Source organism: Zalophus californianus, chromosome 11, assembly GCF_009762305.2.
Source record: "Zalophus californianus isolate mZalCal1 chromosome 11, mZalCal1.pri.v2, whole genome shotgun sequence".
Classification (NCBI taxonomy): domain Eukaryota; kingdom Metazoa; phylum Chordata; class Mammalia; order Carnivora; family Otariidae; genus Zalophus; species Zalophus californianus.
The window spans coordinates 85,450,780-85,581,995 of NC_045605.1; the positions used below are offsets into that span (position 1 = coordinate 85,450,780).

General features: G+C 39.0%; 2 protein-coding genes across 5 annotated transcripts; both read left to right on the plus strand.

The window, feature by feature from the left end:
* The first annotated feature begins 3,845 nt into the window (after positions 1-3,845).
* On the plus strand, positions 3,846-83,675 carry QSER1 (glutamine and serine rich 1). 4 transcript variants are annotated; one of them, XM_027579268.2, is made up of 15 exons: positions 4,879-5,019; positions 5,232-5,373; positions 6,071-6,172; positions 37,544-37,656; positions 38,036-38,197; positions 42,489-46,175; positions 59,707-60,032; positions 60,982-61,098; positions 61,692-61,825; positions 63,086-63,303; positions 69,803-69,940; positions 72,674-72,771; positions 76,664-76,816; positions 78,673-78,768; positions 79,967-83,674. In XM_027579268.2, the coding sequence occupies exons 5-15, from the start codon at positions 38,101-38,103 to the stop codon at positions 80,105-80,107; spliced, it is 5,205 nt and encodes a 1,734-aa protein (XP_027435069.1). In that variant the 5' UTR covers positions 4,879-5,019; positions 5,232-5,373; positions 6,071-6,172; positions 37,544-37,656; positions 38,036-38,100; the 3' UTR covers positions 80,108-83,674. The 4 variants fall into 4 exon arrangements, with proteins under 4 accessions (XP_027435066.1, XP_027435069.1, XP_027435070.1 ...); XM_027579269.2 differs by having other exon boundaries at positions 6,074-6,172; XM_027579266.2 differs by lacking the exon at positions 5,232-5,373 and having other exon boundaries at positions 4,888-5,019.
* A 23,719-nt stretch (positions 83,676-107,394) lies between these two features.
* On the plus strand, positions 107,395-127,902 carry DEPDC7 (DEP domain containing 7). Its single transcript, XM_027579675.1, has 9 exons — positions 107,395-107,520; positions 119,004-119,394; positions 121,487-121,614; positions 122,414-122,603; positions 125,508-125,719; positions 126,664-126,806; positions 126,995-127,120; positions 127,219-127,297; positions 127,603-127,902. The coding sequence occupies exons 1-9, from the start codon at positions 107,448-107,450 to the stop codon at positions 127,794-127,796; spliced, it is 1,536 nt and encodes a 511-aa protein (XP_027435476.1). The 5' UTR covers positions 107,395-107,447; the 3' UTR covers positions 127,797-127,902.
* Positions 127,903-131,216: the final 3,314 nt, after the last annotated feature.

Sequence of the window (131,216 nt, forward strand, 5' to 3'; positions counted from 1 at the left end):
AAATCAAGAGTCACATGCTCTACTGACTCAGTCAGGCAGGTGCCCCTATTTATTGGTTATTCTGATGAGAATACTATCATCTACAGAATGAGGTTTAAATTTCCTGTAATCTACTCAAGGAGATAAAAGATACACTCAATGAAAGACTTCATGATCAGGGTGCCTGGGTGGCTCAGTTGGTTAAGCGACTGCCTTCGGCTCAGGTCATGATCCTGGAGTCCCGGGATCGAGTCCCGCATCGGGCTCCCTGCTCAGCGGGGAGTCTGCTTCTCCCTCTGACCCTCCCCCCTCTCATGTGCTCTCTCTCTCTCTCTCTCATTCTCGCTCTCTCAAATAAATAAATAAATATAAATAAATAAAAATCTTTTAAAAAAGAAAGACTTTCATGATCAGGGGGCACAACTATCTTTCTTCGTCCTCAGTCTCTTGGTCTCCAATCATTCAACCTTCATTCTTCCAGACCCTTGATCAGCTAAGCCATTAACTAGAGCCTGAGTCCATCCATATCCATAGCTCAGGCCACTTCCTATACATACAAAACTGATGATCAAGTATGCTTCTTGAAGTTCTGTTCACTGGGAAGAATGTACCTCATCACTGTCTTTCAGGGACACCCCTGAGTAAGGCTGTGGCTTCCAAAAAGCAGGCTCTTCTGACTCCATAGCTATCTCCCTGGGGGATATGACAGGCAATGGGGAGCAGTAAAAGATGACTGTGATAGGGTCAAGCCCCTGAGACAGAGAAAAATGATAGTGGGACTTAATTGCATTTCTGATGTTTTAATTTCTGATGCTGACTTAAGGGATTGAAATCAGGACTGCCCTGGGCGCCTGGGTGGCTCAGTTGGTTGGGCGACTGCCTTCGGCTCAGGTCATGATCCCGGAGTCCCGGGATCGAGTCCCACATCGGGCTCCCTGCTCAGTAAGGGAGCCTGCTTCTCCCTCTGACCCTCCCCCCTCTCATGTACTCTCTCTCTCTCTCTCATTCTCTCTCTCTCAAATAAATAAATAAATCTTTAAAAAAAAAAAAAAAAAAGAAATCAGGACTGCCCTGCAAAGACGGGGCTTATAAGTTCTCCTCAATGCCAGAAGAGAAAGGAAAAATGGAAAACTAACTAAGCCCCCTCCCCTCATCAACCCACTTCCCACAAACATACTTCTGATATTCTCGGTAAAACCACAAACTTGGGGGCACCTGGGTGGCTCCGTCGGTTAGGCGTCTGACTTCAGCTCAGGTCACGATCCCAGGGTCCTGGGAGCCCGTGCATCAGGCTCCCTACTCCGCAGGAAGTCTGCTTCTCCTTCTGCCCACCCCCCCCACCCCTGTGCCCTGGGCTTGTGCATGTGCTCTCTCTCTCTCTATCATAAGTAAATATTTTTTTAAAAAAACAAACCACAAACTTGAACTTCTTGGATCTTTCCAATCAATAGGTGGTCTATTTGTAACACTGGAATATATGAAATTATTTACATTTCTGGTCAGGCAAGCCCAAATTCTGCCTTTCCTAACAAACAAACAAGGCTGCCTCAGTAGAGATGAGGTTCCACTGTTACCTCCTCCAAATGATTGCCTCCATCACCTTAAACAAGTTGCTGAATGCTAGGCCTCCATTTCCTCAACAAAATAAGGGTGATGAACTACTCAGTCTAACTCCAAGCTTCCTACCAGTTGAAACACTTGGTGATTTTCTAATGGCATGGGAGGAAAGCCGGGAAATGTGAGGAGACGGTTCATGGATATATTCTGAGGCATTACTAACTCCTGGATAATAAACTCAGAAGGAAGTGAAGATGGAAGTGGGGGACGAAGAAAGACTCCTTCTTAAGTGTAAGATTTCAATTCATCTTGCAACCAAACTGCCTTTGATGTCATCGATTTTCAAAACTTTTCCCCGAATTTTAGAATTGAGATAGAAATAGTGGGCAAAAGAACATTGCACATGGTGACAGAGTAATATTATTTTTTAAATACTCACCCCAAATTTCCCTTAATATCTTTTCTCTGATTTATGTGACATAAATAAACTACATTATGGTGTGAGGGACTATAAAGGCTTATTGCCACTTGTTTGGTATTGCTTATGTAACTCACTCTGAGTACCAGTTGTGGGTATCTCAAACTAAGTGCCATAAAATATATCCTGCCACTTCACTTCCTACACTTTCTGTGTAGGAAGACAAAACTTTAGTGCTCACAAAAATACTTGTCAGTGTAATAGTTGGTAGTGAGAACTTCTTTTATTTAGATTGCATATTTCCAGTCTGCAGTAAGAAAAATGAAAGATTGAAGGAAGATTTATGTTACTTCTCTGCAGGATCTCAAATTATCTGGCAAATTCCTTCCCCAAGGAAAACTACTTTTTCAAAGATATCCTGGGTAAATGCATACTGAAATTAGCATAAAATTGGCAAGATCACTTGTGTCTACACGTTTGAATTCATTTGTAAATAACGACTACTCACTTCCTTGCTTCCCCACCCCGGGACCAGACTCTAAGCATCACAGGTGCCGAAAGACTTACAAAAAGCAAGGAATAGGAACAAAAGGACGTTGGCGCCAGGAGGAAAAAAGAATCTCCCAGAACAAAAATAATCTCACACGGAATAGCAGATTCAGTATCAGGTATTACGGAAATTTAAACTGGCTTTTAAACAGTGATCAGCGATAGTGTATCAACTTTATTAGGTCTTCTACTATGCCTGTCTGGTTTGTTTAAACCTTTAAGCTTATCTTGAGGGGCAGATTTCTATGCTAAGCACATAATAGGTGTTAAACCAGTATTGATTTTTTTAAGGGGGATGGTCAATAAATATAAACCTCACTCTTTTAACTTTTACTTTATGCCTTAAGAGCCAAACGATGATTTCCATGAACCCTAAGTTTCACTACTCATGATTATAGAAGAAACAGCTCTGATATACAACAGAAGATCCTCAAAATAATCATTAAATTAACCCCCGCCAAACTGCGTGGAGGTCACAGGGGAAATGTTTGGGTAAAGTCCTGCTGAAGTCCCAAACAAAAATCTCCAGCACAAAGTGTGCATAGTGAGTTTAAATGTATTGTAATTAAAGTCATCCAGATGGTAGTTGGATTAATCAATGAAGAGGCAGTATTTACCTTGGGATAGAAGATCTGAAATCCAGAATGAGAAAATCCCCAAGGCGGGGGTGGGGACAGTTAATAAGAGCCCCTGGGAAAGGTCCTTTCAACAAGGATTGGAAAATAATACGTTTGAATTTGAATCTCTTTGAATATAAATCTCCCCTAACAGCAGGAAAAGGGTCCTCTAGCCCAGCAAGCTTTGTGCAGGAAGGGAGTAAACGGAACTGTAAAACAGCCCGCTCAGCTGTTTCTGGTTTGGGACTGGGCTCAGAGAAAGAAATCGCGATGTGGGAACTGGGTATTTGAGACACTCAAAATAACTCGAAGGGTCAAATAACGAACTCCAGGCAAAGCGTTGACAAGCCTCCCCCTTTGCAGCACCTACGCTGGGTTTCCTCTCAATTTCCCGTCCCTCGCGCGGGGCGACCTGCGGGCGCGGCCCCTTCCCACGCGGGGCGCGGCAAGCGTGGACAGCTCCCCTTGGAGCAGCCGAGGGCGGGAAGTCCGCGGCCCGTTGGCTACCGCTGGCGTGCACCTCTCCGGATGCCCGGGGCCGGCTGGGCCGGTAGGCCTCGAGCCTTCTCGGCCCTGCTGGCCTGAGGGAGGCGGCCGGTGGCGGCGGAGGCCTCGCGGGCCGCCCGTCTGGCCCGGGAGCCACGAGCGCGGGGCGCCGAGGGAAGGCGGGGCGAGGCCGCGGGGCGGAGGGGGGCGGGAGGTGCATCCTGGGAAATCCACCAACATGGGGCGAAGCGGCCGCCGCCGCCGCGGTGACTCCCGGCCGCGGATGCCGCCGTTTCCCTGACGCCCGGCTGGGGCCTCGCCGCGCGCCGCGGCCTGGGTTCCCCCGGCAGAGACCGGCCAGCGCGCCCTCCGCCCGTCCGCCCGCCGGGGCCATGTGAGGGGGCAGCTCCCTCCGCCGCCGCCTCCTCCTCCTCTTCCTCCCCCCGCCCCCTCCCTCCCCTCCCGCCCCCCATACACAGGGCCCTAGAGGAGCCCCCACTGCTGCTGGCCCTCCCTACGCAACCCCCACGATGGACAGGAACTACGCGACCTCCGGCTTCGCGGACCCGCCGCCGCCGCCCGCACCCCCCGCCGCCCCCGCCACCGCCAGTGCCGCTGCACCAACCCCCGCCCCCGCCTGGGCCTACGAACCCAGAGCCGCGGCGGCCGCCGCCGCCGCCAACAGCAGCTGCAGCAGCGGCAGCAGCCCCAGCCTCAAGGCCAGGTAGGGAGGGTGGGCGCCGGGGTCGTCGTGGGCCAGGAAAGGCCGGGGATGCGTTTGGGGCCTTCGCCCCTGTGCAGCGCCGCCCAGGGGTCCTGGCCGGGCGGGGAGCCCTCCACTCTTCTCGCTCTTGCCCGCGCGGGGAGAGGCGGCTGATGACTCCTATGAGGTGGTCTTGGGGTGGGTGGGGGCGCCCAGTGCAGGATTCGCGCTTAGGGCTGGTAGGGGACTGTGAGTAAAAGGGAGGGCTGGGCGGGAGTCGTGGGTCTCCGTCACCTCGCGGGTCTTGGGCTCTCTCACATGGTGAAGTTTTGGGTTCGTGCCTGAACTGGGCGATCAGGGAGACCCGGGACTGGCTCCGGGGGGGCGAGGGGGTCCCGAGGAGTTCCGGGCAGTGACATTCCATTGTATTGGAACGGACAATGTGGTCTTGGGGACCCCGGCAATGTGAGGGTGGGGGAGGCGCGAGAGGAAGAGGCGCTGAGCAGCGTCCCTGGCACTGGGGGACCGGGGAGGGCTGGGCTGCGGGAGAACCCCTGGGGCGTGGGGCCCGGGAGAGGGCCTGGAGGGGCGCGAAAGCTGCGACGGGGCTGGGTGACATATGTTTGCAGTGGTGGCCAAGATTAAGCTGTTTCTCTTCCACGCGTTCAAAGTTACTCTTGGGTTTCCTCCCCTTTTAACAACAGCAGGAAGTAAGGAATCTTTTTTGCCTTCTGATGCCTTGGGGTGACTAAGAGTTGGGAAGAAATTGGGGGTGGTCAGTGAAGGCCATAAAGGTTGAAGAACAGAAGCATGCTTCTCCATCTCGGCTTCTGAAACCCCGGTTCATTATGTAGCGCGGGGTTCAAGAGTTCATCTTTGCTCCATCATGACCAAGGGAATCTAAAATGTTGACTTTTACTAGATATTTAAGCTCGCGGGAAATGTGTAGTAGTGCCACACTGTGAAATGGTCCATTTGAATGATAACTGGAAGGCGTGGTCTGCTTTGGACGATTCGGGAGCGGGGTGTTTTAAAGCCACCTCTGCCGAACAATGCAGAATCTGGTAGGTGCAGCTTCTGATTACAAGGACCAGGGAATCCTGGGTTGCTAATGACTTCATCCTCAGCTACCAACAGGAAGCTTCGTGGCTTTATGATCTCATCAGATTTCTTCACTATTGTCACGACAGAAGTGAACTTTTTTTTTTTTACTTTATATATTACAGTGTTGTAGGTTATCTTTGTTTTTATGAAAGTTCCACCTTCATGATTGGGAAAATAATGTGTGAAGAGTAGTTGGTCTTTGTCTTAAATAATACCTTGGGATGATTGAGAGAGAATGAGAAAAATTGGATTCAAGAAAAGAGAAATAAGCTTTCTCAGAAAATTTTAGGTCCTTTGTTTAAAAGACCTGGGATTTAAAAAAGAATAATAATGGGATGTGCCAGTTTGGAGCTAATTAATTGCTGAAACTTTTCAGAAATAGTCATAACTTTGTATTATATACTATTAAGACATTTTAAGGAGTTTTATGAAAGATGTTTGGCACTTTTCCCATTAATATTTTTTTGGTGCTAATTCGACTATCGTTTTTCAAGTAGCTTTTGCATCAAGTGCAATAATCTACAAATTACAATTGCTTTCTTTTCAGTGAATGATAACGATAGGTATTTGTGCAGCATTTTTAATGTTTTAAATGAAAAGTATTTTATTAGGTAAATGGAACAAATTCTACCCAGTTATTTCTGTTATTTCTTTTAGCAGAATACTTCTGAGGCAAGAAACTAAAATCTACTTGTCATATTTTCCAAATGTTATTAATCAAAGTAACAAAGAATGACTTCCCAAACACATTTGAAAACAGTAAGTAGATTCATTTGGAACACATAATCTAAAAGAGGTTTATTTTGGTTTTTTGGAAGTTACTGATTTTTAAATGCTAAGCACCCCCCCCTTTAAAAATATGTATTTTGGGGGTGGAGTCAACTAAATTTTAGCGTAGAAAATGCAGGCTTTCCCCCTCCCCCACCAACTTGCTTTGTTAACATCTTGTGTTAGGATCAGGCCATCTGTACAGGGCTACACACACTTCTTAATTGTACCTCATTTTATTCTTCAAATTGTGTAATGTCCTCTTTCATTTCAGTTGTATAGAAAATACTGAATCTGAAATATGGCCTGTAAATCTTTAAGTATTCTGCATTTTCAGAAGCCTATTCATATTTTTATAACCTTTTAGAAAGCTTTTTCATAATTCATATATAAGTTGAATGTTTTTGTTCCCCTTTGTGGCAGTTTCTTCTTAAAGGTGCAAATGAGTACTAGTTGTGATGATGTGATATGGATACTTATCCATAAAGAATTAGCCTGTCTGTCACCTTGTTTCCAGTAACCTATTCAGAAGCTAACAGATGGTAATGACATTCAGTTGTTACTGACATGTCCCTACTTTGTGTCTTTGCTTGATCCTGAAATGGAGCGTTTTCATCAGTTGATGGGGAAAGAACATGATAAACAATTTCTCATTACTTTGAAATAATAGTTTTTTGGTATAACAGCTCCATCATATATTAGGTATTTCTGTTGTTTTAACAATTAAAAAGCAAAGAGCTAAGGGGAAACTCTCAACATTTTACCTTAGGGTGTATAGAGCTTTCTGAATATTTCTGAAATAGTACTTGCTAGGTCACTGGGAAATTCAGGGATAAAAATTGGTCTCGTAAATCTCCATTTATTTGTGTTCTCAGTTTTAGGGACTGAATGAGCATATCATTGCCTATCACAATGCAGTTGGAAATACTTTTGGTGAGGCTGTCTGAGATACCATTAATACCTTTGCATACTTTTGGAAATAAGGTGATTATCAGGAAGCTGCAGATCTGTTTCCTTTTCTCTACCTGTTATTTATATCTTGCACAGAACATCGAGAGGCTGTTTCATCGTAGTGATGATAGATGTGTTTGTATTTGAATATGCACCAGAAAGTGACTAAATAAAAATACTTTGTTTAAAGTAGATTTATATCTGTTTTTGTAACTTTGTCACTTGAAATTGTCAATTTTTTTGCTACCAGTTTTTCAAATTTCCTAATACATAAATTTTTTCTGATCATAGTATGAATGTGTAATGAATGGGATAGGTACCACTCCAAAAAAACAAAAAAAATTATTAGCTTCTCTAAAACTGGTCAGCTACTGGGGTGACTGGCTGGCTCAGTCAGTTAAGCATCTAACTCTTGATTTCAGCTCAGGTCATGATCTCAGGATCATGAGATGGAGCCCTGAGCTGGGCTCGAACTCGGTGTGGAGCTTGCTTAAGATTCTCTCCCTTTGCCTATCCCCCGCCCCGGGTGCATTCTCTTTCTTAAAAACAAAAACAAAAACAAAAACAAAAACTGGTCAGCTTCTATATTAAGGACTCTCTCATAAGTTTTAAATCTAGAGATTCCCTTAAGGCTTTTGGAAAAAGACCTTGTAAGATCACAATTTATGGGGAGTAGGGACAGTCCCAAATTAGTGAAAGGTTATTTCAAATAAACTTCTTTTGTTCAGAAAGTATTTTCCCATAGAAACAATGTTGTGAGTAATAATAGCTATCATTTACTGAACTAATTTGTGCTAGGTGCTGTTTAAGTGATGAGCATATGCATACACACACACTTAATATTAACAATTTTTGGAGGTAGGTATTTCTTTTTTAAAAGATTTTATATATTTGACAGAGAGAGAGTACAGATAGGCAGAGCGAGAGGGAGAGGGAGAAGCAGGCTCTCCGGGGAGTAGGGAGCCTGACACAGGGCTTGATCCCAGGACCCTGGGATCATGACCTGAGCTGAAGGCAGACGCTTAACTGGCTGAGCCACCCAGGCACCCCGAGGTAGGTATTATTTTTACCTTCCTTTTTATGAATGAGGAAACTAAGGCACAGAGACATTAAGTATATACTAAGTCAAAGTATAATTAAGTGTAATATACTTACAGTCATTTAGCTAGTAAGTAGGGAAGCCAGGATTTAAACCTGGACATTGTGGATCTGGAGCCTGCATGTTTAATTACTATACTGCACTACTTCATAGTAAGATAGTCAGATAATGCAATCTGACTATGTTATGGGTTAAATGAGCTTTTATGGTTAACCGGGTATCATTAGTATCCATATTTCAATATTCATGTCACTGTTGACTATTTTTTTCCCCGATGGAAATGTGCTTTCTTTCACTTCCATAGCAGTGTACTTTTCTAGTTTTCCTTGTACCTTCCTGTAATTGCTTTTCCCTGTTCTTCAATAGCTCTTACTCTTCTGATCTCTACATACTGTCATTTTTTCCCGTGCTTTGGATTGATAGAATTTCTTGTGCTTTCTTCTGAGGATAATTACATCCATGCCTATGACTTTAAATATCATCTCTGGAGATGCCTATGTATATGTCTAAGGCCCAAACATGTTCTGATCACCTAATCACATAACCTCTCTGAGCATTTACTTGGGTATATAATGGCCATTTAGTGATGAACTCATGCTCTCCACACCTGTTCCACATCTGCTTGTCTAGGGAGGCCTATCTCAGTAAGTCACACCTTTGTCCATCTAGTCGCGCAGGTCAGAACCTGGGAGTTGTGTGTGCTCGGTCACTAAGCCCTACTGCTTTTTTATCTCTTAAGTATATCTTGAAATTGTCTACTTCTTTCCACTGCTCCAACCTGATCCAAGCCCCCATGATTTTTTACCATAACTGCAGTAGCCTCCAAACTAAATAATCTTGAACCTTTTCTTTCCTTCCCTCAACTAATTCTTCTCATAGTTGGGCCATTCTAAATCCCTTCCTACCTTAAAACTTTCATTCATGCTGTTACCTCCACCTAGATAACTCACCCTTTCCCCACCTCATAACCTGACTTCTTAAGGTATCTCATGTCAGAACCCCACTGCCTTCCAACCGCCATCCCGTATTGTTTTATGAAGTGGTATGGATGTTTTCACAGTACATTTTACTGTACTTTCATATAATTCCTAGAAATACAGTTATATACCTATATGCCATCTACGTAATAGATATCTTCCTCTTTAGAATGGAAGGTCTTTGAGGGACACTGTTTGTTTTGCTTACTGCTGCATACCTGGTACTTACTCTGGTGCCTGGCATATAGTGGGTGCTTAATACATGTTTATGACATGATGGCCCGAACTCTTGGGTTACTGTGGGAATTGGAAGCCCTTCTCTTGCTGCTGCAGCCTCTATTGCCATTCCCCATCTTCTCTCTGTCCACCCAGTAATGGGAACCAAGATGAAGAGGTGAAGGCGTTCATGATCATCATTGATTAGAAGTGTGAAGATGGGGGCGCCTGGGTGGCTCAGTCGGTTAAGCATCTGCCTTCGGCTCAAGTCACGATCCCAGAGTCCTGGGATCAAGCCCCGCATCAGGCTCTCTGCTCAGCGGGAAGCCTGCTTCTCCCTCTCCCACTCCCTCTGCCCCTCCTCCAGCTTGTGCTCTCTCTCTCGCTCACTTGCTCACTCTCTGTTTCTCAAATAAATAAATAAAATCTTAAAAGAAAAAGTGTGAAGATGTAGGCTGCTGCTTGCTTCCTATCTTTCCTTGCTGTGCTCTCTGGAACAATGAATACTAAAATGTATCTAGCAAAACCTAGTCCAAGTTTTTTTTTCATTCATTAAACAGATATTTGAGTGCCCACAATATGTGAGACGTGGTTGCCTTTATCCTCAAGTATTATATTTCTGTAGTGAAAGCTTGAGAAATCAAATGACATTCATTAATTCATTAGCATATAGTGAGCATCTTTGAGTTTCTGTTACTGAGCTAAGTTCTGTGGGGTACCAAAAAAAATGAAAAAGACACTATCCTGCCTTTCAAAGAACTTGTGATCCAGAGGGGTGACAGGGTAAACACTTGCTGCCTCTCTACTTGGCTTCTTTTTTTTTTTTTTTTTTTTTATTAAAGATTTTTATTTATTTATTTGAGAGAGAGAGAATGAGAGACAGCATGAGAGGGAGGAGAGTCTGAGGGAGAAGCAGACTCCCTGCTGAGCAGGGAGCCCGATGTGGGACTCGATCCCGGGAGTCCAGGATCATGACCTGAGCCGAAGGCAGTCGCTTAACCAACTGAGCCACCCAGGCGCCCTCTACTTGGCTTCTTAAATGTGGAAGTGCCCAGGGGCTTGGAGTTCCATCCTTTTTCCTTCTCTCCTCACTTACCCTGGATAAATTGCCACTTATATCAAATAAGTTTCAAATTGATACCTCTATATTCATATCTAGCTAGCTGCCTCCCTATCATCTCCACTTGGATATTGAGTAGATATTTCAAACATAATATGTCCAAAACATGATTATCACCTTAACCCCCCAACCTGGTCCACCTTTAACCTTCCCTGACCTCAGTAAAATAATACCACCATTTGCTTAGTAGGGCAGGCCCAAAAGATTGGAGCCATCTGTGATTTGTTTCTTTCGTCCCATATTCATTCCCTCAGTAAATCCTGCTGGTTTGATCTCCATATCCATAATTTCCCACACGGACTATTGCAGTTGCTTCCTGTTGTTTTCCTTGCCTCCAGTTTAGCCTTTTTAGCCCTTAAACGTGCAACATCCATTTAACATTGCAAAATATAAATCAGATGATGTCACCCTGCTTAAAACCTTCCAGTGTTACTCAGAGGAAAATCCAGAGTCTTTATCATGGCCTACAAGGCCCTATGTGATCTGAGCCTTAGCTTATTCTCCAACCTCATCATTCTATTCTCTCTACCATCTTTCAGCCTCACTGGCTTTATGTATGTTCCTGAAACATGCTAAGGTTAAGATTATTTGTGTCCTAGGACTTTTGCACTTGCTGTTCTCTTTATTAGGTATTGTCTTCACAGGTCTTCGCTTTGCCTCTTCTTCTGGACTTCCAGGTCTTTTCCCAGATGGTACTGCCTCAACAAAGGCCTTCTCTGACTGCCCTATCTAAAGTAACTTCTCTCACTGCATCATGTCATAGAACATTATTTTTTTGGTAGCATTATCACTTTCTGAAGTAATTTTGTAGATTTATATGTATTCTTTATTACTACCCTTTCCTCATCCCACTGCCATGAATAGAATGCATGTTCCATGAGAACAGGGATCCTGTCTGTCTTGTTCACATCTGTAGAAGGCAGTACAGAGTAGGGGTTGATAGCATAAACTCTGAAGTCGGAATTTTGGGGATTATATTTTGACTCCACTTGCAGTATGATCTTAAATAAGTTTCTTGTTCTCTCTGTGCCTGAGGTTCCTTGTATTAAATGAGGATACTTTGTAGAGTTCTTGAAAATTAAATGAGATAACTCAGAAAAGTGTTTAGAATGGTATCCACATTCTGTAGTATATAGAATAGCATGTAGGATATTAGCTTTATTGTTAGCACTTAGAACAGTGTCTGGCACATTGTAAGTGCCTAGTAAACATTCAGCAAATGAATTAAATAACTGTACTACTAGGCAGAATATTTGTTTCTTTATAAGAGTTGCAAAAATTTTGGGGTGCCTGGGTGGCTCAGTCGTTAAGCATCTGCCTTCAGCTCAGGTCATGATCCCAGGGTCCTGGGTTCCAGCCCCACATTGGGCTCCTTGCTCAGCAGGGAGCCTGCTTCTCCCTCTGCCTGCCACTCCCCCTGCTTGTGCTCTCTCTCTCTGTCAAATAAATAAAATCTTTAAAAAAGAGAGAGAGAGTTACAGAAATGCTTTGGAAACTTAGAAGGAAGAATTATATAAAGTTCAGGGAGCTCGTAGAAGCATTTGTCAGGTATATTGCATACAGCTGATCTGAATTATTGTTAATGCTGCATGAGTGTAGGGATTAACATGAAGAGGGAGCTTCCAAGAGCAAGTGTTACAAAGAGGGAGGAAGTGGAATCTGCTAGAGCAGTTAAGGACTGATCTTTGAACTGGCATAGCCTTACTTCTTCCACAGTCTACTGGTCAAAGCAGTCCTGGGCCCAGTGCAGAGTAAAGGGGGAGAGACTGTACAAAGGTGTGTTTCATTGGGGAGGTCATCAGGATACTACCACCACAGAGTGTTAGTGCTAGATTTGAGAGGGCTTTGATGACAGGCCATGGAGTGTAACTTCTACATCTCAATAGGAAGCTTTGAAAGGTTTTTGGGAAGGATGATGATGATAAGAGCAAAAAATAAAGTGTTGTAATAAGATTATTTTGGCAGGGGCGCCTGGGTGGCTCAGTCGGTTGAGCATCTGCCTTCGGCTCAGGTCATGATCCTGGAGTCCCGGGATTGAGTCCCACATCAGGCTCCCTGCTCAACGGGGAGTCTGCTTCTCCCTCTGAACCTCCCCCCTCTCATGCTTTCTTTCTCTCTCTCTCTCGAATAAATAAATAAATAAATCTTTAAAAAAAAAAGATTATTTTGGCAGTTAAGTACATAACGCATTAGAATTGGCAGAGGGAGAAAACAGGATACCAAATGAGAGGCAATTCATCAGACCATACAGGAGGGAGGTTGTATTAGTCAAGGTTCTCCAGAGAAATACATGATTTGTTATGGATATGGATGGGGGATATATATGATAACTGTGATATCTATCTATTTATGATTTATTATGAGGAATTGGCTCACACGGTTATGGAGTCTGAGAAATTCCATGCTCTGCTCTTTGCAGTCTGGAGACCAGGAAAGCCTGTTGTGTAATTCAGTCTGAGTCCTAAGGTTTGAGAAACAGCGGAGCCCATGATGTATTTCTGAGGGCAGGAGAAAATGAGCTGAGATGTCCCAGCTCAAACAGTGAGGCAGGTCACAGAGGGCAGATTTGTTCTGGGGAAAAGGAGGCAAAAACAATGCTTAATCTGGGTATCCTGTGGCCAGCGAAGGTGACAAATAAAGTGAACCATCAGACATCCACCCTTACCAACTTTACACCTATCGGCATCTCTTTATTTTTTTTAAAGATTTATTAATTTATTTTAGGGAGAGGGCAGGGGGAAGGGCAGAGGGAAAGAGACTCTTAAGCAGACTCCACGCGGGGCTCAATCTCACAGCCCTAATATCACGACCTGAGCTGAAACCAAGAGTCGGATGCTCAACCGACTGCACCACCCAGGTGCCCCTACGCCTATAGCCATCTCTTTAAACTTTTCTTAATCTCCAAATAAAGATAAGATCATAATTTCTTCTAACATGATACAACTATCTTGTGTACAACTGAAAACATGCCAATCCCTTCCTCAGGAGAGCAGATGAAGTCCTTTGGTAATGTTCACTCTTCTCCTTGATATCCCATAACTTAAATACTAGGATGTAAAATTAACAATACTTTAAGTACTGTGATAGAGAATCAGTACATCTTATGTCACACGATAAGGAAATAAGAGGAAAGAAAAAAATTTACACACAGACATACCAAAACATGAGAAAAATAAGGAGGAAATACTCAAGACAATTATAGTCCTTATTTCTTTAACTGGTTACATGCTCATAGCTGCTATTAATAACAAGCTCTTCTACTGCCCATTCTGTTTGCCTTCAGCCAGTATCTGTCTCAGCTGGTTGTGGTTCTTTACATGGTGGGGTGACCCAACCTTCATTTCTAAAGGGTCTTTACAATTATTAGTCCTGCTTGGATTTAGTTGTTGTAGTTTTCCATTGACTTTAGTCACAGGGCATGGTAATACTTGAGAGTCACCTTAAGGGACCTCCTATATTCCAGACATACTCATCCTTATTTCCACTGTGGAGTATTTCAGTTTCCCCTTGATAGTCCAGATCATTCAGCCCATCCAACACTATGACTCCCTTCTTTGCCTGTTGGTTCAGTAGCATGAGGAACTCAGAGTAGCCAGATGGCAATCTTAACTTCCAGTCCAATAGAATCATCATTGGATCTTCTGATCAAGCAGTCTTCCTGCTGGACATTAGACCTCTAGGCCAGCAGAGCATTAAGCCACTGGAACAGGAAGTAAAAATTTGGCTAGTGGTTCACTAGCGATGTTAACGAGTGGTGACAGTCCCAAACTACCCCTTGATTCTCAGGCCCATGAAGCCTAGGTATCAGAGAAACAGTACTAGGCAACGGGATGCTGATTCAGAGCATATATAGCTTTCTAGAAAACCTTGCCCTCGTACTCAAGGTATTGCCACCTAGCTGGTACTAAAAAAAGTCTTCAGAAGGCCATTCCACCATTATGTCAAGCCAGCTGCTTCAGGTTGATGAGGAACATGGTGAAACCAGTGAATTCCATAAGAATGGGCCCACAGTTGTACTTCTTTTGCTGTGAAGTGAATTCCTTGATCAGAAACAATGCTGTGTTGGAATACCATAATGGAGCAGGTGTTGGCATTCCATAAGTCCACAGATGTTAGTTTTGGCAGAATCACTGAAAACAGGGAAGGGAAATCCGTATCCAGAGTATCTATTCAAGTAAGAACAAAATCTTGCCCCTTCCATGAGGGAAGCTGTTCAGTGTAGTCATCCTGTCACCAGGTAGCTGTTTAATCAACCTGGGAAATGGTGCCATATCAGGGGCTCAGTGTTGGTACCTGTTGCTGGCAGATTGGGTACTCAGCAGTGGCCATAAGCACATCAGCCTTAGCGTGGGGAAGTGCATGTTGCGGAGCCCCTGCATAACATCTATCCCTGCCACCATGGCCACTTTGTTCATTAGCCCAGGGTTGGCTGAGGAAGGAGGCTCTCTGGTATCCACAGACCAGGTCATTCTATCCACTTGATTAAAATTTTTCTCTGCTGAGGTCACTCTTTGGTAAGCATTCACATAGAAAACAAATATCTTCAATATTTTTTACCCATTCAGACATGTATCCATATACCTTTCTTTGTCACCAGTTTTCCAATTATGTTCCTTCCAAGCCTGGCCATCCAGCCAAACTATTGGCTGCAGCACATGAATCAGTATATAATTGCTCATCTGGTCATTTCTCTTTTCAAGCAAAATGGACATCCAGGTACACTGCCTGATGTTCTGCCCACTGGGAGGATTTCCCTTTACCACTGTTCTTCAAAGATATCCCAGAAAGGGGCTGTGGTGCTGCAGCTGTCTATGTTAGGTGGTACTTAACATATCTTGCAAGACTACTTATAAACTGGGCCCAAGTCTTTTCTTCCTCTATCAACTGATTGTAAGGGTACTTGTAAGGATACAGGCTGGAAGAAAGAAGGCAGTGTAGCAGGAACAGGGACCATGGGCATTTGGGCCACTTTTTTTGTTGTTGTTTAAGATTTTATTTTTAAGTAATCTCTACATACAATGTGGGGCTCGAACCTGCAACCCTGAGATCAAGAGTAGCATGCTGTACTGACTGAGCCAGCCTGGTGCCCCTGGGCCCCATCTTAATATAACTTGTGTCTTCAGGGCCTGCTTGGGCCCAGTCATGTATATACCAATTCCATTTGATGATGGAGTATTGCTGTGCATGCCCATCTTTATGGCTTGTTGGGTCAGATAACACCCAGTTCATGATTGGTATCTTGGGTCCAATGGTAACTTGGGGGCCCATGATTAAATGTTCAGTTTCTATTGAGGCCCAGTAACAGGTCAAGAGAGGTTTTTCAAAAAAAGTAGTTATCTATAGATGGTGGCAGGGTCCTACTCCAAATCCTAAAGGTCTGTGGTTGTGATCCACCTATAGGGGCCTGCCAAAAGCTCTAAACATCATCCCTGTCTGTTGCTGACACCTGAAAGACCAATGGATCTGTTGGACCATATGGCCCAAGTGGCAGAAGAGTTGGCACAGCAGCCTGGACCTGTTAAACAGCCTTTCTTGTCACTCAAAACTAACAGCTTTTTGGGTCATTTGGTAGATGGGCCAGAGTAACACACCCAAGTGGGGAATATATTGCCTCCAAACTCCAAAAAGTCCCACTAGGTGCATCTTCTGCATCTTTCTTGGTTGTACGAAGGCCAGAGACAACAATTTATCTATCCTTCACCTTAGTAAGGGTATCTCAACATATCTCGTACCACTGGACCCCTAGAATTTCACTGAAGTAGAATGCCCCTGAATTTTAGTCTGATTTATTTCCCACCCTGTGATATGCAAATGTCCTACCAATAAGTCTAGAGTAGTTGCTACTTCTTGCTCATTATGTCCAATCAGCATTAATATTATCAATGTAGTAGGCCTCTGTGATATCTTGTGGAAGGGAAAGGTGATCAGGATCTGTGTGAACTAAATTATGACTTGGAGGTAGAGAGTGAAAAACCTGAGGTAAGACAGTAAAAGTGTATTGCTGGCTTTGCCAGCTGAAAGCAAACTGCTTATGGGCAGGTATGGAGAAAAAGGAATTTGCCAGATCCATAGCTGCATACCAGATACTAGGGAATGTGTTCTAATTTGTTCGAGCAGTGAAACCACATCTGATACAGAAGCTGCAATGGGATTCACCACCTGGTTGAACATAACAGTAATTTGCTGTTTGTTTTCTTCTGCATAGGCCAAATAGAGATGAATGGGGATATGGTGGAAATCACCACCCCTGCATCTTTCAAGTCCTTGATGGTGGCACCAATCTCTGCAGTCCCTCTAGGAATTTGGAATTGTTTTGGGTTTAATATTTTTTGAGGTAGAGGGAGTTCTAATGGCATCCACTTGGCCTTACCCTCCATAATTACCCTCACTCCACAGGTCAGGGAATCAATGTAGGAATTCTCTGAGCTATTAAGTTTGTCATTCCAATTATGCATTCTTAAACTAGGGAAAATAACCATAGAACAGGTTCAAGGACCCACTAGACCTACTGTGAGATGGACTTGAACCTGATCTCCATAAGCCTCTACTCTTGACTAGTGGGCTACAGTGATATTTTGGGTCACCTGAAATTAGTGTCAGGTTATAGCCCATATCCAGTAGTTCCTGAAAGGTCTGACATTATTTCCTTTTCTCTGATATACAGTTACCTTGGTAAAAGGCCATATGTAGGTCCCTTTGGGGAAGGCTGGGAGAAAGATTAACAGTATATGTTTTCAGTAATGGATTCTGCTCTCCATTATGGTAATCATGTCTGCCTTGCTTTTGGTGGTTGAGTGACTTTTGGCCCAGCCATCCTGGAGTCTAATGACTCACATTGTGTTTAGGTTTCCCAATTAATTGACTGCAGTTTCTATGGTAAGATTTGGCCCACAGAGACAGAGACAGGTGGTCATAGAGCTCTTCAAGGATGCCAGGACTCCCCTCGCAAATTTATTCTTCACAGTATTGGTGGAAGGTATGTCTTCTGGACCTTCCCAATGTGGGGAAGTGGGTCTTGACAAATCTACTGGAACATTGCAATCTCCATAAGCCTTTGAATCCCTTCCTCTACATTAAACCAAGGCATGTTGGCACTTGCAGTTCACTCATGGTGGCCACCTTTTAGTCCATTCTTCAGCTAACCAACCAAACTGCTAGAGCCTTTTCTGACTCCCTAAGCTGCATTAAATGCAGAATCTCTGCTTAGTGAGCTCATGTCAATAAATTTGACTATGTCAAAAACGTCATAAATCGGGCGCCTGGGTGACTCGGTTAAGCAACTGCCTTCGGCTCAGGTCATGATCCTGGAGTCCCTGGATTGAGTCCCGCATCGGGCTCCCTGCTCTGCGAGGGGCCTGCTTCTCCCTCTAACCCTCCCCGCTCTCATGTACTCACTCACTCTCTCTCATTCTCACTCTCTCAAAATAAATAAATAAATCTTTAAAAAAAATGTCATAAATCAAACGATGTTTCTTCCACCGCTAGATCCACACACATACCCATTCCCACACATGGTCCTCAGATTTCTGTCTATAAAATAGAAATCCAAGTAGGTCTTTTAGACTGTAACACACTTTGTCATGAACCTAACATACTGTACTTCACCTTTAGGGACCTGCTAAGACTTGAGTCTAGTTATAGGTCTAAAAGCAAAGAGAGGTGGGTAGGGGTGGGTCCTGAGGAGAATCAGCATTATCTTACATAGCTCGTGCCTCAGGGCGTGGTCATTACAGTCATCAGGCAGTGCATGGTTCATCCCTTCAGATGGAGGGAGAAAGGATGCCTCCCCTGGGGGTGGGAAAACCTCTTCCATTGGTAAAGAAGACTGGTAAGAATTTAGAGGCCCAGTGTCCCCAGCTTCATCTCTCTTCCCATCCCTCCTCATCTCAACTTCTAGGATCTCATCTTTTCCCAATCAGTGCCCTCCCTTTAACAGTAGGCACGGTGTGAGGCTGAGAGTTCAACTCGCGTTGTCATTCAGCCAGTCACAGGATGAGGTTCTGCACTGATTTTCAGCACTTTCAGCCCAGCGGCTACAGGAGGTAAGGCTCTCTCTCCTTCAGGAACACCTAGAAGCTCTTAGGTCATTTATGCTGCCCTAGAGCTGGGAATTCAAATCCCTGAGCTCATCCCTTTTTTTCACCACTTTGTCCAATGACATTAGGAATAACCAACCAATGTCATTATATTCATTAGTTTTCCAAAAATGTTTGAAAGTATATACCGAGTCATTTAGCTCCTTGCTGCTTATAAGGGGAGTATCCAGTGCAGGTATTTTGGAGACCTCTAAGTTCATGCCATGGACCATCAGTGCTCTTTACTTCTGGAAATAATCATTCACATCGTTAAATCTAATCAGATTACAGAGCCAATTGCAGAAACCCCAGAACCATTTCAGAAAACTCATCCTTAAAATTCTGTTCCTCTAGAACCACTCTTGATACCAGAATCTGTATTGGTTAGTGTTTTCCAGAGAAACAGAACCAATAGAATGGATATATACATGTACACAAACACACATATAAATGGAAATTTATATAAATATAATGGAATTTTATCGTGAGGAATTGATTCATGCACTTATGGAGGCTGAAAAGTCTTATGATCTGCTGTTTGCAGTCTGGATAACCAGGAGAGCTGGTGGTATAATTCAGTCTGAGTCATGAGGCCTGGGAACCAGGGGAGCCCATGGTGTCAATCCCATTTCAAGTGCAGGAGGAAATGAGATGTCCCAGCTCAAGTACGTGAGGCAGGGAAAAAGGCCAAATTCCTCCTTCGTCCACCTTTTGTAGTATTTAGGCTCTCAGTGGGTTGGATGATGCCCACCCACATTGGGAAGGGTCATCTGCTTTTACTGAGTCCACTGATTCAAATGCTGATCTCACCCAGAAATAGTCTTACAAACACCCCCAGAAATAATGTTTAATTTGGGTACCCTATGGCCAGGCCAGTTGACATATAAAATTAACCCTCACAGAGGGGATAGGAGATTGGTAGTAATAATTGGTATAGAAAGGATGAGATGGATGTAAGAGACCTTAAAGATAAAATTGGTTGAGGTTGTTGAAAGGGTACATGTTAAAAGGTAAGAAAAAGGGAAATACTGACCTTTTTCTGGTGACTAGAAAAAGAATGGTATAGTAAAGAGAAGTAGAAATGTTAATTCATTTTGGTCAACAGATATGCCATGCACCTCTTCTAGGCATTGGAAATTCAGTGGCAATTAAGACAAAATCTGGTGGCACCTGGGTGGCTCAGTCAGTTAAGCATGTGCCTTTGACTTGAGTTATGATCCTAGGGTTTTGGGATCGGTTCTCTGCTCAGCAGGGAGTCTGCTACTCCCTTTCCTCCTGGCTCTTGCTCTCTCTCGCTATCTCTGTCTCTCTCTCTCAAATAAAGAAATAAAATCTTAAAAGACAAAATCTGTTCCTGTAGAGTTTACATTCTTGGGGTGGGATGGGAGATCAGGCAAGCAAATAAACAAGAAAATTTTCTGCTTGTGGAATTAGCATTTCCCTGAGATCTGAGGAAAGAGCATGTACAAATGTCCTAAGGCAGAAACAGGTCTGGTAATTCCCTTCCCTGACATGATCAGTGTTGTCCAATTTAAGAGTTCTTCAGATCACCCGTAGGGCTTGTTGAAACACAGGTTGCTGGGCCTAGACCCAGAATTTCTGAATTTATAGATTTGGGGTGAAGCCCAGTAATTTTCTCTGCGATGCTAATGCTGTTTGTCATCTTATCATCCTTGCCTTCTTGACATTCTTAATCTCTGCTTAAAGTATTTGTCCTCATTTGACAAGACCAGAAAAGTGAATATGGGAATCTGAATAGACATTTGTATAGAAGACAATAGTAGAAACTCAGAGGTTAAGGTTTCTGAGGATGAAGAGTAGGTAACTGAGAACTGAAGTTAGCTGTTGGTGATAACTAGCATTTATTGAATACCTACCATGTGCCTGGCACTGTTCTGATACTTATGTTGCCTCATTTAATTCTCACAAGTCTGTGAGATAGGTACTATTGTTAGCCCATTTTACAGAAACTAAGCAAAGAGCTGTTAATTAACTTGTTCAGAATCACACTGCTAGTCAGTGGCAGAGGCAGGATTTAAACCATGAAGTGTGACTTCGGAGACGTCTGTTAATCACGGGGTGTTCTGACTCTCAGAGAAAACTTTTTTTTTTTTAAAGATTTTATTTATTTATTTGAGAGAAAGAATGAGAGAGAGAAAGCACATGAGTGGGGGGAGGGTCAGAGGGAGAAGCAGACTCCCTGCTGAGCAGGGAGCCCGATGCGGGACTCGATCCCGGGACTCCAGGATCATGACCTGAGCCGAAGGCAGTGGCTTAACCAACTGAGCCACCCAGGCGCCCTCAGAGAAAACTTTTGAGGGGTGGGAATTTAGGATGAAGTAGAGTTGGCAAATGGAAAAGAAGTCAGAGCCATTAGTGATGGGAGACTTTTAAGAAGAATGTTAACTCTCTTGGGAGTTAACATGTATGCTGGAAGGTTATACTTTCTCCGTTACTTCAAAAATTAGACTTATTTTCCTACATACTTTCATGAAGCTTTGGAAGAAATTTGGATATATGAGTTTATCTCAGATTGAATGGTTGCCATAAGATGAGGGAATTTCCAAGATGTTTACCAAGCACGTCTAAATACTTGGGAGCTTGGGATACATCAGTGAACAAAACCAAGATCCCTGTCTTGTAATTTCACTGGGGTATGTGGAGTATGAGACAGATGATAAATAAATATAACTGTAAATTATCTAGTATGTTTGGAGGTGAGAGAAGAAAAAGAAAACAGGGTAAGGAGGAATGGAAGGTGGGTTGGGGGCAGTGCAGATTAAATAGTTTGGACTGGGCAGGCTAATTGCAATAGTGATATGTGAACAAGGACTTGAAGGCAGTAATCTGAAAAAAGAAGAAATATTTTACAGTGAGAAGCAGGGTATTTCAATAAGGGTGTTTTGGTTTTGTTTTTTTGGCCACCAATTCAAATGAGACTACAAGTTTTGTTTTAAAAAATTGCCTACTCCTTTGCTAAATTTGCTTACAAAAAAATCTTAATTCTTTGTTACATATTTATCCTTTGTTGCTGCTACTGCTGTTTTCAATTTTAGCAGTGTGCTAGATGACTTCGTGTGACCGGGCTGCCGCGATCCGTTTCCTAATTTTTACTCAGGCCCGTCTAGCTCGGCCTTTCCAGTCTAGGCCTTTGCAATTGCAGTCAGTTCTCTTTTTGTTTGGTCAATAGTAAGCATTTGTTAACCAGTGTGCTAGCTGTATGCTAATATGTGTGGACATATTGCATAATATGAAGGGGTAAATGGGAGGACACGGGCTTGTTTTCCTTTCATTTTTTGTAGAACATGACCACAGATTCTCCCTTGCCCTCAGTCTCTTTTATCTCTGAATGAAACACACATTTTTCGTTGTTCCTTGGACAGCTACAGTAGGAACGCTCTTATCTTGGGGTCTTTGAGCTGTTTCCTCAGCTAGGAGCACTCTTCCCTCTGATAATCGGCATGGCTTTCTCCCATCACTCATTCAGTTCAAAATGTCACATTGTTAAGGTATACACCTCCCCATCACTGTGTAGCCTATACTCTGCTTTAAGTTTCTCCATAGCACTCATCAATCCTTGATATTAAATATTTCTCTGTGCTTTTTTATTGTTGGTCCATCTTCACTAACTTGGGTGTTTCTTGACTGTCTACCTTGAGCAGTTGGGGTTTTTTCTGCCATGTATCCATCATATAATAACTCCATAAATAATGATTTACTAAAGAATAATTAATTCTGGGACACCATGGGTGGCTCAGTCGCTTAAGCATCCAACTCTTGAAGGCAATAATCTTTTGAAAAGAGAAGAAATATTTTACAGTGAGAAGCAGGGTACTTCAATAAGTCTCGGCTCAGGTCATGATCTCATGGGTCGTGAGATCCGGCCCTGCTTTGGGCTCCGCGCTCAGCAGGGAGTCGGCTTGAAGATTCTCTCCCTCTGCCCCTTCCCCCACTTATGCACACGCATACTCTCCCTCTCTCTAAAATAAATAAATCTTTTTTAAAAAGAATATATTTAATGCTGGCATATATTCTGCTTTGATTTGTTATCTCATATTCAGATTTAAACTTGGCTTCCATAAGTTTAAGGTTCTTTAGGAATTCTGACCATGTAGCTTGTCCTATGTTGGTAGGCCTGTAGGCATTTATGGGGTATAACTAAGCATAAAATAATGAAATTTTCATATGACTTCATCATTCTCATTACTGTGTGATGACTGATCCTATTTAAATAACTTGAGACCAGATTTATCTAACCCAATGAAGCATGACAAACAAAGAAATGTGGATAAGCTAAAATACTTTTGCTTGGATCTGCTTAAATTAAATGGCTTAACATTTTAAAACATTTCTCATATCGAGCAAACTGGAAAATGAATATTACTCTGGTAAAGCAACTGGTAGTATTTTCACTTAAATAGACATTAGACTAAGTCAAAGTTTGATTTGCCCAGAGCCACAAAGGGTCTAGTAGAAAAATGCCAAAAATAAAAGTATGAACAATTTGGAAGGATAGGATATAAGTAGAACTGTGACTACACAGAAAACAAAACCAGAGATGGTGTTTTGTCATTGTTTAATATCTCTGTATTACCTTTTTTTTTTTTTTAACAAGAGCAAGTTTGGGCTCAATCTGATCCTTTGTAACATGCAATGATTAATTGCTTCTAAGACTTAAAAATTATGTTTTAATATAGCATAGGAGATGATGGTTTCAAATGTGCTATTAAAAGGTAATCTGGTATATCAGCTAATTAACCTTGATCTGTTGTGCACCTTATGGTCATTTTAGCATCATCCTCATAAAGTATGCTTTGGAGTGAGTATGAATGTTATTCACACTTAACAGACATGTTTATAAAAATTTTTAAGATAGTAATCTTATAAATTATAAAATTGTTTTTAACCTATTGTTTCAAAATATGGTGTATGCCTTTCCTTTAATGTTTATTATAATTTCTTCCTTTGCATTAATCATTTTTGTGAACCAGTAGTCCAGAATGTGAATTAGCCACTTGGAAGTTTATTTTTTCTACTACAGAGAATAACAGTTTTATTAAGGAAAATTTCCAACCAAACACATTTAGAGAGAATGATACAATGACCCCTACTTATTCATTAGCCAGCTTTAAAAACTTCAACACATGGTCAGTCTTGTTTCATATATACCCCCACGTACTTTCTCTCCCTACTTTGTATTTATTTTGTATTATTTCAAAGCAAATTTCAGGCCATGTGTGTATCTCTTTCAACCATAGTATGTCTCTGAAAGATACACTTAAAAATTTTTTTTAACATAACTATAATATGTAGGATATTTTAAGGCAGCCTAAGCATTCTACCTGCTTTAGTATCTAAATCAGTCTTAAGATAGTATAAATAATATAATGCAATTACAATGATAGAAAATAGTAGTGGTTTTATAAGTCTTTGGTTAATGGGCTTACAAATTTCTGGAAATATCCTTAAGGAAAAAGAAGTGGCAAAACTTTTGAGTTTATAGAAAATTTCCAGTTAATTTTTATTAAAATTTGTAGAGAAGAAAAAATAGTATATTGAGTGTCAAAGTGAATATTATAACTTTGGATTTTGATTCACCTGAAAATCTTTTTCTCTACTCTATAAAATATTATTAGGTTTTTATATTAAATCAAAGGTATATAAATATTTGTCTAGAAATCTAGTGCATAAATGTGAATTGTTATGATAAATGTGTATCTTTAGACAGACTTGACTTACCTAATGCCAGAAATCCTAGACCGTGTTAATAATGAACAAAATTGTGATACAGTAAAAGTTCAGCTGTACTAGTTTCTCATAAAAGGAAGAAATTTAATTTGGTAAGGGAACTAGGCCACAAACAATAAAATACAATGAAGAAGCTAAAATAAAAAACATTTCGGGCGCCTGGTGGCTTAGTCATTAAGCGTCTGCCTTTGGCTCAGGTCATGATCCCAGGGTCCTGGGATCGACCCCCGCATCCGGCTCCCTGCTCCCTCTCCCACTCCCCCGTCTTGTGTTCCCTCTCTTGCTGTGTCTCTCTCTGTCAAGTAAATAAATAAAAGCTTTAAAAATAAATAAAATAAAATAAAAAACATTTCATGGCACCTATACATTTGAATCCTGGAAATTTGAACTGTGTTACGTGTTGTGAGAAAACCAGCTGCATGCTTGTTCATTTCTAGTAATTTCTTCAGAGCCTGAAATGAGATATAATCATCCAGGGCCCACATGACCATTTTTGTCTACCTCTTAAATGAATATGTTAATGTCTGGACATTAGTAGTAGTTAATACATTGCAACAATTTGAATCACAAAATAATTTGCTTTGACAGATGTATTTGGGGTTTTTTCCCCCTGGTTTTCTTTTTAAATTTTTTTTAATTCAAGTATAGTTGACATATAGTATTATATGAGTTTCAGGTGTACAACATAGTGATTTGACATTTATGTACATTATGAAACGTTTACCATGATAAGTGTAGTTACCATCTGTCCCTATACAAAGTTATTGCAGTATTATTACTGGCTGTATTCCCTATGCTGTTCTAGTCATTCCTGTGACTTATTTATTTATGTATTTTATTTTTAGAGAGAAAGAGAAAGAAAGAGCGTGTGTGGGGGGAAGGGCAGAGGGAGTGGGAGAGAGAATCCCAAGCAGGCTCCACACCCAGCACAAACCCATCCCAGGGCTCAATCCCAGGGCTCAATCCCAGGACCCGGAGACCATGACCTGAGCCAAAATCAAGAGTCGGATGGCTAACCAACTGAGCCACCCAGGTGGCCCTGGAAGTTTGCCTTTTTGTTTTGTTGATGGTGTCCTTTGCTGTGCAAAAGCTTACTAGTTTGATATAGTCCCAGTTGTTTATTTTTGCTTTTGTTTCCCTGGCCTAAGGAGACCGATCCAGAAAAATATTGCTAAGGCTGATGTCTAGAAGTTTACTGCCTATGTTTTCTTTCAGGAGTTTTATGGTTTCGTGTCTTAATATTTAGGTCTTCAATATATTTGAGTTTATTTTTATGTATGGCCTAAGAAACTGGTCCAGTTTCATTCTTTTGCATGTAGCCATACAGATGTATTTCTTCTAAAAGAAAAGTTTTCCAGAAAAATACTGGAAATGGGAAAAGTTGGATCTGAAAATTTTGTCTTTGTTCAAAGGAAAGGTCAGTAATGCAGGTGATGACAGAAATAAAAAAGGAAGATGATGAAATGGAATTTTGGAATTGTGTCCAGCCCAGGCTGTGGTGTCTCTTGTTATGAACACAGCCAAGCATATGCCACATCACCATCACATTTCATTTATTTCCTGACAGAACAACAGACGGAAACTCTTCATATCCTTGACTTTGGCATCGTTTTTCTTGGGCATCTGTTACAAATGCCAAAATCTGTCTCTCTTTGTGTGAATGATGTTTGGAACTGATAGACTGATTTTTGAATATGCTCTACCACACCACTAGGCAGGAAATACCATACTAGTCTTCATTTCACCTTAGTGAAAAGAAAAACACCTGTTTAACCAACTTTAGTGTATCTTTTGTATAAAATGAAATAGGATTGTTTTGGTAAAGATCATTAAAGATTTATGGAACAGTTAAATTTACTTATCTCAACAAATCATACTTGTTTTAACAATAACTCGTTGGTGGGGCACCTGGGTGGCTTAGTCGTTAAGCGTCTGCCTTCAGATCAGGTCGTGATCCCAGGGTCCTGGGATCAAGCCCCGCATCACGCTCCCTGCTCAGCATGAAGCCTACTTCTCCCTCTACCACTCCCCCTGCTTGTGTTCCTTCTCTCACTGTGTCTCTGACAAATAAATAAAATCTTTTTAAAAAACAAACAATAATTTATTGGTACAAAGTACCAATTGCACTTCCTTTACACTAATTATCAGTTAAAGGCCCTGCCTGAAACATAATTTTATTCCTTTGATTCATGTTAATGAGGGGCTCAGTTTTATAGCTGGGGGCCAGGGTTAAGGGAACCAAAAAAGCTTAATGAGACTTTGAATGAGTTGTAGCTGTGTGAAGCCACATCTAGGCCCATGAAGGGGGGCAGGGGGCTACAAGTTATTGGAGCCCAGAAGGAGCTATAGTCGTAGATGGATGCAGCTTGGCTGGAATCATGGTTGTGATGGAGAGATTGGACAAATAATACTCAGACTCCTCTCTTCTGCCTTCTGATGTTCTACAGAACCCACTTCTAATGGCCCTAAAGAGCCTACATGATACAGTGAATAGGAGTTACCTGTGCTCATTTACAAATGAGCAAATGAAGTCTCAAGCTATACATTGCCCATTTCCTTAGAGATAGTGAATCTAAGCCAGATTTTTCCAGCTCTTTTTTTTAATTAACAGCTTTTTTGAGATTTAATTTACGCACCATAAAATTCTCCTATATTGTGTACAGTGATTTTTAGTATATTTACATCATCACAGTCTAATCTTCCAACCTTTTCATTACCCCAAAAAGAAACCTTGTGCCCATTTATAATCACTCCTCATTCTCACCTCTAGCCCTAGGCATTAGTCCATTTTCTGTGTCTTTAGATTTGCCTTTTCTGGGCATTTCATATAAATGGAATAATAAAATACATGTTCTTTTGTGTCTGGATTTTGTGACTAAGCATAATATTTTAGAGATTCATCCATGTTGTAACATGTATCAGTACTATAAGTACTTAATAGCAGAATAATATTCCATTGCATAGATGTAGCTCATTTTGTTTATCCATTCACTAGTTGATTTATATTTGGTTGTTTTCAGTTTTTGGCTTTTGCAAATAATGCTGCAGTGAACATTTGCATAAAAATATTTGAACATATGTTTCATTTTCCTTGGGTAGATACCTCTTAATGGAATTGTTGGGTCTTTATGGTAATTCTGTGTTTAACGTTTTGAAGAACTACTAAATTGTTTTCCAAAGTGACTGCACCATTTACATTCCCACCAGCAACATATGAGGGTTCTAGTTTCTCCACATCCTTGTCTACTCTCTCCGCACACGTTCTCTCTTTCAAAGAAAAAGACATAAGCTGAGATCAAGAGTCAGATGCCTAACTGACTGAGCCACCCAGGGGCTGATTATTCTTATACTTCAGGTTTTTTTTCTTAATTCTCAGACTATGATTAGCTAAAATAAAATACTTGACATTTAGGTATGAGTGGGACAGCCATGGTAGAGTTCCACAAAGAAAGTTAATTACATGAACTCCATGTGATTTATCTCTGTACTCAATTTTGAAGACATATTTTATACTAAAGAATAAATACAGTATGATCGATTAAGTAAAAATATTAAGCTTGACTCAGAATATGAGTTAATACAAAGAGCATTAGGTTTCATAAATAGAAAAATGAAGACTCTACAAGATTACGTGTTTTGCTGAAAGTCTTCTAGTGTTGTTTGCAGAATCAGGACTGAAATTGGGGCCTCCTAACTTCCAATCCAGGGTTTTTATCTTTCTCAACTATGAAAAGTTTAAAACCATATTTTCAAAGCTTAAAGAGAATTTTGTTCTTATTATACCAGAATATCTATATCTTCAGTGGCCAAATTCTTTTAACACTGAGAAGAGAGTAATAGGGCTACTTAAGGTGGGGTACCTGGGTGGTACAATCCGTTGAGTGTCTGACTCATGGTTTGGCTCAGGTCGTGATCTCAGGGTCATGTGATCGAGCCCTGTGTTGGGCTCCATGCTCAGTGCAGAGTTTGCTTGAGACTCTCTCCCCTTCTCCCTCTGCCCTTCCCTGCCTTGCTCTCTCTCTCTAAAATAAATAAATAAATCTTTAACAACTAAATAGGACTGCATAAGGCAAAATCATTCATTCAGTGCTTAAGTAATTTATTACTTGTGTGCAAGTCCTGGCTTGTTTCCCTGGGATTTAACATATTTCATGGAACTTTTGCTAATTGATTTTAAAACTTGGAATGTGTTTCTTAATTACTATGGACATAAGAGTATGCTACCCAAGGAGTAGATTTGTATGTATGACTATCAGGATATAAACCATAAGATAGCTTATTCTCAGTAACACATTCAAAAACTTTTTTTTCTTATGATCATATATCATCACTGCACAAACTGTCATTTAGATGAGATTTTTTGTCTCCAGTTTCTCATCTGCTTTACGACTTAATTTTCTTGCTAAACATATTAAATTAAAATTAAGAAGTATAGGGGCATGTGGGTGGCTTAGTCAGTTAAGCATCTGACTCTTGATTTTGGCTCAGGTCATGATCCCAGGGTTGTGAGAAGGAGGCTTGGCACTGGGCGTGGAGCCTACTTGGGATTCTTTCTCCCTCTGCCTCTTCCCCCCCGCCAACCATCTCTCTCCCCCTCTCAAAAATATAAATAAAAAAATTAAGAAGCTAAGGGAAAAAATGTTCATATTTAAGATAGAGGGTAGTAACTGAATAATCTTTTGGTTCATTTTAATTTTTAGGAAAATAACAGTTTTTAATTTGGCATTTAAGTGACAGCAACTGAAGGAAGGTGATACTACCCCCTGCAAAATTCTGATCCTTCTTATCTTCAACACTGAAACTCCCCTACTTTGAGTGTGTGGAGAGGGGATAGAAGATTGAAGTTTCATGCTAGGCTAGGAATATGAAGATTGAAACAATAGTGATTCTTATCTCTTGGCTCCTTCCTCTTCTCTAGGCCTTAGCTCCTGTAATTTTTGGAGTATGTATGTATAGTATAAGTTCTCTCTTTCTCCCTACCACCCATCCAGGCCTGGGGGGCTAGGAAGGACTCTAGCAGATTACGTCCTATATTAAATAAATGAACATTTATTCAAAGATCTTACATTGGCTCAAATATGAGAATTTGTTGACCATGTTTTGAGATGTTTTTTTTTTCCAGGATGATCTTTTTTTTTTAAACTTGTCTTTTGTGGGACTCCTGGCTGGTTGAGTCAGTAGAGCATGTGACTCTTGATCTCGGAGTCATGAATTCAAGCCCCACATTGGGCATAGAGATTACTTAAAAATCTCAAAAAAAAAAAATCTTTTAAAAACTTAAAAAATCTGGCTTTTGTTTAAAGAAATAAACAATGTCATGGCGCCTGGCTGGCTCAGTTGGCAGAGCATGTGACTTTTATTATTTTTAAGATTATTTATTCATTTTTTTAGAGAGATATAGTGTGAACATGAGTGGGGGAGGGCCAGAGGGAGAGAATTCACAAGCAGATTCCCTGCCAAGGTGCAGAGCCCACTACTGGGCTCAATCCCTGGACCCTGAGATCATGACCTGAGCTGAAATCAAGACTTGGATGCTCAACTGACTGAGCCACTCAGGTACCCTGAGCATGTGACTCTTAATCTTGGGGTCATGAGTTCTAGCCCCACGTTGGGTATAGAGATTAGTATTGGGGAAAAAAAAAACATAATCCAAAACCATAAAGTAAACTTTTTAAAAAATTTTAAAAATAATGTCAACAAACCAGTGACTATCAGATTTTTATAAGGCTTAAAATCTTCCAGGTTTTGCCATTAGGTGCTCTTCTAATTGGCTTCTCTGTCCCCTTGACATGCCATTGTTGTTTTTATTTATTTATTTATTTATTTACCCCTTAACATGCCCTTGTAAATGTAGGGGTTTTCCCCCATCTTTCCTTTTTTTTCCTGAGCACTTTCTTACTTTCTGGTATTATAAGATGCTCCAGATTCATATCTTTTGTATTTCCTGCCCCAGTACTAGAATGACCCACCCATTTCTTCAAGGAACATTGGTTCCTTTTTCTTGAAGTGTATGGTATTAGGAACCATTATCTGGGTAAGAAGTATGCTCTTTGCAACCAGGGAGTCTTCATTTCTAGGCTCCGTCAGCTGACAGGACAAGGAAATAGATGTGTGTAGATTGTTTTATTTTTTAATTTTTTAAAAAGATTTTATTTGAGAGAGAGAGCACACAAACGGGGGGGAGGGGCAGAGGGAGAGGGAGAGGTAGATTACCTGCTGAGCAGGGAGCCCCAACACCGGGCTCAATCCCAGGACCCCAGGATCACAGCCTGAGCCAAAGGTAAATGCTTAACCAACTGAGCCAAACAGGCACCCCTAGATTGTTTTAATATAAAGCATGATTGCTATGATAATTTGAAAAGCAGATAAAATGGTAATATTTTGAAAATAACAGCTGGCTATTTAGTTGTTTATTATTAAAGAATTTCAAATTATACTCAAAATGAGTAGCAAAAGAATAAAGTTAGACTCCTACCTTACGCTATGTACAAAAATTAATTCAAAATGGGGTTATCTGGGTGGCTCAGTCAATTAAACATCCAACTGTTGATTTCACTCAGGTCATGATCTCAGGGTCATGGTATGGAGCCCTGCATTGGCTCCCCATTCAGCAGGGGTCTGCTTGAGGATTCTCTCCTGCTATCCCTTGCATGTTCTCTCTCTCTCAAATCCTAAAGATTTTATTTATTTATTTGATAGAGCACAAGCAGGGAATGGCAGGCAGAGGGAGAGGGAGAAGCAGGCTCCCCACTGAGCAAGGAGCCTGATGCGGGGCTCAATCCCAGGACCCTGGGATCATGACCTGAGTCGAAGATAGATTCTTAACCAACTGAGCCACCCAGGCGCCCCCACAAATAAATCTTTAAAAAAGAAAAAAGATGTTCAACATCGTTAGGTAAATGCAAATCAAAGCCACAATGAGGTACCATTTCATGCCTACTAGGATGGCTATTATAATAACAACACAGGCTGTAAGAAGTATCAGCAAAGATGTTGAGAAATTGTAATCCTTAACCATTGCTGGTGGGAATGTAAAGTGGTACAGCCATTTTGGTTGGCCATTCTTCAAAATGTTGAACATGTTTGAGTTGTCATATGATTAAAAAATTCCACTCCTAGGTATATACCCAAGAGGAAACACATCCACACAAAAACTTGTTCACGATTGTTCATAGCAGCATAATTCATAATAGCCAAATAGTGGAAACAACCCAAATGTCCATCAACTTATAAATGGCTAAACAAAATGTATATCTATACAATGGGATATTGTTCAGCCATAAAATGGAATGAAGTACTGTTATATCCATTTTGTAACATGGATGACCCTTGAAAACATTATACTAAGTGGACAAAGTCACAGAAGGCCTACATAATATGATTCCATTTTTGTGAAATGTTTTGAGTAGGCAAATACATAGAGACAAAGTAGATTAGGGATTGCCTGGGGTTGGGTGGAGGGGGATATGCAGAGTGATACTAATGGTACAGGTTTATTTTTGAGGCAATGAGAATGTTCTAAAATTAGATTATGGTTCTGGTTGCATAATTTGAATATTCTAAAAATGCACTGATTTGTACACTTTAAAAGGATCACCTTTAAGGTATGTGAATTACATATCAATAAAGCTGTAATTTTAAAAAAATTTAGAACAAAATAAGAAAAATGAGAAACTTAGGGATAAATTTAACAAAATACTTGCAAGAATTTTGCACTAAACACTACAAAAGACTGCTGAGAGAAATTAAAGACCTAAATAAATATACTCATGGATTAGAACACTCAGTACTTTTAAAATGGTAGTTTTCCCCAAATTGACGTATATATAGATTCAGTGAAATGTTTTGTAGAAATTGACAAGCTACCTCTAAAATTTGTATGAGAATACCTGGCATGGCCAAAGTAATTTTGAAGAACAAGATTGGAATTTTGTACAACCTGAATGAATCATTTATCAGGCTTTGTGTTATTGGCCTAAGAACAAACATATTGATATAGCAAAATAGTTAAGAAGAGAACCACAAATATATGGCTAGTTGATTTTTTTTTAAGAGATGCCATGGCAATTCAATAGGTAAAAACAGTTTTTTTCAATATAGAATACTGAGACAATTGCATAACCAAATTTTTAAGAAATGAATCCCAAGACTTACCTCACACCATGTACAAAAAATTAATTCCAAGTGAATCATAGACCTAAATGGGAAAAGTAATACTATAAAACTTCCAGAAGGAATCAGAAGAGAAAATCTTTGAGCTATTGGAGTAGGCAAAGATCTCTCAGCAACAACAGCAAAAATAAAATTCATAGAGGCGCCTGGTTGGCTCAGTCAGTGGAGCATGCAACTCTTGATCTTGGGGTTGTAAGTTCGAGCCCCAGGTTGGGTGTAGAGATTACTTAAACATAAAATCTTTTAAAAAAAAATGGTTCTGGGGCACCTGGTGGCTCAGTTGTTAAGCGTCTGCCTTCCGCTCAGGTCATGATCCCAGGGTCCTGGGATTGAGCCCTGCATTGGGCTCCCTGCTCCACAGGAAGCCTGCTTTTCCCTCTCCCACTCCCCTTGCTTGTGTTCCCTCTCTCGCTGTGTCTCTCGCTGTCAAATAAAGAAATGAAATCTTAAAAAAAAATTTTTTTAAATGGTTCTGTTCTGACTACATTGTTATAAGGATGAAAGCCACAGAGTGGGAGAAAATATTTGGAAAACATATCTCACCAAGGATTTGATTCTAGAATATATAGGCAAAACCTAAAACTCAATAATAAGAAAACAACCCAATAAAAAATATGCAAAAGATTTGAGTAGATATTTTACCAAAGATTTCTGCATGATAGACAAGCAAATGTTGCTCCTCATTCGTAGTTATTAAGGAAATACAGATTAATACCACAGTGGAGGGGCGCCTGGGTGGCTCAGTCATTGTCTGCCTTCGGCTCAGGTCATGATCCCTGGGATCGAGCCCCGCATCAGGCTCCCTGCTCAGTGGGAAGCCTGCTTCTCCCTCTCCCACTCTGCCTACTTGTGTTCCCTCTCGCTGTCTCTCTCTGTCAAATAAATAAATAAAATCTTTAAAAATAAATAAATAAAACCACAGTGAAGGAGGCGCGTGGGTGGCACAGTCAGCTAAGCGGCTGACTCTTGTTTTTGGCTCAGGTCATGATCTCAGGGTTGTGAGATTGAGCCCCACATGGGGCCCTGCATTCAGCATGGAGTCTGCTTAGGACTCTCTCCCTCTCTCTCTGTCCCTCCCCACTCAAATAAGTGTTAAAAAAAAAAAAAACCACAATGACGTACCATTGCACACCAATTAGAATGGTTAAAATTTTTAAACAGAAAAGAAACAACTTACAAATTGATAATACTTAGTGCCAGTGAGGATGCAGAGTCAGACCACATACATTACTGGAGGAATGCAGAAAGGATAGCCACTTTGGAAAATAGGCAGTTTCTCTAAAGTTCAACATTACCATGTATCTAAGCCATCCCCCCCCAGGTATTTAGTCAAGTGAAATGAAACCTTATTTTCACACAGAAACTTATGCATAGGTTTATGGCACCTTTATTCAGAATTGCTAAAAACAGGAAAGAACCCAAAGGTCCTTAAACTGTTAATGGGTTTCAAAAAAGCACTAACCTCTGATGCGTCCATATAACAGGATGCTGCTCAGCTATAAAATGTAGTGAATTACTGATAAAATAAAAACATCCATGAATCTCAAAGACATTAAGCTAATTGAAAGTAGCCAGACACAAAAGGCTACATATTAAATGATACTATTCATTCCACATTTTGGAAAAGACAAAACTATAAGGACAGAGAACAGATCCTTGGGAGATGGTGGGAGGAGTTCACTGCCGAGGGGCAGGGGGAATCTTGTGTAAGGATGGGACTGTTCTCTCCCTTAGTTTTTGCAGTATTTATGTACTTGTCCAAACTCACTGACCTGTACACTGGAAGGGGTGAATTTTATTGTATGCAAATTATACCTTAATTTTTGAAGTTTAAAAAATGAATCTTTACCCTTATCTCAAAAAATTTATAGATCTGGGGCGCCTGGGTGGCTCAGTCGTTAAGCGTCTGCCTTCGGCTCAGGTCATGATCCCGAGGTCCTGCGATCGAGCCCCGCATCCGGCTCCCTGCTCCGCAGGAAGCCTGCTTCCTCCCTCTCCCACTCCCCCTGCTTGTGTTCCCTCTCTCGCTGTGTCTCTCTCTGTCAAATAAATAAATAAAATCTAAAAATATATATATAGAGAGAGAGTTCTAAACATAAACGTTAAAACTTGAAGAAAATGTAGGTGAATATATTAGTGACACTATAAGTACTGACTTTATAAAAAAATATAATCAGGTTAATCAAAAATTAAAATCTTGTTAGTCAAACTCAGAAGCAGAGAGTGGGATGGTGGTTGCCAGAGCCTAGGGGAAGGGGGAAATGAGGAGTTGTTCAAAGGATATAAAGTTTCAGTTATTCAAGATGAATAAGATCGGGAGATCTGCTGTAGGACATAGTGCAGGTATCACGTGCTTTGTTAAATGGAGAGATTTCATGTTAAATGCTCTTATTACCACAATAAAACTAACTGATGAAAGCTTTTTATTTAAAGACACTAAAAAATAAAAAGGCAAGTCATTAGATTGGAAGAAAACATTCACAGTACATATATCTGACAAAAATGTGAATCCAGAATATAAGAAAAACTCTTAAAACCCAATAGGAGAGCTAACTAAACCCGCTTTTTTTAAAGGCAAAAAAATGGAATAAACTTGACAAGAGGAGCTGAAAAAATAGCCTGTCAGCCTATAAAAACATGCAAATTAAACCATGAAATACTACTACACCTACCTAGGATGGCTAAAATTAAAAAAACTGATGGGGTGCCTGGGTGGTGCAGTCGATTAAGTGGCTGACTCTTGGTTTTGGCTCAGATCATGATCTCGGTTGTGGGATTGAGCCCTGCGTCGGACTCCACGCTGAGCACACAGTCAGCTTGAGACTCTCCCCCTCTCTCAGCCCTTCCCACTCATACTCTCTCTCTTTCTAAAACAAATAAATCTTTTTTAAAAAGGAAGACTGAAAACATCATGTCATGACAAGAATGTAAAACAAAAATGGAATGTTGATTCATTACTGATGGTAATGTAAAATGGTACATGCACCTATTTTATGACCCTGTAATTCCACTCCTAGATATTTAACTTAAGAGAAATGAAAACATATGTCCATGAAAGACTTGTATACAAATGTTCCTAGCAGGGAATATAGTCAATAATATTGTAATAACGTATGGTGACAGATGGTAACTACATGTGTCATGGTAAGCATTTCATAATGTATATAATTGTTGAATCACTGTGTTGTACACCTGAAACTAATATTATATGTCAACTATACTTCAATTTTTTTAAGTCTACAGTAATATATTTTTGAAGTGTAAGATATATGCACTTTTGAAAAATATGAAAATATAAGTATATATATCATGTACATGAGAGGGAGAAAAGGGGGGAAAGCTCATTTTTATTTTATAGAAGACGACTACCTTTTAAATGTTAAAAGAATGATGTAATTAGAAAGCTACCAATTCCAGTCTCCAGTGTGATAATTGAATTAAAGATCATTAGTGGATGATGTCTGAAACCTTTGGCTGTTGGGCATAAGATATTTACAGTCTTAAAGTAACACCTCACAATTGCATTTCAAAGGAGAAAAAGTAACTACATGGAGAGATCTGACACATGTACCTTAACCACTTCAAGTTTGGCATCACCAATAATGAGACAGACAGACATGTGCATCCTCATGTGATGCAATAAGAAGTACAAAATATCACTTAACGTACTTCTCATGAGGAATCAATCAGACAGAGCCAGAATTTGGGATAGTCTACATTCAACCGACTTGGATTCCTCAACAACAACGTCTGTGCCATGAAATCAAGACAAAAGGGATCTGAGATTAGAGGCACTGTTCTCAATTTAAAGAGACATAACCAAGTGGAATTCTGGGCTTGATTGGATTCTACATAGAAAGAGCCTTAAGGGGCGCCTGGGTAGCTCAGTCGTTAAGCATCTGCCTTCGGCTCAGGTCATGATCCCAGGGTCCTGGGATTGAGCCCTGCATTGGGCTCCCTGCTCAGCAGGAAGCCTGCTTCTCCTTCTCCCACTCCCCCTGCTTGTGTTCCCTCTCTCGCTGTGTCTCTCTCTGTCAAATAATAAATAAAATCTTAAAAAAAAGAAAGAGCTTTAAAAATCCCAAACATTTTGGCAACAATTGGGAAATTGGAATATGACCTCTATTACATACTATTACTGACTTAAGGTTAAATTTATTCAAGCCTAATAATAATTGGCTGTATAGAAGAATGCCTGATTCCTAGGAGATACAGCTGAAGTATTTTAAAGATGTAGTGTCGTGTCTGCAAGTTATTTTCAAGTGGTTTAATAAAAGAAGTGTGTGTGTGTTTATATCTGTGTATAAAGAAAAATAAAACAAAGGTAAAATGTTAACAATGATTGAGTCTTAAGTAACGGGTATAAGTTTTTCATTGGACTATTTCAATTTTTCTGTGGGTTTAAAATATTCAAAGTAAAAAATAAATAAATAAAATATTCAAAGTAAAAATCAAGAGGAGAAAAAATATGTTGTTCTGAATTACTCTCAAAATGTCCAAACTTGAAATTTTCTAGGTGAGTTATTTTAATTATCAATTAATATGAGTTATCTGATATTCCATAGAATGTTAGAATTAGAGGGACTTAAGAGATTATCTTGTCTAGTCCTTCCTTCACACAGATGAGAAATTTAGTCTGACATTAATTAAGTCCCTTACTGAAATCACACTGTAAGCCAGAGGTAGAACTCGGACAATGAACTCAGCTGTCCCGTTTTTCAGGATATTGCTCTTCCTACTGTACCTTGTCGCTTCTCTCCCAGTAAAAGGAAGTCAAGTTGAATTAAGGAAAATACTATGCATCATAATTTTTCTTCCTAGTATATCGTCAGTATATTTTCCCCATGTTGACAGTGTTGTCAGACTGTGTTTGATCTATTGATGTGTAGGTCAGGAATTTAGTCAAAGACTTCTGCCACTTTTGATAATTGCTCTCCGAGAGATGTTTTGATCCTGTTGTTTGAGCTATGTGTTTTTGGTCACTTATTTTTTATTATCCTTTAGTTTAAGCTATGAAGAAGGACATCCCTCACACTCTGAAACAGATCTCCTTCAGAGACAGACTTTTGCAGCCTCTCATCAGCTTCCTGGATACGCTACCACACCTCAGGCAACTGGTAAAAATGCTCTTGTAAAACGAATCTGGCTACATTTAGTGATTAAGAAGAAAAATCAGTTTTTCATATATTGGGCTATGAATGTGGGCAGGACATAATGGAGCCGTGGGAAAAGTGAAAATGAAAATGAAATCAAAAGCTTTGTCCTTTACTGATAGAGGATATCTATCCTCTAGGAGATCTTTTTTCATAGATCTTTGGGGATTTTAAATTATAACTATACTTAGTCAAACTAATATTTGTTTGCTATTTCAAAACAGTTTAGGGTTATAGAGCTTTTGGCCTCAAATTTCAGAGATTCCTTTTTAAAATAACAGAAATAACAATTTTATATTAATACATATTTTTACTTTATGATCTATTTTATCTTCAAATGTAGGTCTTTCTGGAATATTTGATACTAGTGTGAACAGCGCCAGCACTAACACTAAAGAATCTTCAGTGATGAACTTTCTGTCTGCTGTTGAATCCCGAACTGCTCAGGCTGCTTCTTCAGGAACTACTCTTTTACCACAATTCAGGGCTCCATCCTGGCAAACAGGTGATTCTTTGTTTTCAGAATTTTAAGTCCAGACAAAATACTGATAAAAATACACTTTTTATGGCATTGTCATTATGTAGTGTGGCTGAGAATAATTAACTGACTTTTCAGTGAACTTTAAAACCTGGAATTTTTCCATAATTTTACATTGGACAGAATTCAAATTTATCACTCTGGTGAAAACTAACAAGTTGAAGAAGGTAATTATTAAATATAAACCCTAGATATAAAGTTCTTATCTGGCAATTTAAGTTAAGGTTACTTGTCTACTTAATAGAAGCAAACATTCAGTTTCTTTTATTTTTCCATTTCAGCTTTATTGAGATCTAATTGACATATAAAACTGTCAGATGTTTAAAGCGTGCATTGTGGTGATTTGCTGTGCATTACCTTGTGAAAATTCCCCCTCCATCTGGTTAATCCATCACCTCCATATTTATCTTTTTTTTTTTTTTTTTTTGGTGAACAATTAAATTCATTTAACTTTGTGACTTAGGCTGAGTAGGTAGTATAGTAAAAAACAATCTTGGGGGGCACCTGAATGGCTCAGTCGGTTAAGCGACTGCCTTCAGCTCAGGTCATGATCCCAGGGTCCTGGGATCGAGCCCCATGTCCGGCTCCCTGCTCAGCAGAGAGCCTGCTTCTCCCTCTCCTTCTGCCTGCCACTCTGCCTACTTGTGCTCTCTATCTCTCTGTCAAATAAATAAATAAAATCTTTAAAAAAAAAAAATCTTGGGACTGATTTCATCATTAGAGTTATGTTAACATTATCCAGAATTGAACAGGATTACATCACTGTTTAGTAAAGGCCATTATAGGCTGATACTGTTGTATTTTTCTTATTTATATATACATTCCATTTTTCAACTATTTCTCCCCCAAAGTTATTTGTATATATTTTTACCTTTTTCAGGGTGACAGGAAATTAGGTGTTTTTTTAAGGTTTTATTTTAAAGAATAAGAAATGTCATAGCATATTTGAGGAGATATTTTAAAGTAGTAACGGTAGGAAATAGTATTTTATCATTCTGCTCTAAATTCCATTACATGGATTTACATTACATGAATTAATTCCATTAATAGAGCTTTTCAATATGCTCCAAGGAAATAATTAATGTTTTAGTGTGACATAAAAGAGAATATTATGGGGCGCCTGGGTGGCTCAGTCGTTAAGTGTCTGCCTTCGGCTCAGGTCATGATCCCAGGGTCCTGGGATTGAGCCCCGCATCGGGCTCCCCGCTCCGCGGGAAGCCTGCTTCTCCCTCTCCCACTCCCCCTGCTTGTGTTCCCTCTCTCACTGTGTCTCTCTCTGTCAAAAAATAAATTAAAAAATCTTTAAAAAAAAAATGAGAATATTATAAAACAAAGTAGTTTCACTTTTTGCTTCCTGGAATAATTGTACATTATATATATTTAGATTTTTTTTTAAGATTTTATTTATTTATTTGACAAAAATAAATAGCGAGAGAGGGAACACAGGCAGGGGGAGTGGGAGAGGGAGAAGCAGGCTTCCTGCGGAGCAGGGAGCCCAATGTGGGGCTCAATCCCAGCACCCTGGGACCGTGACCTGAGCCGAAGGCAGACTCTTAATGACTGAGCCACCCAGGTGCCCCTTAGATTTTCTGTTCCAGTTTCTATGATTGTATTATTTTAAACATAAATTTTAAGTGTTATTCATTCTTTTCAGTGCAACTATATTATTTTCTGTCTTCATAGTATTAATACTTTTTTGACATTTAATGGGAAGAAGTGAGAGAAGGTTTTTGAAAGGGCCAGAGAATCTTTTTTCCCCTATTTTCTAAATAAAAAAATTATTTTTTAATTTAAAGTTTTTTTTACTTTATTTGACAGAGAAAGATACAGCAAGAGAGGGAACACAACCAGGGGGAGTGGGAGAGGGAGAACAGGGAGCCCAATGTGGGACTCGATCCCAGGACCCTGGGATCATGACCTGAGCCGAAGGCAGACACTTAACAACTGAGTCATCCTGGTGCCCTAACTAAAAAAATTTTAATGGCAGTTCACTAAAAAACATGTAAACAGTAACAAGGTCTACAAAAGGGAAAGTGATAGTTCCTTACTACAGTCCGTCCCACTTTTGTTTTTTTGTGTTTTTTATAAATTTTATTTATTTGAGAGAGAGAATGAGAGAGAGAGCACAAGAAGGGAGAGTGAGAAGCAGACTCCCCGCTGAGCAGGGAGCCCGATACGTGACTCGATCCTGGGACTCCAGGATCATGACCTGAGCCGAAGGCAGTCGCTTAACCAACTGAGCCACCTGGGTGCCCTACAGTCCTACTTTTGTAGAGAAGAGTTAACAGTTTGATATTTACTCTTTTTTGATATCTTTGTATATCAAAACATATATCCACTTAGTCAGTGTTTATAACAATAGTATTAATCAGTTATGCCATAATTATTTGATCAATCCTGTGTTGATGGACATATGGGTTGTTTCTACTTATTAGCACACACAATAACTATAAAGAGTATCTTGTACAAATATCTTTTTGTCCACTTATTTCCATAAAATAAATTTCTAGAAGTAGAACTTTTAGATCATAAGAGTATATGTTAACTTTTGCTATATGTGGCTAGAATGCTTTCCTGACATGGTAATAAATCTCCTTGACAATACTAATTTCTGATCAGCCTTTTAGGATAAGCATACGTCTATTATCTTGGGAATTTGTTCATAGGAAGCCAAAAGTTGAAATCCAAGATATTTTTAAGTGTGTATATATATATACACACACATATATAAGTATGTATTTTAAGGTGTTTTTTTTTTAAAGACTTTATTTGAGAGAGCGAGAATGAGAGAGAGAGAGAGAGAGCACATGAGAGGGGGGAGAGTCAGAGGGAGAAGCAGACTCCCCGCCGAGCAGGGAGCCCAATGCGGGACTCAATCCCGGGACTCCAGGATCATGACCCGAGCCGAAGGCAGTCACTTAACCAACTGAGCCACCCAGGTGCCCTGTATTTTAAGGTTTATTTACTTATTAGAGAGAGAGAGTGCATGGAGGGGGAGGCAGAAGGAGAGAGAGAATCTCCAGCTGACTTTCACTGACTGAGGAGCCCATTGTGGGCCTCAATTCCACGACCCTGAGATCATGACCTTAGCCAAAATCAAGTCAGACGCCTAACTGACTGAGCCACCCAGGTGCCCCCAAAATGTATATATTTTGATAAAAGAAACTTTGCAGTATTAACCTGTTTATTTTTAGATTTATTTATCATGTTCAATGTAGGCAGTTTGGGTTTAATTTTAATGTTACGAATATTTTAGCTTGTCTGATGCTTTTGCATTGAGATTTTTAGGATGAATTAATCACAAGAGATTATGTACATTTTTTTAAATTTTATTTTGTTATGTTAATCACCATACATTACATCATTAGTTTTTGATGTAGTGTTCCATGATTCATTGTTTGCGTATAACACCCAGTGCTCCATGCAGAGCGTGCCCTCTTTAATACCCATCACCGGGCTAACCCATCCCCCCACCCCCCTCCCCTCTAGAACCTTCAGTTTGTTTCTCAGAGTCCATAGTCTCTCATGGTTCATCTCCCCCTCCTATTCCCCCCCTTCATTTTTCCCTTCCTACTATCTTCTCTCTCTCTCTTTTTTTTTTTTTAACCTATAATGTATTATTTGTTTCAGAGGTACAGGTCTGTGATTCATCAGTCTTAACATAATTCACAGTGCTCACCATAGCACATACCCTCCCCAATGTCTATCACCCAGCCACATTTTGATTTTAATTTTCAGGTGACCTTATCTAACATATATAAATTCATTTATATAGATAGGAATTGCTAATACCTTTGTAATTTTGTTTTTGCTTTAAGAAAGCTACTATTTTAAGTCACCTGGGTGGCTCAGTCAGTTAAGCAACCAACTCTTGGTGTCAGCTTAGGTCATGAGATCAAGTTCTGCGTTGTATTCCATGCTTAAGGTGGAGTCTGCTTGGGACTCCCTCTCTCCCTCTGCCCCTCCGCCCTGTGCTCCCTTGCTCTCTCTAAAATAAATAAATAAATCAGAAAAAAAAAGATTCTTCCCCTCTGCCCCCCCTCACCCACACACACACACTCTCTCTCTCAGAAGTAAAAATAAAAAAAGAAAGCTAGCTGTTTTTGAAATGTAATTTTTGAAATTTACATGCAGAACTAATTTGTCAGTCTTTTCAGTCTTAGAGATTTTAATGGGTTAAAGGTTATGTAAGTCTACTGTGAAGACATGTGTGTATTTGTGCTGTAATTGCATAAATTTTTTTGTTTTCTCTTCCTAGGTATGCATTCCTCAGCAGCAACTGAGCTGTTTGTTACTGGACCTTTGCCAACCACTGGAACACTTCCACCCTCTGCCCTCTCTGCTTATCAGCATCCCACCACCTTCAGCAATAGAAACTTTGCTACCACCTCACCTTTGGTGCTTCAGGATTCATCTTTTAACACTACATCAAATGGAATTTTAAATCCTCATGACCCTTTGCTACAAATCAAGACTTCCCAGGGAACTGTTCCAACTGCTTTGGCATTTGAGCGCCTGGGCAATTCTGCATTAAGTAACAGCATACCACCTCAGTCTTCAACATACCGCTCAGCTCAAGAGTCTGCACCGCATCTTTTACAACCTCAATTTAGTTTATTGCCTTCAGCACTTGGGGGAGCCCAGCAAACTCCTCAAGCCTACAGTTCAACTCTCTTTACTAGTTCTACTGCTTCCATTGAAAGAGCTCTTCTTCGAGAATGTAGTGTTATTAAACACCATCAGCGGCCTTCAGGTACCCAGTCTATTCAGGCACAACTGACTGGTTCACAGCATTCCTTACATAGCTATCTATCAAATGCAAGTGTAGTTAATTTTCAGGAAACAAGCAGGCAGTCATCTTTATCCTGTAGCCCAATCGGAGATTCTACTCAGGTGAGCAATGGAGGATTACAACAGAAGACCTCCCAGGTGTCAGTGGATCTTGCTCAGTCTTACTCATCTGCAATTCCATCATCAGGGTTTCCTCCTTCTACCACAAAAGTAAAAAGCTGTTCTACGAAACAACCACTAACGTCAACTAAGACCCCCAAACCTCAAAGTATAATTCCTCCCGTGCAAACATTAAGCTATTCCAAACCTTTACATAATCCGAGTTCTGTAATATCGGGCCAAGCACAGATTTATTCTACAGCGCAGCTACCAAGCCTTTTATCAGTCAGTCAGTCCCAGAATTACGGTTTAGGACAGCCACATAATGTGCCATCTATTGTTCATTCACAAGTGTATAGGTCCAACAAAGTCGAGAAGTTGCCATCCTTATATAAAACATTGACTTTTTCTGGATCATCTCAGACTATAACTTCTGAAAATCAGACCCTTAATTATTCCTCTAATCAACAGGAAGTATTATCTTCAGTTACAAATGAGAACTACCCTGCTCAAACGAGAGATCTATCTTCAGTTAGTCAGTCTCAGAGTTATTCATCTAGCCATTCTCAGGGTTTATCACCAGTTAGCCAGACACAGGTTAGTTATTCATCTCAGTCACAAGTATTGTCAGTTGTTAGTCCCTCAGAAAGCTATGCTTCAGGGCAGTCCCTAACATTAACAGCCCCTTCTCTTTCTTACTCTTCCGCCTCTCGGGCTCAGAATTTGTCAGATTCTAGTCCAAACCAGAATTATATTTCTATGCATTCTTCCCAAAATGCTCAGACTCAAGGGTCATCATCTCCCCAGTCCCAAAAGTTTTTGCCTGCTGTCCAGTCATCATCTTTTGCATCCTCTACCCACTGTCAGACATTACAGAACAACATACCTTCCCCTGATCCAAAGTCTTATGCTGAAAGAAAACTTGACTCAAATGTGTATACATCTTCAAAGCAAGAAGAGGATTTTCCAATGCAGGAGTTACAGGTATTACAGCCACAAGTATCTCTTGAGTCATCAACCCAAAGGCTATCTGATGGAGAAATTAATGTTCAAGAATCAGCTTATAAGGTGTCAAAGGCAGAGGACAGATATTCTCAGAGTGTGATCAGAAGTAATTCTCGTCTTGAGGATCAGGTTGTTGGGATTGCCCTACAAGGGTCAAAAAAAGAAGAAAGCATGGTTGGTTCAGTGACACAACTTACCCAACAAATTGGCCAAGTCAGTGCAGCAGCCCTTGATATTAAGAAGGCAACTAATTTAATGCAAACACCACAAATAAGATTGAATGCTAAAGACCTCACCCAGCAGCATGCTCTTATACACAAGGTACATGAAGCCAAGGTCCAGGAGCAGCATGATCAAATAATCAATGCTTCATCTCAGATTCAAATTCCAAATCATTCTTTAGGGCATGGCCATCAGGCATCTCTTCCTAATACACAGGTTCTTTTAGATTCTACCTGTGATCTACAAATTCTTCAGCAGTCAATACTGCAGGCAGGTTTAGGACAAGTAAAGGCATCTTTACAAGTACAGCGTGTTCAAAGTCCTCAACAAATAGTACATCCTTTCCTTCAAATGGATGGTCATATTATTCAGAGCAATGGTGATCATTCTCAGCAGCAACTCCATCCTCAAACTTCTGAAATCATAAAAATGGACCTCTCTGAGTCTTCAAAACCATTACAACAACATCTAACAACAAAGGGCCATTTTAGTGAAACAAATCAACATGATTCAAAGAATCATTTTGTTTCTCTTGGATCAATATGTTTCCCAGAGGCAATGCTTCTCAGTGATGAGAGAAATATTTTGTCAAATGTAGATGATATCTTAGCAGCTACAGCAGCAGCTTGTGGGGTTACTCCTTCTGATTTTTCCAAGTCAACTTCAAATGAAACCATTACAGCAGTTGAAGATGGTGATTCTAAATCTCATTTTCAACAGTCATTAGATGTTGGGCATGTGACTTCAGATTTTAACTCCATAACAACTGCAGTAGGAAAGCCACAGAATATAAATGATATTTCCTTAAATGGAAATCAAGTCACTGTAAACCTTTCACCAGTACCTACCCTCCAGTCAAAAATAACTCTTGATCAACAGCATATTGAAACTGGTCAAAATAAAGCATCTAAAGTAATTTCACCAGTGGTTGGACCAAGTCATGAAGCCCAGGAGCAAAGTTCTGGCTCATTCAAGAAACAGTCTGCTACCAATCATGAATCGGAAGAGGATAGTGAAGTTCCTATTGATAATACGTTAAATAATAACAGAAGCCAGGAGTTTATTTCTAGTAGAAGTATAAGTGGAGAGAGTGCTGCATCGGAGAGTGAGCTCACCTTAGGGGGTGATGACAGCAGTGTGTCGGTGAACCCATCTAGAAGTGCACTTGCACTGTTGGCCATGGCCCAACCTGGGGAGGCCGTTGGTGTCAAGATTGAAGAGGAAAACCAAGATTTAATGCATTTTAACCTGCAGAAGAAAAAACCCGGGAAGGGGCAAATGAAAGAGGAAGACAACAGTAATCAGAAACAGTCGAAAAGAACTGCCCAGGGCAAACGCCAGAATCCAAGGGGAACAGATGTGTATTTGCCATACACCCCTCCTTCCTCAGAAAGCTGCCACGATGGTTATCAGCACCAAGAAAAAATGAGACAGAAGATCAAAGAAGTAGAGGAAAAACAGCCAGAAGTCAAAACAGGATTTATTGCCTCTTTCTTAGATTTTCTGAAATCCGGTCCCAAGCAGCAATTTTCCACTCTTGCCGTCCGAATGCCCAACAGGACTAGACGACCAGGGACCCAGACTGTTCGTACACTTTGTCCCCCACCGCTTCCAAAGACTTCTTCTACGACACCCACACCAATAGTGTCTGAAACTGGGAGCAACAGTCCATCAGAAAAAGTCGATAATGAACTTAAAAACTTGGACCATTTATCTTCATTTTCTTCTGATGAAGAAGATTCTGGAGTGTGCAGTCATGATATTTATAAAAGCGCCTCTACTACCTTAAATACATTGGATGCTACTTCTGATAAAAAGAAGAAAACAGGTAAAGTTTTCAAGTTTAGATTCATAATTAGGGCTTTCCACTATTTTTATGCTAACAGACTGGGTTTGAAGCTTTCTTAACTTGAAGCAGGTCTGGATAAATTTTCAGGACAAATGTATAGTGGGTATTTTAGATACCTATTTTTTTTTTAATGCTCCTTCCCTGTAGGAAAGTTTTGGGGTTTAGGTTGAAAACTTCTGGTTTTTTTTACTTTCTACCACATGACACATAATTTACATAGTTTCTATCCAGACTTCTCTAAACTGAGACATCTTGAGGTGGCTTTATGGATATGAGGCATTGTATTGGGGGCCCTGTTGTAGTATAAACTGACATATTTTCTTGGTATGTCAGTTTTACCTGAAGATGAATATTTTACTATTAAACATGGTTATATTATGTGTAGCATGCACATGAATATAATTAAGATAAAATTTAAAAATTTTGTGTAGGCTCCAGACTATGTCTCCAAATCTTTGGGTGTGTTTCACTTTACTCTGTAGTTAAGGGAACATTTGGAGGAACTGTTTTAAGAAGCACTGCCTCATGTCAACTGTTTTAAGGAACATGGTAAGGGAAAACACTTATAACAATAAAATAGCCACCACCTCTGTACTAGGACCTAGTAGCAATGTTGTGAGATATGCACTGTTATCTCCAATATATAGATGGTAGAGCCAAGAGTAAATAAATTGTGCAGGTCCCTACAACTAGTAAGTGAGAGAGCTGGAGTCTGCACTCAGGTTTGTCTGGTTGTAGAGCCTATATTCCTGCCTACCTCTTTTGTATAAGTAAAGTGGTGCTTACAAAGTTAAACCTTGTTTTGTGATGTACTTCCTAGCTTCTCTCTGGACTCAAGACACTTGGTATCCCCCAAATATTTGCTAATACATTTCTAAAAAATTCTCATTTTCTTGTACAGGGAAATTAGTATAATGGAAAGTCAATGTTAGAGTCAAAGACATTATGGATGTGGCTAATCCTAGTAAAGTTTTATACTCCTTTTTCCCCAATTCAAGGCGCTTTGCAATCATTATTCCCTCTTTCCATTTGTAGAACAAAGCTTTTGTAATTTCTGTCTAAAATAAGAATCTAAGACTGGTTTCTTCCAGACAAGTGTTACTGCTTCATTTGTAGTTCAAATCATCACCGTCAACCCAGTTCTTACTATTAGGTCTTCGAAGTTCTCTTGCTACCATCCCCACTGCCTCTGTGGAAGAACTCGTCTCTTGCTTCTCATTAGAATCCCTCACACCAGGGCACCTGGGTGGCTCAGTTGGTTAAGCGACTGCCTTCGGCTCAGGTCATGATCCTGGAGTCCTGGGATCGAGTCCCGCATCGGGCTCCCTGCTCAGCAGGGAGTCTGTTCTCCCTCTGACCCTCTTCCCTCTCGTGCTTTCTATCTCTCATTCTCTCTCTCTCTCAAATAAATAAATAAAATCTTTAAAAAAAAAAAAAAAGAATCCCTCACACCAGTAAAATACTTCTTAGTGCTTCCGGGGAAAAACATTAATATAGTATGTAAAAATTCTCCCTTTCCATATTTTACTTTCTGGTTCCACTCTTTCCTCTTTTCCTCTTCTATAATGACTGAATTTCTCATTGTTCCTGGCACCTGTAAGCCCCTTTCACAATCATCTTTGGACAAGTTTTTCTCTAGCTAGAATGGCCCCTCCATTTTTTTCAGCCCAGCAGACACTTTGTTATCTATGAAGACTATCTTCAGAATCACTCTGTGGAAGTTACTCCAGCAGAATTTGTGCTTACAGCCTCTGAATTCCCACAGCCCTCAAATATCTCTGAAAGACAAATTTAAATTTACTTTGCAATGAGGTCTAATTTATCCCTTTTCCTTTTATGATTTGTGCTTGTGTCCTAAGAAATCTTTGCCTAACCTATGGTCACAAAAATGTTCTGTTTTCCTCTAGAAGTTTTTAACTTTTGCATTTTACATTTAGGTCTATGATCTCCACCCCCCACTTTTTAAGGTAAGCTCTGCACCCAACATGGGGCTCGAACTCACAACCCCAAGATCAAGAGTAGCATGCTCTACTGACTGAGCCAGCCAGGCCCCCCAGGTCTGATCCATTTTGATTTTATTTTTGTGTAAGGTGAGGTATGGGTTGAAGTTAATTTTTTGGCATAAAGAAGTCCAGCTTTTCCAGCACCATTTGTTGAAAAGAGTCCTTTCTCCTTTTTTGCCTTTGCATCTTTGTCAAAAATCAGTTGACCATATTTGTATGAATCTGGTTTTAGACTCTCAATTCTTTACATTGATCTGTGTGTTTATGCTTTAAGAAATACCACACTGTTTTGATTGCTGTAGCTTTACAGTAAGTCTTACAAAAGGGTAGTCGTGAGTCCTCCAAATTTGTTCTTTTTCAAAATTGTTTTGCCTATTCTAATTGATTTCCTTTTCCATATAAATTTTCAAATCAGTGCTAAGTATTTACCAGAAAAGAAAAAAAATCCCACTGGAATTATGACTGACTTCCTTGAATATATAGCAAGCAATTTGAGGAAATCTGAACTGTTAACAATGTACTGAGTTTTAACAATTCATGACTTTGACTAGTCTTTTATAGTTTAGGGCAAATAGATCTTGCATATGATCTATAGTTAGAGATATATATCCTAAATATTTTTGGCGCTATTTATTCTAAATGATACTTTTGAGAGTTTTCAAATTCCAATTATTTATTGGTAGATTATAAAAATACAGACGATTTTTTAAATATGTTGATCTTAAATCCTTTAAATGTATGCAATTTATTTATTCCAGGGGGCTTTTTTAAGATTCCTTAGGATTTTTTAATGTAGGAAATTATATCATCCGCAAATAAGGATAGTTTTATTTTTTCTTTACCAATCTTATATCTTTTTCATTCCTGCCTTAACACACAGGAATAACATTCCTATACAGTGTTTAATGAAAGTGTTGGGTGTCGACATCCTGAACATGTTCTTGATCTTTGGAGGAAAGAAATCAACCTTTTGCCATTGAGTATGATGTTAACTGGTGGTAGGGTTTTTGTAGATTTCTTACCACATTAAAGAAATTCTTTACATTTCCTAATTTGCTAACGGTTTTTATAATGAATAGAGGTTGAATTTTGCCAAATGATTTTTCTTCATCTGTTGAAATGATTGTGTAGTTTTCTTAGTTAGTCTTTCAATATGGTGAATTACATTGACTGATTTTCAAATATATTCATGGCCTTGCATTCCCAGGATAAACCCCAACAACTGTGATATATTATTCTTTTTTATATGTTGATGAATTCAGTTCTCTAAATTTTTTGCATCCATCTTTGCAGTGGATATTGGCCTGTAGTTTTCCTTTTGTAATGGCTTTGTCAGATTTTGGTGTCTGGTTATTGCTGACCTCATAAATGAATTGGGGACTGCCCCCTTCTTTTCTCTTTTCTGCAAGAGATTGGGTAGTACTATTTCTTCCACAAATGTTTGATTGAATTTGTTAGTGAAACCATCTGGACCTGGAGTTTTCTTTGTCAGAAAGTTTTTTGCTATGAATTCAGTTTCTTTGATATGGAACTATTCACCTTGTCTGTTTATTCTTGACTGTGTTTGGTAGTTTGTATCTTTGAAGGAATTGGTCTATTTTATCTGAGTTGTCAAATTTATGGGTATAGAGTTGTTGGTAGCATTTCCTGATGTTGGTGATTTGTGTCTTCTCTCTTTCTTGTGGTCTGGGATAGAAGTGTATTGATTTTATTGATTCTTTTTCTCCTTTGTTGGCAATTTCATTGATTTTTGCTGTTCTCATTATTTCCTTTTTCCTGCTTGATTTAGGTTTATTATGCTCATTTTTTCTGGTTTCTTGTGGTAGAAGCCCAACTTGTTAATTTGAGACCCCTCTTTTCTGCTATAAGCATTTAATGTTATAAACCTCTCTCTAAACCCTGCATTAGCTGTGTCCCACAAATTTTATTTTTATTATTATTTTTATTTTCTTTCAATACTCTTTGATGCTTCCTCTTTGATCCATGAGTTATTTAATTTTCAAATAGTTGGGTATTTTTGAGATACCTTTCCTTTATTGATTTCTACTTTGTGTAATTTCAGTTCTCTTAAATTTGTTAAGGTTAGCCTTATGGCCCAGAATATGCTTGATACTGATTAATGTTCCATATGTACTTTAAAAGAATGTATATTCTGCTGGTGTTGACTACATTTAATGTAATTATTGATATAGCTAGATCTTCCATTTTATTGTTTTCTGGTTTTCTCCTTTTTTTGTTTCCTCTTTCCTGTCTTTCTAAAACACATTATTTGAACTTTTAGTATTTCATTTTTAAATTTATCTCTGCTTTTTCTGGCTGTATCTTTTTGTATTATGCTTCTAGTGGTTGGCCTAGTGATTACCATCCACTTAGAATTAATATTTTTATGATTTTAAATAAAATGTCATAGCCTAACAACCATACAGGTCCCTTTATGTTACCCTTGCCCTTACGTTACACATATTTTGTCCTATATATATTACATCTATCTACATATATTGAAACCCCTAATAAAGGAGTAATTTTTTTTAAAGATTTTATTTATTTATTAGAGAGCGAGCGGAGAGAAACAGCATGAGAGAAGAAAGGGTCAGAGGGAGAAGCAGGCTCCCCGCTGAGCTGGGAGCCCGATGTGGGACTCGATCCCAGGACCCCAGGATCATGACCCAAGCCGAAGGCAGTCGCTTAACCAACTGAGCCACCCAGGCGCCCGTAATTTTTGCTTTCAACAGTCAAATATACTTTCCAGGCCACCTGGGTGGCTCAGTCGTTAAACGTGTCTGCCTTTGGCTCAGGTCATGATCCCGGGGTCCTAGGATCGAGCCCCGCATCAGGCTCCCTGCTCAACGGGAAGCCTGCTTCTCCCTCTCCCACTCCCCCTGCTTGTGTTCCCTCTCTCGCTGTCTCTCTCTCTCAAAAAATAAAATCTTAAAAAAAAAAAAAAAAAGAAAAACAGTCAAATATGCTCTCAGTAATTTACAAGAAGGAAAAAAGCCTATTATATTTACCTAGGTATCTGTAATTTCTGTTGCAGTTCCTTTATTCCTGAAGTTCCAGGTGTCCCTCTGACATCATTTCCCATCAGCCTGAAAAACTTTTCCTTGTCCAAGGCTTTTTCTTTTTCTTTGGTTTTCAGCAGTGTAATTGTTTATCTGCATAGGGCTTATCCTGTTTGGAGTTCACAGAGTTTCTTGAATCTGTAAAATGTATGTCTTTTATCAAATTTGAGAAGTTGGGGGACATTATTTTTTCTGTACCAATCTTTCTCTTCTTATGGGACTCCAGTGACACAAATGTAAACTTTTTGATACTGTTCCTGAGGCTCTGTTCATTTTTTTTCCAATCTTTTCCCCCCTGTTCTTCAGATGTATAATTCTTACTGGCCTTATGTTAAAGTTCATTGATTTTTCAGCCTTCTCAATTCTGTTACTGGTCCCATCCAGTGAATTTTTTATTTCAGATATGTTTTCAATTATAAAATTTGTCTTTGGTTCTTTTTTCTAGTTTCTCTTTCTCTACTGAGAATTTACATACTTCCATTCATTTTAAAAGTATGTCTACTGGGGCCCCTGGGTGGGGGGCATCTGCCTTCGGCTCAGGTCATGATCCCAGGGTCCCGGGATCAAGCCCTGCATCAGGCTCCCTGCTCAGCGGGAGGCCTGCTTCTCCCTCTCCCATTCCCCCTGCTTGTGTTCCCTCTCTCACTGTCTCTCTCTGTCAAATAAATAAATAAAAATCTTTTTAAAAAGTAAAAATAAAAAAAATAAAAGTATGTCTACCTTACTTCATGGAACATGGTTATAATAGCTGCTTTCAAGACTTTGGTGATTCCAACATCAGACTCATGTTAAGAGTGGCATCTAGTTTCCCTTTGAGAATTGGTCACATTTTTCTGGTTCTTCATATATTTAGCAATTTTGGGTTGTATCTTGGACATTTTGAGTACTATACTGTGAGACTCTGGGTTCTATTAAAATCCTCTGGAGAATGTTGATTTGTATTGTTTTAGCAGGCAGTCAGACTACAAATTCTGTCTCATCTTTGAGTGGTGATTCCGTTGTTGGTTCAGTTTTCAGTCTTTGGTCTGCTGCTTTGGATTTATCTCAGTGCTTAGTCCAGAACTTGGATGAAGGGTAGCCTTTGTTATAGTTTAGATCTTGAAGGCTTCATTATGCTAGTTTGGATCTACTCTGCATTAAGTGCAGTTTAAGCATGAAACTGGAATTTGTATGTGTTCATACACAGAATTAGCGGATACCATTCTCCAGCTGTTTCCTCCCTGGGAATTTCCCATACTACCCAGCTCCCTGGGTTCCCTTTCCTTAGGCATTTGGCTAGAAAGCTGGAATTTTTCTTGGAGTTTTAGCTGCTGGTGCTTTGACACAATTATCTGCAACTGGGGCCTAAGGCAATATAGCAGTAGAAGACAGAAAATAGGGAATCCCCCTAGACTTCCTCCCCCAGCTTTACTGAGATATAGTTGACTATGTAACTATATATATAATTATATATGTCCTGTAACATTCCCTGCACTCTTCATGCCATAGTGGCCCTGTTGCCAGGTTCCTGTGGAATGCCCAAAAGACAGGCATTCTGTCACAGTTGAAGATGTCTGGTTCGCCACCGCAGCATTGCAGCTTTGTGGCTTGGGTTGCCCTTGGGGCAGGGCTGGGAGAGAGAAAAGAGAAAAAAGAAAAGGCATTTGCCCCCCACATTCTTCACCTTGCATGGGGCTCTTCTCTTTACTCTTCTTTCTAGAAAAACAGATTTTCTTGGAGTTTTTGTTGTCTGTGCCCTGTGCAGTTCTGCATCGGGGTCTCCTTCTGGTCAGTGCTAGGTGATAAGAGAGGAAAGAAATAAGAAACATCTCCATATAAAGATTGTTATTTAAATTTGCACTTACCTCTCCAATCTACCTGCTTTTTTAACTTTTCAGTGTCTTCAGATAGTTGCATTTTATATTTTCTTCAGAGTGTTTATTTGTAATACATGGGTAATAATAGGCTCTAGTGAGCTTACTTCATCTTGCTTGGCACCAGAAGCCATGACTTTTTTATTTTTTATTTTTTTAAAGATTTTATTTATTTATTTGAGAGAGAGAGAATGAGAGATAGAGAGCATGAGAGGGAAGAGGGTCAGAGGGAGAAGCAGACTCCCCGCTGAGCAGGGAGCCCGATGCGGGACTCGATCCCGGGACTCCAGGATCATGACCTGAGCCGAAGGCAGTCGTTTAACCAACTGAGCCACCCAGGCGCCCGCCATGACTTTTTTTAAAAATTCGTTGTTTTGGGGCGCTTGGGTGCCTCAGTCGTTAAGTGTCTGCCTTCGGCTCAGGTCATGATCCCAGAATCCTGGGATCGAGCCCCGCGTCGGGCTCCCTGCTCGCCGGGAGGCCTGCTTCTCCCTCTCCCACTCCCCCTGCTTGTGTTCCCTCTCTTGCTGTGTCTCTCTCTGTCAAATAAATAAATAAAATCTTTAAAAAAAAATTCATTGTTTTATCAATTTACAGTCATGATTTCTGATGCTCAAGTTATCCTGTAATGGGCAAGGAGGAGTCTCTTCAATGTTTTGGTATTTTTATTGTGGTTACATTTAATTCATAAATTAATTTTAAGGGAAAATCTATCTTTACAGTACTGTCTTCTCATTCACTTATAGAATATATTGTTTTTCTACTTATTCAGATCTTATATATTTCATATTGTGTCGTTTTTCTCTACATAGATATTATAGTTTCTGCAGTTTTTTAACTACAGTTTTCTCCATATTGTCTTCTTATTGGTTACTGATGGTGGTCTATGGCAATTACTGATTTTTGTATCTCCATTTTGGCTTTGGCATTTTTGTTGGGTTTTTATTTTAACAGTGTTTCCACTTGCATTTCTTGCATTTTTAGGTAGATAGTTATGGGGGCTTGTAAAAATAATGAGAGTTTTATCTTTCTCTCTCTTCTTCTTTTTTTTCTTTTCTTGTAATTTAACTTACTGGCTCAGCCTCTGTTTAGTAGTAGCAATGAGAGCAAGCATTCTGACCTCCTCCTTGGTATTAAACAGAGTATGTAGTGTTTGACTATGAAATCTATTTCTTGTCAGTTTCTAGTACTATGTACTCTTTAAGAAAATTTCCTTCTGTTTTGAGGTTTTACTTTTTAAAAAAATTAACAGTGGATATTGAATTTTGTCAGGTGCCTTTTTGAACCTCTAATAAATCTCCTTTTTTCTCCACATTATCCTGTTACTTGATTTCCTAATGTTGAACCTGTTTTGAGGTTCTTAAAAAATATTTCTAAATTAACAGTGGGTATTGAATTTTGTAATTTACCTATTTTCAAGAGAGAGAGCACCTGCGTGCAAGCAGGGGGAGGGGCAGGAGGAGAGGGAGAGAGAGACTCTCAAGCAGACTCCACGTTGAGCACAGGGCCCAACGAGGGGTGCGATCTCACAACCCAGAGATAAGGACCTGAGCCAAAACCAAGAGTCTGTCTTAAGCGATTGAACCACCCACGCACCCCAATCTATTATTCGATTTCTTAATGTTGAACCTTTTTAAGAAAACTCTACCATGAACCCTGCTTGGTCATGATTAATTATTTTAATCCATTGCAAGATTTAAGTTGCTACTGTTTTGAGATTTTTACACCTAGATTCATAAATGAGATTATTGTTTATAGTGATTTTTATCTTAATCTTTTTGTTGTAGTTTTTTTGTTTTTTGGTCTTAATCTTGTTTACTTTTATATTGACGAATATGCTGGTCTTATACATTGAATTGGGAAAATTTTTATATTTGTCTAAGCTATGAAAAAGTTTACCACATATAATAGGGATTTAGTAGAACTTTCTAAGAATATATCTGGGACTTTCCAGTTTTTTCCTGAGGTAGTTTAATCTATCTGGATAAATTTTTAAAAAGGTATATTTTCTAGTAAAATCATCCCTTTCATTTAAATTTTTTAATCCATTGTTACAAAGTTGTACATAGCATTCTAAGTTTTTAGTCTCCTCTTTTTCTGTAGTTATGTTCTCTTTCTTGCTCCAAATGTTTGAATCTTTTTCCTTACCATTCTGTGAAAAGTTTGTCTACTTAGTGGTTCTTTTTAAAGAACCAGTGTACTGTGCTCGCTTCGGCAGCACATATACTAAAGAACCAGTGTACTTTCCTTTTTTAACTCCTATTTTCATTTTTTTCTCAATTTTTCTTAATTTCTTTAATCAGTTCTTTTTCCCTATCTTCCCTGGGTTCAATTTAATGTTCTCTCTCAGGCTTCTTGAGTTTAATACTTAAGTTTATTTTTATATATCCTACTTTTTCATGAATAGTATTAAAGCGTAAGTTTACTTCATTGTATCTGGCTTTCTCTATGCCTCTCATTTCAATTTGTAATGCTCTCACCGTCCTTTCTAAATGGTTTGTCATTTCAGTTTTGATTTCCTTTTTAGCCCAAGAGTTATTAAGAAAAAGTAGGATTTTGCCTATTTCCTAGTAGGTTTCTGTTTTTGGTGGTGGTGGTAGTGGTATTCCTTTATTAATAATTTATGACCCTACTGTATTTTGGTCAAGGGAATGCTTAAATAATGCCTGCTTTTGGAAATTTATGAAAATTTTTTAGTGGCGGGGCGCCTGGGCGCCTCAGTCGTTAAGCCTCTGCCTTCAGCTCAGGTCATGATCCCAAGTCCTGGGATCGAGCCCCGCGTCGGGCTCCCCGCTCAGTGGGAAGCCTCCTTCTCCCTCTCCCACTCCCCCTGCTTGTGTTCCCTCTTTCGCTGTCTCTCTCTCTCTGTGTGTCAAATAAATAAATAAAATCTTTAAAAAAAAAAATTTTTTTTTTTAGTGGCTTGGTAAATGGTCAGTTTTTACGGATATTCCATGAATACCAAGTGCTAATAGATTTTATTTGGTAATGCTGTTCATATCCTTTTGTATCTTTGTGTTTTTTGTTTAATGTAATAAATGACATTAGGTTATATAAGAAAATGTATATGTATATGTTGGAGGTAAATGACCTGTCTAGAATTTGCCTTAAACTATCCCAGCAAATATAAAAGGGGCTGATGGACAGATGAAAGTATACCAAATGTTCATAGTTATTATAGCTGGGTTATAGTATTTGAGGATTTGTATTCTCTACTTTTATGTATGTTTGAAATTATTAATAATAAACAGTTTTTAAAATCCTCCCTATCCTTATTTGTTTTTAGATTGCTTGATCTGTTGATTCCTGAAAAAGGTGTGTTAAAGTTTCCAACTATGTTTGATTGTTTTTCTAATACGGTTTACTTGATATGTTATGAACCCACATGATTAGGTACATAAAATTTTACTAAGTTAAATTTCCTTTTCATAAAATCTCTTTTTCCAATTTAATTTCCCATTTCTGTTTTTAATACTACCATACTAATTTTGTTATTGTTTTGGTATCTTTTTCCATATCTGTTTTCTTTCCCTCAGAACATTTTTTCTTGTGAAATATAACTCACATGTGGAAATACAAAACATACAAGAAAAACACATAAAATTCCTATAAATGTGAAAATGCAGACATTACTTAAGCCATATTCCTTGATCACAATACAACAATTTTATAAAATAATAGTTGAAAGAATAAAAGAAAGGGACAAAGAAATAAAAATAAGTTTTTATTTTTAAAACTTCTAAATAACTTATCCTAAATAACTCAAGGATTTAAAAGGAAAACAAAACTGAAATGATAAACCACTTAGAAAGGGCAGTGGAACATTTACATTTCAAAACCAATGGGATGTGCCAAAAGTGTAGAACAAAGAAGAAAGTTTATAGCGTTAAATGCTACTCACTAGAGAACAAGAAAATACGAAAATAAATTGAATAGTAAATTAAATCCAGTTTATAACCTCTAGAACTAACCACTCTCTGAGTTGGAGATAGTAATCACTTCCCTGCTTTTCTTATGTAATTTTACCACCCGTGTATACATCCCTAAGCACTATCTATACTTTTTTTTTTTAAGCATAGTTGACATACAATATTATATTAGTTTCTGGGGTACAACTTACTGATTCAACAACTCCATATACTTCTCAATCTGTCACCATATGACTTTGTTACAATATTATTGACTGTATTCCCTCTGCAGTACTTTTCGTCTCTGTTACTTATTTTATAACTGGAATTTGTACCTCCTAATAACCTCTATATCTAGATACTATATTATTCTATACTATGCCATACTATACCTGAACACTGTACTTTTGTTTGGCTTGTTTTAAAGCTTCATAAAAAGGGCATTATACAGTATTGATACAATTTTCCTCTACTGATTCCAAAGTTATACATTCTTTTTAAAAATATATTTGCTTAGCTTTTTATTATGGACATTTCAAATATGAACAAAACCAATTTATGTATCACTCAGTTTTAATAATCATTGATACATGCATAGTCTTGTTTCATTCCTATCTTCATCTACTCTCCCAATCCCTGATTATTTTGATGAAATATTTCTGTTCTTTTCCTGGTTATAATAGGAATTACAGTGTTTTCAGCCTCTCAAAATCTATTAATAATCTTACTCTCCTCCTGGATAACCAGGCTTTTGAACACTAGAACTCTTTCAACAATGTGTATAGTTTTCAGAATGTAAGCTTTGCACTTCTTTTCTAAAAGATTTTCTTCCTTTTGATGCTATTATTAATGGAATTGTGTTCCTAAATTAATTTGTGGATAGTTCATTGCAGGCAAGTATATAGAAATGCAGTTGGGGGCATCTGGCTGGCTCAGTAGGTAGAACATGCGACTCTTGATCTTGGGGTTGTGAATTCAAGCCAGGTTGGGTGTAGAGCTTCTTTAAAAAAAAATACAATTGATTTTTATGTATTGATCTTATGCCCTGAAAACTTGCTGAATTTACTTATTAATTCTAATAGTTTTTTAGGAGATTCCTTAGGCTTTTCTGTATACAAGACATGTCATCTATGAATAAAGATTGTTTTATTTCTTCAGACATCTTTCTTAGGGGAAAGCATCTAGTTTTTTTACCATTAAGTATGATATCAGGTTGTTTTGTAGATGCCCTTTATCAGGTTAAAGAAGTTCCCTTCTGTCTTTAGCTTGTTGAGTGTTTTTATCACAAGTGTTTAAATTCATGATGTTGAGGGGCGCCTGGGTGGCTCAGTTGGTTTAGCGACTGCCTTCAGCTCAGGTCATAATCCTGGAGTCCCAGGATTGAGTCCCACATCGGGCTCCCTGCTCGGCAGGGAGTCTGCTTCTCCCTCTGGCCCTCCCCCCTCTCATGCTCTCTCTCTCTCTCTCTCTCTCATTCTCTCTCTCTAATAAATAAATAAAATCTTAAAAGAAATAAATAAATAAATTCATGATGTTGAATTTTGCCAAATGCTTTTTCTGCATCTAATGAGATGATCCTGTGGTTTTTGTCCTTTGTTCATAATATGGTGATTGATTGCTGTTTAGGTATGCATTCCTAGGATAAAACCCACTTGGTCATGATGTATAGTTCCTTTTATATGCTGGTTGATTTGCTCATATTTTTGAAGATATTCATGAGGGATAATGGTCCTATGTTTTTTTCATGATGTTTTTGTCTGGTTTAGGTATTGGAATAATATTAGTCCTATAAAGTGAGTGCTTCTTCCTATTTTTCAAGTTTATGATGGATTGGTATTCATTCTTATTTATAACTGTTGGTAGAGTCTTACTCATGAACTCATTTGGGCCTGTGCTTATCTTTGTGGGATACTTTTTTTTTTTTTAACGATTTTATTTATTTATTTGACACAGAGACACAGCAAGAGAGGGAACACAAGCAGGGGGAGTGGGAGAGGGAGAAGCAGGCTTCCTGTGGAGCAGGAAGCCCGATGTGGGGCTCGACGTGGAGCTCGACCCCAGGACCCCAGGACCATGACCTGAGCCCAAGGCAGACGCTTAACAACTGAGCCACCCAGGCGCCCTGTGGGATACTTTTTAATTTTTTATTCTCTGTACTTGGTCTATTCAGATGTTCTTTTTCTTCTTGAGTCCTTTTCAGTGGTTTTCATCTTCCTAGGAATTTGTCCATTTCATCTAAGTTGTGTGTTAGCATACAATTTTTTATATTATTTTATAATCCTTTTTATTTCTGTAGCTCTTAAAGCTTTTTCAAAGTATTTTGGGGGTGTTGTTTTCCCTTCCCACATCAAATCGGCTTTTCTTCTAGGAATTCTTCACAGCTTTGGTCAGCTGACCCTTTCTTATCTTGCATCACTTTTGTGTCTCTACTTAAAATATTTTTGTTGCTGCTGAATGGACTTAGGGGTAAGTGTAGGTTGATGGAGGCTCAGTCTGATTGTCACTCAGATGTAATTCCATCACTTTGATTCTTGGAAATTAACAACCATTCTTTAATTTCTTACTGTAGTATTCATTGTTTCAAACAATTTGATGGTAAAAATAATCAAGTCTTTCTTTTTAAACTGTTCAGATTTTACTCAGAGCAAATAATATTTGTCTTACTGATTTGCATTTGCTTGATCTAGTTTCAGAAGCCGTACGGGTGGCAACTACTAGCCCAACTGCCAATACTACTGGTACTGCTACTCCGTCCTCTACCACTGTGGGTGCAGTTAAGCAAGAACCTCCCTCTGCTTCATCTACAGTAAATATCCTGGAAAATATAAATTCTACAGAACCCCCAAAACCCTGCGAACTTGATGGTCTTCCTTCAGACCAGTTTGCAAAAGGACAGGACACTGTTGCCATAGAAGGTTTTACAGATGAGGAAAACACAGAAAGTGGAGGAGAAGGCCAATACAGAGAGCGTGATGAATTTGTGGTCAAGATAGAAGACATAGAGACTTTTAAGGTGATTTGAATGTTCTTAGGTTTTAAAGGTCATAGTTTAGTGGGCGTGCCCTGTAATAAGCCTTCATAATGACTTTAATAGTATGATCTAGCTTGAATTGCAAAAGGTTATATTTTGATAGTTATTCTAAGTTATAATTGTTAAATAATAAAATCAAACCAGCAGGTGTCAGATATTTTGAAAAAGAAAACAGTCAAATAATTTTGACTTATATCTGAGTTTTACGTATTTCTGACTAGTCACTATGTTGCATTTAGGTACTAGTAATTAGAGCTGTTTTGAAATGTTAATTTTTTTCAAGGCTCCCCATTCATTGTATCATTAGGAGTTTGGAGAAAATGATTTTTTAATTTAACAGTTTAAAGAAAATAACAGGAATATGACGTAAACATAGAATTATTTTCATAATTGCAAATTGTAGAACCATACATAGAATGTCAAATTTCGTACTGGAAAATTTTAGCTGTTTTTAAAAAATAGGTTTAAGAAAACCTATTTTGGGGGGTTTTGTTTGCTTGCTTTTGATTTTTTAATTGGGGCAGAGAGGAATGGCATTAAAAAGTATAATGAGGAACGAACATAACCTTCAAATTATCTATATGCCTTCCATTCACAATTAACTATTGTTAATATTTTAGCTTGTATGTTTCTGGTCTTTTTTAATACATACATACCCTTATAAAATTGCATCAATAATGTATGACAGTATTATTAGAGGAAAACTTTCCAGTAGTTACACAGAAGGGTAATGGGCTACTATGCATATTTCTGGAAGAATTTTAGCAGAGACTCAATAGCCAGCTTATAAGAATTGTTGCAAAAGTTCAGGTAGGTAAAAAGCAAAAGTTTAGCTAGATAGGTCTTTAATTTTCCTTTCAGCTCTTAAGAGTCTATAAATCTAGAATTTGTTGTTAGTTTTTACAAATGTAATTAATTCTACATATTACAGGAGGCTTTAAAAACAGGAAAAGAACCCCCAGCTATTTGGAAAGTACAGAAAGCTTTATTACAGAAATTTGTTCCTGAAATTCGAGATGGACAAAGAGAATTTGCTGCTACCAATAGTGTAAGTAAAATGCTTCTTTCCGTTAGTCTTCCTGGTTTTTTTGACAAAATAGAGATCCTGGGGAAAATACAGAATGATTTAAATTTATATGTAATTTATATTGAACATTTCTGGTATAAAATAGCGTAAAATTTGATATATGATACTCTGATAGTCTGATTTTAAAATAAAATCAGTATGTAAATACCAGCTTTTTAAAATTAAATCACTTTATACTAATATGTAAACTTTTTTTAAAATTGTTATTAGTCTATGAAGAGTTCATATGGACTCAGAGGCTATTATATTAATTATTCTGCCAGTCAAACATCCTGATTTACCAGAAGACTTACAGAAATGATTCTTTTGTACTTAATGTAGTTACTTAATAGCATTGAGTAAGTAAGCATCTGGTAATTAGCCAAATGAGATTGCTTCTATGTATGGGCTTGCAGTTAAGAATAAGCCTGAGGTCATTTTTATTGAGGGTGAAAAGTAGCCTGGCCAGAGCTGCATTTGAAAAACTTAAAGGATGGCAATGTGATAGTCAAGCCAACAAATATGTTATGTACAGAATGTATAAGTAATGTAATTCAGAGTATTTCTTTCCTTAGTACCTTGGGTATTTTGGAGATGCAAAGAGTAAATACAAAAAGATATATGTGAAGTTCATTGAAAACACAAACAAAAAGGAATATGTCAGAGTGTGTTCCAAAAAGCCAAGAAATAAGCCTTCACAAACTATCAGGTATTTATTTTTGTATGTAATATATTTATATAGCAATTATCGGAGGACTTACTTTTGGCAATGTAATTTTTTAAGGTTTTTTTTTTTTTTAGTAATCTCTATACCCAATGTGGGGCTTGAATGCACGACCCCAAGATCAAGAGTCACACATTCCTCTGACCAAACCAGCCAGGCACCCTGGCAGTGTTTTATATAAATAATTACATCAATTAAAGAGCCTGGTTTGTTTTGTTTTTTCCTTATATACAAGTTTGAAAATTCAGTGCCCGCTGTAATAAGTGATTCCTTTTGAAGTAATGAGATAGGGGCTATAAAGTTCATGATTGTCTATGGTAGGATGGGTACTTTTTTCTTTCCCAGAGTCCTTTTGGTGTTACCCTCATGTAGTGGGGGGGGAAATGGGTGAGTCAAAAGCTTTGAGTCCAGCGTTTTGTGACCTAGAGTAACACAACATTTTTGAAGCCCCTTTTTTTAAATCCATAAAATGAAAATTATAATGAAGTGTCAAATTTTAGCTGAAATGAATTTTCAGAAAAAATTGTAAAACCTATACATTACTAAGCAAGTATACAATAGAATTACCATCATATATTAATTATCGTGATTCTGGGTTATCTGGAACATGAATCTGGAAGACAAATGACCTAGCCACATTCCTGTAATCTGTATGGGACAAGGGGGTATGACCCTAGATATTCTCAGTCTAGTGCTAAGAAGGTCTAGTTTGATTAAGATTCCAGCTTACTGAAAGCAGCACACCTTATTTTTATGGTGAAATTTTATCCACTCGAATCTCCAGAAATAACACAGAAAATCTTGAGGGGCTCTAGGACAGGTATAGTTGGATCTCCACATCAAAACCTGGTTCCACCAGAGCCTGTGAGGGTTTCAGATGGTCAGATAGATGTGGCTATCAAGGGTGTATCATGCATTACTTCCCAAAGCCTTTGATCACTGGTTGTACAGCCTCATCTGCAGGAAAATGAGTTCATAAAGGGAGAGAAGGAGTGGAGAGAGAGAAACAGAGATTGAATTAATACTCCTTTAATAACTGAATATTGAATGTCAGTGGTTAAGAGTGTATTTCAGGAGAATTTGGAGGGGGGAATCATCACTGGAGATATATAGAACTTGGACTTCATTTTGGAGGTGTTGGTGAAGTAATATACTTTTCTTCACTAGCGTTACTCATTTTTGGTCTAATTCATTTAATTTGACAAGAATTCAGTGTGTTAATGAAGTTTGTCTGTAACATTGCAGAACTGTTCAGGCTAAGCCAAGTAGTAGCAGTAAAACTTCTGATCCTCCAACACCAAAAACTACAACTACAAAAGCCCCTTCCGTGAAACCCAAAGTTAAACAGCTGAAAGTAAAGGCTGAGCCACCACCAAAGAAACGGAAGAAATGGAAAGAAGAGTTTTCATCATCCCAATCTGACTCCTCTCCTGAGATCCATTCTAGTAGTAGTGATGATGAGGGTAAGTTCTCCATGAAATGAATACCTCGATAACTTTAGATTATCTACATGAACAGAGAGAAGGAGTAATGCTCACAATTCAAAATTGTTTTATTTTTCAGGGGATTTAGGTTCAGCCTAGGCTTTTATAAAAATAAATTCAAAAAATACATACATACATAGATATATATGTACATACAAACACAAATTCACATTCCCTGAACACTAATTGAAAGCACAGTTTGCCCACACATACAACCTTGTAGAAAAAGCAGCGAACTGAAAGAAGACTGTTTTTAGTTCTAAGCATACTAATGCCAGTTATCTCACCTCTTTGGATAGGATGGGGATTAGATCAGATAATTTATACTAAGAGTCCTGTTCTAAACATCTGAGTCCATGTTTATGCCAGAAGAAAAGAGTAAAATGAGTCTAGGAAGCAGCAACTCTGAAACTGTAGTTAATATAGTAATATATATATAATAATTGTACTTATGTATATATGGAATATATTTATTATATAATATCATGCATACTGCTGGGTATCTGCCCCTAGCCAACCAGCTGCCCTTGACTAAGCTAGGTAACCTCTCTGTGCCTTAGTTTTCTCTTTTATAAAATGAAAAGGTTGAAATAGATCAGCAGTTACCAAACTTTTTGACTGTAGAACACTTTTTTATACTCTTAAAACTGTTGAAGACACCAAAGCATTTTTGTAGGCTGGATGTAGATATAGATGTATTTACTTTATTAGAAACTAAACCTTAGTTGTAAAACACAAGAATATACCAGCACACGTTCCATTAGTCATCAAGCTTGGTATGTAATATACGCAAGAAACATCAAGAAGTTCTGTCTAGGGCAGGGGTTGGCAAACTGTGGCCAGTGGGCCAAATCTGACTGACAGCCTATTGTAAAGTTTTAATTGGAACATGAATACATTTACATATTTTCAGATAGTTGCTTTTCTATTATGGTGGCAGATTTGAGTCGTTGCTACAGAGAGCATATGACCATTAAAGCCTTAAATATTTGCCCCTGGCCCTTTCCAGAAAAAAATTGGTGACCCTTCTTCTGGAGCATAAAGTTGGAGGTAGGCAGAAAAAGATGAAAGGTTGATGGAAGGCTGCATATGCCAGGCTAAAGCTGAAAAGCCTGGGATCCTATAAGCCCAGGAGAGTCCCTGGAGGGATTTAAGTAGGGAGCAAACAGGGTGAAATTGGAATTTGAATTATAAGATGTCATAGTTCAGGTATAAATTGAAAGTCTGAACCTAAGTTGCAGCAGTAGGTGTGGAAGAGGGGGACACATAAGAAATTCAGGCTGAACATGAATGATGAATTGGGATTGGGGGTGCTATTGAGGTTGATGGCCAGGTTGGCTTCTGACATTACAGGTATCATTGCTTGGGAGCGCATCTTAAAGCTTATTTGAATAGAAATAGAATTGTAACAAAAAGTCTTCTTAAGGGGCGCCTGGGTGGCTCAGTCCTTAAGCGTCTGCCTTCGGCTCCGGTCATGATCCCAGGGTGCTGGGATTGAGCCCCGCATCTGGCTCCCTGCTTGGTGGGGAGCCTGCTTCTCCCTCTCCCACTCCCCCTGCTTGTGTTCCCTCTCTTGCTGTGTCTCTCTCTGTCAAATAAATAAGTAAAATCTTTTAAAAAAAAAAAAAAGTCTTCAGTGCAGAAGTCTACTTTAAGTGTGTTGTTTTTTAAAAGCTACTTAGAAAGTGTGGACATCAGAATTTATAAAGAAACTCAGTGCTTTGAGTATGTGTGGAAGGCAATATATGTAGTCTTTGCAGTTAGCATTCCGCTTACTGTTTAGAATAGAGTGCTTTGGGTTCTGAATGTGCACACAACTGTACCACTTCCTCAAAGGACATCAAGATAAAATTTTTCTTTATTGGTAACTCAAGTTGTGGCCACTAGGTGTCACTAATAGGTAAGCATTTTTAGTGCTTCTTAAAAAGGCAAATATTGATAATAAACAGATTTATAGGCTGGTGGTTTTCAAAACTGAAGACTTCCTTATAATCTTCAGATTTATTGAAGATTCCAAAACACTTGTGTTTTTGTGGGCTTTATGTATTTATATTTACCAAATATCAATTAAAACAAATTTTTTAAATATATTTAAAATAAACCCACTATGGGGTGCCTGGGTGGCTCAGTCGTTAAGCATCTGCCTTCGGCTCAGGTCATGATCCCAGGGTCCTGGGATAGAGCCCCACATTGGGTTCCCTGCTCTGCGGGAAGCCTGCTCTCCCTCTCCCACTCCCTCTGCTTGTGTTCTCTCTCTCGCCATGTCTCTCTCTGTCAAATAAATAAAATCTTTAAAAAATATATAAAATAAACCCATTACAGGGGCACCTGGGTGGCTCAGTTGGTTAAGCAGCTGCCTTCGGCTCAGGTCATGACCCTGGCGTCCTGGGATCGAGCCCCACGTCCGGCTCCCTGCTCAGCCAAAAACCTGATTCTCCCTCTCCCTCTGCCTGCCATTCTGCCTACTTGTGCTCTATCTGTCGAATAAATAAATAAAATTTTTTTAAAAATATAAAATAAACCCATTGCATATTAATATTTTTTTAACAACTGTATTTTCCTAAACAGTAGTTTTAGAAGAGTAGCATTTTCATATTTGCTTCTACATTTATTATTTCAGCTAAAGTATATAAAGAAAACCCAGCCTTGGGGCGCCTGGGTAGCTCAGTTAAGCATCTGCTTGAGCTCAGGTCATGATCCTGGGTTCCTGGGATTGAGCCCCACATCAGACTCCCTGTTCACTGGGGAGTCTGCTTCTTCCTCTCTCTCTGTCTCTCCCCCTGCTTGTGTTCTCACACTGTCTCTCTCAAATAAATAAATATAAAGTCTTTTAAAAAAAAGCAAGAAAAAGGAAAACCCAGCTTTGTATAGATTTGTAGTTGGGAAAGGGAGAAATATTTTAATTAAAATATTTTAATTTTCAGACAAGTATGAATATTTTTATTTGATACTCAAAAGTTTTTTATTTTATAAACTTAACAAGTAGTAGTTTTTTCGACTTTTCATGCTTGTTACGTTAAAAATCTATTGGTTTGTCTTACCCCCGAATGTATCTTTAATCCATGAATGATTTTGTAACATTATCCATTGGTCATGTGAAAATATGTTAGCTCATTAATGTACATATTCTGTTTCACTTTTTTCCACATTTTAAAAAATTGTGGTAAAATATAACAAAATTTGCTGTTACAGCCATTTTTAAGTGTACAGTTCAGTAGCATTAATTATATTCACACTGTTGTGCAACTATCACAACTATCCCCAGGACATTTTCATCACACCAAAAAGAAACTTTGTAACCATTAAGCAGTAACTCCCCATTCCCTTTCCCCCAGTTGCTGGTAATCTTTAATCTACTTTCTGTTTTATGAATTTGCCTACTCTAAATATCTAATATAAATATGCCTGTCTTATTTCACTTAACATGTTTTCAAGGTTCATCCATGTTACAGCATGTTTTCACAATTATTGCTGTTTATGGCTGAATACTATTCCATTATAAGTTTATCCGTTGTATGTTCATTTTGTTTATCTTTTCATCTATTGATGGACATGGTTGTTTCCACCTTTTGACTATTGTAAATAATGCTGCAGTGAACACTGGCATACAAATATCTGTATCTTTTTTTCAATACATCTAGAGTAGAATTTCTGAGTCATATGGTAATTATATGTTTAGCTTTTTGAGGAACCACCAAACTTTTCCACAGTGGTTGCACCATTTTACATTCCCACCAGCAATGCATGGGGTTCCAATTTCTTCACATCCTCACCAATACTTGTTATATTTTGGTTTTGGTGTGTTGTTGTTGTTTATTGTAGCCATCCTAGTAGGTGTAAAGTGGTATCTCATTGAAGTTTTGATTTGTATTTCCCTAACAACTAATGATGTTGAGCATCTTTTCAAGTGCTTACGGGCCATTTCCTTATCTTCTTTGGAGAAATGTCTATTCAGATCTTTTGCACATATTTTAATTGGGTCATTTCTCCTTTTGTTCTTGAGTTGTGGGAGTTCTTTATATACACTAGATATTAAACCCTTATCAGATACGTGATTTGAAAATATTTTATCTTATTCTGTAGGTTGACATTTCACTTTTGATAGTGTCCATTGATGCACAAAAATTTGAAATTCTTATGAAGCCAAATTTATCTTTTTTCTTCTATTGCTTAGACTTTTGGTGTCATATTTAGAATCCATTGCCAAATACAAGGTCATGAAAATTTACCCCTATATTTTCTTCTAAGAGATTCATGATTTAGCTCTTACATTTAGGTCATACATTTTTACAGTATCAAAAAAATAACACTTATTAATACTACCACTGATCTCATCAGTGAACTCCTTAAATAGTGGGATGTTGTCAAGCTCGTAGTGGTAGATACACATTTTCCAAAATTCTAATTTTCATTTGAAACCTCAAATTTTATCATTGGCAGCAAATGCTGTCAATTGTTTTCGTTGAATGGCAGGCTCACTTCATTAATTTTTAAGAATACCAAGTCTGCCAAATACCCAAGTCTGAATAGGCATAATGTGTGTGTCAATCATCTTTTTAAATGAAAATGGTGTCCCATGGGGAGAAAAGTGGCTAGTTCATCTTGTAACTCAAACAATTGCATAGATGTTTTTCCGAGAGATAACCATCATACTTCATAACAGAAGTGCTTGTGTACCTCTCATTTCATCACACAGAATGTTAAGACATTTACTCAATAGTAAAGATTTAATACAAATAATTTTTACTGCTTCACCAAGGACTATTCTTTTTTTATAATTTTTTAATTTCTTTTTAAGTAATCTCTACCCAACATGGGGGTTAAGCACACAACCTCAACCTCATGAGTTGCATGCTCCATCAAATTGAGCCAGCCAGGCGCCCCCAGGACTATTTTTAAGTGAAACTGGCTTCCCCCCCCCCTTAAAATGCATGGCAGTGAGATGGCAAAGTATATGGCCACTAGTATAGTTTGGTGTCACTGCCTCAACTCGTGCTAACTAAGGCACCAGTAGTTTTACCCGTCATTTTTATAAATGTGAACAGAGTGAAAAAGATAAATAACATTTAACATTTTATGAAAACAATTTTAACGTCAGAAGAAGGATCTTGGGGGGAAACCCCAAAAGGTCCTGGGACCATACTTTAAGAACTGCTATTACAGGCTATGGTAATAGTTTGTTAATAACAACCAGTGCAACTGAGTAAATTTTAAAGATTAATTGGCTTTATTATTCGATTCATGGATCAGGCAGCATCCCATCGAGCAAGGAGAGGGACCTCAAAAAGGCTACAGAAAAGGAAGGGTTTTTAAAGGTAGAGAGTGGAAAAAATTAAATTATTAGCAAAAAATCCATTGTTTAGGCAAGATGGCCCTCCTAAGGTGAAATGAAAGGGGTCTATCAGTAAATTTCCTAGTGCTGACCAGTAAATTTCCTAGTGCTAACTGGTTAATGGTTACATTTCTGGGGGCTTGAAACTACAGTTAGGTGTATTAAGTCTTGGTGGTGTACTGACTTGGGGCCTTTACCTAAGGTGACACCATTTTGAACCTGTGGTTTTGTTTTTTTTTTTTACAAGTTATGTACTTGAATGAAAAAAGTAAAAATTGAGATAGTTCTAATCTTGCAGTTTTTTTCCATTGAATTTCAGTGAAATTTTCTCTCTACATGAGCTATTTTATATATTTTTTTTTAATTTCGGGGCACGTGGGTGGCTCAGTCATTAAGTGTCTGCCTTCGGCTCCAGGTCATGATCCCAGGGTCCTGGGATCAAGCCCCACATCGGGCTCCCTGCCCAGCAGGAAGCCTGCTCCCTCTCCCACTCCCCCTGCTTGTGTTCCCTCTCTTGCTGTCTCTCTCTCTGTCAAATAAATAAATAAAATCTTTAAAAAAATTTTTTTTTGTATAAGCCTTGGCTCTAAACCAGAATTTTGCATAATTTAAATGTAGAAGTAAAAAAGAAGAGATAACTGTATATTAACTTACATGTTAGGTGTCTTATAGTTTCTTTAATCTAGGGAAACCATGAGTTCTGGAGTAGCACAAGCTGATGGCAGATGTCTGTGGTGGGGCCAGGGGAAAAGAAACAGTTTCCTATGGTGCTGACGTTTACAAATGCTGGGCTGAGATTGGGCTTCAGAGTCACCTGGGAACCTTTAGAAGTATAATATTTAAGCTTCATTACTATTGCTACCACACCCTACCTGCCTACCCCCACCAAAAGTTCTGTTTTAGTAAGTCCAACAATCTGGGTTCTTTGTTTTGTTTTGTTTTAAAAGCTCTCTACTGATTGTGATGTACAAACCAGCTTTGAGAATCTCTAACCCAGGGTGTTTTTAAAAGCCAAATGGGCAAAACTTGAATTTGAAGAAATTTTACCTACAACCTTTTATCTGCTTCTAGGTTCTTGTTATAAATAAAAGTGTTTTTGAAGTTATCAGGAAGGATATTTAATATTTCATCTTTTTGCTCTCCCAGAATTTGATCCTCCAGCTCCCTTTGTCACTCGTTTTTTGAACACAAGAGCAATGAAGGAAACCTTTAAGAGCTACATGGAATTGCTTGTTAGCATTGCTTTGGATCCTGACACAATGCAAGCCTTAGAGAAGAGCAATGGTACAGTCTGCTAAGTAGTACTTTCTTGGTAGTACTTCATGGATCTTCTTTATTCTTGTCTGTTAGTTACATGTTTAATATATGGATTTTATAACAGATATCTGTACATTGTCAATTCACAAATCCATGATATTTATTCTATAAAGTAATCCTATAATTCATGAATTGTCAATACTTGAACAACTTTATACTGAATGTATTTTTATTGATTTCTACACATGGAAAAATTATATAACTACCCACAAGTCTTCACTAAGTGTCTGTATTACACGCAAGGTCCAGATGTCAATATATTATACTTTCTGATAATTGGAAAGATGAACTGGATAATAGTGGTATAAAGATTATAAAATCATATATTTGTGTCTAGTAAAAGATACATCACAGAATAATTATTTTCTAATCAATTAATAGTAAAACAATGCATGCATTGTGTTATATTCATTAATATTAGTCCTTTATACTCTTCCTTTAATAACTTTTTCTTATAGTGAAAGAGATGAAATTAATATCTGAAATAAACTGGTGATTCATTTATTTAATGTTGCTCACTAATATTTACCCCTCAGCTACTATGGCATTCTCCAAGGACAACTGAAAAAAAGGAACAGAAGGATTAATGAGCCAGTTTCCATTACCCTTCTATCAAAATGAATTGTATGCATGTATGATCAAAAGATAGTAACAAAGAAAAATCACTAACAATATACTTCAACAGCAGTGCCTTATAATACATATTTTATTTCCACATACTTTAATACACATTGTTCTGTTTTAATCCCAAAACAATTCACACAGCCATTTTGTAGATGAAGACAGTGAGGCTCATAGAAGTGACTTGCTTAAGAGCCCACAATTAAAAAAAAAAAAACAAACCCACAATTTCCAAGTAACCAAGAAAGGATTAAAATCCAAGGTCTAATTTCTGGTCCATCATTTTTTTGACCATAAAATCAGAGGCAGTAATCTGTACATCAGTCAGTTTAGAATCATGTAGAGCTGGAAGAGACGTTAGGGATTACCTAGTCTAAAACACTTATTTTGTAGACTAAGGTTCAAAGAGATTAAATGTATTTCATAGAGTTATAGAACAAGTTAATGGTAGAATAACCATAATTAAAACCCAATAGTTAATTCCCCAGGTTGGCATTTTTGCCATTAAATGTTTTTTTCACCCAATCAAAACTCTTTTCATCATAGAATACACATCTCTTAGTACTGGTCATTCCTGGGTAGTTGTATTTTAATTGATTTTTTTTCTATTGCTTATCATTGTTTTATGATTTTTCTCCATTTGCTATAAGGGAGAAGGACATTAATTGTTCTATTTTAAAAATAATCCACAAATGTTTACAACATTGTTTTGTGAAATGTAAATTCTTACAGTTTTTGAAATGATTTAATCACTGCTAGAAAGGTAAAAGAAAACTATCAAGGTGTGGTATAGTGACCTTAGAACGCATTCCTCACTAAGGACTTTTTCTTCAATTAGAAGTGTTCTTTTGCTGGTCACTGTGCTTATGTTTGTATTCCAAATATAAAGAATCATTTTATCCAGGTACAAAATTAGTAGCCAGATTCTGAGGATTATATATACATTTTCAGAAAGGTTATTAAAGGTGATTAGTATTATGAAATACATTATTTTGCTGATAAATAAATAATCTAGTAACCTAAAATATTTAATACAGCACCAAAAGTAATTAATAGTCTGATGAAAGTGCTTTTCTTTTTTTTTTAAGATTTTATTTATTTGACAGAGAGAGACACAGTGAGAGAGGGAACACAAGCAGGGGGAGTGGAGAGGGAGAAGCACGCTTCCCGCTGAGCAGAGAGCCTGATGCGGGGCTCGATCCCAGGACCCTGGGATTGTGACCTGAGCCAAAGGCAGACGCTTAATGACTAAGCCACCCAGGTGCCCCGAAAGTGCTTTTCTTAAAGGAGCTTAAAGTTTTTCTAAAGTTTCCTTAGAAAAAGAAAGTGAAAAGTTTTAGTTAGAAATCTTTATCTACTTTTACTCTCCCCTTTTCTGAAATAACTCTTTGGCTCTTGTGTTTTTGAAACTGGATTTTGATCATTTTTTCTTCCCTTACGTTTTCTCTGGCCCAAACTACAGTTAAATTAAGAATATCATACTTGGGAGGGCGCCTGGGTGACTCAGTCAGTTAAGTGTCTTCCTTTGTCTCAGGTCATGATCCCAGGGTCCTGGGATCGAGCCCCTCATCAGGCTCCCTGCTCAGCAGGGAGTCTGCTTCTCCATCTCCCTCTGCTGTTCCCCCTGCTTGTGCACTCGTTTTCTCTCTCTCTCTGTCAAATAAATAAAAGCTAAAAAAAAAAAAAAAAAATCGTGTCTGGTATTTTACAGAATTTTATAATGTCAGGTAAATCTATATTTTGTAATATTATTTGGATGATAAATGAGGTCTAGAGAAATTAGGCAATTTGCTTACTGGTCACTTAGCTGTCATCAGTCAGTTCTAGTAGCAGAGACAAGGTTAAAACCCAGGACTTCTGATCCTGTCATTCTACTATGCTGCTTTTTTCTCACTTGGCTATTGCAGACCTATTTTTCAAGTTAGCTTTTGTTCAGAAAGCTACATGTCCAGTATTTTAAAAGTAATATTTATATATACCCATGAATTTAATGTCTTAACTTTGAGGAAAAGTTGGATTTTTTACAAGTTTTTGTGTTGATAGTTTATCCTGTTAAAATAAATTTTTATCTTGTTTTAGACGAGCTACTTTTGCCTCATATGAAAAAAATAGATAGCATGCTGAACGATAACCGAAAGAGACTTCTTTTGAATCTTCATTTGGATCAGTCATTCAAGGTATTTCCTTCAGATGATTTATTAGCAAACTCACTGGCAATCATAGCCTTAAGTGTAATAGGCAGGAAATTTATGAAAGTCATTCTCAGTTTTATACAATTTTTCACCCAATGAAAATTTGATTTTTATTCATTATGAGTCTGTTCAGCTTGTCTTTTTATTTTATTAAGCCCATTCTTAGTGTTAATCATTTGCTTTTCACTGCTTAAATTCATTTTTTAGGCTTTTATATGCATCTAGAATTCCTTCTACATAATTTCCAGATGTTTTCAAAAGTACTTCCTTTAAACTACCAAATTTCAGTCACTTTTCTTTTAAACCTTTTCAAAATTTTCATATTTCATCTATAATTAGAATTGGCCTTTTCTTAGCATAGTTATCAAAATTCCCTTACATGCCTGATTTACTCAGTATCTGAGGAAAAACTGATCCTAACATAATGGCAGATATATATAGTTATATCTGTTAATACAGCTTGGAACTCTTAAGTTGGTTTTGGTGTTATCAGAAATATAGAACAACAAAAAGCTAATCTAAACACAAAATTTATCATAGAAGCTACTTCGTAGTCAAAAATTTCCAGCTTTTCTTATTGAAAGTATAACATACAACATTTAGAATCATTTGATCATATCTACCTTGGGAGAAGTTTTTTTATGCATTTGTATAGCTTTTTATTTTTATCAAGAGACTTTATTTTTATAGCAGTTTTAGGTTTACAGCAAAATTGAGCAGAAAGTACAGAGAGTTCCCATCTACCACACATGAACAACTTTCCCCATCATCGGCATGTCCCACCAGAGTGGTACATTTGTCATAATTGTTGAACCTACATTGACTCATCCTTCTAACCTGAAGTCCATAGTTTGCATGGCTCACTCATGGTGGTGTACATTCTGTTGCTTTGAAGAAGAAAAGTATAATGACATGTTACCTACTATTAAGGTGTCATACAGAGTAGTTTCATTGCCCTGAAAATACTCTGTGCTCTATTTATCCTTCCCTCCTTTCCCACCTAACCTCTGGCAACCACTGATCTTTTTACTGTCCTCTATAGTTTTACCTTTTCCAGAATGTCCTATAGTTGAAAACCATATCATATGTAACCTTTTCAGATTGGCTTCTTTCAAATACTAATAAGAATTTAAGGTTCTGGGGCACCTGGCTGACTCAATCAGTAGAGCATATGACTCTTGATCTCAGGATTGTGAGTTCAAGCCCCACATTAGGCATAGAGCTTGCTTTTTAAAAATAAAAAAAAAAGATTTTTTTTCTAACATGTCTTTTTATGGCTTGACAGTTCATTTCTTTTTACCAGTGAATAATATTCCATTGTCTGAATATACCACAGTTTATCTATTCATGTACTGAAGGACATCCTGGTTGCTTCCTTATCTTGGCAGTTATCAAGAAAGCTACTGTGTAAACATTTGTGTGCAGGTTTTTGTGTGGATATAAGTTTTCAACTCATTCGGGTAATTTGTATAGCTTTTTCACATCCCTGTTTTATCTAAACTCCACATAAAAGTGAAAGCTGACTTCATTTTAGCTAGGTGAAAATTAAAGCTCTGAGATTTGAGTTCAAAATTAAATCTCACCAGAGGTGCCTGGCTCGCTCAGTCAACAGAGCATGTGACTCTTGATCTGGGGGTTGTAAGCTTGAGCCCTGCATTGGGTGCAGAGTTTTCTTTAAAAAAAAAAAATCAAATTTAAATGACACCAAACTACTAATAGTCCTATATTCTTCACTGACATGCACTTGCAAAGAAAAAAAAGTCAAAAGGTAGTATGAAACTTAGTACTTAGAATCTGGTCTACTGACTCCTAGTCCAGTATTTTCGGCTTAACTGCTGTCATCAAATGAAATTTGGAAAATGCCATATTTTCTGCAGAGAAGAGAATGCTGTTATATGTGTTTTCTAAAAATTTACTAAATCTTTAAAATGACCAGTTTGGGCTTCCCATTTTATTTTAAAGATTTTATTTTATTTATTTTTTTATTTTTTTAAAGAGCTTATCTTTTTTTTTAAAGATTTTATTTATTTATTTATTCGAGAGAGAGAGAATGAGAGAGAGAGAGAGCACATGAGAGGGGGAAGGGTCAGAGGGAGAAGCAGACTCCCTGCTGAGCAGGGAGCCCGATGTGGGACTCGATCCCGGGACTCCAGGATCATGACCTGAGCCGAAGGCAGTCGCTTAACCAACTGAGCCACCCAGGCGCCCAAGATTTTATTTTTTTATGTAATCTCTACACTCAGTGTGGGGCTGAAATTTACACCCCTAAGATCAAGAGTCACATGCTCCACTAACTAAGCCAGCCAAGCCACCCATTGGCTAGCCATTTAGAAATGTTAAACCAGTTCTCTAATAACTTGTATTAAAATAAAGCTACCACTAGGAATTTAATAGATTCAGTAGGTATTTAAGGCTTATGCAATAGTTTATGATGAACAACTGAAAAATTAGTTTTCATATTCTTACTTTCAAAGAAAAAAACCACAAAATTTCTAATTTTGAATTAGTTATTTTTATTATTTTCATTTTAGCAACTTGCATTTCAAAGCCAAAATACATGCACAGTATTACTATATGATTTTAAAATAGTAAAATACTACAAATAGTAAATTATAAAAGATTAAAAGATTTTCTATTCATTAGAAATAATTAACACCATTAACATGATCTCAGTAATTTTGGGAATCCTAAAGCCTTTTGAAGTTAATCATGTTCTGTTTTGCTCTGAAATCCATGTGCTTCCAACATCTTTAGCTAGCGTCTTAACACGAAAAGTGCTTGAGAACTCAAGAGTCTGGAAGAGAGTTGGCTCTAAAGGTTGTAACTGTTTATAAAACAGTGTAGCTTATCAAATGGGAACTCTGTTCTGAATAATAAATATAATGGGAGCACTTGAACCCTTTTAGTGTCAAAATAATAAATGATTGTATTAACTCAGTTTAATCTTCTAAAACAACTTTTTTTTTTTTTTTTTTTTTTTTTTTTTAGTAATCTCCATGGCCAACTGAGCCAACCGGGTGCCCCTTAAAACAGTACTTAAACTAGTTAAATTTAGCTACAAATATCATTCAGTTATTATTTGTAGTTTTTCATGTCCAAATGATTTGCCAAGTAGGTAAGGGCAAAATATGCCAGTGACTTTTTTTTTTTTAATTTTTTACTGTTAACGTTAATCACCATACATCACATCATTAGTTTTTGATGTATATGCCAGTGACTTTTAATGAGTGGCCTAGAATTGGTTTGGCCACATGGCCACTAAGTTATCAGTGAGTAACTACTGTGTCATTGTGGCCAGAAAATGCATCAGGGTCTGTTTTAGACTCATGAATTCATACAACTGAGGTCAAAAGAAGCAGAGAGGTGGTGAAGCCAGAGAAGTATTATAATGCTACTTGTTTTCACTGTTCTCATCAGGGAGAGATCCCATTCATCTAATCAGATGCGTTCTTTATAGCAGGGCTTGGCCAAGAGTCAGGGTGTTGACAGTGGTTGAATTGGTAGAGCTTTGAAGAAACCTGTGTCCCTCTTTCTCCTACTTTGAAGCCACAGAGAGGCATTTCTAGAACTCTCTGGCTTGTTAAGGAGTCCCTACAGTGCCATGTGCTATTGGCATAAAACAGGTCATAAAGTAAGGTTCACCCAGATTCAAGGGATGAGGAAGTAGATTCCACATCATGATGGAGGAGCTACAAAGAATTTGTGGCTCTGTTTAATACCCAGGTGTATTTCTATATTGTATATATTTACCATACCCCATCTATATATGTGTGTACTATATATAAATGTATGTATATATTTCTGTATTTTTCAAATAGCTGGAAGTAGTTTGGATTAGTTTTCTTCTGATGTCAGTTATTTTTGCTTTATTTTAAAGAATGCTTTAGAAAGCTTTCCCGAACTAACAATAATTACTCGAGACTCCAAAGCAAAAAGTGGGGGTTCTACTATTTCTAAAATCAAAATGAATGGCAAAACTTATAATAAGAAAACTCTAAGGACTTCTAAAACAACCACCAAATCTGCACAAGTAAGTATATATGGTTTGATATAATTACACCTTTTCCAGTTAATATAATTCCTCTTTAAAATATTGAAATGAGCAAATACTTTACTGTATTGTTATTAACTGTGAAGTCTTTTCAGGTAGGAATGAGCAGCTCCAGCTCAAAGAACAGATACTCGGTCTTACTTTGTTTTTCTCCATTGCCCAGCACAGTATCTGCATGTAGTTAGTGCCTGCAGTTTTGTTTTTTTGTTGTTTTTTTTTTAAGATTTTATTTATTTTATTTGAGAGAGACACTGAAAGAATGAGTGGGAGGAGGGGCAGAGGGAAAAGCAGACTCCCTCTGAGCAGCAAGCTGGATGTGGGGCTCCATCCCAGGACCCTGGGGTCATGACCTAAGCCAAAAGCAGATGCTTAACTGACTGAGACACCCAAGCACCCAGTGCTTGCAGATTTTTAAAATAGATGAATAGGCAAGGAATTACCTGATGCCTATATTTATATTTTCTGTATTTTTTTTGTCATTGGATACAAATGCATATAGGTAAGTATGCACATGTTCCATAAGATTCAATATTCCATATCTGCAAAATTATTGAAATTGGAATTCACTCATTTTCAAACATAGTCTAAATTACTGCCTTTTTAGAAATCAGTTTAGCAACATCAATTTCACGTCAAAAATATATTTTGTAGAAACACATTCACAAATGCATAAAAATGTATGCTTTTGCTCATTGCCTAATTATAAGAGCAATCCAGTTATGCATCACCAGTGGGAAACTGGATAAATAAAGAGCCATCCAGATAATGTAATACTATGTAATTTTTTTTTTTTTAAAGATTTTATTTATTTATTTGAGAGAGAGAGAATGAGAGATAGAGAGCACGAGAGGGAAGAGGGTCAGAGGGAGAAGTCCCCGCTGAGCAGGGAGCCCGATGCGGGACTCGATCCCGGGACTCCAGGATCATGACCTGAGCCGAAGGCAGTCGCTTAACCAACTGAGCCACCCAGGCGCCCCAATACTATGTAATTTTTAAAAAGAGACTCATTCATTCTTTCAGTAAAATGTTTTGAGTGCCTATTGTGTGCTGAATACAGTTCTAAGCACTAGGAATACAACTGTGAAAAATGGTCAGAATGCCCTGCCCTCATGTAATTTTTAGCAGGAGGGGGTTATATGTAATAAATAGAAAGACGCAAGGTTTAGTTAGGTTAAAAACAAGTTATAAAAAATAAAGTTGCAGAACAATATGTGTAGTAGGATTTCCTTCCCATTACAGAATTCGTGTCATTAATACATGTTATACATGGAAAAATATGGAAGAATATATATACCATGCTTTTAACCTTATTTATGTCTGAAGCAAGAGATTATAGGATTCTTTTACTTTATAAGTCATCTTACATGTTTACTGTTTAAATTTTTCTGTTTAAATTTTTTTGAAATATTGTGTGTTTATATTCAGAAAAAAAGTGAAGATTCTAAAATACAATTTAAATTCTTTTTTTAAAAAAAGATTTTATTTGACAGAGAGAGACAAAGCAAGAGAAGGAACACAGCAGGGGGAGTGGGAGAGGGAGAAGCAGGCTTCCGGCTGAGCAGGGAGCCCGATGCGGGGCTCGGTCCCAGGACCCCGGGATCATGACCTCAGCCAAAGGCAGACAGACACTCAACGACTGAGCCACCCAGGCGCCCCTACAATTTAAATTCTTATTTTGAATAAGCCTCTTGTCTATATTTAAGCCTATATCTAGCCATATTAGTCATTTATTTTTAAAATTTCCATTAAGACTTTTGGTCTAGTATTTTTGTAAAAGTATTCACAGTTCAAGAATTCCATGAAATAAATATGACTATAAACTCTTCTTTTTATAGGAGTTTGCTGTTGATCCAGAGAAAATACAGCTGTATTCTTTGTATCATTCACTCCATCATTATAAATATCATGTTTATCTGATATGTAAAGATGAGGTAATTTTTTTCATTTATTTAAAAAAGAAGTGTTTTTCTGAACTTTAAGGAGACTATAGCTATAGTATGTTTTAATGTCTTAAAGAGAATTGTTAAAAAATACATGTGTCTATATTGTCTTGTAAATAATGTTATTCTGAGTCTGTTATGTGTTTTGCTCATATTAATCTGAGGCTCTTCCAGAGCTGTAAGTGGTAATGTTTTTAAGCTGTTATGCTTGCTTTACATTTCCATAATAAATGGTACTTGATTTCATTTTCTTCACTCATAATCCATCATGATCCTGCTTTAATTCACTTCAGTCACTGCTTTGATATCCTGCTGTCTTCCTTATCACTAAAATGGCCTTCTCCCACTTAATTGCTGAGAAAGGGGTTTTTGTGCATGGTCAGGAAGAAATGATAGTTAAAATTTAATTGTAACTTTTACGTATCATAATTTAAGTTGCTCAGAAGTTATATATGACAATAATACCATTTTGTGGGTGGGATAGATTTTATTTATTTGACAGAGAGAGAGAGACAGCGAGAGAGGGAACACAAGCAGGGGGAGAGGGAGAGGGAGAAGCAGGCTTCCCGCCGAGCAGGGAGCCTGATGTTGGGCTCTATCCCAGGACCCTGGGATCATGACCTGAGCTGAAGACAGACGCTTAACGACTGAGCCACCCAGGCGCCCCGTGGGTGGGATAGAATGATCAAGTTCCTCAAAGCTTAAATGGCTGTGGACTGGACTTTTTTATCAGCACTACCAGCTGTTTAAGAGTTAAGTTGGATTGAGGCTACACTTGATGTATTTGGTGATAATCGGTGGAAAGATGTTCATAAATCTAACCTAGCAAAGGAGAAAATAAAGATTGTCATGCAAAATATGGTGACTATTTTTACATTGCTCTGAATTGCAGAATTCACCCCAAAATTTGTCACTTAGCTTTTAACACAGGAAGGAATTCAGAAGTTTGAACCATTTTTTTTTTTCTAGCCTTCCTCTTTGCCCTCATGGAGCTAAAAATGATAGGATTAGACTTCACCCAAATTTATACGAAATAATCATTCTCCACGGATGGAATTTTTTTTTTAAATCAGTATTTGTAGGTGTATTCATAAAATCCTTTTCATTCAAGATACAGAAACCATAAACCCTTATGAAGAGCTCATAAAGTGATAAGTATAAGCTAATATGGTCATTCTCTTTATTTTAGATTTCTTCTGTGCAGAAAAGAAATGAAGACTTAGGACAGGAAGAAATTGTTCAACTTTGTATGAAAAATGTAAAATGGGTGGAAGACCTATTTGAAAAATTCGGAGAACTTCTAAATCATGTACAGCAGAAATGTTCCTAACATTTCCACGAAAGTTCCGTCTGTGTTATAGCACTAATGAACTGGCAGAGATGGAGGGCCAAAGCGGGTGTAGGGCCTCAGATAAGTGAATGTGAAGCGGTGGTCTCCTGCAGGCACACCTGCTTTGCTCATAGAACTTACTGATGACCTCTGCTGAAGGACAGTCGTGCTGCCCAGGAAGTCAGTCCTTTGGAAATGGACCTAAAATCCCACCACATTTTTATCCTAATGAATGATTTTTCTATTTTGTAAACCATTGGGTAACTGAGTTTTATTTTCAGAAATGTTTTTTGACAAAATGATGAAGCATGCACTAAATATAATTTTTCTTTTTTGCTTGAGAGATAACACTTCAGTAACTTGATTATTTTTTTCCTGACTCTGACTAAACACCAGAACGAAAGAGAGGTGGCACCAAACGCCTATGTTTATATTTGTGTCTGGCCACAAAATGGAAAGTATTGTACATTATGTAAACAGATCTGGTGTGATGTGACATTTTGTATGAGAATATCCTCAATTTAAAATATGAAATTCAGAAACTGCATTCTGCTTTACGAACTCCTTTTACTCTTAACATGTTCAGGAAACTGGATGTGGAATTGGTGCAATTCTAGGACTGCTTTTTGTGTCAAATTATATTGTAATGAAAAAAAACAATGACATACTATTTTCCCTATCTCAAAGAAAAGTATTTTCCTTTATACTGTTTTTTCCTTTGGAAAAATTTTCAATTGTACATTTTATTTCACTAATAGTTGTATTTTTCACAAGGAAAATGTGGTTATAATTATGTTTGATGTATCTGTACTACACTTTTCATTATTTTCAGTAAATCTTATTTAGTTATATATTGAATTTCTATTGTGAATTCTATCTTGAGGTAACCATTTTTGTTTATATGGATTTGCTTCAGTGTTATCCAGAATATGCATTCAGTACTAGAATTAGTGTAGCTTTATAAGTGGAGTTGTGTTAGACACTGCAGTCATTTTCTAATTCATGAAAATCGATTCCTTACTAGTACTTGATTAACCAATTTGTCAAAATCAAAATTAACCACCATTATACATTTGGAAGAATAAAATTTATAAATAGGCGACATGCAGTGTTAAACACAGCTTACCTAACTCTTAGAACTGGAAGTGGTAGAACTCTCCTTTTGGTGCCTTTCCAACTTTTATACATGCTGTTGTAGCTTTCTTTAGTTTGATAGCTAGTGTTTCAAGTAGTTTAGCTGAGACAGTGAATGTATTAGGTTCAACATGACCTTTTGTTTTATTTGTGTTTGCCAACAGGATGCCTTATTTGTTTGAGAAAAAGATTTACTAGTGTCCTTCTAAACGATCTCCTTTTTTAGGATTCTAAAGAAGTTGTTAATCATCATACTTTTTGTTTATTTTACCACCATTTAGTGCCTTAAGTCCTATCAAGAAAGCAGTGTTCCTGCTCAATGCCCAAATAAGACGTGCTTATGTGGACATTGCTGTTGTCTTGATTTTGAGTTAACAGGCCAACTTCTTATACTTAAAACCTTGGTAAACTGGCAAAAAATTAAAGATAACATGTGACTTGATTTGAGAATGAAACATTGTAGCATTGAGTAGAAAATGAGTATTTGAGTTAAGCTTACATATTTATTTCTGATGTTATCTTATTAAAAGCAATAATCCTTAATCAAATAATCATTGTACCTGCCATTAGACAAGGTACTAATAGAAGTTTCTCTCAATGGTTAAATATTCCATTTCTGAAAACTTTTTTTAAAAAGACCAGTTTAAACAGTTTATTTTGAAAACAAAAGTAACCTATTAGATTCATTTTGCCTAACTCAAATGAGACTTCTCAGCAGTGAGAGCATCATAAAATTGATTTTGCTAACTGGAGAAGAGTAGGAAGCAGCCATATTTCTTTCTGATATGATTCTGGACAGAATTGGTTTCTTTCATTTACGAAGTGCAGAGTAGGTAACTACATCTCCTAATGTAGTGTTATACGTACATGTCTTTACTCCCCCCAGCTTACTTTTCTGAATCATTGATGGTTAAACATTTTTAAGAGCTGTCATGCATTTAGGTAACACTTGAAGTACATGTTCGAAATCACTAGCCACATCTCCTTCGTAAGGCCCATGGAAAACAGGGACATTTTCTTAAAGTTGATCTTATGTTTCCTATAGAAAATAACCCATTTCCTTTTCAACTTCAGTTGCCCCTCAAAATGTTGGTAATTGTATTCATTGTAGTAGAACAAGTATTTTCATAATATCAGAGGCCAAGTCTTTGATAACTGCCTGAAGGAGACCCAGTTGTTTTGCACCATCTTCTCTCATTTGATCATATATTATATATTATAGGCAAGGACATCAAACTTGGGCCTTAGCAAAAAGTGGGACTCTTATTACGATGTCCATTCATGAGTCCTTTCTTTGTATGAAGTTGAATAAATACCTAGCTGGTTAGCATTCACATTCCTTGCCAGGGAGTTTGAAATTTATAATATAGAAATAATTTTAGGTTGTAGATAGAGTTTAAGAGGTAAAGCACATATTGCCACCACCCAGGAAAACATTTTTAAGGAAGATTGGATTTTCCTCCCTACAGATACCTGGAAATAATTTAATATAAAAAAATCATTTTGTGTTGATGTTTATTTGTAGTTCAGATTAGTGGTTATAGAATGGGCTTCCTTGTTCCCATTTTCATGATAACCCGTTTTCCACTTATTTGATCCTCTAATGAAGTCACAAATTTATCATGACTTATGAATTATCATGGTAAGTCAACAATAGAAACCGTCCATATTTTTATTATACTATCAAATAGAAAACATTGGTGGGATGGAAAAATCCTAATTTAAAACAGCTTAGAAAATGTTCAGATTACCTTTAAGTTTCTAAATTTCTTTAAATTTCTAAAACTTTTAAAAGTGAAAATTACAGGTGACTCATACCTTATTACTCTTTTCAGAGCTTTCCTCACATTTTTTAAAGTCTTACTTCCCTTTTAATATATATATTTATTTTTGTTAAAACAGCTTTTTTCCAGTCTATGATTTTGGAAATATACCTATAAAACCAATATAACAGCAAGGTTATTGAATCAGCTTTGGGTCCCAAAAGTTGCTTCAGATGTGCAAGTTGTGAATTTTACTGTATTTGTAGAATACAATTTTTGTTTTAAACTGTAGTTCCATCTTCTTCTCAAAAATGCTTTTCAGATAGAGTAAACTGTCCCAGGATAACTGCTTCTACCTGTGTCAATTGCATTTGACACATAACTGCACAAATGAACAATGTACACTATTGGTTGTACATTAACTTACATGTACAACTTTTGGCATCTATGTTCACAAATGCATGTTTTCGAAAATCACCTTTATTTATAAGTGACAATAATTGAAGTTAAGGATACAAAGAAACCTGCATTTGTAGCCCAGAGTTTTAAGTGGTCCATAATACAATGTATGGAAATGTGAAAGACAATTTTGTATATTTGTTTGTTACTAACTCAGATCATTAAAATGAAAACAATTTTTTAAACAACAAAATCAGAATGTTTTGAGGTGGTTTTTTTTTTAAGAACCGAAAACTGAGGTATTCTATTAACCAAAAGCATCATCACGTTATAAATTCTTCACACCACACATAGTATGTTGTAAAGTCCTAAACAAAGTTATTAGGAACAAATCTATATAAGCTATTGAGTACGTAAAAACGAATTTATCCTGATTCCTTAATTTTCAGAATAATAAGATCCTGCCTTTACCTTCATATGATTTTTTAAAAACAGTATTTCAAGTAAATATATATTCAGCATATTTGCTGTGTCTTAATTTTTTTTTTTTTTTAAGTAATCTCTAAGGGTATCTGGGTGGCTCAGTCGCTTAAGCATCTGCCTTCGGCTCAGGTCATGATCATGGGGTCCTGGGATCAAGCCCCGCGTCGGGCTCCCTGCTTGGCACGGAGTCTCTTCCCTCCCTCTGCCTCTCCTCCTGCTCCTGCTTTCTCTCTCTCAAATAAATAAAATCTTTAAAAAATAATCTCTACACCCAGCATGGGGCTCGAACTCACAACCTGAGATGCACACTCCACTGACTGAGCCAGCCAGGCGCCCCAGTTTTGATTGTAAAAGCACTTTTCATTCCTTGACTTATGTTGTTCAAAACTAAATCTAATCAATGATCTCTATCAAAAAAGGTTTTAAAATTCTGTAACATTGCTGTTTTATTCCCCATTGGTTGCTAAAATTGTGTTCATTTAGAAACTAGTCATTCAAATATCTTAGGAAATAGTCATTATTAAAATTATCCATATTGCAAACCTAAATGATAGCACTTCTACCCTGCTTTGTTCATGTCCTGTTACTTTCTGGTTCTTTTTTTTTTTTTTTTAAGATTTTATTTATTTATTTCAGAGAGAGAGAGAATGAGAGATAGAAAGCACGAGAGGGAAGAGGGTCAGAGGGAGAAGCAGACTCCCCGCTGAGCAGGAAGCCGGATGTGGGACTCGATCCTGGGACTCCAGGATCATGACCTGAGCCGAAGGCAGTCGCTTAACCAACTGAGCCACCCAGGCGCCCTCTGGTTCTTTTTATTAGTGTTTTTTAAAATGAATTTTGTATCTCAGAGAAGCTCTCTAAAATCAATTATTTAACCCGACCTTCTCAAGGAAGATGTGGAAGAGGATATCTCTCTGTTTTCCATACGGAAATGTCTTTATTACCAGAAAAATAATCTTGTGACAATAGTATAAGATTAGTTAGAAACATGTCTGCTGTTTATTTATTTTTATTTTTTTTTATTTAAAGATTTTATTTTATTTTTTTTTAAGATTTTATTTATTTATTTGAGAGAGAGAATGAGAGATAGAGAGAGCACATGAGACGGGGGAGGGTCAGAGGGAGAAGCAGACTCCCCGCCGAGCAAGGAGCCCGATGCGGGACTCGATCCCTGGACTCCAGGATCATGACCTGAGCCGAAGGCAGTCGCTTAACCAACTGAGCCACCCAGGCACCCTGTTCATTTTTTTTTTAAGATTTTATTTATTTATTTGAGAAAGAATGACAGAGAGAAAGCACGAGAGCAAGAGGGTCAGAGGGAGAAGCTGACTCCCTGCCGAGCAGGGAGCCCGATACGGGACTCGATCCCGGGACTCCAGGATCATGACCTGAGCCGAAGGCAGTCGCTTAACCAACTGAGCCACCCAGGCGCCCGAAACACGTCTGCTGTTTTAAAAAAAGTCAAAAAATATGAAAGGGTAAAGAAAAAGGTATAAACCACTTTCTTAACTTCTGACATCAGCCTAAAACGTGCTTTCAATTCCCAATTTAGGATGGATCACAAAATTAGGCATTATGGATTGGCCATTTTCTGTGGTGTGGCTCCTTTTTTAAATGTCATTTAAATTCAGTTAACATACAGTGTATCATTCGTTTCAGATGTAGATAGAGTTCAGTTATTCATCAGTTGCATATAACACCCAGGGCTCATTACATCAGGTGCCTTCCTTAATGCCCATCACTTGGTTACCCCATCCCCTCACCCACCTCCCCTCCAGCAATCTGGTGTGGCTTTAAGTAAATTCCTAGATTTCAGAGATACTCGTGTTTAAATGAAGATAAAGACATTGCAAAGTGAAACAAACTATCTGGATTATTGATCATTTTAGGTTATATATCTGTTCTTCAGATAGCATGAATAATTTAGAGCTGACTGGTTTCAAATAAAAGGAAGATACAATTACCTACTAGTCTATTGTTAAACCTTATCTATTTTCTGATGATAATCAGGAGTCAAGAAATTGCAAGAATAACTTCTGTTTTACATATAATTTATCTGTGATGCATGGGGAGATATTTTCACCCAAATCAAATATTTTCTTTTAATTTACCTCCTTTTACATTATTTAGAATGAGGCAACAGTGAAAATCACTTAAAACCTAGAATAAAAAATAATGGACATTGTAGAAATGTTTTTCCTAAATTGCAGCAAGAAAGAGCTTTCTCTTGTCCTTCCGCTCTTCACAGTCTTTCCAGGGCTTTTCGTTGCCTTTAACCCAGACTCTTATCACAGTTTAAAAGCACTTTATGAAATGAAACGGTCCTTCCTTACTTCTCCTGCCCTTTTTTCCCATTTGTGACCCAGGCTTAAGGAACATCTTTGAACTCCTCCAATGTGTGTTTTTTCTTGCCTCCAGTCCTTCATGTTCCCTCTGCTGAACTAGGCTTCCTTCATCTCCTAATTCTCCATATTTCACTTTAACATCACTTCTTTTGGATCAGAGTAGGTTTTAAGTCTCTGAATCAGATTATATGCCCTATGATTCCTCTAATGCAGCATTTACTACTACTACTGCTATACTTTTTTAAGGTTGCTTGATTGGTGGTCTTTCTAGTGTTATCATATGATGGGACCTATGTTTGTTCTGCTCACCATTGCATTAACAGCATCTAGTGCAATATCTGATCTCATTAAATATTTGACAAATAACTGGATATATGAAAGAAAAGTCACAGGGAATATTAAAAAGCTAAAAACAGGACAGTATTCATTGGATTTTACAATAAAGGCATTAATGACCTTAGTGAGCAGTAAGTAATTGCAACATTGGAAGAAAGTGACAATACCAAGAGTTTGTATAATAGAAAAATTACTGGTATTTTATGAAAAAGTGAAATGTAGTGGCCATGATTTTTCATATTTTGTCCTCATCTGCAGAGAACCCAGGGACCATGATCTCACATTCCTCTGTCGTTTGGGCTCGAGGCTCCAGCTGTAGTAATTAGGGAACAAAGTCCTAGTAAAAGTAAGTGAATGTTTCTGTTAAAAGTAGTCACTGTGAGCAAAATACTCTGAAGAGGGAGAATTTATCTACTTGGGGAGTGTCAGGCAGGGCTTCATGGAAGTAGTAATGATTAAGCCAAGTCTCAAAGTTTGGGAAGAATTTTCCACATAGCTGGATGAAGAAAAAGGCATAATACTTAGTTTGTATTCAGGAGAGTGGTTTCTGTTTGCCACTAAGCTAGCTCTGTCCTCAGGCATGTCATGTGAAGCCTAATCTGGATCTGTTTTCTCATCCTGAGAGTGATTCTAAAGCTATTAATATTCTTTGATTCCAGGGAGACTGTAATGTTGAGAGAAATGCAAAGTTGTTCAGTGGCGGCACCAAAAGGGAGGTATGGCAGAACAGGAAAAATGATTTTACATTATTTCCAAGCTTTTACTAACTTGCAAGGCTTAGATCAAAATGATTAATAAGCAGGGCGCCTGGGTGGCTCAGTTGGTTAAGCGACTGCCTTCGGCTCAGGTCATGATCCTGGAGTCCCAGGATCGAGTCCCACATCGGGCTCCCTGCTCGGCAGGGAGTCTGCTTCTCCCTCTGACCCTCTTCCCTCTCGTGCTCTCTATCTCTCATTCTCTCTCTCTCAAATAAATAAATAAAATCTTTAAAAAAAAAATAAAAAATAAAAAAATGATTAATAAGCAGGTAATTTATACACACATGCACCATGGCAGCACTTAGTTTATCTTGTGACAATAGTATAAGATTAATTAGAAACATGTCTGCTATCAGCAGTCGTTGTGAAGTACTTAAGGTCGTATCTACATTGTCTTTGTAGCTCCAATAGCACGAAGTCTTTTACACAATAGGCGCCTAACAGGTGTGTGTGTGTTGAACAGATGGGTGGTATATACACGAGTGGTCGTTTGGAATCAGTCTAGTGTTTTCAAGCCAGCCTGTAAATAGTTCAAAATGCCATGATTGTCAGTGGTCCATTCCCTGCTTTCTCTTTCTATCTTCAAAAGAAAATATCTCTCGGTCGCCTGGCTGGCTCAGTTGGAAAAATGCAACTCTAGATCTCAGGGTTGTGAGTTCGAGCTCACATTGAGTGTGAAGTCTCATTATACCCATCCTTTGCAAGTCATGCTCTTTGTTCTTACTGTGCTTGCTTCTCAACAGACCAAAGTCCATTCTCTTAATTCTTATATTTAATTTCCACCTAATCTTTGGAAGTGAATGGGCTATCATCTGAGAATAGCTGTCTTTAAGCAGTGAAGCAAGAGAATTCAAAACACTAGCAACAGCTTAACTGAAAGAACCAGGTTTCAGACTGAATGTTTTAAATTAGCCTTGTTTACCTACTCTTTTATCAATGACTTAAAAACTGTTAATGGGCCAATCAGTAGAAAGTCTTTTCAATACCAGTTCTCCATTGAACTAATTATAAGATAACGTTATTTGACTTAAGTAGAAGTCAGGAAGTCAAGGTTTTTTACAGGCGATGCTAATGCAAATGCATTAACATTATCACAGGAGTTTGCAAACAATTCACTATCAAAAAGATTATGTATTAAAGCACCATTCACAAAGCATTACAAAGCAAAAATTTACCATTTTAAAGAATGCCCACGCTAACGGGCACCTGGGTGGCTCAGTTGGTTAAGCAACTGCCTTTGGCTTAGGTCATGATCCTGGAGTCCCGGATCGAGTCCTGCATCAGCCTCCCTGCTCAGCAGTGAGTCTGCTTCTCCCTCTGACCCTCCTCCCTCTCATGCTTTTTTAAAAAAAAAGAATGCCCACGTTCATGAACGACACTGTGCCATCCAAATGAAAGAAGTCATCACTGACTGGTAGCTGAGCACCACTATATTCCCTTTCTTGGGCTGCTTTCACAAAATACCAGACTTAGGTAGTTTGTTTTTAAGATTTTATTTATTTATTTGCGAGAGAGAATGAGATCGAGAGCATGAGAGGGGGGAGGGTCAGAGGGAGAAGCAGACTCCCCGCTGAGCAGGGAGCCTGATGTGCGACTCGATCCCGGGACTCTAGGATCATGACCTGAGCCGAAGGCAGTCGCTTAACCAACTGAGCCACCCAGGCACCCAGACTTGGGTAGTTTAAACAACAGAGACTTATTCCCCACAGTTCTGGATGCTGTTAAGTCCCAGATCAAGGTCCAGAAGTCAGTTCATGCTGAGGGTTCTCTTCCTAGCTTGCAGATAGCTACCTTCTTGCTGTGTCCTCATGTGACAGAGAGCAAGTTCTCTGGTGTCTTATAAGGGCATTAATCCCAATATCAGCACCCCACACTTATGATCTCATTTAACCCTAAATACCTTTCAAAGGCTTCATCTCCAAATGCCATCACATTGAGGGTTAGGGCTTCAACATATGAATTGGGGGCAGGGGCCAAAATCATTCAGTCCATAAGAGTAACTGAGGTGTCAACTATGGCAAGTTGAAAGCCTGACGTGCAAATAGTCATCCCTGATTGGCTTAAAATCCAGAAGCAAGAACGTAGTTCTTAAACAACCCCTCTCTTCAGAGGGTCACAATGAAACTCCCTTAGCATAGAGGTCAAAGACTTGACACTTTGAACTTCACATAGGCAATAATATACTGCCAGTTCATAAATAAACCTTACCTTTCCCTCGCTTCCACTGTCATTTTCTTGGTCCAAGCCACCATCAATTGTCAGGATACGGTAACCTCTGAATTGTTCTCTCCCCACTTACTGTCTTGCTTTCCTTGCATCCATTCTCCACACAGCACTCAGTGATTTGATTTTATTTTTTTTAAGATTTTATTTATTTATTTGACAGAGAGAGACGCAGCGGGAGAGGGAACACAAGCAGGGGGAGTGGGAGAAGCAGACTCCCTGCCGAGCAGGGAGCCCGATGCGGGGCTCGATCCCAGGACCCTGGGATCATGACCTGAGCCAAAGGCAGACACTTAACGGTTGAGCCACCCAGGCACCCAGCACTCAGTTATTTTAAACAACTTGTCATGTGCCTCCCCATTGGAAACCCTTCAATGCAGTCTATTGCTCTTAGAAGAAAGACCAAAATTTACACCTGAAACTAATATAACACCGTATGTTAATTATACTGAAATTAAAAAAAAAAAATAAGGGCCAGAATGGCAACTTCCATCTAGTCCCAGTAACAGGGACTAGATAAAGCTTTCTGCCTTAAAAAGGAGGACAAAATTGCGAAAATGGTTTTCAAACATTAAATAATAGGCAGCCCGGGACAGTAATCCCTAGAGCAGGGAGATGAGCTCTACAATTGTCCTGGCTACTGCCTAGAGAGAGTTTCTAGGCCACAGTACAGGAAGAGTGAATCCAAGTGGAGCCTGTACGTCTTCTTAAATTAAGGAAGCAAACTTCAGTCTTCAGGGAGGCCGAGGCGGCTGGAATTTGCAGTGTAGACCTGAGAGAAGAGAGTTGACAAAGACTGAATTCTGGAGATATGCAGAGGGTTCCAAGTAGTACTGATTCCAACTAATACCAGCTCACATGTAGGAGGAAGCTACCACAGCCAAAAAAAATGACCACCAGAAAGTCAAGTAGAACAATCCTCTGAGCTCACACAGGGACTAGCAGGCTTCATGTTCCCACCAGTCAGATTGGAAAGACTTCCTAACACAGAACATCAGCAGAGTTCTCAGAAAATTATCTCACTAGTGCAACAGAATTGACCTAGACTAAAAGCTGTTCTGGACCCAAATAACAAAGCTCAAAAGCTAGCTTGAAAAAGATTAAATTGTTTCCAAGTCACTTAATTGATTCCCAGAATAAAGCCCAAAAATATATAAAGGAATTTTTAAAAAATCCAACACCCAACAATGTAAAATTCACATCATCATCAAATCAAAAATAACCAGGAATGCAAAAAGCAAGAAAATACAGCTCTGGTGAAGATTTGTGCACTGTTGGTAGGAAAGTAAATTGGTGCAGCCACTCTGAAAAACAATGTGGAATTTACTTTAAAATTGGGTGGCTCGGTTGTTAAGCGTCTGCCTTCAGCTTGGGTCCTGATCCCAGGGTCCGGGGATCGAGCCCTGCTTCGGGCTCCCTGCTCCACGGGAAGCCTGCTTCTCCCTCTTCCACTCCCCCTGCTTGTGTTCCCTCCCTCACTGTGTCTCTCTCTGTCAAATAAATAAAATCTTAAGAAAAAATAGATGAGGGGCACCTGGGTGGCTCAGTCGTTAAGTGTCCGCCTTCGGGGGTGCCTGGGTGGCTCAGTTGGTTAAACCACTGCCTTCAGCTCAGGCCGTGATCCCAGGGTCCTGGGATCGAGCCCCACATCAGGCTCCGTGCTCAGCGGGAAGCCTGCTTCTCCCTCTCCCACTCCCCCTGCTTGTGTTCCCTCTCTCACTGTGTCTCTGTCAATACATAAAATCTTAACCAACTGAGCCACCCAGGCGCCCATAAATACATAAAATCTTAAAAAAAAAAGAAAAATTTAAAAAAATAGATGAATGGATAAAGAACATGTGGTATTTATACACAATGAAATATCACTTTGACATAAAAAAGAATGAAATCTTGCCATTTGTGACACGTGGATGGTCCTAGAAGGTATTATGCTAAGTGAAATAAGTCAGACAGAGAAAAACAAATACCATATGATTTCACTTATATGTGAATCTAAAAAATAAAACAAACCAGCAAACAATGACAAAGAGAAACAGAATAATAAATACAGAGGATGCATAGTGGTTGCTAGAGGTAGGTGGGAGGATGGGTGAAATAGATAAAGAGAACTAAGAGATACAAACTTCCAGTTTTAAAGTCAGGGATAAAAGAAGAGCATAGGGAATACAATCAATAATATTGTAATAACTTTGTATGGTGACAGAAGGTAACTACACTCATTGTGGTGAGCATTTCATAACGTATACAGTTATTGAGTAATTATGTTGTACACCTGAAACTAATATATGTCAACTATACTTCCATTAAAAATTGTTTAAAATTAAAAATACAACTCATGAGAAGAAAAATCAATTTATAGAAACTGACCCAGAAAAGAGAAAAATGATACAATTAGCAGACAATGATTATAAAACAGCTATTATAAATAGGCTCTAGTTGTTCAAGAAGGAGAGACATATAAGATATAAAAAAACAACATATATTGAACTTTTACATCTCAAGACTATAATTTCTTTTTTTTTAAGATTTTATTTATTTATTCATGAGAGACAGAGAGAGAGAGAGGCAGAGGGAGAAAGCAGGCTCCCAAGGAGCAGGGAGCCTGATGCGGGACTTGATCCCACGACTCTGGGATCATGACCTGAGCCGAAGGCAGACGCTTAACCATCTGAGCCACCCAGGCGCCCTCAGGACTATAATTTCTGACATGAAAAAGATACTGGATGGGATTAATATCAGATTAGATATTTTAGAAGAAATTATTATTGAATTTGAAGATGCTGCAATAGAAACTATTCAAAATGAAACAGAAAAAAAGAACCCCCCAAAAAAATTTTAAATAAGCTCTACACTCAATGTGGGGCTTGAATTGATGACCCCAAGATCAAGAGTCACATGTTCTTCCAACTGAGCCAGCCTGGTGCTCTAAGAGTAAAAAAAACTAATGATGTAACAATGAGGACTAGAATAATCAAAGGAAAAAGAGAGAGAGATTACCAATATTAGGAATGAGAGTGAAGGTAATACTACAGATCCTATAGACATTAAAAAGTTAATAAGGAAATTATCATAACTTCATACCAATAAGTTTGCTCAACTTAGAGCAAACGAACACATTCCTTGAACAGAAACTATCAGAGCTAGATAACCTGATAACCTGAATTCAGTTTTGTATATTGGTTTGTACCCTGTAAACTTGATGAACTTTCTTATTAGTTCTAATAGTTTCTTTTTCATGGATTCCTTGAGATATTCTATATACAAGAACATGTCGTGCACAAACAGAGATAGTTTTGCTTCTTCCTTTATAATTGGGATGCTTTTATTCCATTTTGTTGCCTAATTGCTCTGATTAGAACACCTAACACAATGTTGAAAAGAAGCAGACTTCCTTGTCTTTTTTTTTTAGATTTTTATTGTTATGTTAATCACCATATGTTACATCATTAGTTTTTTTTTTAAAGATTTTATTTATTTATTCATGACAGACAGGGAGAGAGAGAGAGGCAGAGGCAGAGGAAGAAGCAGGCTCCCTGCTGAGCAGGGAACCCAATGCGGGACTCGATACCAGGACCTTGGGATCATGACCTGAGCCGAAGGCAGATGCTTAACATCTGAGCCACCCAGGTGCCCCATCATTAGTTTTTGATGTAGTGTTCCATGACTCATTGTTTGTGCATAACACCCAGTGCTCCATGCAGAACATGCCCTCTTTAATACCCATCACCAGGCTAACCCATCCTTCCACCCCCCTTCCTTGTCTTGTTTTTAATCTTAGGGGAAAGCATCCAGTTTTCACCATTAAGTATGATGTTAGCTGTGGGTTTTCTGCAGATGTTCTTTATCAGGTTGGAAAAAATCTTCTCTTTTCCTAGCTTGTTGAGGGTTTTTTTTTTCTTTTAAAGATTTTATTTATTTATTTGACACACAGAGAGAAAACAAGCAGGGGGAGTGACAAGCAGAGGGAGAGAGAGAAGCAGGCTCCCGCTGAGCAAGGAGCCCAATTTGGGGCCCGATCCCAAGACCCTGAGATCATGACCTGAGCCAAAGGCAGCCACTCAACCGACTGAGCCACCCAGGCTCCCCAAGGGCTTTTTTTTTTTTTTAAGATTTTATTTATTTGAGACGGGGTGGGGGGAGAGAGAAAAAGCACACAAGTTGGGGGGGAAGGGAAGAGGGAGAGGAATAAGTTTAGCAGGAGCCTGATGCGGGGCTTCATCCCAGGACTCCGGGATCCTGACCTGAGCTGAAGGCAGCCGCTTAACTGACTGAGCTACCCTGGTGCCCCTTGTTGAGGGGTTTTTATCATGAAAGTGTAGTATTGGAATTTACCAAGTGCTTTTTCTACATATATTGAGATTGAACATTTGATTTTTGTTTTTTACTCTGTTGTTATGATTTCTTAGTTGGTTTTCATATGTTAAACCAACCTTGCATTTTTCAGGTAAATCTTGATCATGGTGTATAATTCTTTTTTTAAGTAGGCTCCACACTGAATGTGGAGCCCAATACTGGACTTGAACTCATGACTTGAGATCAAGACCTGAGCTGAGATCAAGAGTCAGACACAACCCACTCAGCCACCCAGGTGCCCCTCTAATTCTTTTTTTAGGTCACTGGGTTCAATTTGTTAGTACATTGTTGAAGATTTTTTGCACCCATACTCCTAAGAGAGATTAGCCTGCAGTATGTTTTTTCTTGTCATGTCTTTGTCTAGCTTTCATCATTGTTTTTCAGTAAATTTGAGAACTTTTCTTATTTCTTCAAATATTTTTCTTTGCTCTTTTCTCTCCTCTCTTCTGATACTCCCAATATGTATGTTTTTATGAAATGTGTCCCACATTTCTCTGAGGCTCATCTCTCTTCACTCCTTTTGTTCTCTTTGTTCCTCAGTTTGCATAACCTCTATTGACATATCTTCCAGTTTACATATTATTCCTTCTTCTGCCAGTTCAAATGTACTGTTGAGCCCCTCTCATGAGTTTTAAAATTTCATTCATTTTAATTTTCAACTTCATAGTTTCCTTTTTTCTTATGATTTCTACATCTGTATTGATATTTGAAGGAACATTGTCATTATACCTACCTTTACTTGATTATGGCTTCCTTTATTTCTGTGAACATGTTCATAATAGCTTCTTTGATGTCTTTTTCTGATAAATCTGATATCTGGTCACTCTCTTAGACAAGTTCTGCCTGCTTTTTCCTGGGGTATGGTCATACTATTCTGTTTCTTTGCATTTGTCATAGTTTTTGTTGGAAACTGGGTGTTTCAGACAATATATTGTAGCTTGTAGTAACTCTGAGTATTGGTCCTCACTGCTTTCTGGGACTTGTTACATGCTTATTTATTTAGGGCCTGGTTGGATTATTTCAGTGACATCTCCCCTCCTTACTACGCCCTTGCATGGTGATAAGCCTCTGGTGTTGCTCCTCAGAAAAAGTGCAGGTTTGATTATGCCCACAATTACGCTGAAATGACAGTGGTTTTGGTAGAGCTGTCTTCCTCGCTTTCCTTGAGACCACACCCAGCTGTTAAACATCACTAATTTCCAGCTGATTGCTCTATTTTTAATAGTTTATGCCTGGGCATAAATTGGTCTACAAATTACTCCAGTCAAGGCTCACTTGAAGGAAGAGTTTCTGAGTTCAATGTTTGATATTTGTTCTGACCCCAGCTGTCATTTCCAGTTCTCTTGTAAAAACCAGCCTATAGTTTAGCTTGTGTCAGAGATCTCCTCCCGGGCGCCTGGGTGGCTCAGTCGTTAAGCGTCTGCCTTCGGCTCGGGTCATGATCCCAGGGTCCTGGGATCGAGCCCCACATCGGGCTCCCTGCTCAGCGGGAAGCCTGCTTCTCCCTCTCCCACTCCCCCTGCTTGTGTTCCTGCTCTCACTGTCTCTCTCTGTCAAATAAATAAATAAAATCTTTAAAAAATAAATAAATAAATAAATAAATAAGAGATCTCCTCCCGATTGCCTTTCACTATAACCTGCACTTTGGTTGTGGGTACTCTTAGATTTGATCATCTCCATGCTCTTTTGCAAATGGAGTCAGTTCTTTTGGGAAGAGATTAGTAAAGTTATCTTTTTTATGATATGCTTCTCCTACCAGGCAAAATCTCTGAGCAAGGGTTCTAAAACCAGGGAAGGCAAGCTTCTCTCTAAATAACATGCCCACTCTAGGAGCTGAGTGCTTGTTGTTGGGGTGGGCGGTGCGCAGTGCAGCCCTATGGGGTCTTCTTGGCTTGCTTCTCTTGGCATGGACCCACTACTTTACGAGCCAGGGCAAGGATGATCACAGTCTCGATATTCTCAGCATGTCACACCCTTAGTAGAGCCTCCATTTCATGAGTGGGAGCTGGGCAGAAGAAAGGAGTCCCCACTTCTCAACCATACTCACCCAGGACTTAGCCTCAAAACAAGTGGATGGGGGAAGGATGAGAAAAGCTGATGTTCTGCACTCCCAGAAAGAAAGTCCTCCCACTCGGACCTGGGGGAATAAGAAACCCTACAGTCTCTGCCTCGCTGAATTGGGGAAAAGTGAGGGGGTGGTCTTGATTTATTCAGTACTAAAGACTCTTGCCTTTCTTATCCAATTTTCACACATTTTCTTGACTAGATGTTTCTTCATGTTTTGTTTATACTTAGGGCCATTTCTAGAGGCTTTAAATGCTTTTTTTTTTTTTTTTTAAGATCTTATTTTTAAGTAATCTCTACACCCAACATGGCTCAAACCTACAACCCTGAGATCAGGAGTAGCATGTTCACTGACTGAGCCAGCCAGGCGCTTCTAAATGATTGGTTTTTGAAAATAATTTTTACAGATTCATTGGTGAGTGGGTCAGTGGAACTCCTCGCACTATCATGCCAGATGTGAATCTCCAGCTGTTAAAATTTTTTAAGTATATGATATTACACAAAAAAGTCAATGGTCTATATTTGGTATAGTAGTTTTTATATCATGTTTGCATGTGATAAAAATAATAATTATATATAATTGTAATATACTTAAAATAATAGGGGGTGCCTAGGGCGCCTGGGTGGCTCAGATGGTTAGGCGTCTGCCTTCGGCTCGGGTCATAATCCCGGGGTCCTGGGATCGGGTCCCGCATCGGGCTCCCTGCTCCTTGGGAACCTGCTTCTCCCTCTGCCTCTCTCTCTCTCTCTGTCTCTGTCTGTCATGAATAAATAAATAAAATCTTAAAAAAAAAATAGGGGGTGCCTAGCTGGCTCAGTCGGTAGAGCATGGGATTCTTGATCTCGGTGTTGTGGGTTCAAGCCCTATGTTGGGTGTAGAGATTGCTAAAAATAAAATCTTAAAAAAATCTTTAAGGGCGCCTGGGTGGCTCAGTTGGTTAAGCGACTGCCTTCGGCTCAGGTCATGATCCTGGAGTCCTGGGATCGAGTCCCGATCGGGCTCCCTGCTCAGCAGGGAGTCTGCTTCTCCCTCTGACCCTCTTCCTTCTCGTGCTTTCTATCTCTCATTCTCTCTCTCAAATAAATAAATAAAATCTTTAAAAAAAAATAAAAAATAAAAAAATAAAAAAATAAAAAATAAATCTTTAAAAAATTATATATATGTAAATAATATAAAATATATATGTAATAAAAATGATTTTTAAAATTCATATTAGGTTTTTTGAAGGTATTATATGCATGAAATAGTAGGGAATGTATTTTCTTTTACCTTTTGTTGTCCCTTAGTCCTCTTCTTTGTGTTCCTTTTTTTATTATTATATGTAGTATTTATAAATATTAATCTTAATAGAAGCAGGGTCTGTTTTTTTCTAAATCAGAGAACATCAAAACCTCCTTCCTTCAATTGGGAATTAAGCATTACTCCAAATACACTAGTTGTCATGATTAGGCTTTTTTTTTTTTAAGATTTTATTATTTATTTGAGAGAGAGAATGAGAGAGAGAGAGCACGAGAGGGAAGAGGGTCAGAGGGAGAAGCAGACTCCCTGCTGAGCAGGGAGCCCGATGTGGGACTCGATCCCGGGACTCCAGGATCATGACCTGAGCCGAAGGCAGTCGCTTAACCAACTGAGCCACCCAGGCGCCCCATGATTAGGTTTTTATTATACATTGTGACTATAGGAGAATGATTTACTAACTACACTATATCCAGTTCTTTAAAAGAAAGTTTTGTCATTGGATTTAGAACTGCTTGTTCTGAACTTTGAAGTCACAACCTGACATCCCACTCATTGTTTATCTTGCTATGTATGCTGTTATGGTCCATGCCCTAAGTGCTCTGTGTATATGTGTTTTATTAAAGAAAGTAGATAATTAGCTTAGTGGGTATAATTTACTATTAATTCACTGCCTATAAAGACATTAGCTCTCAAATCCCATTCATTGTAAACAACATCATTTTTTGGCTAACTGGAAAACAATATTTATAATTCATTACCTAATTTACTAAGCACCCATTCTGCATGAGGTACTTTGCTTTTGAGATTTACACAGCAATAAAAATTAAGATGAAGATAAGCTAAGATTTATTAACTAGTAGTGAAAATAGAAATTATTTCTTCTGGATATTTGGGCCATTCATTCTGGTTCTTTTATTTTTTTTATTTTTAAAGATTTTTTTTTTAAAGATTTTATTTATTTGACAGAGAGAGACACAGCGAGAGAGGGAACACAAGCAGGGGGAGTGGGAGAGGGAGAAGCAGGCTTCCCTCTGAGCAGGGAGCCTGATGCGGAGCTCGATCCCTGGACCCTGGGATCATGACCTGAGCCGAAGGCAGACGCTTAACGACGAAGCCACCCAGGTGCCCCTAAAGATTTTTTTTTTTTTTTAAGATTTTATTCTATTTATTTGACAGATAGAGACATAGCAAGAGAGGGAACACAAGCAGGGGGAGTGGGAGAGGGAGAAGCAGGCTTCCCGCTGAGCGGGGAGCCCGATGCGGGGCTCGATCCCAGGACCCTGGGATCATGACCTGAGCCGAAGGCAGACGCTTAACGACTGAGCCACCCAGGCGCCCCAAGATTTTTTTTTAAAGATTTTATCTATTCATTTGAGAGAGAGAGAGAGACAGAGAGCACATAAGCAGGGGGAGAGACAGAGGGAGAAGGAGAAGCAGAGCTGGGAGCCTGATATGGGTCTCAATCCCAGGACCCTGAGAGCAGACGCTTAAGCAGACGCTTAACCATCTGAGTTACCCAGGCACCCCTAAAGATTTCTTTATTTATTTATTTATTTTTAAAGATTTATTTATTTATTTATTTATTTGAGAGAGAGAGAGAGTACAATCAGGGGAAGCAGCAGGCAGAGGGAGAAGGAGAAGCAGGCTCCCCGGCTGAGCAGGGAGCCTGATGCCGGGCTCGATCCCAGGACCCTGGGATCATGACCTGAGCCAAAGGCAGATACTTACCGACTGAGCCACCCAGGCTCCCCTGAAGATTTTTTAAGGTAATCTCTACACCCAATGTGGGGCTCGAATTCTCAACCCTGAGATCAAGAGTATGCACAGAGTCATTTTTTTCTTTGTTTTTTTTTTTTTATATATATATATATTTGTCAGAGAGAGAAAGAGAGAGTACAAGCAGGGGGAGAGGCAGAGGGAGAAGCAGGCTTCCTGCTAAGCAGGGAGCCCGATGCGGGGCTTGATCTCAGGACCCTGGGATCCTGACCTGAGCCGAAGGCAGATGCTTAACTGACTGAGCCACCCAGGCATCCTTTGTTTTGTTTTTAAATAGATTTACTTATTTATTTATTTCAGAGAAAGGGGAGAACACGATCAGGGGCAGGGCAGAAAGAGAGAATCCATAAGCAGACTCCCCGCTGAGCATGGAACTGAGGTAGGGCTGGATCCCAAGACCCTGAAATCACGACCTGAGCTGAAACCTAGTCAGCTGCTCAACCAACTAAGCCACACAGGCTCCCCTTTAGATGTATTTTTAAAAGCAGATATTGCTCATAGATAAGCAAATACAAAATATTATATACAGTAAAATATCAAATACATAAAATATATGCATTGTTACAACTTTTTTAAATGCCTCAGATGTTAATAGTGATTTCTTCTGGATGGTGAGATTTTTTTTTTATACATTTCTCAAGCTGGAAATGTTCTACAGTGTGCAATTACTTCTATTCTAAGCAGTGAAAAGTAAACTTTGCTTAAAACACAACTCCTTGGGGTACCTGGGTGGCTCAGTGGGTTAAGCGTCTGCCTTCACCTCAGGTCATGATCCCAGGGTCCTGGGATCGAGTCCCGCGTGGGGCTCCTTGCTCAGCAGGAAGCCTGCTTCTCCCTCTGCCTGCTGCTCCCCGTGCTTGTGTTCCCTCTCACTCTCTGTGTCAAATAAATAAATAAAATCTTTAATTAAAAAAAAAAAACAAAAACCACAACTCCTTTCCTCTTCCAACTTGGAATCAAAGTGCTGGACTTAGCTACCGGCTAACAATGGAGAGCAGGAGAGAGAGTGTTTACCAAGACACAGTGTTAACGGCAGAGCCTTGACTAGAAACAAGTCCTCCTACCTTCAAGTCTTCGTCCTTCTCTGGCTAGAGGGAGCAGGCTTTTCCAGGGGCTTTTTTGTCTGTGCTCATTGGCCTATCCAGGTTCCTGGCTTCTTTATCTCTAAGTCTGGAATATCTGAGGCAAAAAGAAAACTCATCACCGTGCCATTCTTGGGTCCCAAGGCCCCTAGCCAGTCTGACTTCTTTTCTACACCCTTCAGAAAAGGGTTTTATACATAGTGTCTAGGGGTTTGGGTTGTACTTACTAGGAGGAATGGGGAAATGTACTTCTAGTCCATCCTCCTGGAGTTTATAATTTTGTATTATTCTCCCCCTCCCCCCCTCCTCCCTCTCCTCCTACCCCTCCTCCCCCCTCCTCCCCCTTTCTCCTCCTCCCCCTCCCCCTCCTCCTCCCCCTCCTCCCCCTCCCTCCTCCTCCCCCTCTCCCCCTCCCTCCTCCTCCCCCCTCCCCCTCTCCTACCTCCCCTCCCTCCTCCTCCCCCTCCCCCTCTTTCTCCTCCTTCTCTTCCTTATCCTTTTATTTTTTAAACGAGGGCCCACAGATTTGCAGTAAGTTTCAAGCCAAACTGGATCCACCTCTGGTATTGGCACATGATAAGGAATCAATAAATATTTTTATTTTATTTATTTTTTAAGATTTTATTTATTTATTTATTTTTAAAGATTTTATTTATTTATTTGACAGACAGAGACAGAGCGAGAGAGGGAACACAAGCAGGGGGAGTGGGAGAGGGAGAAGCCGGCTTCCCAGGGAGCAGGGAGCCCGCTGCGGGGCTCGATCCCAGGACCTTGGGATCATGACCTGAGCTGAAGGCAGCCGCTTAACAACTGAGCCACCCAGGCGCCCCAAGATTTTATTTATTTATTTGACAGAGAGAGACACAGCGAGAGAGGGAACAGAAGCAGGGGGAGTGGGAGAGGGAGAAGCAGACTCCCCACTGAGCAGGGAGCCCGATGCGGGACTTGATCCCAAGACCCTGGGATCATGACCTGAAACGAAGGCAGACGCTTAACGACTGAGCCACCCAGGTGCCCCACAATAAATATTTTTAAATGGGTAAATGATTTGATCCCATAATTATGGTATTTAACATTGAATCCTACAAAGAATGGTGTCACTCAAATATGGGAAAATTACAAGAAAAAAAATCTAATTGGAAACACCCCTCAAGCGGTGATGCTAACTGAATATTCTTATTAATGCTTTTTGGTTTTGTTTTCTGTTTTGTTTTATTTTTAATTTTTTTATATTTTATATATTTATTAGAGAGAGAAAGACAAAAATAGTGAGAAAGAGCACGAGTGGGGAGGAGAAGGAGAAGCAGACTCTCCACTTAGCAGGGAGCCCGATGCAGGGCTCCATCCCAGGACACTGGGATCATGACCTGAGCTGAACGCAGACACTCAAACTACTGAGCCACCCAGGCACCCCTGCCTTTTGGTTTTGGAGAAAAAAAAAAAATGAACTGAAACAAAAAAAAAGCAGCTAAGTGGTGACCAGTTGAGGGTGCTGCTTAAGGGCTCTCAGGTACATTTATAATCAGCACAAGATTTTGCCTTTCATCTAAATCCTGAAGAGAAGCCTCACTGATCATCTGTTCCAGCAGTCCCCAAATCTGGCTGCATCCTGAAATCATTTAGCAAGCTTATTTCCAAGTGCAAAAGAGATGGAAAATTTTGTACACACCCTACTGGTAATTATTAAATTATATACTCTTTGGACTTCCAAGCACCAATTTATATTTGGCTCCTGACAAACTGCAACTGAAAAGGCCAGAGGAACTTAAAAACAAGGAAAAAATCTGCTGCATCAACAAGTCGATATAATCCAAATGCTTCAAATTAAAAAAAAATTCTGCTAAGCGGAGTGTTGAATGAGACAAGATTGAGCCACCCAGGGGGTCCAGAAAATGACATTTAAACCAGGAGACAAGGGGCACCTGGGTGGCTCAGATGGTTGAGCGTCTGCCTTCGGCTCAGGTCATGATCCCGGAGTCCTGGGATCGAGCCCCGCATCGGGCTCCCTGCTCCTCAGTAAGCCTGCTTCTCCCTCTCCCTCTGTCTCTGCCGCTCCCCCTGCTTGTGCTCTTTCTCTCTCTCTCTGTCAAATAAATGAATGGAACCTTTAAAAAAAAAAAAAAGAAGTCATAGGCGCTACTCCCTGGCTCCCATCACTTACTAAAAAAAAAGGAAAGGAAAGGACAGAGGACCAAGCCCTGGGACACTTGAACATTAGTAGGCAGGGAGAAGAGCTATCTGAGGAAAGGAGACAGAAGAATAACAACCAGTGAGACAGGAGGAGTATTCAGAGTACTCAGCTTTGTGTTCATGCTATCGGCAAAGGCTATTCTTACCATTTTAGTTTTAGGATGTTAAAGATCGTTTGAAGAGAAGTTTGAGGAGCAAAGGCTATTCTTTTTTTTTTTTTTGACAGAGAGATAACGAGAGCAGGAACACAAGCAGGGGGAGTGGGAGAGGGAGAAGCAGGCTTCCTGCTGAGCAGGGAGCCTGATACGGGGCTCGATCCCAGGACCCTGGGATCATGACCTGAGCTGAAGACAGACGCTTAACCGACTGAGCCACCCAGGTGCCCCAGCAAAGGCTATTCTTTTTTTTTTTTTTTAAAGATTTTATTTATTTATTTGACAGAGAGAGAGAGAGCACAAGTAGGCAGAACAGCAGGGAGAGGGAGAGGAAGAAGCATGCTCTCCGCTGAGCAGGGAGCCTGACGTGGGCCTCGATCCCAGGACCCTGGGATCATGACCTGAGCCAAAGGCAGGCGCTTAACCGCCTGAGCCACCCAGGCGCCCCGCAAAGGCTATTCTTGACTGATGTTGACCCTTGGGTAATATATGAACAGTATCTTGAATTCCTTTTTAATTAGAGAAATTAAATGCTTATGAATCTAAAAAGTTTTGTAGCTTTAAATAGCCAGTGGTAATTTTTTAGACTTTGCACGTATTGCTTTGGAAGAAAAATAAAGCTATATCCACTTTGCAGGGGGGAGGGGGAGAAATACTGTTTGTGAAAGAGAAAATGGTTGATCTAAGCCAAATTCTGGGGCCTTAATAAAATCATGGCAATGATGGTCATAGTTTATCTCTATTTATTAGTTTACTGGCCCAAAGTAGTCACACGACTTTGCTAGAGACATTATTGTGTTCTAAATATTAGTCAGGATATATATTAGCTTTTAATTAATTGATTAATTAATTAATTGAAACTTGTATAGAACAAAAAAGTAAAACAACTGTTTAGTGTATTTCACTGTTCCATGAGAAGGGTCATTGTTGATTTATAGTCTATATAAAGAACAAAGGAGGTGGACTGTGGATAACTGGAATATTTCTACAAAATACTTACAGTAAATATAGTTTATTATAATTCTTTCATAGCATCCATAGCTTTCAACTAATAAGAAAACTTAAAAAGTCCTGTCTGTATTTGAATTCGCATGAAGGGCTACTAATTTATTCCTCAACTTTCTATAATTTAAATATCCAAGTAAAATTGTACAGAAGTTTACATTAAAATTTTATGCTTCTTTAAAAAAAAAAACTGGGGCGCCTGGGTGGCTCGGTCCTTAAGCATCAGCCTTTGGCTCGGGTCATGATCCCAGGGTCCTGGGATCAAGCTCCGAGTGGCCTCCCTGCTAGGTGGCAAGACTGCTTCTCCCTCTCCCACTCCCCCGCTTGTGTTCCCTCTCTCACTGTCTCTCTCTGTCAAATAAATAAATAAAATCTTAAAAAAAAAACAACAAAAAAACTTAGGGGTTGCCTGGCTGGCTCAGTGGGTAGAGCTTGTGACTCTTGATTTTAGGGTTGTGAGTTCAAGCCCCACATTGGGTGTAGAGATTACTTAAATCTTTAAAAAATAATAATAAAAATTTTAAAAACTTAGGATAATACCATTATATCAAGTATCCTATGTATAGAGAAAATTATACATTTCAGATGGATTTTTTTGTTTGATAGTTACTGCATCTGAAATATTTTTTTTAATTTTATTTATTTATTTGACAGAGAGAGACACAGAGAGAGAGGGAACACAAGCAGGGGGAGTGGGAGAGGGAGAAGCAAGCTTCCCGCTGAGCAGGGAGCCCGATGCGGGGCTCGATCCCACCTGGGATCGTGACCCAAGCCAAAGGCAGACACTTAACCATCTGAGCCACCCAGGCACCCCTGAAATATTTTTTTTCAGGCATTCACAAAAATTTTTGAGAGCTAACTACAAACTAGCTTCTGAACTAAGTGCTGAGGATACAGTAGTGAAAAGACAAAAATTTCTGTGGTCTTGGAATTTACATTCTATGAAAAAAGTTCTAACAGGAAAAAGGAAACTTTAAGATTTTAGAGTAGTATTTCTCAAAATGTGGTTCACTGATATTTTGCATTATAAGTATCAGTGATGCATGTTAAATATGATGAAGATCTGTGTATTTTTACCATAATCTAAAAAATGATGGAGATTGTCAGGAACATCATACTAGAAGCAGGAAATCAAAAAGTGGGGTGGGAGCAGGAATCCGCATTTTTAAAAAAGTATAATGGTAGAAACCATTATGAGTAGAAAATTTTCTTTTCTTTTTTTTTTTTAAAGACTTTTATTTATTTGACAGAGAGAGACACAGCAAGAGAGGGAACACAGCAAGAGAGGGAGGGGGAGAGGGAGAAGCAGGCTTCCTGCTTCCCCAGGAGTCTGGGATCATGACCCGAGCCGAAGGCAGATGCTTAACAACTGAACCACCCAGGCGCCCCTAGAAAATTTTATTTTAGACTGTGATATTATTTTCTGTCTCTCTCTTTTAAGTAAGCATATATACCATATATATATATGTATGTATACCACTTCCTCTTTATCCATTCATCTATTGATGGACACTTAGGTTGTAAAGCTGTTATTTTTTTAAACTCTGTATTTTGATATAAGAATAATTAAGATATCTATTATATGCCTAACATTAGCTACTAAAAAAAATCTGGAAAGTTAAAATATGCTCTCTGCCCTGGACAATTTTCCAATTTTGTTAGGCAATCAACATGTGTGTGCTGAAAGCATTAGGTAATATCTATACAAGCTGGGGGAGGGTGCACTAAATAGTAATGTACTTGGTAAGTGCCTTCGGTGGTCAGAGAGGGAATATATCAGAGTACAACCTGTCTAGTGAGGAAGGTGGGTTTTGAGTTAGGCCTCCAAGGTGCATAGACTGTGGTTAGGTAGAGAAGAGGAAATACAGCATTTCAGGTGAGATAAACAAATATAGCACAAGCTGGTAAAAATTATTTGAAATGGTATATAAATTGTCGAAATGGTCATTAAGGTCACCTGTCTTTTTTTTTTAAGATTTTATTTATTTGAGAGAGAGAATGAGATAGAGAGGGAGCATGCGAGGGGGGAGGGTCAGAGGGAGAAGCAAACAGCAGGGAGCCAGATGCAGGACTCAATCCTGAGACTCCAGGATCATGACCTGAGCCAAAAGCAGTTGTTCAACCAACTGAGCCACCCAGGCGCCCCAAGGTCACCTGTCTTTTTCAAAAGACTCAATACTAGTGTTTGTTAAGACTTGTTTTCAGAGTTTGGTATGAGTTTTTTTCTCTCCCAAGCAGTGAGGATGAACATGTGTTTTTATTCAATTACGCAGCAGCGGGGGATGACTAAAGTTAACTATCTGGTCTATTGAATGCCTGAAACTGTTCCTAAATTGTATCTTATTCCTGCAAGCAGGAACCAACTGAGAAATTAGAGAGGAAATTCCTTGAACAGAAGTGAGGCCAGGTTTTACTACCACCAGGGGGAGAGAGCATATAAAAAAGGACTAACCAGTTGGCAACCTTTTCTGAATCTTCAGAACAGCAATTGCCGGGGTCCCAGGCACTAAACTGGGGTTCTAGGGTCACAGCTTCTTAAGTTTGTATTCTTTGAAACAACCACATGTATGTATTTTTAGTGTTGTATTCTTTGAACCACATGTAGGAGCTTCTTCCAATAAGCTAATGAATTCCCACCTTAAACCATTCTAATTTACAACCTGATTCCACAGGCATCCTCCTTCTAACCAAACATTTTATGTACCAAAGGTTTAAAATCATTACAAAATTCCCAAATTTGAAAAAATTGGGCAAGTATCCGGCAGTTGAATTATTGGTCCCTTAGATCATTCAGCCTTTCAGAAGTACCCCAGCAGTGAACCCCTGGATTCCCTAGCTTCAAATTCCCGTTCACAGCCCTCCCTTCCGTCTTTCCTAGCCTTCACTCCCTCTGCAAAGCAAACTCTGTCCCTACCCTCCTGACCCAGAGTTACTTTGGAGGCGACACCGATTTCCTTGGCAGTCAGCCCCATGGCCAGCCAGCTGCCCTCCTAACCATGACCTCTAGACATTGCTCTCCTGGGCCAGATAAAGATTTGTTTTTTTACAGGGAGGGATGCGTGAAAAACTCAGTGCATTTGTCATCATGACATAATTTTAAGTACTAACCTTTCAGAACTACTAAAATTCTGAACATGAATTAGCTTGTGTAATCTTCATTAAAAAACTCCACACCAGGGATACCCCGGTGGTTCAACTGGTTAAGTTTCGGACTCTTCATTTCTGCTCAGGTCATGATCTTGGGGTCGTGGGATGGGCTCTGCAACCAGCCCAGAATCTGCTAGAGATTATCTCCCTCTCCCTCTGCTCCAAACCCTGCTATCTCTCTCAAATAAATAAAATCTTCCAAAACAAAAACAAAAACCCCAACAACAACAACAAACTCCACACCAGGGGCGACCGGGGTGGCTGAGTCGGTTACACTTCGGACATAATCTCAGCTCAGGTCTTGATTGCAGGGTCCTGAGTTCAAGCCCCATTGCAGTCCACGCTGGGTGTGGAGCCTACTTAAAAACAAAGAACAAACAAACCAAAACCAAACTCCTCGCCACAGGTGAAGGCACTGAGGCACAGAGCAATTAAGCCACTTGCCGAGTCCCAGAGCTAATCCACGGTGGGACATGGTATGCACCCTGCTGGGCTTGAGCCTGCGGGGCGCTAACTGCTACCAGCGCCGGGGAGACGCCAAGCAACGGTGGGAAGCGGGCCGCATAGATGTCGGCGCGGGTCACGCGGCCCACACTGAAACGCTCCCTACTCAGCTATCGCCCACGTTACGACTGCACAGCGCAGTCCAGGAGGGCGGGGGCTGTCGCCCCGCGGGGCGGCAGGTTACACACCGCCCCGCGTGAGGGTGTGCAGGCACGTGACCCGTGGCGTGTGGCGCGCTGCGCCCTGGGCGGGCCCGGACGGGCCGGGGGCGGGACCTGACGGGAGCCCCGCCCCGTCCCGGGCCAGTTAACTGGCGGCCGAGGCGCGGGCTCCTGCTCCGCGGTGCAGCGATCGGTGGAGGGGGCGACCTGGCAGGCACGGCAATGGCCACGGTGCGGGAGAAGGCGGCGGCGCTGAACCTCTCGGCTTTCCACAGCCCGGCGCAGAGGCCTCCGGGTAGGTGCTGAGGAGCGCTGTCCAGGGCGTGTGGGGGTCCCGGGGCGGGCCGGGGGCGGGGGGGTGGGGTGGCGCTCAGGCTGCGGTTCTCGCGCGGGACCCGGACTCCGCCGGGTCCAGCTTGCTCCGCGCGTCTGTAGCCACTCAGGCCAGCACTTCGTCCTGTCGGCGAATTGGGTCCCTCTCCTGTGGGTGCGCTTCGGCCGTCAGACCCCGCCGCCCTCAACAGCCCAGCTTTTTACTTAGTTCCCCAACTTGAACTTCGCCGCGCGCTCGTCAGTGGCCCGCTGCGTGCCAGGCGCTCTCACTAGGTCTCCAGACAGGCTCCACGTCGTTACTCGTAGCAAGCATATCTGGACTTGGATGGCTCTTTGCCTTCTGTCTTATCCACAAACCTCGACTCCACAATATGGCCAGGAACTGAGGCCTCTCTTGCCCACTCTGTTCTCCAGACATCCTGGGAGTGATGAGTGGTTTTTGTTCGACGGGAAGGAACTTGGCATAAAAAGTATTTGTTCGTTAAGTTTTCTGGATAAGCAGTATTTCAGTGAATAGAAGTTTTGAGTTTTTTTTTTTAATGGTTATATGACATTAGGAGAGACGTTGGTGAATTCTGCCACCAGCTTAATCATATCTTTGGGGGTAGTTTGCTTAGCCTTTGCTTTCTTTGAATATCCAAACGAATGGAATGGATGATCGGTTCTAAAATTCTGTTCCTAGCATATTGCAACTCAGTAAATAAAGATATTCAGACAACACAGCTTTTTTTTTTTCTTTTTCTTTCTAGAGAAGTTAAACCTTTCCCCTTTCTGTAACTACTGTGTGCGGTGTTATAGGTTCCCTGTCTGACAGAAATTTTCCTTTAGAAAATGCCAACCAGTGAAACTGACTCCTTCCTCAAAATGACAGTAGTCAGTGAATTGACTTAGGTCATTTGGGTGCATCTCAATGGCTCCAGTCTTGTGTTGACTTATAATTACTAATGCTCCTTTTAATCTTCAAACTGCTAATGATAAATTGTGATAGAGAACTACTTTTCTAGGAACAATCATAATATTGACCTTCTTCTGCCCCAATTTAAAGGATTCAGATAAGCATATGATGGCTACATTCAGAATTTCTCTTTGTTTTGCATTTTGAAGGGGAGGGATTCATTCATCGTTTGAGAATTCAAAATTGGAAACAGTCTTGGGAAATCTTTAGGCTTACTGAGTGAAAGAAATTGCCAACTTTTGTGTGATTAGAACCATAGCACCCTGCCTTCTCTAACAGCTGAAATACCAGTTCTGAGCTTTGGGCCTTTGTGAACAGGTTCTTTTTTTTTTTTTTTTAAGATTTTATTTATTTATTTGAGAGAGAGAGAATGAGAGACAGAGAGCACGAGAGGGAAGAGGGTCAGAGGGAGAAGCAGACTCCCTGCTGAGCAGGGAGCCCGATGTGGGACTCGATCCCGGGACTCCAGGATCATGACCTGAGCCGAAGGCAGCCGCTTAACCAACTGAGCCACCCAGGCGCCCTGTGAACAGGTTCTTAGATGGCATAAGGGAATACGTATTCAAAATTAAGTAGGTGACTGTCAGAGGGAAGAGCTGAAGTGCTGGTTAGCAGATTTGAACCCAAGGAAAAGACCAGTTTCCTGCTCGGCAGGTGCAGTGGGCAGAGAAGGGCCCACTGCCTTTTTTCATTTGTTCGCTTGCTAGGGCTGGAAGCCTACCTGTTAGCATTTGTCAGTCCCTCTTCCACCTTTTAGTTCCCTGTCACAGCCCCAGGGAGCACAGTAATAGGAGCCTGTGCTTCTTGGTTCCTTGCTATTGGCTTTCTTTGTGCTCTGGCAAGCAGCTGTATTCGGTTCTCTACTGAATAGTTACTCTTCCGTGCCCTAAAGGGGCTGTAATGACCAGGGACCCGATTTATGTAGAAGAAATGAGTGCTATAAGCTAACCTTCAGCACTTACTTCGAAGATATTTGCCTTTTAATATAGACAAATGAGAAAGTGGTGTGTTACCCTGTTATCCCTTCATACTGTAACCTAATTCTTTGAATTCACCTGGTATCACTTTTCCAGAGAGCTCAAAGTACTTCCCATATGCTGTCTCATTAATCTGTAGGCAGTAAAGTAAGGGCCAATGCCTACTTGTGTGGATACTTCTCTTAATCTGTTTTAAAGTTGTTTTGTTTTGTTTTTTTAAGATTTTATTTATTTATTTGATAGAGACACAGCGAGAGAGGGAACACAAGCAGGGGGAGGGGGAGAGGGAGAAGCAGGCTTCCCGCTGAGCAGGGAGCCCGATGCGGGGCTCGATCCCAGGACCCTGAGACCACAACCTGAGCCAACGGCAGATGTTTAACGACTGAGCCACCCAGGCGCCCCTGAAGTTGTTCTTATTAGAAGAGATTTCTTTTACATATTTTACCTACTTGCAGCCTTCTTTTTAGAGGCAGTCTCAGGCTTCAGCCTGACATCTCTAATACCACATAAGAGGAAAACAAACTTTGGACTACCAAAACCAATATGCAGTAAAAGCATTGCATATTGGTATCATTGTATAGCAAGTTTTTCCCACTCAGTCACAACTGCCTATATGAATGCCCAAAACTCAGTTCTCGGGGCGCCTGGGTGGCTCAGTTGGTTAAGCGACTGCCTTTGGCTCGTGTCATGATCCTGGAGTCCCGGGATCGAGTCCCACATCGGGCTCCCTGCTCAGCAGGGAGTCTGCTTCTCCCTCTGACCCTCCCCCCTCTCATGTGCTCTCTCTCTCTTTCTCACTCTCTCAAAATAAATAATAAATAAATCTTAAAAAAAAAAAAAAAACTCAGGGCGCCTGGGTGGCTCAGTTGGTTAAGCGACTGCCTTCGGCTCAGGTCATGATCCTGGAGTCCTGGGATCGAGTCCCGCATCAGGCTCCCTGCTCAGCGGGGAGTCTGCTTCTCCCTCTGACCCTCTTCCCTCTCGTGCTCTCTATCTCTCATTCTCTCTCTCAAATAAATAAATAAAATCTTTAAAAAAATAAAACTCAGTTCTCTACATTTATGTATTTTCATAAGGTTTTGGTTAATGTCCAGTGGATGTAGTTCTTTTTTTTTTTTTTAAAGAAGTTAAGGCACATTTATTTTTTTTAATTTTTTTAAATTTATTTATTAGAGAATGAGAGATAGAAAGCACGAGAGGGAAGAGGGTCAGAGGGAGAAGCAGACTCCCCGCTGAGCAGGGAGCCCAATGCGGGACTTGATCCCAGGACTCCAGGATCATGACCTGAGCTGAAGGCAGTCGCTTAACCAACTGGGCCACCCAGGCGCCCCCAATAGATGTAGTTCTTTTCGTTGGTCTTGACAATTCTGAGTAACATTTTAAAACCTCTTGGAAAAAAAATTCTAAAATTCTGAAACAAATAATACATTGTGTTAAAAAAAAAAAAAGATAGTAGGAAGGGAAAAATGAAGGGGGGGAATCGGAGAGGGAGATGAACCATGAGAGACTATGGACTCTGAGAAACAAACTGAGGGTTCTAGAGGGGAGGTGGGTGAGGGAATGGGTTAGCCTGGTGATGGGTATTAAAGAGGGCATGTACTGAATGGAGCACTGGGTGTTATAGGCAAACAATGAATCATGGAACACTACATCAAAAACTAATGATGTAATGTATGGTGATTAACATAACGTAATAAAATTTAAAAAAAGTTCTCTTTAATCCTAAATGATTTAAGATTTTTTTAAAAAATATTTTAAGATTTTATTTATTTATTTGGGGCGCCTGGGTGGCTCAGTTGTTAAGCGTCTGCCTTCAGCTCAGGTCATGATCCCAGGGTCCTGGGATCGAGCCCCGCATCGGGCTCCCTGCTCGGTGGAAGCCTGCTTCTCCCTCTCCCGCTCCCCCTGCTTGTGTTCCCTCTTTAGCTGTGTCTCTCTCTGTCAAATAAATAAAATCTTTTTAAAAAGGATTTTATTTATTTGAGAGAGAGCAGAGAGAGCGAGAGGGCACACATGAATGGGAGGAGGAGCAGTGGGAGTGGGAGAAGCAGGCCTCCCGCTGAGCAGGACCAATCCCAGGACCCCAAGATCATGACTGGAGCTGAAGGCAGGCACTCAACTGACTGAGCCACTAAATGACTTAGGATTTTTTTTTATATAGATTATTATTTTTTTTAAGATTTTATTTATTTGACAGAGAGAGACACAGAGAGGGAAGACAAGCAGGGGGAGTGTGAGAAGGAGAAGCAGGCTTCTCGCCCAGCAGGGAGCCTGATGCGGGGCTCGATCCCAGGACCCTGGGATCATGACCTGAGCTGAAGGCAGACGCTTAACAACTGAGCCACCCAGGCGCGCCCCTAAATGACTTAGGATTTATATATTATTTTCTGATGAAGAGTTAAATCCTCTGGTATGTGACACATCCTTGTCTTATCTGCTAGCAGTCTTTATTTACTGAATTCTTTTCAAAGCTTGACATCATCAGGTGATATGAATAGTTAAAGGATAAACTCTTTGAAGGTAGGGACTCTGTCCCCTTAGTTCAGAGGAAGGAAGAAGTAGAATACCTTTCCTTTTCTTTTTACTTTTTATTTTTTTATTTTTACTTTTTAAAAAAATATTTGAGAGAGCAAGTGAGAGAGAACACAAGCAGGGTGAAGGGCAGAGGGAGAAGCAGACCCCCACTGAGCGGGGAGCCGGATGTGCGACTCAATCCCCAGACTCCGGGATCAAGACCTAAGCCAAAGGCAGACGCTTAACCGACTCAGCCACCCAGGCGCCCCTTTCTACTTTTTAAATAAACTTAGAATTTTCTTTTTGTTTTTAAGATTTTATTTATTTGACAGAGAGAGACACAGCGAGAGAGGGAACACAAGCAAGGGGAGTGGGAGAGGGAGAAGCAGGCTTCCCGCTGAGCAGGGAGCCCGATGTGGGGCTCGATCCCAGGACCCTGGGATCATGACCTGAGCTGAAGACAGACGCCTAATGACTGAGCCACTCAGGTGCCCCAAACTTAGAATTTTAGAATAGATTTAGATTTACAAAAAAGTCATGAAGTTGGTATATAGAGTTACCACCCACATGCCCTTCACTCATTTTCCCTTACTATTAACATCTTACGTTAGTATAGTACATTTGTCACAATTAATGAACCAATGTTAACACATAATTATTAACTGAAGTCCATACTTTATTCAGATTTCCTTAATTTTTTTTAAAGATTTTTTATTTATTTATTTGAGAGAGAGAGAGCATGAGAGGGTGGAGGGTCAGAGGGAGAAGCAGACTCCCTGCTGAGAAGGGAGGCCGATGCGGGACTCCATCCCAGGACTCCAGGATCATGACCTGAGCTGAAGGCTGTTGCTTAACCAACTGAGCCACCCAGGCGCCCCAGGATTTCCTCAATTTTTGCCTAATGTTCTTTTTCTGTTCCAGGATCCCGTTCAGGATATTACATTACATCGAGTCCTTAGGCTCTCCTAGATTGTGACAGTTTCCCACTTTGTTTTGAGTTATACATCTGTTCATTGCTGGGTACTGATGGTGGCCACTTTACGTATATTGTCTCCTATGATCCTCCCAGTAACTGAGAGAAGTGGACCCGGCTCTGTTTTGCCACAGAAAAGTTACGCTGTTTGCCCAAGATTGCATTACTAGTAAATGATGGAGCCAAGAATAGAACCCAGGGATCTGGGACTCCAGAACACATGCTTTTGTCTTACTCTTTGTATCCACAGAAACTAGCCCTGTGCCTGCTGCAGTAACACAAGTTTTCGTGTCCTAATTTATTCAGTTAACCCACAGTTTCTGAACTCTGGGCACTGTTGACATTTTCTTTGTCGTGGGGGCTGGCCTGTGTTTAGGAGTGTCCCTAGCCCCTCTACTCACTAAATGCCAGGAGCACTTCCCCTTCCTCAGCTTGTGACAACGAGGAATGTCTCCAGACACTGCCAAATATCTAGTTGGGAGTAAAATCATCCACTAAGAACCACTGCATTAACTCTCCTTTAAAAATTTTTAGTAGTTGGCAATCATCTACAACCCACAAGTATCGAATAACCAAATGTATTATGTGAGGCGGTCTATAAGGCAATTAAATAATTTAAACTTTTGCAAACTATAAGGACATTTGAAAAAAAAGAAGGCACTAGCTCACTGTTCAGGTTTTGTGGAAAATTGCCTAACATGAGCTAGCTGAATTTTTTTTTTTTTTTTTTCCTGTGGGGTGGGGACAGTCTAATGCCCGAGAATGAAAAGGAGATTGTTACATGTTCATTTAGAAGTAGGATTTTTTTTCATAATTCTCTGTGTGTTTACCTTGCATTGGGATCCACTTTTATAATGTGTATATGATCTTCTAAGGAGGTGAATAATCCTACTAATTTGAAGTGATCATAGAATCGTTTTTGCCCATAAGTAGGTTTCACCAGCAGGGCCGTAGTAGATATGTTACACAGATCATAGATAAAGCTGATTATCCTTTTGTAACCTTTTTTTTTTTTAAGATTTTATTTATTTGAGAGAGAGAATGAGAGAGAGAGAGAGAGAGCATGAGGGGGGGGAGGGTCAGAGGGAGAAGCAGACTCCCCGCTGAGCAGGGAGCCTGATTTGGGACTCGATCCCAGGACTCCACGATCATGACCTGAGCCGAAGGCAGTCGCTTAACCAATTGAGCCACCCAGGCGCCCTCCTTTTGTAACTTTTGAATAAATGTAATTTCTTGACACATCTGCCTTATGACTTGATTTTTAAGGAATTATTATGTGATTATTTAGTGTGTATTTATAGAAGGGAAGATAATTATTAGCATCACATATATATATCAGAGTTCAACATTAGAAATTTAACTTTTTTATTGTTGGTAAATTTTGGGTAGATTTCAAATACATGCAGAGGACAGGTCTTGGTTTTGAAAAATAACTATTGCTTTCAAGCGAATAAAGATGAGTGCTTGAAAAATGAATGTTAACTAGCCGAGGTTTATATAGTGCTTACAAGCATGTATAGTATGTTAAGTTTAAAACAATCTCTGAACCTCTTGTTAGGTCACCTTGCAAAAAAGCTTTTTATCTGATAAGGTCACATTTGTTTCTATGCCTCACTTCTTACCATATTTTATGTGGTGTTCAGTGTCCATATCTAAATGGAGATGGGTAGAATTTCAGTCTCTAAAATCCTATAATCAGATGTTTAGACCTGAAACCAACCTTAAACACAGTGTTCAGCTCTTGTATCAGTAAATGAAGAAACCAGCCTGTAGAGGTTAATTCTCTTATCCCAGGTTATCACAGCTAATCTCTAGAGTCTTTGATCCTTTCATCATGATGCTTTTAGAACATTCTTGACCAAATGTAAATAAGGAAGCATCAAGATGCAAATAGTGATGAATTTTAATTAATTAATTAATTTTAGAGAGGGGTGGGAGGGGGTTGGGGCAGGAGCAGAGGGAGAGAGAGAATCTCAGGCAGGTTCCACACCCCCAGCACAGAGCCAGCCCGATGTATGGCTCCATCTCACAACCCTGAGATCATGACCTGAGCCAAAATCAAGAGTCGGACACTTAACTGACTGGGGCACCTGGGTTAATAAGGTGAGCATCACTAATAATTAGGTAGTGATGAATTTTAAAGAAATGTCTAGCTCATATGCAAGTGAGGGCTGAGGACAAGCTGAAGCTGAAATTCTGATGCTAGACTTACAAAGCACTCTTTGTCTACTTCTGGTCTCTTGAATCCTGTTTAGAAGTCACAGTAATTTGTCTCACTGTGCCATGGTCTGTTATACCCATATTCATTTCAACTCTTAGATGATGATAAATAAATTTCAAACCAGCATGTGGGGGATCTGTGTTCAACTGGTGAAGTCAGCATTAAAAAAACAGGTTATCCTGGTGTGGGTTTTGGCACATGTACTTGTCAAGTGCAGGCTATATTATGTATTAAAGTATCTGTATGAACATGAGCTAGTTTGGGTCTGTGGGTGGTGGTGCTTAAGGGGAAATATCCCAGGATGCAGTGTTGGGAATTAATGGTCAGTGAGAACAGAGGGGACCTGAAAGGGCTGAATTGTATCATGCCTGGAGGACTCTGGAAACACTGCATAGCTCACAGGTGCCTACCATCCTGCTGTAACCTGTTCTTTAATCTTTTATACCATGTTATCCAACCTGCAGAACTTCCTGATTTCCCATATTTAAGCAGCAAGTTAATATGTGGAAATTTATTCTTCTTACTTCCCCTCTGAAGATTAGCCTTTTCCGTGTCACTGAAGCTGTGTATCCCTTCCCTCCCACCCCCTTCTGTTGTCTTACTGATCTCCAATCAGTAAGTGACTCAGCCTTAATTTTTAGGATTTGTATACCTACCGACTTGTAGCTCAACTCTTATGACTGAGGTGTATCAAATTTAATACCATTACCAGCCCAGAAGTATATTTCACTGCTACTTAAAAGTCCCTCTGATCTCTACAAGTTTGAATCTTACTTTCCTCTTCTCTCCTACTCCTGTGTGTTGTGACTAGTATATATTATAGAATTTATGATAACCTACTTTATTTTAGGACTAATGGCTACTGTTTTTATTTATTTATTTATTGGTTTATTTAATGACTGATTTTTTTTTTTAAGGTTTTATTTATATATTAGAGAGAGAGCATGAGCAGGGGAGAGGGGCAGAGGGAGAGGGAGAAGCAGACTCCCTGCTGAGCAAGGAGGCCATCATGGGGCTCGATCCCAGGACCCTGAGATCATGACCCGAGCTAAAGGCAGACGCTTAACCGACTGAGCCACCCAGGCGCCCATGACTGCTGTTTTTAAATAGCTTTGCTAAGGGTTCACAATGTGTTTTTTTTTTTTAGGACTCACAGATCTTAAAGTTGTTTTGTTTCTTCTAATCTTATTGGCACACTTAAAGCTCCTTCACTTAATCCAAGTCTTCAGTGAAAAGTTGATGCTAAAACTGGTGACTTAATATATTTATATTTGAGTCCTAGAAAAAGTATATGTTTACTACTTGTGAAACTGGGTTTGTTTAACTCATGAACCTCAATCTCCTCAAAGTAAGATTATTAATAAGTATTTCAGAGAAGTTTATCAGAAGACAGAGCTTGTCATATTTAAGTACTCAAATATTCGTTGTTATTAGTGATAATATGAAGATTTGAAAAAAGACTAAAGAGCAGACATTAAGTTCATTTAAATCCGGTTATAATCTCTAATATTTTAAGAAGTTAAGAATATTAACCTTGAACACTCCTTTTAATTAGTTATTGTGGCTGGAAACAGCACAGCTACTCCTAGGTTCTAGACACCAGGAATGACCTGGACAGATTTTGAGATTTCCTTAAATGCTCCATTCTGGCTCTATTCAGTAGATATTAAATACTGTGCCAGTAGTAAATCTATTTCCACCTTGGTTTATCTAGTTGATTCTCCATAATTCAGTCCTTAAAACTGCTCACATGATATTTAGAAAACTGGCATCAATTACCTTCTTTGTTTAGTACTGGATTATGAAGTATCTTGAATTTTATTTTTTTAAACGAATACTAGCAATTTTATTTTTTTTATTTTTTTTAAGATTTTATTTATTTATTAGAGAGAGAGAGAGAGATCATGAGCAGGGGGGAAGGGTAGAGGGAGAAGCAGACTCCCCGCTGAGCAGGGAGCCCGATGTGGGACTTGATCCCAGGAACCTGGGATCATGACCTGAGCTGAAGGCAGACACCCAACCGACTGAGCCACCCAGGTGCCCAGTATCTTGAATTTTAAAATATAAAAACAGTCTTGCTGATTATTTTAAACTAACATAATAATTGGTAGATAGTTAAACTACCCATCTATTTTTGGTCTGGGAAGTATACAAATAAATAGTAAAGGGCTTTATGTGTGTGCATGTGTGTATGTTAGTAATTTTCCTGGTGAAGATGTTAAAATTTCTAGTAGCACAAAATGACACTGTAAGTGAATACAGTATGATGGTTCACTATGATTCTTTTATTTATTATGATACAAAAGATGAATTCCAAATGACCCACTTAAAATTTATGACCTTAGTACATTAAGTGGAGTTTTAATGTCCTTCAGGAACTTATCTTTGCCTTCATCTCATACATTCTATAAGGCAGGAAGGTAATTTCAGGTAGCAGTTTCTTTAATTATATCTCCCCTTATTCCTTACAGTTTTACTGATGCATAGTTTTCCTTTTTACACAACCTTAGGGGAAGTAATAAGTTTTCAACTTCTCTGTCAGAGTATCCTAAAAATAAAGGAAGTAAGACACCTAACAAAACCGGGGGCTTGAAAACTAGAACCACTGAATATTCAGAGGATCATTGAAAAGTGTAACACATAAAAAGGCATACTCTGTTTATGTAAAAAGCCAGCCAGCCAGCCAGCCAGCCAGCCAGCCAACAAGCTGATGATTAGCTAGACTCTGTTCCATCAGCTTATTAAAACTAAGGTCCACTTTTTTTCCTTTTAATTGTTTCTCCTTTTCTTTGTAGTTTTGCCAAATATCCACTTATTACAATGAGGGAAAATGTGATAAATCTTTGAAAGCATGTTTTCTTTCTTTTCTGTTTTGCTAAAATCTTGCTCAGTTTCTATGCTTTTCCTACCTTTTGGTAGGCTGTGAGCTCCTATTGGGCAGGAACCAGTTTTCCCTGTTACAAAGTACTTAACTTATAAGCTGCATAATAGGAAGCTTTAAAAATAGTAGTTTATTCCAACTCCTGTGTGCGTGCGTGTGTGTGTGTCTAAATGATACAGACCATGAACCAAATTCCAGTAGCACCTCTTACAACATAATGTCTGGAAGTTACATTTAACCTCTGTGAATCTATTCTCCATTTCTCGAGTAGAGATTATGTCTACCTCATAGGGTTGCAAATGACCTAAATGTGAGGCACTTAATAGAGTTCCAGTGCACATAATTAGTAGCTGCCACAAGGGCCTGCTTGATCTGCACTCCCCCACCCCAAAGACTGTTTCCACTCCCCTCTGGTCTCCCTTCCTCCCTCCCTGGTCACCTGCTCAGGCCATGCTGGCCTTGTTCCTCCTCTCCTGGCCAAGCACACTCGCTTCTCGGGCCTTTGTTCTTTCTGTTCTCTCTGCCCTTTCCCCAAATATCTGCACAGCTTTTTTCCTGGTTTTACTCAGGCTTCTGCTCAGATATCACCTTGTCAGATCTTTCCAGACATCCCCTCTAAAATAGTGTTCTCCTCTTCACCAGGCTTTATTTTTCTCCTAAGCACTCATCTAACACATACAAAGCAGAAGTCTGTGAGAACAGGGACTTTATTTTGCTCACCGATGTATCCAAGCCCATAAAACAGTGTTCAGCATATAGTAGGCACTACATTTTTGATGAGTTGTTACTGATTAAAAGTTCAATAACAAGCTAACCTCATAATTGTTCCTCATTAATAACTTTGGAAATTGCCACTTTTTGCTCAAGGATTGCTTAGACCTGATTATAAATGAATAAGATTACTCTGTGTTTTTCCCGTTGCAGGTTTCAGTGTGGCCCAGAAACCATTTGGAGCCACATATGTTTGGAGCAGCATTATAAACACGCTTCAAACACAGGTGCAGGTGAAAAAGCGAAGACACCATTTAAAAAGACACAATGACTGCTTTGTTGGTTCAGAAGCTGTGGATGTCATTTTTTCTCACCTAATTCAGAATAAATATTTTGGTGATGTGGATATTCCTCGGGCCAAAGTGGTGAGAGTGTGTCAAGCACTTATGGACTACAAAGTATTTGAAGCAGTTCCAACCAAAGTCTTTGGAAAAGACAAAAAACCTACATTTGAAGATAGTAGTTGCAGCCTTTATAGATTCATAACCATACCTAATCAAGACAGTCAGTTAGGCAAAGAGAATAAGCGATATTCACCTTCCAGGTTAGTATATAATGTTAGATTATCCTGGGGATATTGGCAGGATTTCATCAACTTTTTAGCGAGAGGCTGACTGGCTTTATGTTATTTTGGAAATTGTAAATTAGGCTAACATCTGGGTCTGTGGGGAAATTTGATAAAATACAGTGAATTTCTATTTATTTGGTATCTCCTGGAATTCCTATTTATTCATATTTTATATTTAGCAGAAATAATCAACAAACCTTGATTTTATTTCTGCATCAATTTACAATTATAGTATAAAAATATGTTAGCGAGTTTATACACAAAGTGGTATGAGAACAGAAAAGGTGAAGGAAAGCAGGTGGGTTATCACTAGAATCCAGGACATGGCAGATGTGAAGTATGAAAGGCATGTGGGACCCAGAATGCAGAGGATTTTATATGACATATGACATGAGTTTGCAATCAATCATACAGATGTTGGGGAGGCCACAGAAAACGACACTGAATCTCAGAAAGGTCTTCCTGGCAGCCATACGGACAGCCTAACTGGGAGAGCCAGTTAGGAATCTATTGCAGTATTGCCGTCTGCAGATGAGGGTGAAGTGAGCAGCAGTGGTGAAGAAGGAATCATGTCAAGGGAGACTGGGGGACAGAATTGTAGAACCCAGTGCTTGAAATAGATGTATGTGATGAGTACATAATTTACTTGGTTGTTTGTCATAAAATAAAATGTTTCCCTTTTATTTCCTTCAGCTAAACTGTATAGAAGTGACCATGTAACTGAAGCTCTTATAATTCAGATCTGACCCAAAGAGTTTTAGTGTTACCGGCTTTCAATTATTTATTTATTTTTTAAGTTTTATTTATTTATTTGAGAGAGAGAGCAAGCACAAGCAGGGGGAAGGGTGGGTGGAGGGAGAGGAGAAGCAGGCTCCCCACCAAGCAGGGAGCCCCGACGTGGGGCTCGATCCCAGGACCTTGAGATCATGACCTGACCTGAAGGCAGATGCTTAACCAACTGAGCCACCCAGGCGCCCCTTTCAATTATTTTTAATGTATAGTGTATCAAATATTGTGTATTTTTAGTGTATTTAGTGTATCAAATATCTTTTTTTTAAAAGATTTTTTATTTATTTATTTGACAGAGAGAAACACAGCGAGAGAGGGAACACAAGCAGGGGGAATGGGAGAGGGAGAAGCAGGCCTCCCGCTGAGCAGGGAGCCTGATGCGGGGCTCGATCCCAGGACCCTGGGATCATGACCTGAGCCGAAGGCAGACGCTTAACAACTGAGCCACCCAGGCGCCCCTGTATCAAATATCTTAATGTCTTAACTTTCAAGACTCTCTATTTAAAAGATGATAACATTTGCCTCACTATATAGGAAGGATTTTGCCATATCGGCAAAATCATTGCTTTCCAAATGCAAGTCCACATTCTTTATGTGAAACACACATAAAGGGGCCACATGCATTTAGAAATTTGGAACTTTGGAGGTTTTAAAAAGATAATTTTGTAGATAGAACATATATTAGATAACAGTCCTATAGGGATCTGGGAGAGCATCTGGTAACTAAATGCATTAACATTTCTGCAGTGAACAAAATACTCATACTAACTGGGATAAGTAAAGACTGTGCAGGACAGCTTACTCTCCCCTGGCCCCGGTAAAGTGAGGACAGGTTTTGTCACCATATGAGTTCTGAATAAACTTTAGATTTCTCACAGCCTTTGGGGTTTCAGGATTGTGGGTAAAGATTTATAGGTCTATATTTGGAAAATGATGAGCACTATCCACCAAAGAATGCCCCAGAAATAGAGATGTGATAAAAACAGTAAGCATAATGAAGTTTGGTTATGTTTTAAAATTGGAAATCAAAATTTTAGTCATCGAATTGCTTAAATCTAAATATTCAAAGAAAAATTTAGAGTATGTATATTTCGGCTCAAGAGGGAAGGTGGATGTTTTTGTATTCTACTCTTAGAGTTTGCATTTGTTGTGTTTTTGCTCTGAAATACATAAACTTTGTAGAAACTCAGTTCTCTGATGGTAAAGTATTTCTCTGGGCTTACTAAAATAAATTAATAATTAATAATAAATAATACCAAAATAAATAAATTCATTTTAGGTATTCCGATCCATTATTTAAGTCATCTGATATCAAATCAGCAAGTTTAGAGGATCTGTGGGAAAATCTGAGTTTAAAGCCTACTAACTCCCCTCCTGTAAACATCTCTGCAACCTTGTCTCCACAAGGTAAGTAAAGATGATGCAAGTAAGAAATTTAGAAGACCAACTTCAGATAAAATTAGTTATTTAAAACTTTTCAATCTTAACCTTTATTAGAATTTAAATATTCAGAGCACAAAGAGTACACTGTGTATTAAAGCTGTTTATATTAAGTTTTAACAGAGGTCTATTATCTTCAACAAATAGATCAGTGTTGCAATTTTTGAAAACTGACTTTTGTCCTATCAGCTGGCAGAGGTTCAAGCTGCAGTGGTTTGCGTGCAGAGTTTTATTTATTTTAAATATACTCTCAGATACTTTTTTCTCTAACATTTTATGAGGTTAAATAAAATTTTGAAAATTACATTAGAACATTAACAGAACTCTTATATTCTTCCTTGTCTATGGCAATGGAATGCAGATTAATGACCGATTTCCACCTTCCCTCCCCCATCCCAGTTGTGGAAACCGAGTGGAATAATCTGCAGCCAATAGTTTCAGACCAGTTTTCAGATTGAATAATGAATCATTCTTTCTTCCAAAGTCCTTATTAACATGTTATATGACTTGATCTCTTATCTCTGCCATATTGCTTTTACAGTAAAAGAATGAAAAGAATTCCTGCTGTCCAAAGTCTGTTCTCCTACACTTTTAACAAATCTTGAATTGTTTTACTTTGTCATAAGAAACCACTTCATAAATAAGGTTGACTTTTTTTTCTCTTTTCTTTTTTTTTGCCAAAATTTATACCATAGACTTGCCTAGACAAATATCGTGGTATTTAGTAAATATTTTTACTTTTCACTTTGTCATTTTTCCTGTGTAGTTATTAATGAAGTATGGCAAGAAGAAACAATTGGACGTCTACTGCAGCTCGTAGACCTTCCACTTCTTGACTCCTTACTCAAACAGCAAGAGGTTGTATCTAAAGTTCCTCAGCCTAAGAGGCAACCTGACTTGGTCAACAGCAGTAACTATCTGGATCGAGGGATTCTGAAGGCTTACAGTGACTCTCAGTATGTGGAAATACATCTGTCTCAATAAATTGAGTGTGTAGGAAAATCGTGGATAATTGTTTTAAGATAATCTTCTGAATTCTTCTGTCCACATGATCAGATATGCATTAGTCAGTTGATAATTATCAGGACTTGGGAAAGTGAAGAACAAAATTACCTTGGTCAAAATTAGAAAGAGATATAATTTTCATTATTTTTTTATATTTATTTTTGCTTCTCACATAACCTACTTAACATCAAGTGAAAAAAATGATTCTATTCCATCTTCTTATCTTTGTTAAAATTTAGGGCTCTCCGGTCTTCAAAGGGACCTGGAACAAAATTAACAGATTTGGCAAATTCTTAGACTCATTTGACTACCTATACTTTTATGCTTCTCCAAAATACCTTGAATATGTATTTTTTTTTAAAGATTTTATTTATTTATTTGACAGAGAGACAACCAGAGAGGGAACACAAGCAGGGGGAGTGGGAGAGGGAAAAGCAAGCTTCCCGTTGAGCAGGGAGCCCGATGCGGGGCTTGATCCCAGGACCCCGGGATCATGACCTGAGCCAAAGGCGGATGCTTAACGACTGAGCCACCCAGGCGCCCCTTGAATATGTATTTTTTAATTAACTAGTTTTATTGAAGAGATAGAATGAAAGTAACTCTTGCTCTAAGGCTTAACTTCAGGTGCCAAGGGAAGTATGATTTTTTTTTTTCCTTAAGGAAGAGTTCTGTATTCCTTATAACTTTGAAACTCTTTTCTTTTTTTTTTTTTTTTTAAAGATTTTATTTATTTATTGAGAGAGAGAGAATGGTAGAGAGCATGAGAGAGAGGAAGGTCAGAGGGAGAAGCAGACCCCCTGCTGAGCAGGGAGCCCGATGCAGGACTCGATCCCGGGACTCCAGGATCATGACCTGAGCCGAAGGCAGTCGCTCAACCAACTGAGCCACCCAGGCGCCCCTGAAACTCTTTTCTTAAGTAAAATTATTAAAGGTTAAAATCTTGTATTTTCTAGCTTATTTAATTTTTAATTACTTTGCCTCATGTTCAGTAGTTAGGGAGATGGGAATGTTTAAAAGGAATGCAACTTATATTTTTCGGTACTTCTTCACAAGTTCTACAGTCCAATGAACTATTAATAGTTGAATACCAAAAGGGAGTTTAAAACCTTATGCAGGGGGTGCCTGGGTGGCTCAGTCGTTAAGCGTCTGCCTTCGTTTCAGGTCATGATCCCAGCGTCCTGGGATAGAGCCACACATCGGGCTCCCTTCTCAGCGGGAAGCCTGCTTCTCCCTCCCACTCCCCCTGCTTCTGTTACCTCTCTTGCTGTCTCTCTTTCTATGTCAAATAAATAAATAAAATCTTAAATAAATAAAACATTACGCAAAAAAATAAAGTTAATCCTAACATACTAGTTATTGAACTCTGTGTGTATAATAGGATTATTTTTTTTTTTAAGATTTTATTTATTTGACAGAGTTAGCGAGAGCAGAAACAAGCAGGGGGAGTGGGAAAGGGAGAAGCAGGCTTCCCGCTGAGCAGAGAGCCGTATGTGGGGCTCGATCCCAGGACACTGGGATCATGACCTGAGCTGAAGGCAGACGCTTAACCGACTGCAGGAGGATTATTATTCAACAAGAATTTAAATCATTATGATGAGCACTGAGGGAAAAAAAGATAAATAAAATTGAATAAATCACACCTATAATTCTTTTTTTTAAGGTGGGGGAGGGGCAGAGGACTAGAGAAAATCTTAAGCAGGCTCCACCTCCAGTATGGAGCCCAAGGTGAGGCTCGATCTCAGGCCCTGAGATCATGACCTTTAGCTGAAATCAAGAGTTGGACATTTAACTGACTGAACCTCCCAGGTGCCCCACACACCTATAATTCTTTAAAAAAAAAAAAAAAAAAGAATTTAAATCCCATTTCTATAATCTAGGTTTTTTTTTTTTAAGATTTTATTTTTAAGTAATCTCTACACCTATCATGGGCTTTGAACTCACAACTCCAATATCAAGAGTTGCATGCTCCACCGACTGAGCCAGCCAGATACCCCATATTTCTACGATCTAAAGTAACATATAAAAACATTTTATAATTACCTTACATTTTAAATACAGAATTAGAAATTGTGCTAGAAGTGACCTTGAAGATCATCTTGCTGCATCTTACTATGAACTTGAGGAAGCTGATGCACAGAAAGGTGACATGACCTGCCCAATATAATGCTCCTGGGTGGTGGCAGAATTAGTTGTCCTGAGTTCATAGCAGTAGAGCACATGGTTTTTCTTTTTTAAACTACATATAAAATACATATAAAATAAATCATGTATATTAGCAAGTTGAATATTAAAAGTTATTCTAGAATTCTATTTCTTGAAATGTAACATTTTTCTGATTTACCCAGGTGGCATTTTATTAAAAATGGAAACTAAATACTTATTTTTGAAACCCTACCTTATCTTCCTCTGTTCTCTCCTGGCCAGAGTGAGAGATGATAGATCACAGAGTTCTGACATACACAACATCGTATTAGAAAAATACTGGCCTAGGAGTCAGATCTGGGATCTAGTCCTAACTGGGACCCTGAGCAAGTAACTTAGAGTTTCTGGGCCTCTGTTGTAAATTTAAGATTAGAGTTTGAATTTTGATATCCTTTTCAGTTTACATTGTAGTGGATAGCTTCTGTTTTCACTTCAAAAAAGAAAAACATATGAAGCCAAACTTTTTGTCTGTGATACATGATCTAGCTATATTTTAAAAAGAATTACACACATCTATATCTAAGTGTATAGAAATTTATCCTCATGGCAAACTTGAAAGAGGTAGTAAATTAGGTATGGTGTGTATATTTGTTAGTTGCTTTTTAAAATAATTAAAATAATTTTTTAAAAAATAATTCTTTTTTCCCCCATAGGGAAGATGAATGGCTCTCTGCAGCAACTGATTGCTTAGAATACCTTCCAGACCAGATGGTGGTGGACATAAGCAGAAACTTTCCTGAGCAACCAGATAGGATAGACTTAGTGAAAGAACTTTTGTTTGATGCCATTGGCAAATATTACAGTAGTAGGGAACCTCTGTTAAATCACTTATCTGATGTTCATAATGGCATTGCAGAGCTCTTAGGTAAGTAAGATCTTACTGGATACTGGAATTTGTCTTTTGGAGGAAACAGGAAAAAGTTAATTATCCTCAAAATGAACCAAACTGCTTCAGGCTCGAAGTGGATCTGGATAAATCCATGGAAAGTATGTTTTTTCCAAACTTCTAAGGTTCATTTGGAAGGAGGCTTTACTAAGCTCTAAAGTTATGCAGGAACTTCTGGTTGGCACAGGAGAATGCTGCCCTAATTCATTGGAAGTTTAATAGGTATCGTGTGGCAGTGTTCTCTTTAGAAAACATTACCAACACCACCACTCTCCCCCGCTTCATTGTCTTCAAAATGGCAGACAGTCCCTCTACCAATGAGCCAGACTGTTCAACATGGTTTGTTGAAAACAAATTGTGGATTTCAGAGAATCCTTTCCATTTTTCTCAGGTAGAGTTGGATACATCAGAACTTTACACATAATGTACCCTTGAAATGTGTTGAATTAATGAAAAGCAGGCTGAGAATTTATTTACAAAGCCAAGAGTTTGATTTAACATCCTAAGATGATTATGACAAGGATTTAGGGTATCAGTTGCCAATTTGAGAATAGGCTGCCTTGATGGTTGGTATCGGTCATTTATTGTAATTCCTAGTTGTTTTGTTTTGCTTTTGAAAATAGTTTTGAGGGGCCCCTGAGTGGCTCAGTCAGTTAAGCGTCTGCCTTCTGCTCAGGTCATGGTCCCAGCATCCTGGGATGGAGCCCTACATCGGGCTCCGTCAGTGGGAGCCTGCTTCTCCCTCTCCTTCTGCCTGCTTACCTACTTGTAATCTCTCTCTCTCTGTCAAATAAGTAAATAAAATCTTAAAAAAAATAGTTTTGAGTAAGTTTAGTGTTTAGCTTCAGCTTTACCTTGAGTTTTGTTCCCTTTGATAGTCATATTTGGTCAAAATTAAAAGCAGTTTTTTCTTTTGGCTGAAGTGAACGGGAAGACTGAAATAGCATTAGAAGCCACTCAGCTCTTTCTAAAGCTTCTGGACTCCCAAAATAGAGAAGAATTTAGAAGACTACTGTATTTCATGGCTGTTGCAGCACATCCTTCTGAATTTAAATTACAGAAAGAAGTAAGTCTTTTGTCTAAATGTGAATTGTATTCGAGCAGCCTTAGTTCTTACAGGACCCACAAGTCAGATTATTTCACATCAGCATCAAATATGCTGAAATGAGTAATGACTATTAATATTCAACATTGCCTTTTATATTAAATTCATTCTTTTAAATATACACTATTGGGTGTGTTTTATTTTTATAGAGCGACAACCGAATGGTTGTGAAAAGGATATTCTCAAAAGCGATTGTTGACAATAAAAATTTATCTAAAGGCAAAACTGATCTTCTCGTACTCTTTTTAATGGATCATCAAAAAGATGTTTTTAAGGTAAAATTCTGAAAGTAGTTAAGTTGAGCTTATGTAATAGATCACTGGATTAAAATGCATTTGAATAATCTGTGTCCCTCTTTTTTTTTTTTTTTAAGATTCCAGGAACTCTACATAAAATTGTTAGTGTTAAGCTCATGGCCATTCAGAAAGGAAGAGATCCAAATAGAGATACAGGTAATCTGAGAGATACAATTTTCATGATCTTCCAAAGATAAATTCTTAGTGTTATTTGACAGTGTTTTGTTGCACTTGAATTTCAACTAAACTTTAAATTCCTCAGGGTTATCCAGACTTAGCAGAGAGCCTCCTTATGTCAAAAAGTAACTTGACCAGATTTAGACAGTCAGCAGTGCTTAGCATCTTCAATGCATTTTATAAACTGGGGAATAAGAATATAAATGTAAAAATATTGCTTATTTTTTTTAGTTAAATCTGAGGAATAGATTCATTAACTGAACTTTTTACTTTTAAACATAAAGGATATATATATTGCCAGAGAATTGATCAAAGTGATTATTCTGACCATACACAGAAGACAACTAAGGATGAACTAATGAATTTACTAAAGACTATTGATGAGGATTCAAAACTGTCTGCCAAAGAGAAGAAAAAATTGCTAGGTCAGTTCTATAAGTGTCATCCAGACATCTTTATTGAGTATTTTGGAGACTGAGTTTTTAATGTCTGTATATAACTTATGTATTTTAATAATAAATTATGTATCCTAAATATCTAATCACACTTGTAATCTTAGATGTTCTAAATATGAAATTGTACTTAATAAAACATTTTTTGTATAACCTTCTGTGTCTGAAACTGAGTATTAGATGGTGTATTGCTGTTAGATATTAACCTCTTTAGGGTGAGCTGATTTATAAGCACTATGCCCAATACTTTATAGAACATCATAGGAATTTAATGATATGACATTGCAGTGTTTACATAACAAAGTATTAAATAGTAAGGAAGTCTATAATTACAGGTTAATAGGAGTGTGGTTTTTACCTTAAGAGGTACTCCTTAAAGGTACAAGAGAGAAACTCAGGCTATGATAAAGTGAATTTGCTAATTACCATAAACAGTAGACAAGTCAGAAATGGAACTGTCCTAATTTTGAAAACTTCAACATCTTTTAAAGTTTATTGGGGAAAAATTCAAACATATAAAAATGGGGGAGAACAGAATAATAGAATAACTTCCATGTACCCATTATCCACTTTGAACAACTGGCAACTCATGGCCAATCTCATTTAATCTATACCCCATGCATTCCTTGCTCCCACCCCAGTAAACGTCAGACATCATATCACTTAATCTATTAAATTGCAGAATGCATGGCTAAAAGATAAGGACATTAAAAAACCACAATATCATCATTACATACACACAAACCCACAATTCCTTAATACCATCAAATATGCAGTCAGTAGTCACATTTTCTGATCTCAAATGATTTTGACAGTTTACTCAAATAGGGATCCATTAAGGTCCATAAATTACAATTGGTTAATGTGCTTCTGAAGTCTTTTAATCTGGGGCGCCTGGGTGGCTCAGTTGTAAAGCGTCTGCCTTCAGCTCACATCATGATCCCAGGGTCCTGGGGTCGAGCTCCGTGTCCGGCTCCCTGCTCAGCGAGGAACCTGCTTCTCCCTCTCCTGCTCCCGCTGCTTGTGTTCCCTCTCTTGCTGTGTCTCTCTCTGTGTCAAATAAATAAAAATTTTTTTTTAAAGTCTCTTCTAATCTATATGTTCTTCTTTTAACTCCTCCTCCTTACTTCTTTTCTTGCTCTGCCTCTGTCATTGAATAAACCTAGTTAGTTCTTGAGTTCTTCCAGTCTGGATTTTGCTGATTGCAAGCCTGTACTATCTATTATCATGTTCCTCTCTCGTATCCTGTACATCTTGTGAACTGGTCATTACCACTAAAATCTTCAACTTTTCATCCAAGGTCATGATCATTTTGGAACTGCACTGTCAAGATATATTTGGTAAATAGACAAGCAATATAATACAATTACAATTTTTTTAAAGATTTTATTTATTTATATGACAGAGGCACAAGCGAGAGAGGGAACCCAAGCAGGAGGAGTGGGAGAGGGAGAATAGCAGGCTTCCCGCTGAGCAGGGAGCCCGATGCGGGGCTCGATCCCAGGATCCTGGGATCATGACCTGAGCCAAAGGCAGACGCTTAATGACTGAGCCACCCAGGTGCCCCAATACAATTACAATTTGAAATTGTTCATCCATATAATAATCAAAAGATTAAAAGGAAACAATTTTTCTACTTAAACTTTTAAAGAGAGGTTAGGAGGGGGCACCTGGCTCACTCAGTCTGTAGAGCATGTGACTCTTGATCTCGGGGCTGTGATTTTGAGCTCCACGTTTGGGCATAGAGATTGCTTAAAACAAACAAAAAAACCTAAAAGAGCAGTAGAGAAAACTTAGATGCACCAAAATGCTAGCATGTCAGTCTTTTATTTTCTAACATGTGATACCAACAGCCTTTCAGTGGGAGAAGGTTGAGAACTCTATAATGTATCTGTGATCCCAGTTCTAATAAAGCAGGGAATAACTTTGTCAGGTTTTTTGTTTTCCGTTTCTGTTTTCATTTTTTTTAAAGATTTTTTATTTATTGAGAGAGAGAGCACGAGAGGGAAGATGGTCAGAGGGAGAAGCAGACTCCCCGCTGAGCAGGGAGCCCGATGCGGGACTCGATCCTGGGACTGCAGGATCATGACCTGAGCCGAAGGCAGTCGCTTAACCAACTGAGCCACCCAGGCGCCCCCGTTTTTGTTTTCATAGGCAAGGGAAGGCAGCTGTCTTTACTGTGTGAAAAAGAGAAGAGAAGATAGTTCGTGATTTAAATGTGAGAGGAAGTTTTCGAAAACTGAAAGTGTGGTGAGACAATATTCGGGGTGTGGAGGTGGTTCTTGCCCGGCTGTAAACTCGAAACACCTGGGAAGCTTAACAACTCTTCCCTGGCATCACCCCCTGGAGTCTCAGATGATCCTTTTAGAACTCCTGCCCCCCCCTCCCGCCCCTGGAGATTCCAAGATGTAGTCAGGGTTGAGAACCACTAATCTAGAGACTATACATTAGTATAGAGCAACTGTGTGTACTATCCGACTTGAGACCTTTACTTTGCACATAACTGAATGATTATTTGGCAAACAAAACCTAACACTTCTTCAGGGGAAGCAAAACTAACTGCCTAGTTATTATATTCATGTTCCTAGAAGCAGCGGCATTCATTTCATGGAAAATTCTAGCAAGATCACAGTTTACCTCAAACTTCCTAAGCAAGAATAAAGTTTTAAGAAAAGTTGGTCCTGTTTACTGCAAGCATGGTCAAAGTTTTAAAGTGCGGGTCCTGTGCTACCATGAATGCTGTGGGCACCCCTCCTGTATCACCAAAACTGTCAGCTCATTCACTCATCCATGATATCCCTCTGGGGACCCGGCCCCACTTAGACACCTGATGCCTAGGTGACTATGAGCCTTGCCACCACCCTAGCTGAGTAGACCAGGGCTGAGCACTGATCCAAGGACAGCTTACCTGTAGGCAAATGACTGATTTTGCACAAAATCAGCTTGGTCAAGGAGATTCTATATAGAAAAATCCAAATTAGGAGGAAGCAACAACTAAGAAAATAGAGAAACCAGTCTGTGATTCAGAGGAGCGCTGGAGATTGCAGCAAGGAGTAGAGATGTGATGAGAGCCATCCTGTGTCTTGGGGAGATGATACAACAGTACTGCTCTCTAGAACAGCTGCTGGCTTTCTCCTTCCAAACCCTAGGTAGCATTGCTGTGAACTCCCTTTATTTTGAAGTAGTTTGAGTTTCCAGTGCTTGCAGACAAAAAAATCAAGGTGTCCATATGTTTTTAGTATTTGAAACAATTCCAAGTATATGAGAAGATAAAAAGTAACCATTACAAGTCAAATCAATGGTTTTAATATTGTAACAGTGTACCCTCCACAAGTGAAAATTGTTTATATTAATCCTTCAAGGAAGGTAGTGGACTCTCACTAGGAGTGTGGATGTGGCAGGAGCAAGGGTGAATCTCTCTGGGGAGGTGGTTCTTGCCTAGTTGC

Excerpts from the sequence above, each read along its gene's own strand:
- QSER1 (XM_027579265.1), top strand. The coding sequence starts at position 4,137 with ATGGACAGGAACTACGCGACCTCCGGCTTCGCGGACCCGCCGCCGCCG. Across the intron at positions 4,331-37,543 it reads AGCCCCAGCCTCAAGGCCAG|TTTAAGCTATGAAGAAGGAC; the intron begins GTAGGGAGGGTG and ends ATTATCCTTTAG. Across the intron at positions 37,657-38,035 it reads TACCACACCTCAGGCAACTG|GTCTTTCTGGAATATTTGAT; the intron begins GTAAAAATGCTC and ends CTTCAAATGTAG.
- DEPDC7 (XM_027579675.1), top strand. The coding sequence starts at position 107,448 with ATGGCCACGGTGCGGGAGAAGGCGGCGGCGCTGAACCTCTCGGCTTTC. Across the intron at positions 122,604-125,507 it reads AAGGCTTACAGTGACTCTCA|GGAAGATGAATGGCTCTCTG; the intron begins GTATGTGGAAAT and ends TTTCCCCCATAG. Across the intron at positions 127,298-127,602 it reads AGATCCAAATAGAGATACAG|GATATATATATTGCCAGAGA; the intron begins GTAATCTGAGAG and ends TTAAACATAAAG.